General features: G+C 39.2%; 1 protein-coding gene across 1 annotated transcript; it reads left to right on the forward strand.

Annotated features, from left to right (window-relative positions):
* The first annotated feature begins 12,169 nt into the window (after positions 1 to 12,169).
* On the forward strand, positions 12,170 to 121,193 carry Maob (monoamine oxidase B). Its single transcript, XM_006976874.4, has 15 exons — positions 12,170 to 12,358; positions 52,879 to 52,973; positions 54,416 to 54,553; positions 93,406 to 93,510; positions 94,374 to 94,465; positions 97,597 to 97,738; positions 99,256 to 99,405; positions 100,243 to 100,402; positions 103,280 to 103,376; positions 104,756 to 104,809; positions 109,865 to 109,922; positions 111,799 to 111,896; positions 118,055 to 118,166; positions 119,139 to 119,201; positions 120,286 to 121,193. The coding sequence occupies exons 1-15, from the start codon at positions 12,313 to 12,315 to the stop codon at positions 120,436 to 120,438; spliced, it is 1,563 nt and encodes a 520-aa protein (XP_006976936.1). The 5' UTR covers positions 12,170 to 12,312; the 3' UTR covers positions 120,439 to 121,193.
* The last annotated feature ends 5,060 nt before the right edge of the window (positions 121,194 to 126,253 follow it).

A 126,253-nucleotide genomic window follows, 5' to 3' on the forward strand; every position in this document is an offset into this window, starting at 1 on the left:
TATTTTTATTATTTATATTGGCAGTCGGTTTTGGTAGCAAATAAATGCTCTACCACTGAATTTTGCACCCAGTCCTAGCAGACAGGTAATGCATAAAGGACAGAAGTCAATTTCTCACATTCTAGAGGTTGGAAAGTCAAGAAGGAAGCAAAGCACTGGCTGCTTCAATGTTTGGTAAGGACCTTTTTTTCTGCACTGGCATGTGGCAAGAGTGGTAAAAGCTATGCCCTCACTTGGTGGAAGGCAGCACAAAAAAGAACTAAGTCTGGGAAATTTCTTTGTACAAGGCCTTAACTTCATTCATATGCAGAAAGCTCTCATGACTCCAACTCTTAATACCATTGCACTGGAGATTACATTGCAATATGAATTTAAGGGATGTCACACCAAAGGGTAGTTGCATAGGATGCTGATAAATAGCCTATAATGCAGAGGGTAGACCCTCATAACAAAGAATTACCATGTTCAAATGTCAGTTGTGCCTAGGTTATGAAATTCTGACCCACCCTGTAGCAATTTCATAATTTAAGTCTCAGTCTTTCTTAATCCCAGATGGCACTGGATGACTTAAACATTCCTTTAAAGTTTTTTTCAAGTAAGAGTTATGCTCTTGATATTAATACTTTCATTTCAAAATGTCAAAGGCCTAACCTCTGAGCTGTTTTCTTTTTTCTACCTTATTTCAAAACGTCAAAGGCTTTGAATCGTTTTCTTATTTCTACCTCAGGAAATTTAACACTTGCATACTAGTTGAATATTTCTCATAACGCAATTCTGAGGCTCTCTGACTGAATTCTTTTCAGAGACCTCTTGTAGAAAAGAATTTCTGGATAAATTAGTATGAAGCAGCATTGATGTTTGTGAAGAAGAGATTCCGACATTGATTTCAGCACAGAGAGAAGTGCTCAGAGAAAGAATAGTAGACACCAAAGGGTGGACGTCCTAAGAGTTGAATTTAAGTGTCTTTACAATAATGATATATGTGATCTTGGCTTCTGAAGCTACATCTCAAATGATTTTTGAGGAAGTTAAGTAAATCATAGGGTCATTTCTAGGTGCACCGGGCAGGATTATGACTGATAAGGTTAAAACCTCTGTGTACACAGATTACACAAGGGAATTAAGGTTTGTTTTTGCTGTAGACAAAGTTTAGAGTCTTGCTTGTGAAAGTCCCGGAAAACTGCACATTCACACCTGGAAAAACTAAGGCCACTCTCAAAGGTCGTATACTTAGGATTTAAGTATGTGCTAATATTTTACTCTTCTTGTCTGAAATCCCTAGGAATGGAATCTTATCTCTGTCTCAGCAGTCTTCCCGGCAAATGGTGCTAATTGTGCTGACGTTTCTGACTCTCAGTTGGTGAAAGACTTCGACCCAATTCAGGAGTTAAAAGGCTATTTTTTTCTTCTGCACTTCTTTAGTCGCCCCTCCCCCTTAATATCCTACCTCGAAGCCACTGGTAGCTGCAAAGACTCCCCTGAAGAGATATAAATGGAACTAAAAATGTAAATCTTCACATCATTTTTTTAGGAGCATCACAATGACTTAATTATTTAATTTAATCCAATTTGATCCTTGAAAAACCTGCATCTGCATTGGCAAGTATGTAGACTGATTGATTGTTTAGAACTTCATGATTTGTGGAGACTTGCAATGTAGCACATCAAGAACCAAAATTATCTTGAACTATCTTCAGTCTCCTTAATAGTTATCACCCACCTTTGTATCTGACCTAACACCTTTTTGACAATCAAGTGTTATGTTAACTTAGCACACCACTCATTTCTACCAACTTAAAAGGTAAGAATGGCATCAGATAGCATCTCAAATATATAGTAGGGATTTCCCAGCTCTATTGTAATCTGCCTACCTGAAGTCTTTACCAATGAATTTAGTAAATGTATTAAATTGTGATTATCTTTTGTTCCATGACTATAGAATGCCATGTAACTACTTTCACAGCAAATCATTTCATTCAGGGCACCTGATTTTTTGTTACCAGGCCACAGTCACTCACATTTGGCTCAGAAGAAAGAATCTCTTATTCCCTTTGTAGTAAGGGATGTCCTTTGCATCAACACTTCTTTTTTCTGTTGAATTTACAAGACATAGAGTCAGCTGTTGCAGAATCTTTGCCTCTGCCCTGTCCTTGTCAGTCCAGTTATTTGCCCAAATAAGTATGCCTGTCCCTTCTTCTGTTCTCTTCCTGCAAAGCTTCATCTTCCTTCCACACTGTGAAGGTTCATGTTCATTGTCAACTTGGCAGGATCTGGAATCACCAGGACACAAGCATTCATCAGCATCTTGTGTGCGATTATTTAGCCCCTGAGCATGCCTGGGAGGGATTATGCTGATTAGATGACTTGAGGTAGAAAGACCCACACTAAAAGTAGGCAGCACCACTGCCTGAGTTTGAGTTCTAGAATGCCTCTGTCACTCTGTTCCATGTCTGTGGGTGCAATGTGACCCTGCTGCCAGGACTTCCCTTCCATAATGAACTGTCCATTGGACTAGGAGCCAAAATGTCCCTGATTCCTTTAAGTTGCTGTCATCAGGATATTCTGTCACAGCAATGGTAAAATAAAGTATGTCTAAGATATCTCAATTTCTACCACACTGATTGGTGTTATTCATTTACTTTCACATTTATTAGCACATTTGGAAATGATCAATCAAACAGTACTACCACCACAGTAAGGGCTGAGGACTTAGCGAGTCTCCACAAAGACAGAGCTCTTTGGGTAGCTCACTATCAGCATGGTGATTTCTTTTAATTTTTAAAGTATTTTACATTTATGTGCTTATGTATGGGAGGAGTGCATGTATGTAGAAGTCAGAGGACAGTTTGCAGGAATTGGTGTTCTCATTCCAACATGTGGGTTCTAGGTGACTGAATTCGGGTCATCAGGCTGGGTAGCAAAAACTTTTGTGTGCTGAAATAGTTCACCAACTATACTGAAGGAATTCTGACTTTAGCAAACACTTCTTTTTTTGTATGTCTTATGATATTGTACCTGACCATATTCTGTTACTTATTACTGTCAGTTTCACTTCTATGTGTTGATTTCCTCTATTAGACCATAACAAAATATTTTTTCAGGCTAGAGGGACCAGATCAAACACAGAACATGAGGTTAAATTTGCATTTCAGATCAGGGACAATGTATTTTAGCATGGCATGGGACACATTCGTACTGAGTTTGTCATTTTTCATTTGCAATTCAAATTTAACCGGACAGCTTATATTTTTATTTGATAAATTTCTTAACTATATCCAGGACAAACACTTTTAATATTTTCCCTATATCTGCAAGAACACGTGACAGAAGGTTGGCTGTGATGTGCAGCCATTATCTAAGCAGGTATCAGTTGTCTTATTCCTTTGAGGTAGTTTGAAAGTGAAAATATTCTCCCTCTGAAGATAGGGACAGTGAGTAATTGGTTCTAGTTCATGCTTATTATAGTTAAATCAACTCTAAGTTGAAGAAGGGAACAGGCTTTTTGGAAATAGCATTTCCAGCATGACTTACATAGTATCTCATTAGGAGAAAAGAGAATGCAGATGTTATGATTTTTTTAAAAATTGTTGTACCCAGAAGGACAGTGTGGATGAAAGTTTGTCTTTCAGTTTCTTGCATTCTAAACCTGAGTTTTACATGGGGCATTAGTATTGTATAGTGGAGATATAGGGCAACAACTTATTCTAGCCTCAGTAATTTGTACAAGTAATCATGAAAATTTAACTTCTTATCATCTAGCTCTGTGCTATACTGAAGATTATCCTATTTAAACAGTGAGCATGATGACCTGAAATTCTAGGAGCCTTTCCCTCTATCAACCATTATTGACATACACATCCACATGGGAAGATGTTGGGCCTGTGTGCAAATATTGTGGAGGTAATTACAACTATTGTGCATTCAGGCATATGATAACCATGCCATACCTGGAAGTCAGTATTCTCCACTTCTACTGTTTTCCTCTGGCTCCTTAGATTCTTTACATCACTTCTTCTGTGATATTCCCCAAGCCATTTGTGACTAGGTATTCAACAGTCATTTATTCTTTCATTTGTGCTGCTTGTCATGGCAGCGGCTGGCAGTGTCTCCCTCCACCTTCCTGTTCTCTCAACTCTTCTCTCTGTTAGTCCCGCCTATACTTCCTGCCTGGCTACTGGCCAATCAGTGTTTTATTTATTGACCAATCAGAGCAACACATTTGACATATAGACCATCCCACAACATATATCTATACATATATACACACACGTACACACACACATAACTTAAAGACAGACTTTCACCTGCCTCTATTTTTGCTCTACCTTTTTCAGAGTCTTTTTCAATATTTTAAGGTAAAGCTGTTCCTACTTTTCAGAACTTCTGTAGAAAACCCACACAAAAGAAAGTGGAAAATTGTTTCAAGTAAGAAGAGATTTTAATAAATACACTTTAATATAAAGAAATTAAAATGTCCCTTTCAGAGAGAGTTTAATACTCACAGAAAAAGTGAACTAAATGGCCTCCTTCACAGTTAAAACCAAGTTGTAGCCCAACATATCCATGAGGCTCATCCTCACAAGTTAACAACTGTCTCATAAGGCTGCCCTGACTTCAGATGCCAATTGCAAGCCCTGGGCCACAGGTACTTTAGGTAAAATGGTTATAAACTGGGAGTTCCTGTAACCCTCTGCTTAGGTTCATTAATTTGGGGAAAAGTTTTGTGGAACTCCAGAAGTCACTTTACATACATTTCTTGTTTATCCTAAAGGATAGGACTGAATACCTGAAGAGTTATGCAGTGCAAGGTCTAGGAAGGTCCTAAGGACAAAATTCCAGTATTCTACCCTCTTGATGAATGGATGTGATCACCAGCTTAAAAACTCTGAATCCTGCTACTTCTGGGCTTTTGTGGAGATTTCATTATGTGGGATAGATTGATTAAATCATTTACAAGCCAAGGTTAATTGAATCTTCAGTCCTCCCTTCCCTGGAGGTTTGAACATGGAGCTAGAGTTTCCAAGCTTCTATTCAAAGTTTCAAAGTCTTGCTGGTGACCAGCCCTCTCAGCCAGGAATACATCTAAGAGGAAAAGCCACTTTTATCATCTGATTACCACAGTCTCCAGGCTGGATTATAATCACCATCTGGTATATACATAATGAAAATATCTATTTGTAATGAAGCATGAAATATTATTTAACTAGTCTACATAAAACTAATCAAAACATTTATTATACATAAAAATTCATATTATGAAACTAAAATTTTATAAAGCATCAAAATTTCTGAAGGTAATGACTAAAAGTCAGTAATTAGTATATACTCTGAGTCTTTAATATTAATTTTAATGTTCATCCTTATGGAAAGAATTGGTGAAAACCTTCAACCTGATATTCTTTGAAAATATCTGTTCTGATTTTTCTGTTCCTCATGAGCTACTTTTTCTTTCCTTTCCCTTTTTCTTTTGGCAGTGCTGAAAATGAAATTCAGAGCCTCATGCATGTAAGAAAGTGGTATTAGTGGTGAAGGTCTGGGCAGGGTGTTTTGGTTCTTGGCATCCTATTCAAGAATAAAGACATGTACACATGTACAATGTGCAAAATAGCAAGAATAATTTATTCAAAGTGAAACAATATTACAAATTCCAAAAGAATATTCTATCAAGATTGACAGAAGGCCATATAAGATATTCAAGGGCTCTAGGTTACTGTTTACTGCTTTTAATAACATAATCCAAAGGAAGGAGAGGGGTGGTTACTAAGGGGCATAATTTGTGTGTTACTATATTTTGAACACTAGATTAGATAATGTCATCATTTCTCTAATGTGCATGTTCCTTCCATAATACATCTGATTTTAACCATATGTATGCCAAATTATTCATAGGCATAAGATGTCAAATAGGGTATTCTCCCCCAAAGTTCACTTTGAGTATACAGTTTGATTTATAACAAAGTCACCCAAAACTAGTTCAGGCCAAATTGACCTTTCTGGTGTCTTTCTTACTGAAGTCATAGGAGAATGTGATTGAATAGAATCTGTCTAAGTTTGATGTACATTAATAGGAGGAGAAAATTACTTCAGTGTTTCAGACAGGAGTGTGATACAGCATGATGCAGGTGTGTAAACTACAGGTTGCTAGGAACGTTGGCTGGAGAGAGGTATGTGTGCTGATGAGGGACCTAAGCTGCCAAGTGCATCATTAAAGGAAGGTGGTTTGCATTGAACAAGCCAAGTAGAGTTCTTGGTAGACAGACCATTGGTTGTGTGCTTCAATGCTCAGCCAATGCTGTCTCCTGAACATGATGTGGTTTGTGCATTTGTGAAGTCACAATAGCTGTAGTTACCCGCACAAGATCAAACCAGTCAATATTCCAGCACAGATGTGTGAGGATCTCAGGAGGCCCTACCCCTAGTTGAGGAGTTACTGAAGTTGATGGCTGCTGAGGGACAGAGCGTCTTTTTCATTAAGAGTGAGGCTACTGGCTGGTTGCATACATCCTAGTGAATCGCCCTACACTCATGCACAAAAGGTAGCATTATGCACCATTTGGACTCACAAGTTTATAAAAATAAAGAGGATGTGAAATTGGGAGAATAATATTTTGGGGTTGAAGGAGGGAGTGGGGGATGAATCTGATTAAAATGAATTGTGTACATCTATGAAATTCTCAAAAAATAAATAAATAAATAAATAAATAAATAAATAAATAACCATGCTCACTCACTGAGCTCCTCCTATGATTGTTTAATAACGTACTCTTCTCCTCTGTGCTCTATAGTTTTTGCCATGTCATCTGGTCTGATATCGCTCATTGTTTAGGACACTATTTCTGATCTATAGAAATGTTCTTATTCTCAATATTAGTCATTGGAAAAAAGTTAACACTCACTTTGGACAATGGTCAGCTGACACTCACAGTGTACATGAGGTCTTGGTTTTCTTTCTTACCTTCTGTGACATGTCAGGGGCTGCCTTCTGCTTTTTTTGTTGTTGTTTGTTTGTTTTTGGAAGACTTGCAGCTTGGTGTCTCTACCCAACTGCATATTGGCCTTTCTGTGAAGTGTCCCTGAGTTCACATAGCCTGGGCTATGACAAATAAAGTTGTAGGGGAAAGAGTTATAGTTGTGCTCTTCAGATAGAAAAAGTCATTTCCTATCCATTCTTTTTTTTTTTTTTTTTTTTTGGTTTTTTCGAGACAGGGTTTCTCTGTGTAGCTTTGCGCCTTTTCTGGAGCTCACTTGGTAGCCCAGGCTGGCCTCGAACTCACAAAGATCCGCCTGCCTCTGCCTCCCAAGTGCTGGGATTAAAGGCGTGCGCCACCACGCCCGGCTTCCTATCCATTCTTAACATGTCTCAGTAAGCCTGTTCGATGCATCCAAAAGCTTTGGGCAGTTAAATCATCTGGCTTGTTCCCTGTTGACACCACCTTCTCTCACTTCTTGGCAAGTCTTCTGGCCCTGGCAGTTTTCCCTTTCGAATTTTTTGTTTGTTTGTATTTTGAGACAAGGTCTCATGTGGCCCAGGTTAGCCTTGAACCCCTTTTCCCTTTGCCTCTACCTCCCAAATGCTAGGGTTACAGGCCTATGCTACCATGTCCAAACTCCTTTGTCATCTTGAACCAGCCTATGGACTTTTGAGTAAGGTCTAGATTCTTGAGCCTTTCCAATTTATGAGCTCCATGAATACATCATCCCATCTCATAAACAATCCTTGGGAGCCCAAACAACACTCAGATTAGCATCCAAGATGAAGAGAGATACTCTATTAAATGTACTGAAGGTCTCACTGCACTGTCAATTCAATATTATTCAAGAAAGAGCCGCCCTGGCTGCAAGGGCTGGCTCCTTTCATCATTTTACCTTTCAATACATGTTTGGGAAAAAAAAAAGATCACTGTAGTTGTTGAGGGAAAGAAACTGGTAAGCTCTAAAGAATCTAATTTTAAAATGAATTTTCTATCCCCTGTCAAGCTTCCAGCATTGGGTAAAAAAGGGCAAAATGTACTACTTAGATAGTATCTGGTGCACTGTGTTCTACAGCGTCTGCCTCTTTATTGAAACCTCCTGTGGCATAAGAGACTCACTGAAATATCCCTTAATGAAAAGCTAGCCGGCAAGAAAGAAGTAATAACGACATTTTATCTCTTTGGCAGTCTTCTAATGAAAAAGAAATGAAAGCAAAACGTGTTCATTTTAATTGATGAAAGAAACATGGATTTCATAAAGTTGAAAAGGCAAAGAATCCTGCTAGGAGCAAACAGCACCCCTCTGCATGTCTTTGTGAGAGGTGTCAAGCATTGCTCAGATAGAACATAAATTAGCTTTCTGGTAATTATCCAGTTTTATATTTAGTCTTCCTAGGATTAGCATCATTTTTAATTTATGATGCTATATTCCTAATGATGGACACAATGTCTGATATCAAGTTGGTGTTCAATAAATTATTCTTGAATGGATGAATAAAAGATAACACCTCCTCTTCTGCAGTGATTTATTATCTAGCTGGGGACAGAAGACAGGAATACACACAGAAACAAATGATGCTTCCTATCATTTATTCTCTGTTAAATTGCTCACTGCTATGTTATTAATTTCATGCTGTTTGTGGATAGTCTTAAAGGTGGTGAGGATGTCTTCTGCATCAGCCTGTGTCCATTTCTTCAAATGCTTCATCTTTAGGCTTGTCTTCAAATTTAGAATTATTGTCCACTCTGCTGGGCATGCTTGTTATCTTCACCAGTTGGAGAACTTTTATTCATACCAGTAGGGATGTAATTTCCTCCTGGAGGGCCTCCGTGATTGTATGGCTAGGTTTTCTTTCTATGATATGTGTCCTAGAGTGACATTAGGAATTGCTTTATGATGAGTACCCCTGACTGTCTTTCCTAATGAAGGCAAGAGAAAGTTTCTATCCTGTTTTCTTCACCGGGGCTCAGCAGATCAGGTATTCATTAAATGCTAACATAATAAATTGACACTATGTTAGTCTGACTTCTGTTGCTATAAAAAATAATTGAGGATGAGAAATTTGGAAAGGAAAAAAACATTGATCTTGGCTTATAATCTGGAAGGCCAAGAACATGGAATTAGTATATAGCTGGTTTCTGGTCAGGGCTCCATGCATAGCAGAAAAGCAGATGGAGGCACATGATAAACAGAGGCATGCAATAGACTGAGAGGAGGTGGCAGGCTCTCTTTATTTCTTTTTAACTTTCTTTTTATTTATCCTTTGTGTCTTTCACATCATGCACCTCCATTCCATTCATTTCCCTGTCCCTTTGTATATACTCTCTGCCCTTGCAACATCCCCACCCCCAAAATAAAATAAAATAAAATTTAAGAGAAAAAAGCCCAAAAAACAAAAAGGAAAAATCAGTCTCGTCATGGAAGCTGTAGTGTGACACAGTGAGTCACGCAGTAAACCTTTTGTCCATATATCTTTACTTGCAAGTGTTCATTGTAGTCACTGGACTGGTTCGGGGCCTCTGGTTTCTGCTACACTATCCATGATGGGACTGAGACTCACTGGGACTCCTCTTGGATATCTGTTGTTTCCCTGTGTCATGGAGATCCTGCAGCTTTGAGTCTGCAGGACCAAACCCTTCATTTGCTCTAACTGAACACAGATGGGGTGGATGTTGGGGTACATCAACTTATAACCCTGGTTCTGGGCCTGGGTAGTTGCAGGGTTGGTCAGTCTCCCCTGTCCTCACCACCAAGGTGAGCTCTCCAGCATTGCCCTGGCTAGTTCACCCCTTGCTTCGATGAGCAAGGGGTGGGACCAGCTCTCCTACTTTCAGATCCTCAGAGTCAGTTCTTCCACACCTACACCTTCAGGGCCAGCTCTACTGTGTTGCCCAGGTGTGGTGTAGGGGTGCTGCAGCTAATGAAGGGCAGGGACAGCTCTCCCGTTCTTATAACCTGAGGGCCAGCTCTACCACCTACTTCAGGTGTCGGTGGGAGGGGGGTAGTGGGGAGAGCATCTCTCCCCCACCCATGCTGCCACATGACAAATGAGTAGTGGGGACAGCTCTCCTAGGCTCACAACTCCAGGGGTGGCTCACTCACACCTCTGCCAATAGGAATGGCTCTATTGTGGTGGCCAAGCAGAGTGCAGGTGGGCAGGCTATCTTTCTACAACCTGTTTTCTAGAATAACTTACTCTTCAGAACTATATTAATTTATTGATAAGGAGGAGTACCCATAGTCAGAGGTTTAAATGTCAAACCATCTCTCAATACCATCACCTTGGAAAATTGAGCCTCAGTGTGTGGTCTAGTGGAAAGAAACCATGTTTAAACCATATCAGATACCTCCCATATGAATATTAAAGGTGCTCCTTGCTGTGATGAGGTACCTGATAAGAAGCAATACAGAGGAGCACGGGTTTACTTTGACTCACAGAGCAGATCCAGTCTATTATGGTGGAGAAGGCACGGTGGCAGGAGCTGGCCACCTTATGCATCTCATCTAGTCAGGAAGCAGAGAGAGATGAATGCTGGTTGCTGCTCATCTACTTTCTCTTTTTTCCCTTTTTATTCAGCTTGGGTACCCAGGCCATAGGACGGCGCCACCCATGTTAGGATTGGTCTTCCAATTAAACATCTTAGGAAACACTCTCACAGACACACCTGGAGATGTGTTTCCTGTATAATTCTAAAGCCTGTCAAGTTGACAATGAAAATGAACACACTAAGAACAAGACCTTTTCTGCCTTCAGTGAGTCTCAGCATCAGATGTGTTCAACTCTTTTCCTAGTCTGAGAGCAACTGGAGCACAAACCACCTTGTGACAAGTGAATTTGGGGAGTGAAGGAAGATGAAGTATAGGTTTGCCTTTGGTTCTTCTCAATGTGGCAGTTCATTAGAGCTAGCTCCTCTGAAGGTGGCAGTTCCACTACCTTGAACAGAAGCACATTACCCAAAAAGTTATCCATTTCTTCTTGCTTTTCGTTCTTAAAGGTGGCTTTTCTGCTGCTTAGGTGAAATATGTCCCTATTTTGCCTAGGTCACCTCAGCTTAAGAATTTACAACCCTGTTGAATGACTGCTGCCATTTGCAAAGGCCATAGTCCCCCGACACTCAACCTACGGTCTCATAAAAATAACTCAACGTCCTCTACTGGGGAACCCTGAATCCCTCTTGCCTATCCAAGGCCTCTCCCCTACCATAAACAACTTTCTGGGAGCCAGCCTCTATGGTTTACACCACAGATGCATTGGGTTGTTCAATAAGCAGTTGGTTGCATTATTTCCCTAATGTAACTAGGAATTTTAGGGCTTTTCTGATAGTAGGCAAGGGCTTTACCACTGACCTACGCTTCCCCTGACCTCCTGCAGATGACTTGTTCTATGCCTTGTAAAAGTAGGGAAAAAATTAGTGTCTTTAGGCTATGTGCCTCATCAAATGTTAGAGCAGCTTTCTGCAGTTAACTAAACAGTGGCACAGTGTGGGGGGCAGACAGAGCAGATGATTGAAATGGAGATGGCTAGGGCTGGTAATAATTCTATTTGGTCAGTAAGATGAGCCTTGGACTCTTCCTTTTATTGTTATTACTGGAATTGGGCATATATTAATCAAACATATCTATGGGGTATGATGTGATTTTAATTTTTGTACGTATATGGGTGTTTTGCTTGCATGTATGAATACATCATGCATGCCTGATGACCACTGGAAACCAGAAGAGGGTGCAGGATTCCCTGGGACCAGGATTACAGATGGCTGTGGGTGCTAGGTATTGAACACGGGTCCTTTGTTAGAGCCATCTCTTGAGTCCTCCGAGGTGATATTTTAATACATTATTTTTCTTTCTAGAATATTACTTAGTACTTTGTCTGCTTTCTTCTTGTGTGAAATGGGTCATTGTGAATTTGAACGGGAATCTTGCACAATGAATTTAACACAGTGCCTGGCACTTGAAAGGCTCTCAATCTTTGATTCTTCACTCTGATCAGAAGACATTCCAGCCCCTCAGTTGCATAGAGCAATCACGAGGCTGACTGGAAAACATTTGCAGAAGGCAACGGGGTGTTGACTCAGGGGAAGGACTTTAAGGCTCCAGGTCACCATCTCAGCAGAATTGTCGTCCCTCCTCAAGCCTGGGCTGTCTGGCAAGGGGCGGAGACTAGAGCTCCACCAGGCTTGCGCGTTCGCAGGCGGGCGGGGCTCAGAGTCCAGGCACCCAGCCAGCTTAAAGCCCTTCTGCCCTGGCGCTAGTGTGAGGGGACAGTGCGCAGCGCAGCCGCAGGCAGAGGTCCTGACACTCTAGCAGCCGACGTGGGCAGCCCGGAACCTGGCGAGCACCATGAGCAACAAATGCGATGTGATCGTGGTGGGGGGCGGCATCTCAGGTCAGTCGCCGCTGTGAACTCCTACTATGTTCTCAGACAAGTGGCTGGCTCAAGGGAGGCCAGCAAGGCAAAGGGGCGGGGGCTGACCCCAGAATCCCAACTGTTGGTGTACCTGAGTCTGGACCTATATGTGGAATTGAGCTACTGTCTGGCTGTGTTCTCCTTGGGGAATGGATTTAATGAGTCTCTAGCCACAAGTGGGAGACTGGAAGCATGCTGAGGGTTTGGTGTTAGACTTTGAACTTTTCCACCAAGAATGCTGCTAGGCTTGCTGGAATTTTCCAACTGAGGGGAAAGGGGACTAGAAAGCTGGAGACACTTGTGGGTGTTGTGATACCCTCAAAGGTCAGAAATTGGTTCCAGACCTAGTCATGTTACTTACTCAGAAAAGACAAGCAACATGTTATTATCTTGTCATTGAGCAAGTGGTCTTGAAAAAGAAAAGAGGTTAGATCCTGTTGCCAAGCATTTTTCAGACTTCCCTAAATCTCTGTGGTCCCCTGATTGCCATGAATCCAACAGAGCCAACAGTGTCTTCTTGGCAAATGCTTCTTTTAGCCCTACCGAACCTGGCATTCTCTCCTTGAGTAGGCTTACCAAGCTGCTACTAGGCTCAAGTCCAGCCCATATTTTGTAAGAATGGGGACAAAGACTGTCCATCCATAGGGAGACTGTGGACCCAGAAAGGACAAGAAGCACAGAAGTCAGAGATGGCAATGGGGGAGGCTATGCGGAATGGGGCCCTCTAAGAAAGGCCAGGAAGACTCCATGGTATAGGGCCAGTGAGAATAAGCAAGGTTCTCATCATGGGCAGTTTAACCCATACTTAGGTTCCCAGAGGATCCTGTTATTGGAACAGTAATGACTGCGCTATCAAAATCTGTAGACCAATTATTTGATCTTAAATGACCACACGGAGCAGGAGCTTTCTTCCTGTCATGAGCATTGGGCAGGGTGACCTGACTCTGGGAACCAGAGAGAGACCACAAGCATTAGATGTTGGGTGCTGATCTTGGCTGTGTTTTCATGGCAGCCCTCCTCACCGTTGCGTCAGAACAGAGTGGTCTATATAGCCAGCCATGTTGAACTTACCCATAGCAGGCAAGCAGCCTGGAACTGCAGATGCATTGGTGTGTGAGCACAATGTACTGACGTGGCAAGAGTGGGCACACATTCAGCTTTCACGGCAATGCTTTTAGTGTCTTCTCTCCAAGAGAAACTTGGACTTCAAAGCCTTTCCCACCTAGGTGCCATAGAAAATGTTACTGCTCCAGACAGTCTTGCTCAACACTCTAGCTTGTGGGAAACTGAACCTTCTCTTCCCAGGCCACTAACTACAATCCTTTACTTGAAAAAATGCCCTGGGAGGTTTTCTACTTCTTCCCCATTGCTTTGGCCTTCCTGATTGATGCTCCAAACCTTCAACAGTATGCTTGGGTGGTAGTGATGCATACCTTTAATCTCAGAACTAGAGAGGCAGAGGCAAGCAGATCTCTGAGTTCGAGGCCTGGTCTGCAGAGCAAGTTCCAGGACAGTCAGAGCTACATACACAGAGAATCCCTGTCTTGAAAACCTAAGCAAACAAAAAACCAAAAGAACAGTATGTTTACATTTTTAGTGCAGAGCAGAACCCACAGCTTTACCATACCATGCAAGGCCTCTTCTGTTGAGCTACATCCCCAGTCTCTATGCTGCAAACCTTCAGACTCCCTGAAATTATTCATGTTAGACTTACACAGTAGAGAGGGATAAAGGTTTAACTATTTTCACAAACCTTGATGAACCTCTGCATTAACTCTGATCGAAAACAAAGGGATGATGAAAAATTTTTCCTTAGTCTGGAATTTTGTGTGGAATGGAGATTGTTCTGATGAAAGCAAGGGATTCAAGGCCTAGACTTACCCAATTGCTAGATCTGCTATTTGCAGATAACAGCTGCCGATCATAGTCAGATTACAAGCCGATTGCGAAGGGCAAGGAAAAAAGGTGAGCTCTGGTCTTGAAACATCTAAAATATGGCAGCCAGGCCACTGAAGGGGTCAAAATGGAAGACAGCTGCACATGGTAGCACACATTCAGATTCTGTGTGATGGAAGGATGAAGCAGGAGGATAGGAGGACTGAAAGTTCAAGGCCAGCCTCCTGCAACATGACCCTTTCTTAAACAACAACAAATGATCTATCACTCTGAGAAGGGACTTGAGAGATCAAAAGAACAATCCAAGGAGACATGATTCCTTGTGGTCTGTGTTGCAGTAGGGTAACTGTAGAGACCCAAAAATGCACCATGAATTAAAACAAGAACTAGAAAGAATTATTAATATTTTCATCACAAAAATAATGAATGTTTGAGCAGATAGGAATGCTTATTCTCACTTGAGTGCAAAACTGTATCAAAACATCACCTAGTACTCCAGAAATATGTACCTTTGCTGCGCTGGGGATGGAACACAGACCTCAAACAGTTTAATTAAATGCTCTACCACTGAGTTACATCTCTAGTTCTGTATCATTTTTATTTATGAGTTACATAGTGGTTTTGAAAAGACAGAGACTGGGAAGCCAGCTCAGTCAGTGTAGTACTTGCTGCACAAGCGTGAGGACAGAGTTCCATCCCCTCCCCAGAACCCATGTAAACTACACCTGACCAGAAGGTGAGAGCTGGGGACAGGCATGAGGTCTGTGCAATGTTATCTACTGCAGAAGACACAGCAGCTGCAAGTTCATGCACTGAGTTTGCCGAGGAATGGGCCTGTCAACAGTCAGGTATGGATGGAGGAGAGGTTCATGGGGCTCACTGCTGTACTATTTGCTATTGATAGATTCAGGGAGAGGTAAAACCATTAACTTCAGGTAAGTGCTTGCTGATGACCCCACCAGGCTCCAGTAGGTAGTTCAAATCCACTGGTCACACATATAGCCCAGATATGCATCACAAAATAAAATCAAAGTCGTGAAAGGGACTGGTATCAATGAACCAATAAGGTGGTGATTGATAAGAATAAGAGGGAGATAAGAGAGGATGGTGGTGAGAGAATGGTCAGAAAATTGCACACACACACACACACACACACACACACACACACACACACACGGCAAAATTTAGCAATTAAAAAAAACAGTAGATGGAGCTGGAGAGATTGCCTTTGCAGAGAACACAGGTTCTAGTCCCAGTACCTATATATCCAATCACAACAGTCTATAAGTTCAGTTTTAGGGATCCAGAAACTTCTGGTCTGTGGGCTTCAGGTATGCACATGGTAGACATATATGCAGGCAAGCACTCACACACATAAAGTAAAAAAAAGTCTTTAAAATATTTATAAAATCTATACAGAACAGCTAGACATGAAGGTACATATTTGTAAGCCCAGGCCAGTGAGAAACCCTATCTTAAAAAAAAATCCACAGACAGCACCTAAATGTTGACCTCTGGCTTACACACACACACACACACACACACACACACACACACACACACAGGGGTGTGGGGGGGTACATGTATAATCACACATACATATACGTACACACACAACCACACACAGATACATGCATACCACACATACAGATGTTCACACACATACAAACACACACATGAGGGAGCTGATGTCTGTGAAAGCAGGAGTCTGTTCTTTCATTTAATAAACATTTACTCTCATCTCACACAAAGGGAGTTAATCTGAGTTTGTTGATCCCAGAGCCTCACAAGTAAATGTGAAAGACAGCCATGAACAATTAATAAAAATGACCTGTGGCAAGTGCTTTGGTAGACACACAAAATTCTAGAGAAAGTGATTGTAGAAAATATCAGAATCTGAGAGAATCTGTGAAAACTTCCCAAACAAGAGGAATGAACTGGGCTTTAAAGAATGAAAATAAATTCATCAGTAGACTAGATGATAACAGCATTTTAAAGTAAAGGATAACTTGCATATGATCCTACATGTGAAAGGACCTAGTAGCATGTTCAGAAAACAGAATTTCAGAGAAGGCAGGAAGATTATAAGAGCTGAAGAGCCTGGAAATCTGCTGTAAGGTTGTGTCTCCTGGGAAGCTTCAGCCATGATTCCTCAACAACAAAGCTGCCTAATCAAGACCTGAACAACTACAACACCAATGGACATGCTAACATGGAAGGGGAAAAAAAATCTCATGGGGTCCCACCCCTTGACAAAAAAAATATAAGCAACTAAGGAATGCTCATAGTGGGAGAAAATAGCCTTCCCCAGGGAAGAGCCCCCAAATGGGTTACCGACTACCAATTGGACAGGCCTGAACAAACAAACTGAGCAAGTTGTGTTTATATATTTATGCATTTGAATGTATATGTATATACATATATGTGTGTACATATTATATATATAGAGAGAGGGAGGCCATGGATTTGAAAAGGGATCAGGAAGGGATATGGGAGGATTCGAGGGAGAAAAGGGAAGGGGGAAATGATGTAATTATATTTTAATTTCAAAAATTAAAAATTAAAACCTCTTAAGGAAAGAATTTCAGTGTAAAGAATGGGGAGAGGTCTGACAGAAACAAAACTAAAAAGGTCAGTTGGGGTCTTGACCCGGTAGCGCAAGCCCATAATTCCAACGTTAAGTCTGGGTACAGCAAAATTGATTTTAAATAAAATTTCCAAGCGTTTTTTTTAAAGAGCATGAGATGAATTGTGGAGAGTCTTTTATGTTTTTATCTTCTTCTTTAGTGCACGAATGTGATCATTTTTAATTCCTAAAAGATCTGTGTGAGATGACTGGGAACGTGGAGAAAATGCTGGCATAAAAGGAACTGAAAGGGACAGAGAGGCCGGCTTTGGGAGGAAAGTCAGGACAGCTGAAGAGGGAGGTGATAGCAATACACTTAGAAACAGAAATCTAGTAGCTGGAATCTGGAGGAGGAAACTGGTGTCACAGATGTGCATGACAGAGAGTTAAAGTCACTGCCATGGAAAAAATGACCCAAGCCAAGTGGAGACTACACAATTTTAGACTCTGGAGGTGATTGACACAGTGGTTTATATTTTACAGTTTCCAAATTCCACTCTGTTTTTCACACTTTGCTAATGATTAAACTTGGGGCAATCTGATAATTCCCTGATAAGTTTTAAAGCTGTCAGCAAATTTTAATCACTTCCTTTAGGATAAACAGAGAGGCACATTGAGGGTATAGCTAGTTAATATGTAACTTTCTCTTTGATGCTTAAAATTTTTTAATATGCGATTGAGGAAACCTCTTTAGAAATGTCTGATTATAGGTGATTCCCTACCATGGATGGAGCAGCTCATCCATTTCCCTAAATTTGGCAGGGCAAACTGAATCTCCCACTTGGCTCTGGCAGGCAGCACAACAGTTTCAATTTTAATGTTTGGGTTGCTGCAGCCATGGGAAATATCTTGCAAGTCTGGAGTAGATCCTACTCAGTCATCAAATTAAAAGCTAAGAAAGAGCAACTCAAGACAGAAAAGAAAAAGATTTTGCTAGGCTTGGGAAAGGAGAAGCAGGAAGCACATGCTTGAGATCCTTGGAGGAGCATGAACCAGCCTTATAAATCCAACATATGGAGGGTGAGTGATCTACATGGTTAGGAGAGTGAGCTGGCTGCTTGCTGGTGGGACTAGCTTGGATAGGGAGTATCATTCATAGAGATCATGGGTTCAGGGACACTGTGGGTAGAGATGCCTTTGGAATTAACAGCCAAGCCACCTCTTCTTCTGTCGTGAAAAGAAAAAAAAAATGGCTAAATTCTCCTTAAGCCAAAATGTTCAAAAATATCTATAATTTCATAATGTGCTTGGAAATTTGTATATCCCAGCCAAGGAAAAACAAAAAGGCCATAGCAGTATTCAGTAAGCATAGATCGATGTTGTACAAGCCACATGTGAGCCCTATTTCCTGCACTCACCTAAGTGATTTTGCATGACCTTCTCATCACTTGCCTCCACATTTTTTCACTAGAACAGAAGGCTTATGAATTGATAAAAATGAACAAAAATTAAAAAATAAATTAGAAATTATTCAGAATGTGTACTAGGAAATTAATCGTCAGTAAGTGGGGAAGGAAAAGATTGCTTCCATGAACAACAAAGCAGGAGAAAGACTAGTTTTTTTTTTAATTAACAGAAATTCTTTTATTTGTTTTACATACCAAAGATCCCCCTCCTCCCTCCTCCCACCCCTCCAGCTTCCCCCTCCCAACCCACCTCCCGTTCCCTACTGCAAGAAAGTAAGGCCACCCATGGGGAGGTACATTTAGTAGAGGCAGGTACAAGCCCCTCCCCTGCCTCAAGGTTGTGCAAGGTGTCCCATCATAGAAGTGGGCTCCAAAAGCCTGTTCATGCACCAGGGATGGATTCTGATCCTACTGCCAGGGGGCCCCTTAAGCAGACCATGCTAAACAACTGTCTCACTATGCAGAGGACCTAGTCCAGTCTCATGCAGGCTCCACAGCTGTTTCATGAGTTCCCACTAGTTTGGTTTGGTCATCTCTGTAGGTTTCCCCATAATGACCTTGATGCCCTTGCTCATAGAATCCCTCTTCCCTCTCTTTGATTGGACTCCCAGAGCTTGGCCTGGTGTTTGGCTGTGGATCTCTGCGTCTGGAGAAAGGCTCTATGATGACAGGGTATTCACCAGTCAGATTACTGGGGTAAGCCAGCTCAGGAACCCTATCCACTCTCGCTAGGAGTCCAAGCTGGGGTCATCCTTGTGGATTCCTGGGAACTTCCTTAGCAACCGGTTTCTCTCTATCCCCATGATGTCTCCCTCTATAACAGTATCTCTTTCATTGCTCTCCCACTCCATCCCTGTTCCAGGTCTACCATCCCGTTCCCTTATGTTCTCATCCTCCATCCCCTACCCTCCATTGCCCTAGTTTTAAAAGCAACCAAGAGTCAAAAGGGTCCAATTAGGGGAAAGGAGGAAGGAAGGGGATGTGAGAGAAAGAATGGGATCAGGTATGCTTTATGCTGTATGCAGATGTCACAAGAACACACGTTGCCTTTCCAGTTACTATTGTGAGTCACAACACCTTTTTTCTTTCTTTACCAATTTTTCAGAGGTTTAGAAAGAAGGTTTTTGATTTGCTTTGCTTTAATTTTTGGGACAGAGAACCTTTTTCTTTTTTATTTTTCTAAAAACCACTGAATTCTATGTTATATACTCATCTGAGAGAAGGCAGCTAGAAGGAGCTGGAGGGAGGAAAGGAAGGGGGAAGTGATGTCATTCTATTTCAGTTAAAATGTATTTTTAAAAGCAGTTCAACATGTAATTATTACAAAATAGAGCCCTCGTCTTTGTTCTGTAAAAATCATTGCCACTATATGCAATGCAAATAGTGATGTTCAAAAACAAGTTCGTTCTTTTACATATGTATTTTTAATTTTGATTGCAATTTTAGTCTTACAAATATATGGTGTGCTACATGATAATCTTTTAAATTTATGCAGTCTGTAATGATCAAATCAGGGTACTTAATATTTTTATCACCTTATTCAAAAAATTTTCACTTATATGTGATAACTGAACATATTTATGGGGCACAGTGTGATATTTCAATAGATGTGGATAATATGTTATAATCAAATTGGGATAATTTTTGTCCCCACTTTCTGATCATTGCTTTTTGTTTGGAGACTTCTAGATGCTCTCTTCACAAGAAAGATAAATGGATTATAAAGTAGCTTCTGTTGGTGAGACCACTGTACCTAATGTATCTGATATAAACCAGAATTATCTTTTTTTAAAGTTAATTGACATGTAACACCTGTACATATTTAGGAAATATTACCTGATCTCACACACACACACACACACACACACACACACACACACACACACACACACGTAATCAAATCAGAGTAACTAGCATTTCATTTTTCTTTAAACTATGTATTGCTAGCCGGGCGGTGGTGGCGCACACTTTTAATCGCAGAACTCAGGAGGCAGAGCCAGGCGGATCTCTGTGAGTTTGAGGCCAGCCAGGTCTATAGAGCGAGTCCCAGGACAGGCTCCAAAGCTATACAGAGAAACCCTATCTCAAAAAATCAAAATAAATATGTATTGCTTTGCATTGGAGCCTTTGATTATCTCTTTTAGCACTTAGCAAAATATATAATAAATTGTGGCTGTGGGTTGTAGCTCAGTAGTTGAGTGATTTCCCAACATGCACAGGGCCTTGAATACAATCCTCGGAACTTCAAAATAAAACAGTTTTAAAAACTACTGTATTCTATAGCCCACTTATAATGCTATAGAACATTCTAACTCACCTTTTATATGACTGTGTTCTGCTACCTACTGTCTGACTGTATGACTTTACTCTGACCCTTCCCAGGCCCTAGTGATCACCATTTTACTCTCTTCTGTGAGATCAGCAGTTTGGCTTCCAAATATGAGTGAGGTCATGCATTGCTTATCTTTCTGTGCCTTGATTATTTCTCTTCATGTAATCACCAGCCCCTGAGAGCAGAAACAGGCACTTCTAAATGTAATAAGTACTTCCTTTTCAGGAGCCAGTCATTTTTCTGGAAGTGACACACTGGAGGTACCAACAGAATGTGTGCATAAATTCAAGCATTGGTAGAGACCTGCCCACTTCCAGCTTTATCCTGCCATAGCCCATCCTTCAACCTCCCCTCAAGGGGCTGGAGGAGCTCACTGGTTCCTCATCTGGAGAAAATTGAGAGACCCTAGAAGCCTTCGGCATTGCCCCAGCCAGGCTGATGTTCTAACTCTGATGTAGTTCTTATTGTGACCCCTTGGCCCCTGTCTTCATTATAATAAAAGGTAAATACATTAAGAACAAACAGTGTTATCCATTCAATACTCTTATTTAATAACAGCAAAAAGACGTGGTGTATTGAGCATTATCTAAATGCTTGGCTTTTCATGGCAGCTTCATTAGAACTCTAATGACAATACCTCCTTACACCTAGGGTGTATTGGTAGTAGGAGCCTGTTAGTGGGCTATGTAGGCAGAACCACATATCACTAGAGACATAGTTTCTGGTCTTTGTACATCTTCAGAAGTCACCAGGGTGGACTAAAGATATAACTGAGCCTTTGACAATGACTGAAACATTCTCCCCAACTAGCTGGGCAATGAAGTCTGGGCTCCCTGCCATACAGGGGCAGCAGCAGTGGCAGCAAGTTCAAGCATTGTATCTTGCCTGGTCCTATCTACCAAGCTTTGCTACCTTTGGTAAAATAGTTAATCTTCCACTGCCTTCATTTTCTCATCTGGAAGGTGGGGAGAATAATAATATCTATATTATCTATTACATAAAGTAGTTGAGAAGAATAAAGAGAAAATGTATGTTAGGTGCTTGGAAAGGGGCTTAGCATCTGCAAAGCATACAATAGATGTTGACTATTCTTGTTAATCAGGCTCACAAGGTGACCACTTACTCAGTAGTAGATCAAGAAATTGGCTTGCAGTATTAGCTTGTGTCTACACACACACACACACACACACACACACACACACAGAGAGAGAGAGAGAGCAAGGACTATTATAAAGAGGAATTCTGCTTGCAAGCTTGCAAGTGCTGCTTATTTTGCTCACATGTACAGATGGTATATGAAACTAGTGATTGAATTTAAAGAAAAAGCTTAAACTCACTTTGAAAGACATATCTAAAACATAAATATGTCCAATACTATAAACTCAAAACTTAGTGCTATATGAAGACTTATGCTTGATTTGATGCCTGCAGATATTGTTAGGATTGCCCCTGTCTTCTGTTGCAGTTCTACTCTCTGTGAACACATCATTACCAGAGAAACAAAGTTCAGTCCTTTAACCTTTGTCCAGTGCAGCCGTTTCTTTACAACAATAATTTTGTTGGACACATGGTCTCACTCTGATGCTCAGGCTGTTCTTAATCTTGAGATGCTCTGGTCTCACCTTCCTGGACACTGGGATTACAGGTGTGTGTCACTATGTCCAGCTGTGAAATGATAATAATTAACTCTACTCTGGTATCATTTATTCACTCACATGGTTGCAAGTACACAAATTCTCAGAAGATTTTAATAGGGTAATTACCCTAATTACTTAATTACTTTAATTGTGTGATCTGCACACAATTAATTTTTTAAAATACCACAGCATATAACTGAGGAACTCAGTTCTAACAATTTCCATATTTTTGACAAAATAAAACATGTAATTGGACTCTGACTCTGATTTATCTGGTGAACTTGAAGAGATACTTTAGTTTCTAGATTATTTCTCCAAGATGTTAGCCTCCAGTAGTGCTGACACAGTAAAGTCCATATAATGACATTCCATTGTTGATAGTATTGTCTCCAGATATCAATAGTGATAAATGATGTGTTACCACCCAAATTTAGTAAATTCATACATTCATTCCTATTAATATCCAAATTCACATATATAGTGATTGATATGCCTTAAATTAGAATGTCTCCAACTGAAAGAGTATGTAAAATTGGTGATATTAAATCATTATAGGTGACAAGATCAAAGTGAATGGTAGGTGCTAGCCAGGACCCAGGATGAATGAAATGTATACAGTTGCATATGACCCTACGCACGGACCATTCAGAACTTCACCTTCAGCTTTAGGTTTGATGGACATGATACTTATAATTTTGGCAGTGTCCCATGTCTGTCTTTATTAATGTATCTCTTCTACTATGCTTTATTTAGATTATCTGTTCAGGAATGGGGTTGAAGCTCAGTCAGTAGAGTGCTTAGCTATCCTGAACAATGCCCCCAGTTCCATCCACAGTACTACATTAACCAACCATGTTAATTAATGCCTTGTATTCTCAGTGCTCAGGACATGGAAACATAAGAATTAGAAGTTCAAAATCACTCTCAGTCACACAGTGAGTTTCAGGTCAGCCTGGGGTACATGAGACAATGTCTCAAAAGACAAAGATCTGATTAAGGAGTTATGAATCTTCACCTGATTATGAACTGGTCAAAAGCAGGGACATGCTATGATTTGTCTTACCATTTCTAATCTTCCATAGCCCCCAGAAGTTGAGTTAAACCAATAGAATTCCTTGGAGAGGATTATGGGTCCTCCCAGGCTCTGAACATAGAAAAGGTAATTTCTGTAGTTGAGAACCTGTGGAAGAATGGAGCTAACCATGTACCCCCCAAAAGATGAGGGCTAACCTAGATGTGAAGCCCAAGGGTTAGAATAGCTTGAGACTTGACTTCAGATCTCAACTGGTTTTCTAAATATGCAACTTGTAAAAGCCAGTACTTGCTCAGTTTAAGGATCTTTCTCTGTAAGTGGGAGCTGGTCCATCAGTAAATATTGACTTTTCTGTTTTTACAAGTCACTGGGTAATACTTCACTGAAGGAACTGTGAAAACTTGAATGATTAAATATCTTGCTAGGTCCAAAATGCATGTCAGAGTGAGAGTCTCTGTTTAGATGCACTGTGGACCTAAAGAACTAGTGGTATTGTCCCTCATCAGAATGCTTTGGAGATTTGTTCTGGTTATATGTGTGGCATCCCATTTTTCTTTTTTAAGGGTTTATTTACTTTTATTTTATGTGGATGAATGTTTACTTACATGTATACATGTGCATCGTGTATGTGCCTGATATCCACAGATCCCAGAAGAGGGTATTGGATTTCCTAGAACTGGAGTTACAGATTGTTGTGAGCTGCCATGTGGGTGCTGGGAATTGAACCTTGGACCTCTGCAAGAGCAGCAAATGTTCTTAACTGATGAGTTATCTCTCCAGCCCTGACTTTCCATTCTGTCAAGAGCTCACTAGGCTAACTAACTTATACTACAAGAGGAGTGTAAAGGGGTAAAATTCTTTCTTGATTTTGAGCACCCAAGTGATAAACTTCCTTTGAGATAATGTTTTTTAGTGATTTCTGAATATAAAAGCATATTGAGATTTTTCCCTATTAGGTAAAACCACCTCTCCCCTCCCACCCCGCCCTGACACACACTTGTTTCATTTTGTGTTGTGTTAGGGATGAAACCTAAGTTCTTAAACTTACTAAAAAAGTATTCTGCTGCAGAGCTACATCCCCAGCCTAAGAACACCAAATTTATCTATTTTTCTAAATGCTTTTTATTTTCATAAAATATTTTATTCATTTTAATAAATTTTTGTTTATTTTTTCACTTTTATTTATTTATTAGTAGCATGTGTGTGTGTGTGTGTGTGTGTGTGTGTGTGTGTGTGTGTGTGTGTGTGTAATGTATGGGTGGGTGGGTATTAGTGACATGGCATGTGTGTGTAGGTCACAGGACACTTTGTGGAGTGGTTCTTTCTTTCAACTGTTACATGAATGCAACTTACCAAATATTAGTCATCTTACCACACACAGTATAAATGGCATCTGCAGTGTTCAATGTTTAAGCCCTTGGTCTTGTGTCAATTTTTTCTCCCATCATTATTAAGTTCTGGCTTGCTCATCAGCAGCATTTCCCAGAATTGCACAAAGACAAAGGTGTGCTCACAGTTCTTAGTTTTCTTTGCTCCTAGTCATAACACCCTCACTCCTTTTCATTAATCTGTCCAACATTTCTAACAATTCTTTCATATTAAATGTTGAGTCATGGCTTCATCATTTGGAGGTGAGGCTGTTTTTTTTTTTCCTCCTAGGCTCTCAGTTGTGTTTCTATCTTAAATGGCATTTTGTTTTTAATTTTATCACACTTCTATCGGCTGTTCCCAGTTTTCTACATTACAGCAGCAAACCATTGAGAAGATTCTTAGTCATTTAACAAAAGGGTGGCCGGGCGGTGGTGGCGCACGCCTTTAATCCCAGCACTCGGGAGGCAGAGCCAGGCGGATCTCTGTGAGTTCGAGGCCAGCCTGGGCTACCAAGTGAGTTCCAGGACAGGCGCAAAGCTACACAGAGAAACCCTGTCTCGAAAAACCAAAAAAAAAAAAAAAAAAAAAAAAAAAAAAAAAAAAACAAAAGGGTGAAATGAAATATCAACAGCCAATTTAATGAATATCCAGAATACCCTCAGAAGTCTGAAGAAACAATGCCACTTAAATAAATGAAAGCTGTAGGCATCCCTTCATTGTGATTTATACCTTAACAAACATTTTTAGAGAGCTGGGAATATTTTTAATAATAGAAACTGTAGAAATAATACATTTTTATTGAAAAATCTGTAAATTTACAGAAAATGGCAAGAAGGAAATGAAAATCAGATGTAATTAAATCTCATAAAACTACCTACTCTTACTATTTCAATTATATATGTTCTTCATGGAAACTATTTATTATATACTCATTATTATCCATTTTAAAACTAATAACATGTTATGAATGCTTATATATCTTTTTATTATTTATTTATTCTTATTGAAAATTCATATAATAAAAAATATACTGATTATAATTTCCCCTCCCCCTTTTCTTCCCACATCTTCCCTACCTCCCCATGCATCAAATTCCATGCCTTCTTTCTCTCTCTTTAGAGGAAACAAACAGAAAATAAAAAATAAAATATAAAACAAACTACCATAACACAAACAAAACAAAACAAATCCAAAACAACACACACACACACACAGAGAGAGAGAGAGAGAGAGAGAGAGAGAGAGAGAGAGAGAGAGAGACGTACAAACAAAACTCATAAAGACACAAAACTGGGAACCATAATATACAAGCAAAAGACCAGTATGATGAAAAGAAATGCCCAAACAAAACAGTATGACCAAAACTGTTATCTCCAAAAATACCATTTATTTCATTTTCTGTTGGCTATCTACTGCTGGGCATGGGGTTAACATACCCAGTGAGAGTCTGTCGGAGAAAACTAATTTTTCCTTTGAAACATTTTTTCTAATTGAAGTTGTCAATGAGAGATAGCTTAGCTTCTATGTTAGGGATGGGAGCTCCTGTCCACTTCCACTCTCAGTGCTGGGACCCCATCTGGCTTGAATGCTTCTCCTACCCAGCCCCAATGCTCCAGCAGACTTGCTTTCTTCTCTTTTCTTAAATCTTTCACAAGGAGAGAACTCCATAGACATTTACATTGGCTTATCTACATCTTACATGTTCTTTCCTCAGATGCTATTTTGTTTTTATATTTGTTTGTTTTTGTTGATACTGGACCTTACTATACAGCCTAGGGTTACCTGGAACTCACTTAGCCTAGGCTGGACTTGAGCTCATTAGGTAGTCCAAGATGGCCTCAAATTTGAGGTTTTCCTACCCTCCCAACTCTGAATTCTGGGATTCCATATGATCTTGATAACTTTATAAGAATATTTCATATTATTGTATTATAACTTATTTAATGCACCATCTATTGAACACTAGTGGGTTTTTTTTCAATTTTCTTCTCATTTAGACAAAGCTATCATATATACAAATTGTTGTGCATAATTCTATTTCTTTAGGAAATTCGCAGAAATAAATTTTGGGAATCCTCTCAGTTCTTTTAGTATTTTTTAGTATTTCAAAATTCCCACTCCAGGCAAATTTCACCAATTTACTTTAGTCATAAGCTTCTCAGTCAATTAAAAAGGGAGCCAACATTCTCCCTATTTGTGGTGCAGCAACAAAGAAACACATGATTCTTCATCAGGTCAGAACTGTAATGCATTGAAATTGTTGATAGTGGAAGTCATAAACAGGTTGGTTTTTCTTTTCAAATTTTAGTGAATTTTTCTGTCTATAAATGTTCAGTTAATACCTTATGTCTACAATGTCTTACTATGAAAATATATTTTTACAATTTTTTAAAATATTGGATACAATTTATTCTGCTCTTCTAGAAGTCTGCCATCATTAATAAACTGATATGTTTTGTTATAGAAAAGAAAATAGCCTTATAAGCAATCATTTTCTGTGACTAATTATTTTTACACATCTAGATAAGATGGAAATACAGCTTTATCCACAGTCTATTGTAACAGCTGATCAAACAGCTGTTTCATGGTTACATTTTAATTTCTTCTCCAGCTTACATTTGTATCCTATGATAGATTTTAGTGTACTTAAGAGAGATGTGAGATACAGTGGACTGAGAAATGACCCTTTTATGCTGTGCTAGGCAGTAACAATCAAACGGCCCTTGTTAAGCACCAATGATAAGCTCACATAAAGGTGTGCATTAAAATGAGTTGTTCTCATTTCATCAAATGTGTTTTCCTATGGTGTTGTTTCTGTGGGGGACAAAACTAAGCTTGCTCATTTGTTCATTGTTTGGTTACTTTGTTTACTCAACAAACCTCTACTGAGTGCAGTATTTACCAAGCATTGAGCTAGTATAAGGAGATATGGATGGGCAATACCTTTGTGATGTACACTAAGCGGAGGGAGGCAAAGACACAGGGATGTCCATGAAGGATAGTGAGTTGAGAAAGACATGGTTATGTAGTTTAGAAGAGACATTGGCAGGGAAGAATGGCCTCTTACTTTAAGGCCTCAGAGACACTGGAGGAAAAATTGTCAATATTTATTGAAGAGCTCCTCAGCTTATTCAAATATTACTCTCGCATATATACCTTTAAGTAGCTAAAATGTAAATCTACAGTTAATATACTTAGAATATTGGAATTTTAGTTTATTCTTTGACTTTTAATATGACAGTGTAATGGATGCTATAGCGTGCTGTCAAAGATCCATACAGAACGGGCTGAGAATGTCAGCTGCTACTGGCCCACATTTGAAAATTTCTCTGGAAATTGCCCTTGGCTGGAGGAAATGGACTCTTGCATAAGTTAAGGCACCCTACAACCAGTGTGGTGGTATAAAGGACTAGACTCCTTGTCTCAATCGAGGGGACTCTGAAGGGTCATCTCAAGTACAGAGCTGTTCTCTGATTTCCCTGTTGTGATTATGTCTCAGTTGAATACTTCTCTCAGCAAAATGCCTCCCATCTTTGTACATGATGAGTCTTTGTAAGGCTTCTATGTACAAACCTCTCTCTGAAGCTGTTTGCCCAGGGCCCTAATCTAGGCAGATAATGATTGAGAAGCATTCTTGATCTATATGTCATGAGATAGTCTTATCGTGAAGCAGATTCAGCCAGTTTGAAGTTAGAGGCCATTAAATGATAAAGCCTTTTCTATCATGAGTGAAAGAAGATGATAGATCCCAGGGATAATACATAGCTTCTTTCTTTCCAGGTGACCTCTCTTTGACCCCTTAGAATTCCCAGAGTAAGATGAAATGTGGATGCTGGTCCCTATTCCAGCTCAAATGTGTTTCCAAGATTCTACTTCTCTCAGCATTTTGTGAGCTGTTTTAAAGTAGAGATTCAGGCCCTTTGACTTGGAAATGATACAAATATGGGTTTCTTCACTTATTAGAGAAATCTATGGTAAGTGAAGTTAAGGAACAAATAATGAATCATACAATCATCATTTGTGAAGACTGGATACATAAGATCAAGGTCTGTTCATGTATCATGGACCATGATATTGGGCCTAACTATGATCTTGGTTCCCGGGAAATAGTACTGTTGGTGCATATCTATTTCTTTCCCTTATACTACCACCATTTTTATGCAGCATCCTATCAGAATTCCCATGGGAACTGAAGGTACTGATTGTAAAATGGATAGTATAATGAGAAAGAAGAAAGTGAGGCTATTATAGAGGTAGCTGGTTCAAATGGCAAGACTAACAGATTGCAGGTTGAAGCATGTTTATCTTTGAGGGATTTGAGCAAGGAAACTAGAAGGATGGAAAATCATGACTGTGTTGTAGGGTTTCCACAGATAACTTTTTAAATTTAATTTTTGAAAATGATTGTAACATTGGCAGGCAGAGGGTGGGCTGGTGCTTGGGATTGAACCCAGGACCTCATATATTTTCTACCACTGAGCTACACCCTCAGCCCTGTGTTGTAACATTTTGAGACAGCATGCACTGAGACCAAGACACAGATCTCTGTTTGATTCAACAAATAATTTAAGAACCAGAAGAACAGTATCTTTAAAAAATAAATTAGCTATTGGTTTTACAGCTGAGCAGAGGAAAAGACTAACCAGTTATATGTTCACGGATGACTGCTGTTAGATTCAGAAATACAGCAATCATCTTCTTTTGTTTGGTAATTTTCTAAATAGTAGTGTGTATTTCAAGTGCCCATAGTCACTGGGAAGGATAACTCCTCCAATGGTGACACTGTGTAAATGATGAACAGTAAGATGGAGAAAGGACTCAAAGCAAAGTACTCAGAACTCTGAAGTATGGAACAGCTGAGAGACGAGGACTTTCAAGTTTGAAGATGATTAGAAAAAAAATCACCATTATTTAAAGTCCGTTAGAAAGAGCACTTGGTTCAACAAACTGTGTATGCATGCATGTGTACTTGAGAGAGAGAGAGAGAGAGAGAGAGAGAGAGAGAGAGAGAGAGAGAGAGAGAGAGAGAGAGAGAACCAATCTTTTTCATGCCCCACCAAATGCAACATCCTGGAACTAGACTATTAGCATTATACTGTCTAGCAATTCGAAGATTCTGATCTCAGATTGAAAACAAAAACTCAGACATTGCTTACATTGTTTATGGAGGTGTGAAAAAAAGGAAATTGCAGAGTACTTTTCAATCCTATGGTTCAGACTCTTCAATTTATTCTACACTCAACCCTTGGGTAGCAATATGCTGTTCTCTCTGTTTATCTGTCATTGTTCTTTAATTAGAAAACATTAACTGAATGTCATCTTCATGATAGGAATGAACAATCAGGAAACAGTTCCAGCATAACATACACACACATACACACACACACACACACACACACACACACACACAATCATGGGAAATTGTGTTTCTTGTGCCTGTTATCATTGGTGCATGCACCAAAATGTTCTTTTCAAATAGAAGACTCTTCTTGGTTTCATGAAGAATCGTACATCTGGACAAAGACAGAAGGCCGAAAATCACTTTGGTTTGGGAATCCAAGTTCTCTGTCCTCTGCTAGCTTTTAATTTTTTTTATTTACCATGGGGTGATATTTCCAGCCTCAGATGGAGATAGACAGATTATCACAGAAGTGGCCTTTGTGTTATGAGAAAGTGGCTGCACACAGGAGCAGTCAGCAGCTGGTGGAGATCATGTGGTCTTAATTGACGAACTGCCTGTTTTCCATTTTTCTCCCCTCATTCCCTTCTCTCTGATTTCATGGAAAATGTGTTCAAGGGGAAACTGAGCTGGGTGGAGATAAACCAGCTTGCTAACCCGCTATAGCTATATTGAACTTCTGTTGAACATGTCTGAGAAACAAAGGAAAGCACAAAACTATTGTGATGCCAGGTATGTAAGTCAGGCAAAAGCATTTTGTCTGCAGACAGAAAATTCCCTTGGACTCTGTGCTTTCTTTGTTCCTTTGTCTTAGTTTCTGAGGAGAAAATAATGAAAGGCTACTAAAACTGCCAAGCCCTCCGTTTTTTCTCCTATTGTGCTCTTTGGAGGATATATTTCAGCCACAGATATCTCTTAAATCTTGCTTCCTTCCCTAAACCTGAGTTCCTTTGAAATGGGCTTGTAGGCTTAAGATTATTTGAGAGGAAATTTAAAACTAGCCTATAAAATGAAAAGCACTTGTGATTTTTAAATTTCCAGTGAATAGATGTGTGCTTACAGATGCTTAAATACCTTTGCTTAGGATCTGAAAAAAGTAATGACTCAGACTTTAGACCAGTTTTCACATTAGTGTACTTTTACACAAAATAAGAGCACTTTTTTAAAACATTTTAAAAATAAAGTGGATGGCATTGAAATAAAGTGGATGGCATTGAAAAATGATATTTGCAGGTAATTTTTAAAGTGAGAGTTTACTTAAGCTAGCTTCTAAAAATAATCACAGCTTCATGTAAAGAATAAATAAGATACATGTGCAGGATGTAGTGACACTGATGTCTGCATGGTATTTCTAAAGGACCTTAATCGCATATAGTCTCTGTGTACATAAGAAAAGCAATATTAATTTCTCTCCCCTAACAAATACATTTTTGCTAGATGGTGGTATATGTTTTGTAAAAATAATTCATAAATGAATTGTGGAAAGTCAGAAAAACATACAGGGTGAAAACATAGATTGGGAACATCTATTTAGCTCACACAATTGTCGAGCTGAATATTGGTTTCTCTATCTTTGGTGTGTAAGGCCTGTGGCCCCCACAATATAGGACTGTGTGGACCATATAAACTATTGTTTAACTAATATTGTTTTCTAAACTGGTTCCCACAGTCTAAGAAAAAACTTCCAGCTTCTTATTCTCCATGTTCACTGCTCACTGGGAAAAGATCATAAAGATAATAGTTTCCTGCTTTCTTCTGTAATACCTAGATAGCCTTTCATCTGCTTTGCCAGCTAGCTTTCTTGGCTTGCTCATTTCTACTTGCTTTGCTGCTAGAATTTCCTGTTTAGGCATCAGGAATTACCTCCAGGCCAGTTTCCAAGGCAAGAACCTTGCTTTTTAGTTAATATCATAGCTGTCACAGCTCTGGGGAGAGCTGATCTCTCATTTGCATACACTGAAATACAGATTCTGGCTCTTTGGATCTGGTGTTTGTCTGTGCCTGCTGGAACCTCTCTTAACCATGCTCAAAGTAGGCCAGCAGATGGGCTTGATGCCCCCAGGGGCAGCTGTCAGCTTATGACTGACGTGATTGGATGTATAAGCAACACAGTGTGCCAGACTACAGATATAGCACAGTAATAGAATACTTGCCTAGCACACATGTGGCCCTAGGTGCCATCTAAAACATCTAAACCTAGTGTCCTCATCTCTTACACAGAATAACTTGTTTAACACTATCTTCGGGCTGCACACAGTAGCAACAAGCTCGATACTACCTCCTTTGTGGCTATTTTCCTTTGTTTCTCATCCGCAGGCCCTTATTAGAGCTTCTAGAGGCCACCTTTCAAATTCATCAGTTCTTCTTAATCCCTTGTTTCAAGGTCTGTTTTGGTACTAACTCAGACAATTATTCTAGCTATGTTCTTGTCTTCTTCTGTTAGCTTCTGTTAGCTCTAAAGAGCACTTCTAATTTCACAGTATACTTTAAATCCGTCAACTTCTCTCTCTCTCTCTCTCTCTCTCTCTCTCTCTCTCTCTCTCTCTCTCTCTCTCTCATGTCATTTTTGGATCTAGAGCTTCTGCTACATGTCGCTGTGCTCCCCCCAGAGTCTTCTCATTGATGGACCATCAAAGTATACAGTACAGTGGCCTCACATTTGTATAAACCACCACCATCCATCTCCAGAACTCTTTCATCTTCTCAAACAGAAAGTCGACCTATTAAACACAAACTTCTTATTACTTCCTCCAAACAGCCATTTAAACCATTTTTCTACATTTGATCTCTGAATTTGTCTATACTTGGTCCTCATTATGAGTAGAATTATACAGTATCTGTGTCTTTGTGTTCGGCTGTTTTCACTTAGCTCAGTGTCTTCAAGGTTCTTCCATCTAGTACATTATTACACTGAATAAGAACAATCTGTTTTTAATAGCAAAATGAGCAAACAAAAGAAATCCTGTTTAAGTTATGGAACCCTATTCTTTTCAGAAGAGAAGCAAACAAAATTATTCAGATATGAATCTAATTATTTCACCTGTTGGTCCTTACCTCTTCCCAACCCACCTCAGTAGCTCACATTAACAAGGTAGCATGTAACCATCTACACTTTTCTTATTCTTTGGCCCTGAAATTATTCCATTCACCTCAAGTCCTTGAATAATACAGCTGTTCTCCTACATAGAACTATTTTCTACCTTTATTCTCTCTCAAATCAAACCTTTTGATCATCCTTCTGAATTAAAGTCCACTTTGGGAGTTTCTTTATCTGACAGTCCTGTGCAAATTATATTGTGCCCCCAAAGTCCTGCTTTTCCATGATACCTTGTTCCATACATACTATTTTGTCTTCTCTATTACAATTTTCAGGGGCAAGGGCAGTGCAGTGCCTGGTGCATAGCAGGTTACAAGTATCAGTTGGTTCATTGAATCTTTTATTTCTTGCAGTGCTGGACATGTAACCCAGAGTCTATGCAGGTTAGACAAACACTCTGTCACTGAGATACATTGTGAGACTTTTTAAATTTGTTTTAGAGATAAAATTTAGCGCTTTGGTCTTTGAATTACATTTGAACATTTTTTGTGCTTTCTTTTCTGAGTTACTTTAATATAGTAGAGTTACTAAAGATTAAAGAATGTCTTCTAGTTTACAGTTGTTTTGCAACCACCAAGGGGGCTAAGAAGATTATATTTATAATCAAAGAAATATCCTCACTTTCCTCAGTCCTTTTGTCCCATTTTTAAAAACAATGACATCCTCAGCAGTTGATGACAGTTATGGCTCCAAGATACCATAATAGAAGACACACCTTATCTGTATTTCTCAAACCCACAGAGCTCTAAACATTTCAAGTGTTCAGCAAAACCTGACCAGAATTGATGTGTCTTGTTTATATAAGATTTAAGAGTGCAATAGCATAACAGCTGTCTCAGTTCTTGCTAAGACTATTTTATAGTAGGTATCTGTGTACTACATTGTCTCTTAAACCTGAAATTCAGTTGTGAAATGCATTTAGCCCAAAAAGTTGTAGATCAAGGAAGTAATTTATATTATGTACTAAGAAGATGATATACATTAGAAAATATGATACTAAACCCTAAAGGGTATAGAGGGTTCTATATGCCTTAACCCTTGGCTGCATCTGTCAGCTCCAGTCCCTACTCTGTTTCCTTGAAGCCATCCACGGTGTTGCGGTTGTGGTGTTGCAGTTGCTCACTCATAACACTATGCTGGGAACTGCTAGGGCTGAGATCCCAGAATTTTCTGGTAAGAACCCTCGAGGATAGACAGTGGCTCCAGAGGTCCTGGTACCAAGGCCACCACATTTCTCATGAAGGCTAGTTAGTAGACTCAGTCATCTAAGAAAGCTGTATTTGTATTTCAGTTCTTCTGATGATTTAGGGATGCTCAGTGTTGTTAACCCAAACCAGCAAAGTCTAACTTCAGTCTGTCTTTCTTTCTTTCTTTCTTTCTTTCTTTCTTTCTTTCTTTCTTTCTTTCTTTCTTTCTTTCTTTCTTTCTTTCTTTCTTTCTTTCTCTCTCTCTCTCTCTCTCTCTCTCTCTCTCTCTCTCTCTCTCTCTCTCTCTCTCTCTCTCTCTCTCTCTCTCTGATTTGGTTATACCCCAAACTACAGAACTATTCCTTTAGAGACTTGATGAACTATCATTTCATACTTCTTTGGTAAGGGAAGTTGCGAATATTATTTGAGAAGAGAAAAAAAGAGGAACACAAATCTTGGTTTGGTTTCTCCTAGAAGCACACCCTGAGAAGGATCTGAGAGCCTTATTGGTGAACTGAATCCAACTGTAATAATAAGAAATGAAGCATGGAATGACTGTACAACAGGTGTGATTTCAAGCCTGGAGCTCAATCCTGTTTGGGAGCTGGGGAGACTCTTTAGTTATCCCCACTGAGGTACTGAGGAGCTCCAGATTCAGTGGGTTCAGCAGTATGTATAGCCACCAAGAAAGCCCTCAAAGAGTAAGTTACAGTGACCCCAGGAAGTAAAGGTTGCCTATAAAAATGTATATTGAGGTAATTAAGAATGGGGCATCAAAACCTGCCATCACATCTTTTATTAAAATCTTCAAATGGTTGGATATTAGGGATGCTCTATAACCCCAGCACTCAGGGAGCTGAGCAAGGAGAGTTCAATACTACACAGTAAGCTCTGAGCCAGTCTGAAACCTGCAATCATTTAAACAAAATAATAACCAATGCCAAATCAAAAAATAAATCATTGGATAACCTGAAAAATCAATTATAACAATAATAATCAACTATATTAAGTTCCACAATTTTATCTTCCTATTTTTCAATAATAGTTTTGTTGAAGTTAGCCATACAATTTACTCATCTAAAACATGAAATTAATTGGTGTTTAAACATGTTTCATAGTACTGTGTGTTGATTGCAACCAATGTGAAATTTTTAAATATTTTTGTCTCTCAGAAGGTAACAAAAATATTAGAAGTCATTTCCTCAACCTCTTACTTCTTACCCATCACTTCTACCCCCATCTCTAATAGCTAACTTATTTTCTGTCTCAATAGATTTGCCTGTGCTGGGAATTTCATATGGATGGAAACATTCACTACATAGTCTTTCGTGCCTAGCTTCTTTCACTTTAGTGAAATGTTTTCAAAGTTAATCCATGTTTCAGTGTGTATCAATACTTTAGTCGACTTAAGGATGAATGATATTTTATAGTATGACTAACCCATAATTTCTTTATTCATTAGTCAATGCACACCCAAGATCTTTCTACTTTCTGGCTATTACAGTGTTGCCATGAACATTTGTACACATTGAATGGACATATTTTCATTTATATTGGATATGTGCCTAGGATGAATTTCAAGGTCATTTGAAAACTTTCTATTTAAACTTTTGAAGGTCATTGTCATAAGATTAAACTGTGATCTGCAATGGTTTACCAGATACCTTGCAGTTGCAGGTATATTTAGAAAGTAATTTGTATCAGCTGCCTTCCAAAAAGTGGGTAGAGGTGCCTGGATTACTGGATTGTCTGCTTCTCCTGTATGTTTTTCGTAGGTGGCTGGGGCTGAGGGACTCTCACTAGGCAAGACTCTTAGGCATCTTGGCTTCCTCAGGCAGGATATTGCCCTGTGGTTGACCCTTTTCTGACCTTACTTAGCTTTCTAAAAGCTAAGTAGAGACACAGTACCCATGAACCATGCCAAACCACACCTCTCCCATCCTTTTAAATCTGACTTTGGGACATCTTGAGTCTTGACCTAATAATCAAATTTAAACCTCCATTGTGTAGTTAAGCCCAAAATCCAAATAAGATCACACATTGGCAGAGGTAAACCCATTCATCAAAGCACTGTTTATCCACCTATTGTTTGAGGTGCTTATTTGCTGGATCATGCTCTGGGAAATAATGTGAAGCAAGGTAAATTTCCAGGAATGAAATACAAAGTAAATAGAAAATTGGACACACTTTAGTTTTCCATTCATAATTGACATCCATGACACCAACGAAGGTAAAACATAATCATTACTAAAAATTATTATTCCCAGCAACATATTTATGGTGAATAATATTTTATGTCTATTTGTGCAGATACCATATATATGTATTTGTATTTACAAAATAAATAGAATACCTCAACATTCACATGAAGACCAGGGTTAAAAATGTTCATAATTGCATGTATATTTAAGTGTATGCCTAGAAATGCACAGAATGCATATATTTACATGAATAAACATTTACATTTTGGTTTTTTAATTTTTAATTTTATACAATGTATGAGTATTTTATCTGCAAGTATATATGTACACCACAAATGATGACCCTGGTATCTTCTGAGACCAGAAGAGGACAACAGATCTCCCAGAACTGGAATTAGAGCCATGGTTGTGAGTTGTTATGTGGAAGATGGAAACCAAACCCAGGCTCTCTGCAAGCCAAGCCATGTCCCTAGCTCTCATATTACATGTTATATTTAACATACAGTAAATATTTTCCTAGTCACAGCTTTCATGTGAATATTGAGACAGTTCTGTCAGACGCTGAGCCCAGTGAACAATACATTATATTCATCAGTTTAGAAAGCACAATGTAGATAGTACTATTAGATTCCAAAGTTTACAGTGTAATCTAATAAAGACACATTGGTGGTTTTAAACAAAAAGCAATTAAGGGAAATGACTTCCTGGCCTTGAAAAAACAATATGCATCTCTTTCTCCATTCCTTCACTGAAGTAAATTTCATAAAATAGCAAGTAGTTGAATGTATTTTAATTTAAATTGATATTCAGTTGACCTTTGGGAAAAATTGCTTTCAGTGTACTTGCTTCCCTTTTCCTGAAAATATGGAAGGCTAATGTAAAGGAAGGTAGGCTCTGATTTATAGAGAAGTTTTATAATTATGTGATTCTCAATGATTGATTTAGATCTCTAAAATGTATACATTTATAAAAGTTTTATTTATGTAAAAACATCTTGCTAAAAGTATAGTAAATGAAATTGTTCACATGGTATCATAATTACTGAGAGATTGGGGGACTGATGTTGTGTGTGTGTCGTGCTTATAATGGAACCCAGGACCTTACTTATGCTATGTTGATGCTCTACTACTGAGCCCCAGATTTAGGGTGAATTTTATGTGTTCATGTTAAATTTCTACCATTCGAAAACAACTAAATATATACATTTGGGTATATTTTCTCCTAGTCTTCATACATCTGTTTGCTTTGGCTCTCTATGTGTGTGTCACATGTTTATATTTCTTTTAGACACAGTTTTCTGTATTTCCAGATACTACAAACTGAGCATAGTCTACATTTTGAGAACCATTACAAACATAATGTAAAACACATCAAATAAAGCTTACCATGGCTTAATTACCTAATACTAAGCTATATGCCATTATGCATTATTTGTGTATGTTTCTATTATAAATGACATTGTACTAAAGATACTCAGGAATAATTACTTTTTCTATAATTGGTAGTCTTTCCTTAAATATTGAATCATAAAGTAATTATGTCTGGTGTTAAAATATTAAAAGTTGAAGACTTTTGACACATCCTGCTCAATTGCTTTTCTATGAGCTTTCCCAATTACTCCTCTGGCTTGTTTGTTTCACTCTTGGGAGCTTTTAATATCATCTTTTTTATCTTTATCAAATTGAGAATGAAAGTGATATTCACAAATTGAGAGGTGAGAATGTTGTTTTTTCATTTTTAATTACTAGAAAACTCAAACATTTCATTTTTCTTGGCTCTATAAATAATTTAATTATATTTTCTGGGAGAATGACTTTTATTCATTCCTTTTCTTGACTTGTTTACAATTGGAGCATGGGATAGAATCCATCCTTCATTTTGAATAAACCAGCTCTTATTTATCTTTCTGTACTAACAGGTAGCTAACATTCAAATTGCCTTAGTCAAAACTTTGAGTTTCTTTTTCAACTTGCCAGAGCCTTAAATTTCATACACTTGCTTCTGTGAGGCTTCTGACTACAGCTAGTGTATTGCTTTCCTATCCAGGTGTATGGACAATAGCCACAGGGTGATGCCTGATACTGCAATTAAAATGCCCTAATCTGAGAAGTAGGATTCCTTGAATTTTTTTATAGTAGTACTATTATATGTATACTTTTATATAATTTTGAAGGAAACTCAGTCGTTTCAAAAGTCAGTAGTTGAGTTCTTGCCTAACATATATGAAGCCCTGAGTCCCATCCCCAATGCTGCAGAAAGAAAAAGAACAAAACCTGACCTCACTAAGCTGGTTTCCAAATCTCTGTATAGTTTTGCCAAGCCGACAAATGTGAAAATTGGTAAGTATTTATTGGTTTTGCAATTTTCGGTGGGAGTGGTGACAAATGACTTGTTTCTTCATCTAGGAAGGATTTGTCAAGAATTGTGAAGGCTCCTGAGATCTGGATTACATCTCCCTTCAACAAGGAATGGGGCTGCCTTCTCATTGTACATGCTTTCACATTTCAAGTTCCAATGCTAACTGATATGACAGTTTAGAACTGTGCCCAAAGCTTTAGAGTGCAAAGAGTTTGTTTAAGGTACTTAAAAATACAAGTATGTGCAGGCATTTGTTTGAACAAGCAAAGGCTCTTCTCCTCCTAAAACCTTTGCAGTAATTGTTCCAACCTGTTGTAACACACTTACCCTTGATATCATGTGTTGGGCATTAAAGACAAATCTTTCTTCTAAGGAAGAGTCATCCTTGACTCTGTACCAGTACCCCATCTTGTTTTATCCTTCACTAATTACTTATCTTTAGCAGTACTTCAAAGACAGGCATTCGTTTAGTTGGCTTATTGGTTATTAATTAAATAATTAGCTTATTAATTAGTCAACTTTTTATATATATGTGGTGTTTATGTATGTTCATGTGGGTTGTGCATGTGTGTGGTTGTGCACGCATGTATGTGTGCATGTCTTTGGAAGTCAGAGGTTGATACCCAGTATCTGCCTTAGTTACGCTCCACTTAATTGGTTTTCTTTTTGCCTGTTTACTTATTTTGGGTGCCATTTTTGTAAGTGTTCATGTATGTGTGCTTCTGTGGAGGCATCTGTGAATAGTGGGTACAAGTTACTTCAGTTTCAGGGACTTTGATACCTTTTCTGTGGGCATTGCACTCACATGGCATACACTCACAGGAACACATACATACACATAAATTTTAAAAATAATAAGTCGTTTAAAAACAATATTTTATTATTCTTTGAGAGTTTCATATAATGAATTTTGATCATATTCATTCTCACTTCTTCCTCTAACTCCTCTCAAAGCCAATCCCACCACCTCCCAACCACCAGCACCCCACCTAGAAAGTCAAGTCCTCTAATTTGTTTTTTGAGATGGGGTCTGTGTATAATAGCCCTGGCTCGTCTGGAACTCACTCTGTAGCCCAGGCTGTTCTCTAACTCACAGAGATCCACCTGCCTCTGCCTCCCAAGTGCTGGAATTAAAGATGTGTGTCATCATCACTTGTCCTCCTTTATTTAAAATTGAAAACAAATGTTAAAAAGACATTTTTATCTCAGGGAATGATTGAAGTACTTGCTGCACAAACTTGAGGACTTGAGTTTGAATGGCCTGAGATCATGCAAAGCAGAGCCTGATAGGGTGTGTCTGTAACCCCAGAGCTTTTTCTGCAACATGGGAGGAAGAGACAGGAGACATCCCAGAGTCTTGCAGGCCAGCTAGCCTGGATTATGTGCAGTAAACAACAAAGAGGTACTATCTCAAGCAAGATGTAAGGCAAAGACCAAGAGCCAATGTCATCTTCTGACCTCAAAACATATGCCTTGGCATAAGCACACCTGCATACACACACATACACCATACACATATGCATATCATATTCACACAAAAGATTTTAACAACATAGAAAGAAGACATTTGGAAAAGAAAATTGGGGACTGAATTTTTTTTCAAGACATCTGTGATGTTGCATTTAATGTCATACTAACATTAAAACAAGTTTTGTCATATGTAAGATATGGAATAGAAGTGTATTTTGATGGGTCTAATCAGAGTAAGTTCTTTGTAAAATGAACCACTCTGCATCTTTCTGGAAATATTGCAAGACATGCTATAAATCATCTACATTAAGCTAAAGCATGAGGATAGATGCTGTGTAATAATCTCTTATATTGTCAATAATCCTGTTAGGGAGAGGAAGTTTAAGAAGAAATAAAGGAACCATTAGTTTCCAAGCCCAGTCTGTTCATCACAATAGCAGGGCCCCATAGAAGCAAATAATTTTGTGCAAATAATCTGTGTATCAGCCTGGCCTGGGAGATAGAGTCATTTTTTTATGTTTTGCATTGTTGTATAGTATACCTAGTGTCTCACAGATTATATGCAAGCACTTTACCACCAAGTTACATCCTCAGCCCCTGGTTTTTTGAGACAGGGTTTTGCTAAGTAGGTCAGACTGGTCTTAAGTGTTTTATGCAGTTCATGTTGTCCTGGAATGCTTGATCTTACTGCTTCAGTCTCCTAACTATTGGCATTACAAATATATGCCACTATTCTGGTTAGTTTTTGTCAACTTAATATAAACTGGGACCATCTTGGAAGAGGGAACCTTAACTGAGAAAACGGCTCTATCACAATGGGCTGTGGGAGAATCTGTGTTGGAATTTTCTTGGTTAATTATTACTATGGAAGGGTCTACCCCATTGTGGGCACTGCCAAACATAGACAGGTGGCCCTGGGGTGTATAAGAAAGTGGGTAACCAAGCCAATAAGAAGTATTTCTCTGTAGCCTTGGCTTCTGTTCCTGTCTCCAGCTTCCTGCCTTGAATCCCTGCCATGGCTTCCCTTCATGATGGTGTATAAGCTGTAGGATAAAATCAACCCTTTCTTCCTCAAGTCAACGCTTATCAAAGCAACAGAAAACAAACTAGGACAGCCAAACTGCCTCTGTAGTCCTCATTTTATAAATTCAAAATGGGAGAAGTAAATAAATTATTCGTTCAAGATTTCATAGTATGTAAGAGACAGGATGAATTTGAAACCTAATTCTTCCTATTTCCAAGTCAAGTGTTTCCTAAGGTATTAGACTCCTTGTTCATTCATAGGTATTTCTTGGGCATTTGCCATGCAATGTTGATAGGCTGTATATTGTGTCCTTTTCCACAACTACTTGATGAGTTAGGGGCAAACATTTTCACTCTTTAAATTGATCTGCAAGTTGAGGTCTAAAAATAGGTATTGACCCAAGTGCTGCCATGGCCTCAAGGCCCCAGGTGGACAGACACCACTATAATGAACAAATATGTGGTGGAGAGTTAGGAAAGATAGAAAAATAGACCGATGAATGTGCTAGGGAGAGAGGGGGAACTGGAGATGGGATGGTGGTAATAAGTGTGAGAGAGGACTGAAGTCTACATGCTGTCATTGCTTAATAGGGTTGGCCGGATGGTGTACAATATCCTGGAGCTTAAGCAGGCACAAACTCAGTCCCTGAACCTGTCCCTGGCTGTAGGATCCCCCTGACTCTGGGTAACAACAGAGGATGTGGAAAGGTTCACTTTCTGGATTGGACCTCCTTGAAGGACCACTGTGGCCTGCCATGCTACAAGAGGCCATGTTGGTATTGGTGGTCAATGTTGCTGCCCCAGGTCTAGACAAAGTCTGAGAACCATGTGGACATATGCAGTCTGTGCCACTGCCTGATGCCTTGGTGATACCCTCTGGCTTAGCTGCCTCAGGGAGCCATGCTGATGTGAGTGGCTTGTGTAACCACAGGAGGCCATGTTGAGGCTAATGGTCCGGGCAGATATTGAGGGCCATGAGTGGGTCAGTGACCTGATCTGACCAAGGATCATGTTGATATCCGTGCCCCTGTTACCACCCAAGCCCACTCAGATGCTGGTGGTCAGGGCTGCCACCTGAAGGCCTGTTAATTGCGATCAGGGTGCATAATATGACAATCCCAAATAGTCAATAAAAATAATAGAAGAATAGATAATGACTTGATCACAAATCAGTAGAGGACACATAATGTGAGATCTGTCTAATTTTTAAAATTATGCTAAAGTTTTCTTTTGGAAACAATGCAAAGTCACCTTAACATAATTAAGACCATTGGACTGGCAGGGGTTTGGGACCACCACTCAGAATGACATCTAGATTTTCTGAGTGCATTTAGGGTTGTTTTGAATTTGAGCTAAACAGATGTTCTAACATGAATGGGAAATTGTATCTCAGCTCCAGACACCCCTGCAGTAATTTACCCAGATGGTCATGGATGTTTTCCCCTAGATCTTTGTGGAAGTGTTCATTTTTGTCCCTCCTCTGATGCTGGGCCTGACAACTGAGAGTGAGAATTACCTTTTTTATAAAGCATACTGGTCTCTAAAAAAAAGAGTCAAACTTAATAAAAGCCCAAGTAATCTCATCTGTGTTCCATTTGAGGCCTTGTCTTCCTAAACACTGCCAGCTTGTTTTGGCCTTTTTTCTGTTAAATCTTTTATCAAACCACCAGCTGGAAAGATTTCAACCTATCACCAGTCTGGTGGTATGAAGTAACAGGAAATGCCTCTTTCTAAAACTAATTTTAGTTAAAAGTGTAAAATTTTAGATCTCCCTAAGAGATCCCTGTGAATTTAGAACATATACCACTTCGGCATGCCTTCTTTGGGTCCTGGTCTTTCTTCTTGAGGGTGAAGTACTCACTACTGTAGAAACACAGGCATCCAGAGACACTGTGAGCTGCTGAGAGCAAACTTAGGGCTAGAGGAGGTGACAGGTGAGCTGTGTTTGGGAGGTGAGGTGGGAATTCTAAACAGTGTGTGGTATGGAAAGAAGCACATGTAGGTGGCTGCATGTCACAAGATCGTGGAGTAGGAAGTAGAAGAAAGGACAGAGAGCTCAAGCTTTCCAGAGTCCTGGATTCTCTGCTAACTGTGGCCAGCCTTTGTTGCATCACAAAGATATAAAAGAAGGAAAAGGAACTCTTGTTCCTTTCTTCATAGGACACACTATTTTTCATTCCCATGTTATCATTTCTCATTTTTCCTGTAACTCAAGGTGCTTCTGTTTCCAAATATAAACATGCGTTAGATAAAGATTGGAACAGACTCTAAAATGTGTCTGCTTGGGCAATTTCATCACTGTGTTCCGAAACTCTGGCTCAGAAGCCCTCTCTCTTCTCCAGTGCCCAAGAGATGAGTACTGGAGAGAAAAAAAAGTAGGTTTTATTCGGTCTGGAAAGAGAAAGATTAATGCCTTAATGACCATCTTCCATTTCTTTGAGGATGTGCTGAATATTTGTATGAGGATCAAGTTAAGGACTAGTAACATAGATCAGCATTTCCCCAGGATCCTGTGCTAGACTATTTGTCCTAGACATGAGATGGTAAACTCTTTACGACAGCATTATTTTATCTTGAGGTTGAAACATTCAGTTTTATTTTAGATCAGTTTTATGGTCTCAGAACCAGATCATAAAAATAAGCAAGATCACAAGAATATAATGTGAGCCAGGTGGTGGTGGTGCACGCATTTAATCCCAGCACTGGGGAGGCAGAGCCAGGCGGATCTTTGTGAGTTCGAGGCCAGCCTGGTCTACAGAGTGACATCCAGGAAAGGCACAAAGCTACACAGAGAAACCAAAAAAAAAAAAAAAAAAAAAAAACTACAATGTCAAGATCATTGTCTGAGAAGGGGGATAAGGAAAAGGAAGAGCAATAAAGATGGAGTCACTTATGGCAACTGTAAGAACATTATAAACTGGACTTGTGATGACTAATCTTCATTGTTAACTTGACTGCATTTAGAATTACCTAGGAGACTGGGTGTGTCTATGAAGCTATTTCCAGAGGAGAATGACTGAGAGGAGAACGACCCCCTCTGAGTGCACATAGCACCATCCCATGAGTACTAAAGACTAAATAAAGGGCAAAAACAATGAAAGTTAACAGAGCATGGCCAGTTTCCTTTCTGTACTCTAGTCAGCCATGAAGTGAGCATCTCCTCTCTGCCACAAACTTCTATGATGTTCTGCCCCAAAACATGGGACCCATTGATAGGTCCCTCTGAAACCATAAGCCAAAGCAAATATTTTTCTTGCCTAAGTTATTTCTGTTCAGTATTTTGGGCATTGTGACACAAAATTATCTTTAATGTGATCTCGGGTAGTAACAGAATTACTAGATAATCCAATCTCAGGGACCCACCATCATATTATGTGGTTTGTCGTTAACTGAAGGAGTATTATGTACCCTATAACCACACCTCATATTTACCCTTTGCCCTGCACTTGTGCTTTTCCTGTAGAGTTTTGTCATTTTCTAGAGGCAAAACATGATTTAGACATGAACTCCTCCTCAGCATATAGATGAAGGACAATGGTGTTAAGAGTGTTTAGATTGTTGGAAGAAAGGAAGGGCTATTTTGTTACTACAATGCTAGCGATGGACCCAGGATGTCCTAAGTTCTAGGCAAGTGCTGTCTCACTGAAATACACCACAAATCAAGGAAGAAGATACTTGTCTTGACAGGAAGTTTTTTGATAAACACATCACCAATTTTAGCCACATGATCCAAATGGACCAATTATTTTAGGTATATTTTCCAGAATATGTAATAAGAAATTTCTGCTCTTATAAAAATGGCGTATATCCTCTATTCCACCATATTATAAAGAAATGTTACATAAAAAGTACATAAATAGCAAATATGTATCTTAGTGGAGTTGCATGATACATTAATTTAAGTCTCTGACAAATGCAGCTGAATAAAAGCTAATTTAAATTTTCCCCAGAATTTCCTTACTATGAAAAATTTTAAAGAATTATATAGCAAATGCTCATATGCCTAATGAACTAGATTCTGCAATGAATGTTTTTGCTGCATTTACATTATTCATTGTATCTATTCTGTTTCTCCATTCCTTTGTCCATATCAACCCCTCTTGTCTGTAGATGCATTTCAAAATAAATCACAGGTATGATATTTCACCCTTATTTTCATACACTTTTCCCTAAACAAAATTGTTTAAATCATCCATTCTCATTCTCTAGGAGCACAAATATATGTTAGATTCACATCTGTGGATGTCACCCAAATTTTAAGTTTTACAGAGCACATGCTTTGGGGTCATGGAGATACACCTATATAATGAGATATCCTGTATGATTACCATGACTCCCCATTGAATTTAATCACAGACAAGAAGGAGCTCCATCTAATCACATTATCCTGTGAGAAATTGGAGAGATTCCAAGAAGTGAGCACTTGACCATGGTTATACAGTCAGAAAGTAGCCCATTGAGCCAAGAGCTTGTACTTCAGGAGAGTAGTAAGGTTTGCCTTCATTTCCAGTCAGTCCTCTTAAGCTTAATCCACAGGCAAAGGAACACAGTTATCCAGGCCCCTCAAAGTAGAGGGAGGGCCATGTGGCCCAAGAGTAACTTTGTTTCTTCCATTCACTCCTTACATCACACTCAGATTTCTTTCCTCTGGTCATTCTTTTGTTTAATTATTTTTTAGAATTCTTAATTCATCATCTCATGTCTGATGAAGGGTAGAAGCAGACTTCTGACCCTCTTCATACCATTTGTGGCAACCACTTATTTGAGAAATGATCTGAGTCTAAAAGTGTGAGTATCAAGGAGTGTGACAGCTCTCCAGTATTATATTCTGCCTTCTAGAAATTGTATTGGTAATCCATAGGAGGACCAGACTGTAGCCACAGAACTTTTGTTCTCAGGCCATCATCAAGGAAACTTCTTTTATGCTTAAAACTGTTTGAAGGCTAGGGATGCAGCCAGCATGCATGAGGCTTTGAGTCCCATCCTCAACACCACTACCCAGTCACCACAATAATAAGTAAAGCAAAAAAAGCCAAAAAGTGGTTCTTGCTTTTGTGTGTGTGTGTGATATTGGGTCTTGCAAGCCTCAAACTCAAGATCCTCCTGCCTCAGTATCTTGAGTGTTAGGATTGTGTGTGCTACCATACTCAGAGTAAAAACCAAACAAACAAACAAACAAACAAACAAAAAGCCACAACTGTTTCCCAGAAGGGTGTATTTATTCCTACACATTATAGTCTAGTTCTGCAGAAGATTTGAAGCAGGTTAATTAAAAGCTATTGACTGGTTTTAAAGATAAATAATTCACATATACTTGAGAAAGAGAATCTGTAATTTCTGGGCGTGCTTTCTTTATTCTTAGAAGAAAGTATGGAGGTAAAGCAGTAATACATTTTGTCTAGTGCAATTGTAAGGCACAAAAGATACTCAGCTGCTTTCAAACAACAAAGGGTAAAGACTAATGCTTCTTTATGAAACAGACTCATTATGATGGCTGACATTTCCTAAAAATGCCATCATTTGCATATAAAATGTGATGAAGAAATCATTTTTTATGGGTTTAGGTATATTCTGAAAGGTCTTTGCAGACAATCTCATTCTAGTATCTCGAAGCAGCTGCATCTGGAAAAAGGTTTCTATGGCAACTTGTGGGAGCTTGATGCTTTTTATCCCTTTCAAGGACATAAATCACTCCATGGCCTGAGGCTTCACTGAAGGTCTCCTGTATCATACCAGCCATTGCTCTTTGTTTTTGCGTTATGTATTTTGAATGTCTTGGAGAAAACAGGGCAAAGGTTGCTACCCTTCCAAGAAGATTTGGAATCTGTCTTTTTATCTGTGTGTGAGTGGGGGGTGGGTAGAGAAGATGTGAATAACATCATTCTAGACTTTGTTTCTCAATGGCAAACATATGTGTGTATGCGTGGTCGGTGTTGTTTCAATATTGTCCCAAATTGTAATGGGTATCTTGCCAGGGAAGAGTCATTCTAAATAAAATGCTAGGAACTGTTTGGTCTAAGCTCTTCTCAATGTGTACTTCTTGCTTCAAATATATTTGGATCCCTCCCCAAGGAGCATGTCCCAAAGCTTTGAATACTGGCAGACTCCAGATGATTTTTTATCAAGATATTCTTTCCAAGATAGTTAATAAAGGAAACATTCTGATTTTAATTAAAAGTCTGCCTGTTTCAAGAATTCCACAGCGAAAGCCTTTTGTTATGGGAAGGACTATGGCTAATGGTGAACACACAGGAACTAGAAACAGAGCAATATTTCAGACCCAGTTCTGCCTTCACTGGGTGTGTAACTCAGAGCAAGCCTCCATTTCCTAATGTAAGAAATGGACACAACCATCCTGACCTTCTCGAAGGTCGAATGTGTGGGAGTGTTGGAAACTGCAGTACTGTACAAATATGAGGTGCCTATTATTATGATTTGACTGTCTCGTGTTCTTTTGCAAAAGGCCAGGGGTGTCTTACCATACTTGGTTAACAAAAAGAAATGTTTTGGTATATCTAAATATTTTAGTTTATTAGACCATGTGAAAAAGCTTAGATACTACTATACCCATTTATTTCTGTATCAAAAAGTCATTTCTATTAAGAGTCATCTTTGTTTAAGGATATTAAATACAACCATTCAACAAACACATTTAAGCATCAACTGTGTCCTGGCACAGAGAGATAGCAACCATAGATAATCACCATCTTATCATCCCTCCCGGAAATGAGCTTTCTAAGCTCTGTGGTATCCTGGTGACACAGGGAAAGAGGAATGCCATCCAGCCCCCATTCTGTCAATCAAGCCATTTGCATCTTTGTGGATGTCATTCATTTCATGAAAGAAGACCTTTTAGAACTTCACCTGCCAGGAACATACACATTTTAGTAATTTATCCAAAGGCAAGGAATAAGCTGTGCTCTTGCTTAGATGATGGGTAATATCAAAGGGACGTTCACTGTGCTGCACCGTTAAACAACCCCTTCATGTTTCACTTTGTCATGTGAGATTGGGACTTAAGAGTCAGCAGCATGCTGAGATTGGAATGCCGGCTCTGCCACTTGCTAGCTGCATAAGCTCAGTGTGCTGCTCATCCTCTGTGTGCCTCACCTTCTACATTTGCCTACCTGTACTGGAGTAGAGAAGCTGGCTCTCAGTCACTGCTTCAAATCTTACTTGTTTCAGCCATGGTTTCACCTACATAGTGCCTTTATCATCTGACTTCTTCCTACACATGCCTCTTTCTCTTGAGGAATTTGACTTCTAATAGAGGATGTTTTTCTTCTTACTCCAGGCCTTCTTTGGGGTATATTTGTGTTAAATGACTAAAAAAACATTCTCTTTAGAGACATCAAAGAACTCCAGTTCTTTGATCAGGAGATTGTTTGGTTGTTTCTAGAATTTCCTCATAAAACTATTGCTTTGCCCAGGCAGTGGTTGCATATGCCTTTAATCCCAACTCTCGGGAGGCAGAGTTCAAGGCCAGCCTGGTCTACAGAGTGAGTTCCAGGACAGCCAAGGCTACACAGAGAAACCCTATCTCAAACCACCTCACCGCCCCCCCAGCCACAGCGCCCCCCAAAAAAAACCACACTGCTTTGTCAGAATGACTGAGGTGATGAGGGCTCTTTGACTATTATTGCTTTTATAAATCCTAAGGGAATGCCTATATCATGTGTCAGAGTTACAAGGTTAGAGGTACTTTGAGGCACTATGAATTTCCTTGTCAATTTTGGCTACCAGGATTGTTGCACTCTCTCTCTTTTGGTAACTTTAGACTGGAAAAAGTCTTTATGTAATAATAAAGTACAGATGTTTTATATTACTTCCAAGTCAATTAATTTCCTATTTGAAGTGTAAAAGTTTGTTAAATATCACAGATTAATCTGAAGGGCATGAAACACGTCGGCAAAACAAAGAACAAGGTAGATGGGGATTCTGATTTCACAATTCTTGCAGTTTCACAGTCTCCCTCAGAATCTAACTCAAGCCATTTTCTACAGCTTCAAACTGGAAACAGAAATGCTAATGATGTTGCATGCCACTGATTGGTAGGTCTTTAGAATAATTTCAGTATCTAATTATATCCATGATCATTGATATGCTGAAAACTTTTTATCATAAGCTACTTGACCAGAGAAATGCAGTATTTTTTATTTATTTGTTTTTAATTTTTTGAGACACGGTCTCACTGTGAGGTTGACCTTGAACTTGTGAACCTTCTGCCTCAGCCTTCAGATCACTGTGATTACAAACCTGCCACTAGGCCTGGCAGAATGCAATCTTTCTGTAATTTCATAGCATTAGAAGTATATTTCTATTATTTGTGTCTTAAGGGCCTGTGCAGACTATTTCTAAAAGAACCAAATATCTATTTTTGTGAAATATTAATTGACCCTGAATATTAAAGTCAAGTTTCATTAACTTTGTAAGAGTGCACAGTGATGATAAGCTTACTTTTGAATCCTTTTCAAAAGTCAAATATCTGTTTAAAAAAAAACTTTTTTTGGTGATTCTTAATATTTAGATAGAGAGCAGTCAAATAATTTGTGAGAATTCGTATATCAAGTTATTATATTTTTAATTTTCCTTTTTTGGACCAAGAATGGTGGCTAAGAGGTGAGGTTTTGGTTTCAACTCTGCTTCTACAATTTATTAATTATGTAACCTGTCTGGCTGTTGAAATTGAGGATAAAAATATTTCTCAGCCTTTGTGGAAGACATTGAACACAAAACTAAGTGCTCCATATCTTAGGTGGTAGCTGGTAATATGGATCCCTTAAAAATACTATTATATTATATTCAGAAGCTATTTCATGTCTAATCATGGCCAAGTATACTGTCTAGTGGTATCAGGACCAATATTGCTGCTAATTTATGAAAAGTTATCATACAATTTATTGAACATAAACATGTCCAGCCTTCTCAGAGAATGTACCATTTCTCATATTTTGTTTCAATGGCAAATGTTTTAAAGGTTCCAAACCCAACAAGAAAAGGAACACATGAGAAATAATACATTTTGAGCCAGGAAACTCTAGAGAGCTAGCATTTGCTTATTGTTTGAGTAGTCAATCTCCTGTCTCTATCTGTCATCATTGTGTTATCCCTTGACAGGTACCTCTTCTTAACCATCTTAATCACATCCTGACTGGACTCTGATTGCTAAGTTTCCTAAGTACCCCCAATTCTCTCCTTCAAAAATTCAATGATCCCTTAAGCCATCCACGTTTGTGCCAGTTAAATCAACTTTTGTATTTTTAATTTTCTTTTTTTTGTGTGTGTGTCAGTTGATGCTTAACAGACATTTTGAATGTTCCCCCAAGAACTCTTAACATAAGTAAAAATAAATGCAAGGGATTTCCAAAAACATACTTACATGTTGTTTAAGAATGTTTTTGTCATTTTCTATTTATAATTATAATGCAATACAGGTAGAGAGAACTCTATTTGGTGGTTTGCTTTAATTATTTTAAGCTTTTCATCAGATACTATTGAGTAACTGTATTCACTAAGACAGTACCCTTTGTGAAATCTCATATGTGAGTGTCTGTAAGTAATGCTATATATTTCCTTCTCAATTCTTGTGTTTAAGCCTCAGCATGCTGCAGAGGTTTATGTGAACTCACTGATAACAGCTGTTACTATGGCTGCATGTTGTCTGATGTCTTAGGCTATGCTTGATAAGAAAAAGGTCATCAAATTGTCTGCAATTCTGAATTTAAGTAGAAAATGCTTATTTTTTCCTGTTATGGGAGTAAAACTGGGAAACTGGAGTTAAAACTCCAAGCCCTGCATTCCTAAAACCGAGTCATGGGATGCTTCTGTGCTATGGGTTGGCTGCTTGTAGTATGGACTTTGGGACCTTACTCTGCCACGAACTGGAAGACTCGACCCTGCCTCTGGGGAAAGGGATGGAAAGATACATTAAGACAAACAATAAAATATTAATTCAGCACCTCTGGAGAATGGGTTTCTTCTGTCAAAATCACTGCCAGATGCGGGCTGAAGCTTTGGCTAATTGTGATTCTTCATTCAGATTCAGATTATGTTCAATGAATTCTTAGCAACCCACAACATTCAAGTGTGTCTTCAAAACATGTTGATCCTGATCAAGCAAAAACTATCCTTAAAAGTGGGGGATTCTCACTGTAGCACACATTGAGAGATGTCATCAGAGGTGAGACTGGCCATGAGTCAAACACAGATGCTAGAAAGGAACTGGCTTTTTCATTTACTCCCTATGTATCTCAGACATAAAATGATGCTATCAAAGAACGTTAGCTCACTAGTTTGTTGGAATGCGCTTATTAAACCAATGTACTGTAAGTTCTCCCTTTTATCTTTTTAATGCTGCTGGGGATAGAACCTAGGGTTTCAGGTGAGTCAGGAAAAGTACTCTACCCCTAAACTACACTCCAGCATGAATCAATACAAGGAAACACAACAGTAGTTAAATGTAGTGAGCATTAGGTGTGTTGCAGTAGTGGGGCTCAACATCTCATAGTCATTATTTTTGGAAGGCAGTAAAGGAGCTGTTTTATGTATCTGTATGGCACAGTAGCATTTTGGCATTTTTTAAATTTTGTTTGGTCCCATGAAGCAAGTAAGTAAATTCAATTTACTGTAAGAGCATCTGTTCTTGGAGGCAGCTCTTGCTAAATTCTGTGAATGCTTTTATTTTGTATTTTTATATTTGGCAATGCTATGGATAGAAACCTTGGATTTCCCACATGCTAAGCAAATGACCTACCTTTGAATCACAGTCATATCCCAAGAGTGATTTTAAAGATGCAGGGCCTTGTTTGTTTTCTACTGAGAGACAGAACAGGGGTGGATTCAGATGGGAAGGGAGGTGGGGAGGAACTGGGAGGAGTAGAGGAAGGGGAAACCATAATCAAAATATAGCATGTGAAGAAAATCTGTTTTCAATAAAAGAAAAAACTTCTCTCTCAAAAGTCACCTCACAAAAAAGAGTGCAAGGATTTAAGAGCTAAAACATTAGACCATGTGTTAGACAAAAGACTATCCACAGGTACTCAATAAATAATTCTGAGTAAATGAATAATTAAAGTACGTGGATGAGGTGATTTCATCAGGCATGATCAAGCATGTCCAATCAGATACATCTGATCAGTGATCAGGTATATATGAAATTAAGATGTATAAAGGGTCAGTTTTTATGACCTTAGCTTTAAAATTTTTGTCAACTTCCAAAAATCCATTTCCCAGTAAACCCAAGGCCCGCTTATAGGTGCTGAAGACCGGCTCTCTCCCACATTGCTGCTTCTTAGAGTTAAACTTCCAATGGAGTATGTGGCTGCCATTGGACCTTTTTGGCTCCGGTATACAAATGTTCTTGATTGTGATCCTGTATTTGCATTAGCTTGTCTGACCTATAATTTAGTTGTTAAAATATGCATATTATTGATACAGTGACATGGAATGTTTACTTAGGTGAGATAGTCACTGCTAATGAAATTGATTTTATTCATTCTAGAAGTATCACATGGTTTCCTAGATGGAGAATCTAAGCCACTATAGAAAATTCCTATCTATGCATTAGTTGTATTATAGTAAAGCTCATGTGAATGTGACTTTTCTTGTTGGTCAGTAGCATGAGAAGCGTGTCTGCAATCTTGTAGCAGATTTGACCATAATGCTTTCTTGTATATTTCTCCAGGTATGGCAGCAGCCAAATTTCTGCATGACTCTGGCCTCAGTGTGGTGGTTCTGGAGGCACGAGATCGTGTGGGAGGCAGGACTTACACAGTCAGGGTAAGACATTAACGATGGGGATGAGAAACATGGGTCTGAAGCTGGCTTGGGTGTTTAGACTTTTGTATTCCCTGAAAGTCTTCAATACTGACTTTCTAAGGGGGGAACACGACTCCAGAATTTTCCTTATAGCTCCTCTTTTACTTTATCATCATCATCATCATCATCATCATTTATGAGTGTTAAGGATGTTCCATCCAGGAACTTGCACATGCTAAGCACATGAGAAGCACTTCTAGCCCAAACTTCTTTTAATTTATCTCCCTTTCAAGTCTTTCTTTCTTCTCTCTGCTTTAGTCTTCTCACTTCATGTTTAACATCATAGAACTAGGAATGGGAAGGAGGAAAATGGAGAGGGAGATTGTTTTATAGTAGTAGCAAGAAAACTATCAGAAGTCTGGACTTCCCAACCCTAATTTGGAGGCTTCTCTAGAACTAACACAATCATTTCAACCATACAAACTAAATTTGGGGGTGCATAGGGAGTCTCATTTTTAGTTATTTATTTATCTATTTTAATGTATTTTGTTTTTAAACATCAAATCAAAATTGTATTACACTTATGAAGTACAGTATGATACATATACAGTGTGGGTGATTAAATCAAGTTAATTAAATTATCTCACTCCCTTGACATGTTTGTGGTGACATACTTAAAATCTACTTTTAGTTCTTTTGAAATATACAATGTATTATTAAGAACCAGTGTCATCCTACTATGCATTACAGCTCAAAACTTACTCATCCCATGCAACTGAAACTTGTATGCTTTGACCAGTAACTCTTCATTTCCTCTGTCCCTAACACCACACCCATGAAACCTCTAGTACCCACCATTGTATTCTTTACTTTTATGAGTTTAACTCATTTTAGATTCCACATATAAGTACGATTATATAAAACTTGCCTTTCTCTGATTTATTTCACTTAGCATAATGTTTTGCAGATGCATCTATGTTGTGCTAAATGACAAAATTTCTTTCTTTGTAAAATCTGAATAGTATTCCATTGTGTGTATCTATAGTATATTTTATTTGTCCACACAGAATAATATTCTTTTTAGGATGGCAAATGACTTCTTTGGGGGAAGGGAGCTAGACAGCAAATGATTAAATCAACACAGACAGTAATGCCATTTCTGGGGTCACTGACTTATAAGTTCCTAGTTTGGTTGAGGTGTAGTCAGAGATATTGGGCTCTGTTGTGAGTGATAGGTTCTGAAGTGTCTTGTCTTTTCAGTAGTCAATTTTCTTTTAAATTAAAGATTGATTTAATAATTAAGTCACATGAATAAAGAAGAGTTGAGGACAGATCTCAGTTTTCCACAATGCAACTCAAATGTATCTATAACCTGTTAAGTGTTAATTACTTGTTTCAGAAATTTTCATTTTATAAATGTTTTTACAAACAGTCATCTTTATTTTTTTCTCATGGAAAAACAGAATAAAAATGTTAAATATGTGGACCTTGGAGGATCTTATGTTGGGCCAACCCAGAATCGTATCTTACGGTTGGCCAAAGAGCTAGGATTGGAGACCTATAAAGTGAATGAAGTTCAGCGTCTGATCCACCATGTAAAGGTAAGCCTAAAACAGACATGGAAAGTTTTCAGTCACTCTGAGAATGAATTCATTATGATCAAAGATAAATTGGGTGGTAATTCTAAACTTATTTAGGAAAGCTGTTGACAAAGTCATACTTCCATTTGGTAAACTATTTTATGAATTCAGTAGTGAAAAAATATTTGTGATTAGCTTATTAAATATCTCTATTTAAATACTGGTGGCACTTGCATGTTGTGTAAAAATCTGTTTATAGTTTTTCAAATGCTTCCCTAGACTTTTTTTTACAAACACTATTTGTAATATGACTCATGGAATATTTTGATACTTTTACCTTTGCATCCTACATGTCAGTTAGCTATTCTCCTCTGGAAATTGATGTAAAAGTGGCTCAATAACCAAATCCCACCCATTTCATGGACTCTCCATTGATTCCCCCTCCCCAAGATTTACCTTACAACATTGCATTGCTCTTTCCTAGGGTCATTTGCAACTCATGGTTTCCTCCTCCACACCTATACTTATACACATCCCATGGCCTACAGGTCTTTTCTTCTTTTTCTCTGCGCTAACCAGGGTTAACACTTACCTTGTCATCTTAATTTCCTTCAGTCCATCTGAACATCTGTGTGTAGCACACATTGCTGAGGGTTTGAGGAATGGACCAATGACATCCTACCAATCCACAGACAAAAGAGCCCCTGAGGATTTCACACTGACCACACCTCTCTGTGGATTCCAGTTCTCCCATCATGACTCTTTCTGTTTCACATCTTCCTGTTCACCTGTTTTCCCAGAACCCTCACTTTATTCCCAAAGCCATTGATAATTTATACTAAGCAAAGAATCATCTCTTCTAGATGTCACTGTGGAGTCTCATAGAAGAACTAGTAGGTTTTATTTGTGGCCTTTTTTGTCATTTTGGTTTATTTGAGACAGGGTGTAATTATGTAGCCAAGCCTTGCCTTGGACTCAAGATCCTTCTGTTTCTACATCTAGAGTTCTGAGATTAAAATTGTGGGAGAGGTTTTGAATTTCTTCCATTTCTCTTTTCCTCAGTTGCTCTCACAGGTGGAAGGAAGCAATACAAACCTATTGTCACAGGGGGAAAACAGCCACTCCCTCAGAAAATGGAAGAAAGAGGAGCTGAGAGAGTAGCTTGGAAGTAGAGCACATGCTAAGCATGTATGAGAGTATAGGTGTGTAAGCACATGCTAAACATGTATGAGGGTCTAGGTTTGCAAGCACATGCTAAGCATTTATGAAGCCCTAGGTGCAAGAATACTAGCTAAGTGTGTATGAGGCCCTAGCTTTGGTCCCCAGGACCACCCAAAATTAAACCAAAACAAGAAGAAGAAGGAACTACTAACAGTTTTAATTTGTATAACAATGTAATGGCTTTATATTTGTGTGATATAATTAAAAAGCACAAACAACAGACTATACATTATGAATCATTCAGTAATATAGTAGTGAAGCAGCTACTTGATTTAGCATAATGCAATATGAAATAACTGACCTTCGAATTTTGTTTTATAAGCCTTTTCTTTTCTATATGAAAGTCACATGAATTGGAAATGAAAACACAACGTGGTGATAGTGTTCTTTGCTTTTTAAATGTGTTGTCAAATTGACCATTAAAAAAAAAAGTCTTCCTTATTTTGCCTGTGTGGCTTGCAGAAACTGACATATTGTGGCACCAAGATCTCTTAACTTTCTCTAGACAGAGGAGATGGTTAAAGCTTTGCTGTTCTCTTTGCATGTTGCAGGTGCTCATTGCTTTAGAGCTGTGTCTAGGAGGCTTTGTTTATTTCTGGCAATCTTACAGCTATATTAAGCCCCTAGGTTAAGTAAGAATGCTCTGATCTCTCAATTGTGGACATGATGTTGCCCTTAAATTGTGGGGTTTTGTTTGTTTGTTTGTTTTTACAGTGGATGCTGAATGTGCTTCTTTCTTAGACTATTCTATTAACCTGTGCTCAGCCAAGAAAATATAAATAATGAAACAGTGTCCTTGACTTAAAACAGGGAAACACATACGCCAATGTGCTCTTTATAAAACTTAAACCATGCCTGGTGTTAAAATATAATTAGAAAGTATGAGTAGAGAAAAACACTTTTAAAAAAGAAACCCTCCCTTATCTTTTCTTGAAAATAAAATCACTCTCAAATATTCTATTGCTTCCTAGATTTTCATAGTCCAGGATTGCTGTTGTCTGACCTCTGCTGGAGGAAATGGGAAATATCTGTGAATTTTATAAAGTCACATGCATATGCATGAATAGATGTTTGGTATACTAACTTAATTTCTAGTTAATTCTTACTAGTGCGAGAGCAACTGAACCATTAATGACGCTGAAGCTCTGCAATGTGGATAAGATGTCACATTGAACTCTCAGCGGTTATGTCTCATAAAGAGCTACATGATGATAAAGTAACTAAGTAATTGGCCCCAAACTAAAACTTGTTTCCTACATTGCACCTTTCCTGTCCTTGGCCACATGACACTTTCCATACTTTTAACCTGTAAAAAAAAGTCTCTGATTGGCACGTCTATTTCTGAGTTTCTTACCAGCACTCAATCTCCTCCTACATGCCAGCCAGTGGTTCAGAACCCTGTCTCTTCTATTAGGAAAGGCAGCGCTTTGGAGTTTGAACATTTGCCTCTCTTACCTACTTTAATAATTATTGCCTCCAAGTGCAAACTGCAGCTTATAGGAATATATAGTATTTTCCATTTTTTCCAGTGGATTTTCATGAGTTTCTTAGCTGGAACCCTAAGATTGTCAAATAGAATGCTGTTTGCTATGTTGTCAGACCCTCCGTTTGGGTTAGCTTGTCAGAGGGATGTTTTGTTTGTTTTTAATTTCTTGCGTGATTGTTAGTGGAAGATTGTTTTATGTACAACCTTAATAATATTAGGCTAAAGAACCTGAATATGCCAACTGATAAATCTTTGTACGTTTCTCATGTTTACATTGAATCCATGGCCTTATACATGTTAGATAAGTGTTGCAGTTTTGAGCTATAACCCAAGGTTTGCTGGCTGGCTGATATTGAAAATGATGAGATGAAACTACCTAGAAAAGGTTGAAGTAGCTCACGATGGGCTGGCTATCCACATGAAAATGTGTCTTTCCTCAAAAGAGGGTGACTCCTACAATCATGAATTCTCTGGTAGTTAGAGGAGAAATGATCAGCTGATAGATAGGTCTCGTCTTGCTGTCTCCAAAATAGGCACCCATAAACCCATGGAGTGATGAATAGGCCCATGTACCATCTAGATCCATTCTTTCTAAACTGTGTGTATCTATGGAGTGGCATTCTTTTATGAGATTTAATTATCAGTGAGAAAAGTGATTACTTCAAATCAAATATATAATTTATAATGTTTTACATATAGTATGTCATAATGAAACCCATTATTTGTACAATTAATATATGCTAACAAAAATTAATGAAGTTAGTGATACAGCCATTAGTTCTTAGCAATTATTGTTAAGAATCCACTGATATTATGATGCTAGTTTTTTTGGCACAATCACAGCATTTTAATCAAGACAGATCTCAATGTCGACAAACGACATGTTGACTTCTTGTTTTCTACTTAATGGAAATATTTTTTCTTTATTTTATTTTACAACCAATCACAGTTTCCCTTTCCTCCTCTCCTCCCATTCCCTCTCCCTACCTCCCTTCTACTGCCCCCCCAATCACTCCTCCTCCCTCTCCATCTTAATGGGGTAAGGTCTCCCTTGGGAATCCACAAAGCATGGCATATCAAGTTGCAACAGGACCAAACTATTCCCCCCTGCATCAAGGCTGAACAAGGCATCCCACCACCAGAGGGAACAGGTTCCAAAGAGCCAACTCATGCTGATGCTAATTTCTTATGGTATCGTTTAGAAGATAGCAGACTAGATGGCTTAGAAATGACCATTTCCCTTTAAAAACATGATTTAAAAGAAAAATATAATTGAACTCTTTTTAGGGACACTTGCTATATTCTGTGCTTCTGCCCCATCCTCTATCATTGTGTATATGTTTTCACATGCACAAGCATAGACAGGTGATTGTTCTGCTGTTTGGTTATTGCTCTTTTGAATTTCTACTTTGGAGACAATTCTGAGGCTATCAGTAAAGGAAATTTCTCTGCTTCAGAAGCTTCCACATGTATGAGAATTGAAACTAAGTTTAAGTACCCAGGGAAACACCTTAGGACTGAAGGCTCATCTAACAAGTGATTGGTTTATGCAACGGGGTAATGTGACTTAACACTAAAAGCAAAACTTCATAGTGATGCTCGTTTCTAGCCTTCCACTATAGAGAAAAACTGAGCAAAAGGGCACTTTGGTCTTGACCTGCTTGCCTGTGGACAGAAGCAAAGTACTTTTTGTGTTGTTCTGGTCAGCTTCAATTCTGCAGAATCATGCGACTGAGGAGACCTCTCAGTTTTGGATTATCTGTTTGTTACTGTTATAACTACTGTTGCCTAAACAATCTGGGAGGACAGAACACTTGGCACAGCTCCTCAGTCTTGTTGACAACTCTGAAATCCACTTGAAAACCTGGTGCATGAAAATCACATAAAGACAGAAAGAGCAAAGTGTAGGTCTTCCCTTGTAGTAATTCCATTTCAGTGAATTCCCTCAACTGTCTCTTGGTACTGGAGAATAGCAAGAGAACTAGAGTAGAAATATTGAGAAGTAAAGTATTCAAATGATAGTTGCGTTTAACGAATGAAAATTACCCTGTTGTGTAATAGGACCTCAGTGTCATGCAGGAGTCAGTAGAGCAGAAGGGTCCTGTTTTCTCCGGGCCCTTAATTTCCCCCTCTCCATGAACATGTACCCAGTAACATTAAGCCAAGTAAACCTGGATCAAATACTAAAGTGAACATGCTTTTCTTTTTAACATGCAAGTTAGATGTACCCTTTTATTTTCCCCAGGAACAGCTTACCTTTTTTGTGAATTTTAAACATGCCAAGTCAAGTCTATTGGCTCTAGTATTCTGTGTTATTTGAGGTGGGCTTAATGAACCTTCTCTTTCTAGTCCAACCTGACTCCATTTCATGGCTTGTTCATGGAAACAAGTATGGCTTATCATCATGGCATCTTGGGAGTTTTTTTTCCCTAAGGAGAAAATGTGGGGAATAGCAATTTCCTCTGTAGCAAGTGAAACCCATTTGTCTATTGATCATTCTGAAGCATCTGCTGTTATTAATGGAAACAAAAGGCTCATTTGTGTTTAGAAGAGAATACAGATCTTCAGCATGCACAAATTTGCTGATAATTATGCCTTTAGTGGTGGGAATTGGAGTAACACTGTGTTACATGAGATAAATTTCTTCTAGTCTCACAAGTTTCCCATTCGGAACTTAATCACAATTAGATCAGTAAATATATTCTTTATGGACACACACATGTGCATAAGCTTAACAGTGACTGTACTTGTGGAGAACACTGATTTACTTTTAAATTATGCTTGAGATGGGGTATAAATTATTGGAAGAAATTAGTGATGATAGTGCTGTTCCCTAAGGGAAGTAGAGGTGGAGCTTAAAGCCTGTGTAGAGGTTTACTCTATTTGTATCGGGTGATTGTGGAGTATGGACAAATGGTTCAGAGGAGTAGCACAGCTCTCTGAGAGACTGTGATTAATAAGGGCTTTGGCAGCCTGCAGTGCAAAGAAGTGACAGGAAGTACAAGATGGCCTCGAGTATGTTAACCTTTGCCAAGCACTTTGTACCAGCCGTCTATGGAAAGATTTAGAAATGGGTTCCCAGACCATCCACTATATGTATGACCTGTATTTTTCATTTAGCTTTTGATGAGGACCTAAAGGTTAAAGAGATTGGGTTCAACATACCAAAAAGTTAATTTTTTGAAGGATGGGAGAAAGGGCTTTCTGCTATTTCCTTCTGATCCCTGGCACCCACTTTCTTTCCTACCAAACTTTTCATCCCACATACTGGAAAAATCATGTTCAATATCCTCCTTTCCAGTTATGCAAGAAGCCAAAGGAGAAAAGCAATCAATAGTATTATCTAGCTGTAATGCCTATGAACTATAACAATGACCAGAATGGCAAGATATCCCAAAAGGTACAGTAGTGACACTTAACATTCTGAAGATAACTAACAGCTGTCTAATGGGACTTGAGGCCTGATCAATAAAGAATTAATGACTGATACTGTAAACTTAGCCCACTACTCATGGCTGCTGATGCCATGGACATTAGAGGAGAACCTACTGCTGCCACTTTCCTAAATCACTCTAATTTCTAAGTGTGTTTTAAATACTTATCCTTATACCCACAAATAAGTGCAGCTCTCACCCCTCACCAAAGAGGTGTCTTTTTGCAACAGGTGGAGATGATTACAGAAAACCATAGTTGGTCAAAATGCATAGTTCAACCAGCTGGAAGTGCCCAGTCCCAATTGATACATCTACAATGCAATTCTTCTCCTTACAGCTCAGGAAACATCATGGAAGAGGGGACCAGGATGTCTGCCTTTAGATAGAACCTTCTATATATGACAGAGAAGCTGCATCCATGAAATCTCAACAACATGATTGTATAAACGAGATCTGAAAAATGACAGTACCAATTGACATGCTAATGTGGTAGGGGGAAGTCTCGCAACTTGATGAAGAGCTACAGGCAGATAAAGCCTTCTGAGAAGGGGAGAAGCCGTTTTCTCTAGGGATAACCACTTGATAGGTTATCAAATCCCAACCAAGCCTTTCATTAAAACTTTCCACAAGAACATTAGCTCATAATCTTTGAAACTTGATGGTGAGGTAATTTAAGGTTCCTAAGCTTGGCTGTTTAGTCTCTAAAGTTATACCACTGCCAGGAGCAAATGTACTCACTACCATTTAAGCTGATAATCCCTAACCATCTTTTCAGCTGTTTCTGTGAGGACTTCAAACATCACAAGTACTTGATCTGTTTTCCAAATTAGCCTAGCAACAGTTTTCTTCTTTATCCTCTTTTTTGTTTTGAGAAAAGTTCTCATTATGCATCACAGACTGACCTTAAACTCACCACCTTCCTGCCTCAACTACCTGGGGTGCTGGGATTATAGGCATGGGCCACCATGTCCACCTTCCAGTCAACAGTTCTCCCAGTGACTTTCTCTATCTTTTAATCAACGGGCACCCGGTTTTCTTGCTGCTTGAAAGTTTTGTTCTAGTAGTGCTCCATTTCAAAACATTAGCAATTTATCGTTCAAAGTTTGCTCCAGGAACGGCTCAGCTGTGACGAGATTGGTCTTAAGTACCTTAAATTAACTTAAATATGAAGAAAGAGAAGAATTGACTATGGTAACCCAGAATATAACTGGCATAAAAAGCCTTTATATTGCTAAAAATTCTAACTGTGGTTAACAGTTAGAATGCAGAAGGGTGAGAAAGAAAGTGCCCTTAATCTTTCATAGGATGAAATCCATGGACACCAGCACTGAACTTATACTTCATGAAAACAAACACTGAAGTCTCTCAATGAATTTCATGATGTTTTAACTTAATGCTATAGACTCTCCCTGGCAATTACAAAATTCAAGTTCATCACTTCCTTTGTTCAGTTTTTGTCTCTTCCATTAAATTCAAAGGCATGTTTGTCATTTAAGATTACAAGCGGGGTTTAATTCTCAAGTTATTTCTCTGTCCTTTCCTGCCTTCTTCCTTTCTTCATTTTGTGTTTCATTTCTTTCCCTTAATCACCCATTTGTCTACCTATCTTGCTGTAGCAATCATCTACCCATTCCCCTACCCATCTTTCTGTCTTGTAGAGACTTGTTATAAAGAGGCCTGCAATGCCATACACTGAATTGCATGGTGTTTTGCAAACATAGATTTTGTTATACGAGGGGATATATATATATATATATATATATATATATATATATATATATATATCTTTATGTGTCACTTTTCTTTTTAAAAAGACATCCAATCATGTTCATTTTAAAAAATGTTTTAGACACAGGCTTCATTGAACTCATGATTTGTGAAAAGAGGTTGGATTGCTGTTTCCAGCAGAGCTTTGTGCCTCTCAACTATCTAGGCTGTAGCCTTCTGGGTTGCATATCCATTAACAATAACCAAGCTGCATCTAACCAGTTTTAGTGTTTACACAGTCTAGATCCCAAGGCTCTTATCTTGGTATTACTAGGCTGCCAAATTTCACAATCTCTCTCTCTCTCTCTCTCTCTCTCTCTCTCTCTCTCTCTCTCTCTCTCTCTCTCTCTCTCTTTCTCTCATTTATGTCTCCCCCCATTGATATCATCACCATAATAAATTACCACAAATAAACTTCTGGGTCACCTTGCCATGTCATTCATGCCTTTTTGCCTTATTTCTCCATGTGAAAAGATAACACTACTAGGTTCAAAAGAAAATGCATTTTGAGCGAAATCATTGAATAATACTGTCACAAGCAAAGCTACTGGGATACCCTGAAGATTTTATGAACATTTTAATAAGGAGGATAATTGGTTTTATTTTCTTTGGAGAATGCACTTTTCTTTTTTAAAATATTTATTCTCTAAATGTGTGGTGTGCACGTACCTGTGTGTGCATATGTGAGTGCAGATGCCCACAGAATCCAGAAGAGGGTATCAGATCCTCTGAAGTTACCAGTGGTTGTCAGCTGCTTACTTAAGATCTTGGGAGCTAAACTACTCTGCAAGAGCAATATGTGATCTTAACCTCTGAAACATTTATCCAGCCTGGAAAACACATTTTTCTAATTCCTACCATCAAGTATGAGACACCAGGTAGGATCAAGATTCCAAATTCCCTTTACCAGTAAATCAGGCCAGTAAATTCATCCTAAAAATATTTTCCTGAGCTCCTTGGACACTGAACTGGGGGCTGATGCTTTAAATCCAGTCTCCCTTCCTCTGTTTGTTTCTTGACTCGTGAGTAGTCTAGGAGATCAGGATTTGGCTGCAGCTAAACTCACGTGTCCAGGCTCAACTGATCATAGAAAAGAAACAAAATGCCCATTTCTGGTTGTGTTAACTTCTCAATTTCTTTCCACTTTGCTCTAATTTATTTAGACTAGAATAGAATACGATTATGACTAGTTAAGTTGAGAACATTTCCCTAGGTTGCCAGGGGCAGTCATTGCTGATATTCTTATGGAGCTAAGCTCAGAGTACTAAAATACATTCATTTTACTTTATTTTTGTCATATATAGAGAGATAGATATAAATATAGATAAATATTATATATAATGAGAAAACTCATAAAATAGTTCAATTCTGTCTTGTCCAGTCTAAATAAAATCTATTCATATAAATAATTTAGAGTTTCCTAGAAATCACAATAACAGGTGAAAAGAAAAGATCAAGTAGATTTTAATAATACATCTTAAATGATGCTGGAGAGATTGTTCCGTGATTAAGAACACTCACTGACTTCCAGAGGAACCAGGTTCGATTCTCATCACCACATGATGGCGCAAAACTATTTGTAACTCTCTTTCCACAAGATCTGAATTATTCTTCTGGCCTCTGTGGACACCAGGCAAGCATGTGGTACAAAGACATAAATGAAGGCAAAACACCAATACACATGCATTTTTTAATTTTTGAGATATAATTACAACATTTCTCCCTTCCCTTTCCTTCCTCAAACCCTCCCATAAATCCTCCCTACTCTTCTTCAAATTTATGCTCTCTTTTTTACTAATTGTTATTGTACTAAATATTAAAAAATAATAATACATCTTATTGCATCCAGTATATCTAAAATACATCAATTTATAATCTCAGCATTTTAATGTAATCAATATAAATCATCATTAATGCTATATTTTGCATTCTATTTTGTAACAACCTTTGTAAAAAACTGATGTATAGTCAGTTTATAATATATACTTCTTGAATTAATCACATTCACATGCTCATCATATGGCTAGTGGCTACCGAATTAGAAAGCTGATACCTTAAGGGTTTAGTGTAGTCCATGTGTTTTTTGAAAATATTCCTAATCCGTCTTTAAAAATTAAAGCATCACTGTAAATCCTAGTTCTCACAACATAGGCCTTGTATTACATCACAAATTTACTTATGCTGCAGCTGCAAACTTCTGGTATCCCAACGAACTTGGAAGTAAAACAAAATGAAATGTCTTGTATGCCTGTTGCTTCTTCCTAAGGGCAAATTAGCATTGAATCACTCTGTGAAAATGCTCCTGCATGGACAGGTGATGGTATGTCCCTATGGCTTTGATGCATGTAAGCAAGCTTGAACTTAATGAGGTTGAAGTAACCAGGAAGACAACTGTAAATTAAAGTTTTGAATGTTTCCCCAAACCTTGAAGGACTCAAGAAATTGAAGAGAAAAACTTTATGGTGAGCGTAAGTAGCTTTCACAAAGGGTCAATATCTTAATGGGTGTGAAAGTTTGTCCCCGACTATGATCAACTGAGGAGAAAAGAGAACAGGCCCAAAGTGCTATCCATGATGATTGTCTTAAATATGACCCTAGGAGAGGCCAATAAGTAAAGACTTTAGAGAAGGTGGGACTTTGTCACCCATTGTCTCCTTCAGCATGCATGCTGCTTGCAGAATCCTGAGTGAAAAGGCTTCAGTGACATAGATCTCTGTACTGCTTGTACCTTTACCGTTTCCTCCTTTTTTAAGTTGGCAAGTGTTAAGGGCAGATGTCCAAGACACCTTCTTACCATGTGCAAACTAGAAAAATAAAATCACAGTTACTAACTACCTACAATATAGGCTACTGGGTAAAAACAAATGTATACTTAACAGTTGTTAAAGATTCAGTTCAAAATTGAATTTAATCATGCAATAACTGATGTCTTTTGAGGTTTTACTATTTTCAATGCACCATCTAAGCATTGTATATGCCTTAAATCACTAATATTTGAAGGTCTGATGGTTAGTATCAACCATCCTTTCCAATAAGGGTGTTGAGGCACAAAGTATTTATGTGATCTAGTCCAGCTCTCCAAGCTTAGGTAAGTGCTAGAATGGGGATTCAACCAGGATATTACAGAGCTCAGGGCCTTTGTCCCCTAAGGCTTCATGTATTAGAGACTTAGTCCTCAGTGTTGCAGTGCCAAGAGATGGTGGGACCTTTAAGGGATTATGCCTGGTAGCAGATTTATCATTAAGTTATGTGAAAGCTGTTCTTTGAAGAGATTAAAGTAGTTCCCATGGGAATTTGATTAGTTCTCTTTGAGTACTGGTTGCTCTAATAGAGCAAGACGGGCACCCGAGAGTTTGCTCAGCAGGTAATGCCAAGCCTGACAATATGAGTTCCACCCCCAAGAAAACATGGTAGAAGGAAGGAAATCACTTCTGCAAATAGACCTCCACACACTTGCCATTACAGCACACACACACACACACACACACACACACACACACACACACATCACAAACACATACACACACACACACACACACACACACACACACACACACACCGTAACAATGGACCCAAACTGACTCCTCTCCTCCTCTCTTTGCCCTCCTTTATCTCCCTGTGATTTCTGCCTTCTCACAGGCACTCTTGTCCTGATGCCATCTGTCATATGACATGGTCATTTCAGGGGTCATGGCAGGTGCCTCTGTAGACCTGAGAAAATGTTCACACAATATTCCTGAATATTCAAAACTATAAGATAAATCAATCTTTTTTTCTTTGTAAAGTACCTTCAGGTGTTTCATTATAGCAACAGAAAACACACTAACATGATATTAAGCCATCACATTCCATATCAAATCCAGGAACTTAAAAACTATCAAAGCTGCTCATTCCAGTGAGACTGCTGGTACTGTGTGTCAAATGAGACAAACACAGGAGTAGATAGATATACATGTATCTTATGTTTGTATTGCTATTACATAGTATAAACATACTGTTGGAGGTTAGAGGAAGGATTATTTTACGTGTATTGTTCTTCAATAGAAGGGAATTGATAAAACCATATATTTAAGAGAGATCTATGTAGAGTAGGTGTTTTGGCTGTTGAAGAATGCCACTGCGATACTGAATAGCATTGATGTTTTGGATTAGGGAGCATGTAAGTCCGTCTAAAAACAACAGGTTGCTTTTAAGCTGCCTTTGCTCTTTTAAGGTCAGGATAGCTATGTTGCTTCTATTTTGAGGACCTCATATTTTTCCCTGCTTAGTTCCAGGCCTTTTTCCCAGAATCCTGTTGACATCTTGTCTATGTATCCAGGCTGGAGCTAAAGTTTTTTGACTATGGAACTCTGGGAGAAAAACTAGTTTAAAAAAAAAATGTTAGAAGTAGAATGATTAAATTCTATTTTTATCATAGCCTTAAAGAGCATAAATATTATGCCCCATCAACTCCCTGACTAGGCTCTATTGCAGCCACTCCTGCTATTATTTTTTAAACAGGCTTTTGCAGTGTAGTGAAGTCTGACCTCCAAATTTATAATCCTCTTGCTTCAATCTGGAGGCTGACATTGCAGGTGTGGATTACCACATCCAGCTTGTCATTGTATTTAAGTTGTGGCACTAATTATATTCTGTTACTCACTCATTTTTTTTTTTTTGAGACAGGGTTTCTCTGTGTAGCTTTGCGCCTTTCCTGGAGCTCACTTGGTAGCCCAGGCTGGCCTCGAACTCACAGAGATCCGCCTGGCTCTGCCTCCCGAGTGCTGGGATTAAAGGCGTGCGCCACCAACGCCCGGCTTACTCACTCATTTTTAAAGATTAATATTTATTTCTCTATTTCTTTTGGGTTTTTGTGATAGAGTTTCCTGGAATTCCCTATATAAACCAGGTTGGCCTCAAAATCATAGATATCTGCCTGTCAATGCTGGATTAAAGACATGTGTGCACCATCACACCCAGCACAAGATTAATATTTATTTTTAATTATGTGTGTGTGCCTGTACATGTGTATGTGTATATGCATGTGAGTACATGTGCTCATGAAAGCCAGAAACGAGTGTTGGATCCCCTAGAGCTGGAATTGTAGACAGTTGAGTCATCCAATGTTAGTGCTGAAAACCAAACTTTGGTCTTTTGCAAGATCAGTGCACGCTCTTGACTGCTGACCCAGATCTCTGGCCCCTATTTACTCCTTTTTAACACACAGTTTTACTAAATAGCCCAGGATGGCATTTAATCTGATATGCAGTCCGTATTGAGTGGTCTCATATTTTTAATCTCTTGCCTCATTCTACCAAGTGTTGAGATTAAAGGTGTGCACCACCATGCCCAGCTTCACTCTGCCTTCTTGTGTGCCAAGTTTATTCCATCTCCTGGATTTTGAACTCTGAAGCTGAGTTAAGGTGGCTGCCCAGTCTTGCTCCTATGGAGGAGATGACAGTCCCATGTCCCCTTCCCTTTGAATATGGGAGGACTCTGTTACTGTTTTGACCAGGAGGCCATGACAAAAGTCATACTGCTCCAATTTGGGCACAAGCCTTGGGAAACTGGCAGGTACACTTCTCTTGAGAGTACTTACTCTTAGAGCCTTGAGTTATAGAGATCATGAGAAGAGTGCAAATAGTCTGAAAGTGCCAAGCTAGGGAGGCTACATGTGGGCATCCTAAGTACCTATTCCAGTTGAATACAGCTTTTGAGCCTTTACTTTTATGGTACTAGAGTCAGGAATGAAGCTATCCTGTATGCCCAAGCTGAGCCAGCCTTCAAAAGACTCGAGCCACACCACTATCTGACACAGCTTCCTGAGCAACAATCAGACAGCTGTGCCTAGTCAACCCACATAGAAACTGTGAGAAATAATTAAATTGAGGTTGTAAAGCCAGTTAATTGTGGATCTATTTCTCTACGCAGAAATGAATTACCCAAGCACAGTTGTTACTTCTTCCACTTAGAAAGCCTTTCTCTGGTGATCCTAAGGAGGGCCCTTCTCTATCCTAACTGGTATTTTCTATCCTCAAGTTATCCCCTTTCTTTTTCGTTTTTTTTCTCTATGTAGTTTTGGTGCCTGTCCTAGATCTCGCTCTGTAGACCAGGCTGGTCTCGAACTCACAGAGATCCACCTGGCTCTGCCTCCCAAGTGCTGGGATTAAAGGTGTGCGCCACCACCACCCAGCTATCCTTTGTTTTTTGATATAAATTTCCCCCACAGGTTCAGGTGTTGAAAGTTTGCCCCCTAATTGATGATGCTATTTTGGCAAATAGTGAAAAAAACAGAAAAAGCTTAAAAAGTTATATTATATACCCGCTCTCTCCTGGCACAAGTTCCAGTATGCATGTAATGTGTGTGCATATGTATGTATCCATATATATGTTTTTCTTTTATCCTTTTAGAAAAATATTAATTTATGTTTGTGTAGAGGGGTATATATATGTATATACGGGTGCACAGTATGCAGGTGGAAATAAGAGGGAGTTGCTGAAGTCAGTTCTTTCCTTCCATCAGTAGCCAACATAAATCAATTTCAAATCATCAGGCCTAATAAGCAAGTGCATTTACCCACTGAGCCTAACCTCCCTTTACATTTTTAAACGTTTATTTCATTATTATTTTTGAGAATTTTATGCAAGAGTACTTTATTTACATAATTTCCAACACACTCTCCCTCTCCACCTCTTCCTCTGCTCCTCCCAACCCCTCTCAAATTCAGCATCTTTTCTTTAATTATTGGTGGTGGTGGTGGTAGTGGTGGGGTGTGTGTGTGTGTGTGTGTGTGTGTGTGTGTGTGTGTGTACATGTGTATCCATAAATAGAACCTGCTGATTCTGTTTAGCATTCCTCCTATGTACATATGTTTAGAGCTGACCACTTGGAATTGGATAAATTATCAGAGGTCTTGTCCCTGGAGAGAATGATTCTCCCTCTTTTAGCAGCCATTAATTGTCTATAGCTCTTCATCTAGGAATGGGGCATTCTGAGGTTTCTTCCATACATTTGGACATGTCAACTGACATTGTCACTATGCAGGTTGTATTTAGAAAACTATGTTGTTAAGATTTCTTTATATATTTATATATTTCTCCTTATATATGTTTTCATTATATATATATTTCCTTTTGTATTTTCATGTAAATATTATCATTATTATTTTACCCATTGTAATACCTCCAGAACTTGCACCAGAAAATAATGCTTAGTAGGTTTTAAGTAATTGCTTCTTGCACAAATAATAGAAAGAATGGGTTTCTGTCTTTCTGTGATCCTGTTCCTTTCAGAGCATGATTAGGCAGATCGTGATTTAGCATTGTTATTTGGGGACAACTACAGTATTCAAGTCACAAAAAATCTAGTCCTAGAAGATGTCAAGGAACAAGGAAGCTTATTCAGCTTGACATTTAGGCTAAAGTTCCCATACAAATCTCACAAGTGAATGCTATCTTCTTCCTGCACGTTTAAGTTACAAATAAATTGTCAATACACAGGTGAATAAAACATGCCAAACTGTCTCTCCGCATGGAGCTTTCATGTTAACCAGGAAAGGCATGCAATTAACCAATAAAATATATAACAATTATTAGAAGGCATTAAAAATATGGATGTAATGGTGATGGCCTAGCATGTTCAAGACTCTGAATTCTAATCCTAGTACTTTAGAAAGAAAAAGGTTAAGCATAGAATGAAAAAAATTGTTTAAAAAAATGAACATTATATATATATATTTATATATATATACATATATATAGTCCTTTTACATACCAACCCCTGTTCCCCCTCCCTCCTCTTCTCCCACTCCCCCCACCTACCCCCATCCCCTCCTCATAGAGAGTAAGGCCTCCCTTGGGTAGTCAACATATGAACATTCTTAACTTAATGTAGATGTACCAAAAACTCACATTTGTCTGAAGATTTTTTTTTAAAGTTGCCTCTTAATTTGATAACTCTTAACTCTAATGAGCCTTTGAGTTGATTTTTCAGGTGTATTTTGGCGCTAAAATTCAATTATGCATCAAGTTGCTAAATTATGAAAAGGACTTTGGCTTTTCTTTTTGTTATTTTCCCATGGAAACAATAATTTATAATAATGATTTGAATTTTTCAACCAGATCCTATAAATACCTATAAACATGTATAAGAGAGCAAAATATAGTGAAAATGTATGTGAAAGGGTTTGTGAATGTGTGCACACGCGCACACACGCACACAGAGGCATTCTATATGAGTTATAAGGCAATGGAGATTGAAGAATATGGGGAGGTGTGAGAGGAACGTGATGCTAAGTAGGGAAGTCAGGGAGAACTTCACCAAGTTGTTAACATTTCAAACAAACCTCAAAGAGGCAAAAGAACAAAACGTGGTTGTCAAGACTAAAATGTTTCAGCCAGAAGGATAAATAACAAATTGGAAGCCTGAAACATGGTGTGTAACAAATGTTTGTGAAGAGTAAGAAGCCTATGTACTCAGAGAAGTTAAGAAAGAGTTGAGAAAGAGAAACAATTGTTTGCTTTTAAACCACTCTGGAGCAAAACAAAACAAAGCCAAACAAAAACTCTAGCTGTCATCTGTAGAATTTGCATGGTATAAATATTTCCTTGCCAATATCAAGCTTCCAGTCTTTCACAGAGCAGAATTATTAGGCATAGTATGAACAAGTTCTAGCACTTGGATGTGAGGTCAGTCCTCAGAGCTGGATAATAGAGGACCCAGTCAGTAGGTAATTATATTTATCATTATTACCGGGCGCAAGGGGGGAATTGGTACTACAATCCCCTGTGGATGTTGACATCTTTAAATGTTCAAATCCCTTATATTAAATGATATTGTGTTTTTACAGAATCTGTGAACATCATCTCGTATGCTTTAAATCATTTCTAGATGACTTATAATACCCAATACAATTAAGAAACTATTTAGAGGACATTTACATTGCATTAACCACTAAAGTCTTATAAGGAAAGTATACTGTTGACCTTTGGCATCTGCAGGTAATCGATTGCAGAATGGTCTTCCCATGTGAATATCAAAATTCACTTATGCCCAAGTCCCTAAAATGAATTGTATATAACTTACCCACATCCTCTTATATGCTTTAAATCATCTCTAGATGATGTACAATACTTTATCAGTGTAAATATTACATAAATACTTATATTGAATTATGACAAGAAAGAAAATCTTATATATAATTCAATACAGATGTGATTTTAAAAAGCTTGCCTCTGTGATTGATTGTCACACACACACACACACACACACACACACACACACACAGATGTGGAATTTGCATATAGAGAAAGCTGACTACTTCAAAACACTGGCTTGTATGCTGGGTGAAGTGGGCAGACTCTAAAAGCTTTGAAGGATAGAAGTAATGAGATATGACTCTAATTTTCTTTTCTTTTCTTTCCTTTTCTTTTCTTTTCTGAGACAGGGTTTCTCTATGTAGCTCTGACTACCCTAAAACTCACTATGTAGACCAGAACTCACAGAGCTCTGCCAGCTTCTTCCTCACAAGTGCTGCGATTACAGTTGTGGGCCACTACACTCGACTGACTCTTCTTTCCAAAGCAAAATTTCACAGCAGTTCCTGCAGGTGCCAATAAATTCTCTATGCTTCTGTGTCTGTTGAGCACATATGCATGTTTCCATGTATGTCTTCTTCCTAGGTGAAGAGTCACACCAGCCACCATTGTTCCTTCCTTTGGACATGTATAGAAAAGGAATACACATTGTTTTCTGAAAAGAGCTTATCCTCTTTCTTCATGAAGGCATTTAATCAATAATCCACTGAAATATGAATGCCTTATATTTCCATGGATATTGAACCTTTGAGTTTCTCAAACATGAAATTCAGCATGTGTTAAAAAGCTTGCATCATCACAGTTGGTTCTCTTATTTCATCTCATTCACTGGTGATGAAAGTAGTCTGGGAATCCCACTCTGTTCTCCTCTGAAGCTGTAGAAACTGATGTCTGTACCTGTCTTAGTGGGGGTTGCTAATTTCTGCAATAAAACACCATGGCCATAGCAACTTTGGGAGGAAAGGGTTTATTTGGCTTACACTTTCATACCAGTGTTCATCACTGAAGGAAGTGAGGACAGGAACTCAAGCAGGGCAGGAACCTGGAGGCGGGAGCTGGTACAGAAGTCATGGAGGGGCGCTCTTTACTGACTTGTGCATGCATCGTGGCTTGCTCAGCATGCCTTCTTATAGAACCCAGGACCACCAGCTCATGAGTGATGCCACCCACAATGGGATGGGCCCTCCCCCATGAATCACTAATTAAGAAAATGCCCTACGGCCAGGTCTTATGGAGGCATTTTCTCAATTGAGGTTCCTTCCTTTCAGACGATTCTAGCTTGTGTCAAATTCACCTAAAACTAGCACAATGCCCGTGAAGAAAAGATGTGGTCAGAAGTCATTCAATAATTTTGAAGATGACCATTTTGAACCTATATTTAGGTCAGCCTGCATTTCTATATCATATGATGGCTATTGTTGAAGCATCCTGAAAGTCTGGAGAAGTTATTTACACCCTGTGACCTACCTTGGAATTTAAGGCAATCATATGAGGCAATATCACCAAAGAATTTCTAAGTTGGAACAGTATATAAGAATGGCATTGGGGATGTTTTATGAGCTTTCTAAATTTAAAATCAATTTTAGTGTTTCCAAAAGATACTGATCAAATAAAGAAATATTAGTGTAATGACAGACTTTCTGAACACAAATACATAGAGGCTTAAAGAGGAAAATTGTGAGATGTTGAAAATAATATTAAGAAGGAAAAAGAGGCACACAAATTTAATGGAAGCCATGAATTAACAGACATCTTGATGAATGTATTGTCTATCTGTGTACAAAATGACTTGGTCTTAGTAGTCTTTTGCTGTTTCAGTAGGTCCAAACTCTGTAGGCATTATTGTCCCAGAGCTCTTCAAGGCCTAGCAAAGTGTATCCTTTTCATGTGTTCCTAAACAAGTCAACAGCTACAACAATCAGTGCATATCTAACAATATAAAGATTGAAATAATATGCATAAAACACAGAAGGCCTACATTTAGATTTTGGACTCACTACTTATTGGTTGTGTCATTTGAGGCAAAATTCTTTAAAATGAAGATAATAATAACACATTTCTGATAGAGTTAAGAGAGAGACAGAGAGAGAGAGATGAATTAAATGCCACAAACATCTTTGAGAAGGTTTCAGTACACAACAAATGTTGAGCCAAGTATGATGATGTTGGTAATAACACAAATGGTGGGGATGATGATATTGATTGCAATGGTGATGATGATATTAAGATGTTTGCTGCTATAGTTTGAATTTGAAGTGTTTACCAAAGGCATATATGCTAAAAACTAAGTCCTCAGCTTGGTGCTATTGGGAAGCAGTTGGGCTTATCAATTTCTCCTGTGACCAAATATCTGGACTAAAGCATAAACATAGGAAATATTTGTCTTGGCTCATGGTTTCAGTCCATGGCTGGCTGGCTGCATTGTTCTTAAGTTTTGATAAGGTAGAGTAGCACTACAGAGAGCATGGGATACAGTAAAGTGTTTTAATTCATGGTAGCCGGGAAGCAGAGATAGTCAGAGAGGAAAAAGCTAGAGATAATATCTCCTCCTCTATTATATATCCCAGGGAACTACTTCCTCCAACCAGCCTCCCTCCCTAAGTTTCTGTACAACCCAAGCAAGGCCATCAAATAACAGTGAATTAATCCATTGGTGAAGTGAGAGCTTTCATGTTCCAATAGGTTTCCAAAGCCCCATCACTGAACATTGCTTCTTTGGAAACCACGCCTTCAATATATAATGTTGAGGGGTGGGCACTTCCTATCCAAACCATACGGTAGGAGAGGCCTTAAGAGATTGGCATGTAGGAAGAGGTCTTTCAGACATTTGAGTGGGGCTTTGAAGGCTATAGTTGGAGCCCAGCTTCTCCTTTTCCTTTCTTTTACTCCCCTATAGCCATCACGTGTTTGATTCTATTCCACCACACATTCCTGCCGTGGTTGCTGTCTCAACACAGGCTTTATTGATCCTGGACTGAAATTTCCCAAATTATGATAAAAAGATTTTTTTCTTTTCATAACTTGATTACCTCGGAGTTTTTTTGTTTGTTTGTTTGTTTGTTTTGTTTTGTTTTTTGTTTTTTGTTGTTTTTTTATAGTACGATAGCACATTTACCTATCACAATCTTTGCTTCTCATACCCACTTTTTTCTTGCTGTGACCACTCCTTTGAAAATGGTATTTTAAAAGCATGAACGTCAATGAAAAGTGCTCCTTTAGTGAGTTTTTTAAACATCTTCCTGAAAATGATTGTTTCATATAAGCAAATATCTCTGAGATATCCTTTACATCTCAGTCCAGAGTTTCCCTATAGGACACAGCATCATTTCTAGGCTTATCCAAGATAATTTCTCTGCAAATCTTCAGCATGATCTTTTAATCAGAACCTGTCCTGTGCTTTTCTTATTGTCTCAACAAGTGACTCTCTCTTAAATAAACAAAATTTCCATACTAACAATGTGCATAGTAGCAAAGCTCCTATGGGTGCCACACAGGCAGACATTTCTTTCTGTGACCAATGCATACTTTAAAATGTACATCTTATTTTCAGGCAGTAAGCTTCCTAGAGGGAATCCTATGACCCAGCAAAATGAATTATCATTTTGGTTTGTACCTCTGCAGAAAGTCCACACTTCTCCTAAACAACTAACTTATGGATTCAAAAGTTTTTACCAGTATGAACTTTAATTAAAGACAGAATTTGGAGCTTGTAGAGCAATTCAGTGGAGAAGAAAATATATGTGGTACTTAGATAAATCTAATGATATGGATTTCTATCTCATGGGGATCTTTCTAGAGAGAAAGATATGAATTGTGGAGTCATAGAACCAGGGTTTCAGTAGATTCATCATGGACCCTGAAAATGTAATTTAATACTTCTTACAAGCTTTAACTCCAAGTCTATAAAGGATGATTAGTTTATGTCATGAAATCAAATAGGACAACATATGAAATAACTAAAATATCAGGTATTTTCATATTTTTATCTTGTGTAGTAGACAAACTCATTAGGAAGTATTTCTGTTTGATAATGTACTCTTTAGATATACATTTTCTACTCTTAGAACATTACATATCCTCACACTTCAAAATGGTAGTCTGGTAACCCTAATGATTGACATCTGAAGAAAATCCTGTTTTAAGAAAACTAATTTTTCTGTCTCTCCCCGTTACTTCCTTTTTATTTTTATTGTACTAGGCTTTTTCCCAAGTTAAAGAAAGCATTTCCACAGCCAGGCGGTAGTGGCACACACGTTTAATCCCAGCACTTGGGAGGCAGAGGCAGGAGGATCTCTGTGAGTTCGAGGCCTGCCTGGGCTACAGACTGAGTTCCAGGAAAGTCATAAAGCTACACGAAGAAACCCTGTCTCAAAAAGAAAACAAAAAAGCATTTCCATTTTTTCATTGCTCTATATATTTCAGGGACATCAAAACCATTTGGACAATGTCTTTTAAAGACACCCATCACCCTGCACCTGCAAGCACAGTGAGGCTATAGTTAGACTAGGAACTGAAGCAGATTGTATGCTAAAGTTGAACTCTGCTGGTAGGCTGGAGTTGAGGGTTCAGGGCTGAAATTTCACAGAAAGCTTGCTAGTAATGCATCTGAGTGAGCACTTACTCTGATGAAGGGTATTTAGTGAGCATTTGGTGATAAAGGTAATTATCAGCATGCTTAGTGGTACTATAATGGTGGGAAGCTTTGAATTTTCTGCTACCAAATCATATTCATTTGATGAAATTGTTCTAGAGAGTCATGAAAGCTCAAGATGTGTATAGACAGGGATTTTGTGGTATTTGTTGAAGTCATAACTATAGTCTATATCTGTGGGAGCCCGTTTTCAGGTTCCTTGTGGCTTTACCCAGCAGGTCCGCATAGAGGATGATTAGGACCACAGGCCTGAGTGCAGGTGTCTGAGATGGTCTGCACTTGGCTGTGCTAGGGGGGAGGTCTTTTGCTCCACCCCTTGGCGTTTCTATAAATACCCTGGGGCAGAGACAGTTGGGGCTCATTGGAATAGGTTCCAGGCCTTCTCAAGGCTATCCTGTATTTTCTATCTGTTTATCTCCTCAATCTAAATCCTTCTATCTAATATTTCCTGCTGCTCCCACTCAAGAAAACTCTGGGGGAGCTGTGGGGTTGATGGGTAAATGCCCCACATATATCCCTCTAAATATTTTATGTATATTAACTCATTAATCCAACTCCAGCCCTGGAGGTAGTTGTAATTATTTACATGTTACAGAATCCTCTATAAAGTGGAAAATGAGCAACGTAGAAAGTGTCAGGTATTTAACTTACTTAAGTTTACAGAATTCGAGTTAATTGGTTTCTTGAACCAATATGCTCATACTCTAAATGGCAGTTTGAAAGAAAAGTGTAATTATAGTAATGTTGATATTGGTCAATATTTAAACGTTTGCTATATATACATCACTGTGCTAAAAGATGTGCTACTTCGTTTATTGTCCTCAGTAACATCATAATATAAATTCTATAGGCATCTACATTAGGCAGAGAACTAGTTGACTTGTTCCATGCCAGTTTCACAGTTACCTACTGGAATGTTGACTGTCACAAGCTGTGCTCTGACCGCTGACAAAATGTATTCATAAGCCAAAATAGGTTGTTTATTTTAATTTTCAAAAGTTGTGATGCTGGGGATGAAACAGAAGGCTTGACACCTGCAATTCGAGTGCTTTACCATGGACCTACACAGCCCAGTCCCCAAATTCATCTTTTTCAAGTGGCTTCTAGTGTTTGCTTTTATAAAAGAAAGATTTTTGGTGATTGTGGTGAAGTTAAATCTCCCTTTATATGATAATCTTTTTGTTTGATTTTTACTGCCCTACAATAATATAATTGCTAGAAAAATCATTTCACACCTTAGTGAAAATTTCCAAACCATAACATACACGTGTGAGCCTGAAAGTTTATGCATTTAACGATGGCTATCTGAGTAAGCATTTTATTGATATTTTTGTCTGTGGAAACCCATATTAGGTTTATTCATTAAATTATAATATGAGCTGGGAAAAGTACCTTCTATGTAAATTATTTATGGGAAAATTTTTAAGAAATTCTTTACTGATACTAAAAGTTACTTTTCTTTAAACATTGTGCTTAAGCAAATGTAGCTAGCAGGGTGTGCTTAAAAAATGCTTGAGGGCCAGCAAGGTGGCTTAGTGGGTAAAAGTACTTGCTGCCAAGACCAAGGACCTGAGTTCTATTCCTGCAACCCACAAGTGATAAAATTGACTTTCAAAAGTTGCCCTCTGTCCTCTACATGTGCACTGTGACAGACAGACAGACAGACAGACACACACACACACACACACACACACACACACACACACACACCACAATAAAAATACATGGAAGAAATTATTTCAGTATTTAAGCTTATTTATGCTTCATTGAAATTTGGAGATCATATGGATTTCAATTCTAAGGTCCTATCTCTAAACAACTAAAAATACTTATTAGTCATTATCACTTTTTAAATTTGTGTGTGTAGATGTGGGTATGTGCATGTGAGTACAGGTACCTTCAGAGGCCATAGGAATCTGATGCCTGGGAGCTGGAGTGACAAACTGTTGGGAGCAACCTGAGGTGGGTGCTGGGAACCAAACTCAGGCCCTTTTGAAGAGCAGTCAGTGCTCTTAACTCTGACCCATCACTCCAGACCCTGGAGACACATTTTAAAGATGATGAATTTACTCTTGCTTTTCCTGACCAAACCTTTATTATATGAACATTAACGGCACTTTAAAATTATGATCTGTGATATTCAAATAAACTTTGACTTATAGCCTTTAAATTTGATTATGGTCTGCAATCCCCCTTTTCAGTCTGTTCAGCTGTCTGAGGATGTTTGTCACAAATCTTGCCTTATCTCCCGATTTTTAGCAAGTCTGGTGAGGATAACAGAGAAGAAACTGACATCCTTGTTCTCAAATAAAGTCCCATCAGGCCTGGTTCCAAAAGTATCTACTATGGTCTGAGCCACTCCACATCCATGGGAGGAGTCTTGTTAGGAAGGATTCTGGGGGGCAGCAGCTGCAAAGAGGAGGGAAAGGAAGCAGAAGTGGGTGGAAGAAGACGTCAGACTTGTGATGTGGCTGCAATGCGCACCTCAGCTGACCATGCAAGGAAGTCTGAGGATGGGAGAGTCTTCAGAACTTTCCAGAGTGGTCCCAGAGGGAATGCCTTTGTACCTTCACATTCCCCAGTCATTGGAAGTGAGCTGCCCAAAGGATGCAACATTGCTTTGGGCAAAATGGATTTTCTGCAGCTGGGGAGAATCTCTGAAGGGAGATAAGGAGCAGGGTTGCCTACCAGATACACTCCTGGAAGCTTCAGGAATGAGGGACACCCTGGACTAGCTCATTAAAGTAGCCTTGACTGAGCATTTGCGAAGTAAACTCCAATAGTTCCAGGCCAGATTTCATTTAGAAAGGACTCTGTCTACTCTGTTATCTGGCTTTGGAGTTAGAAGTGAAGGCAAAGCCATGAAGCCTGATCAAGTACGGCATCATAATTCTCTTTCCATAAACCTGCCCTTCTGCCTAGACTTTGGAGCTCCTTGAGCTTGGTGCTATGTCCTACTTCATCTCCACATCTCCAGAATGCTGTGGTATGCTGACCTGAGTTGCCATTGATTGATTTTTGCCTCGTTCTTTGTTTTGTTTTGTTAGTTTTGATTCTATTTTAGAGACAGGGTTTCTCTGTGTAACAGCTCTGGCTGTCCTAGAACTCACTTGTAGACCAGGCTGGCCTCTAATTCACAGAGATCAGCCTGCCTCTGCCTCCCAAGTACTGAAATTAAAAGCATGAACCACCACCACTCAGCAATTTTGCCTGTTTTTGAGTGTTATAAAAATGGAACTATGTGTAATCTATATTTCTGGTTTCCTTGTGACTTTTCTTATTTGCAGAAGCTCTGAGGATAGAACCTGGGATTTCCTGTGTGGTCCACAAGCCACAAGCACTCTCTTACTATTATATATCTAGGCCATAGTAATGAATATGATCTGAACTCTAAGGGGTCAAAAGTGGGGCTTAGTGACCCACAGATGAGCTTCAGGTATTAGATACAGAATAATCTCTCTCTCTCTCTCTCTCTCTCTCTCTCTCTCTCTCTCTCTCTCTCTCTCTCTCTCTCTCTCTCGTGTGTGTGTGTGTGTGTGTGTGTGTGTGTGTGTGTGTGTGTGTGTGTGTGTGTGTGTGTGTGTGTTCAGTGTCCTAGAGAGATTCCATGGCCTTGAACAGACTTTCACTGGTACCCTTGTCGAAGAAAAGGCTAAGAGCCATTTCTGTAAGGTTTTATATTTCTTACTGTCTTTGATATTTTGATTGTTCAGCCTTTTATTCGAGCCAAGACAGTCTAACACTGTTAATTTTCTGTCTCTGTTTTTGAAAAGTACATTATCCAGGGCTAGATTACTCTGCAAGGTTGTTCGTAATGGTGCATGTTGTTTAATATATTGGGGATACTAAAAACTACATGGTCTAAACAAAGGGATGATATTTATTAAAATATGTTAGATGCCTATGCATTTGATCAAATAAACACTTAAGTCCCTACAAATAAAAAAGAGTGAAAACGGTGCCACAGAAAAGTGGTTTGTAGCTGTGAACATTATTTTGCTTTGAAGCAGTCTCTCGGCATTGGCAGTCTGTCCTGCTGGTTTGCTACGTGCTAGGATTGGAAGTGTCTGATTCAGGCATCAAAGGATGCAGAGTATCCTTGGGAACACAATCTTATTCTCTGAAGTCAACAATCTAATTTGAGACTCCTTCCTGTGGAGCTCAGACTTGCCTTCCTCAGCAGGTGTACTCAAAACAGACACTGAAGGCAAAGAAGACACTTGATAAGTTCTTTTGAGGGCTAGTTACAATTTGCAGCCTTCTGCTTTAAACATTGATTTTTTTCAGAAGAAATTAAATTTAGGGGATGATGGTGTACGTCATATCCAAGAACTCCCACAGGGCAAGCAAGCACTTTTTTCCATTGAGTCATACTCCCAGTCCTGATCAATTAATTGTGATTCTGTTTACAAAGCACTCATGCTGCTGCCTTAGATGCTGCAGGATTCATCACCTTCAGAATTACACTCAGCCAATCATTCATCTTCCACCCATCCATCCATTTCTTCAATCCTTACCAATCATCAGTTAAATCTATTATACTCTTGTGGGAGCATTATGGGAGGATACAGATTGTTAGTTCCTTTCCTTAAGTGACTGGAGACAGAAGAGAAACAACATCCAATAATATCAAAATACCATGAACAAGTATGGTAGGGACTCCAAATGAATATTCTGGACAAATACTAGTTGGGGCAAGATGAGTTTTGGAGACTTCTTCATGAAACTGAATCTTAAGATCTGGGCTGGCAAGTCTTTCGCACCTCCCACTGGATATTAGAACATACAGAATGTTAGCTGAAATGTGCCATGAAAGTGTCCCACTAAGATCAGAGCAAATGCCTGACCAAGCACAAAGGCAGCCACTTTTTCTGAGAACCACCTTCTTCTGGCCACCTTGAAAATCAGTTTCATGAGCCTGGCTTTGTTATGGAGAGCAAGGGGACATTTCTGTTGGAGAAACAAAAGGGGAGAGTGGGACCAGCTCCTTTCTGTGCCTTGAATCCTTTACTCCATCCATTCTTCCATCTCAGGATACATGCTAAGACTCTGTCTGATTGGAGCACACTTCCTCCGTGAAGTCACAGAATTCCCCCATCTCAACATTCAGTGTTAGCTCCCCTGAAAACACCTTCTCTGACCACCTCATTTAAAATTGCAACCAACCCCAAGCTGCCAGCACTTCCTGTTTGTCCTCTTTACTCTCTTTGTGTCTGTCGCATTTCCCCTTTCTAATCCACTACATGGATTTCTTATTGTCCTTTAGTTCATTTATTTCCTTTGGACCTACTAGAAAATAAACTTGTGAAAGAGAATAAATTTTTGTCTGCTGTATATCCAGTGCCTAGAACACTGCCAGGAACATGGGAAGTGTTTGTTGGATGAATAAAGAAGTTGGTGTGACAACCATTTGAGCATGAGCTGGACTAGACTTTTACTGGAACAGGAAAAACAGCCATGGAAATGATCTGGCCAGTCATTCAACTGATCATTAGCCCCTGCCTGGCTTGTAAGAATCTGAAGTGATTCCTGGATTAAATGCCTCCAGAGACCTTCTATAAATCACCTGAGATGTTGCTCATAGAGCAGACACCTGAACTCTATTACTCTTATGAGCAATTTATCATGTCAGTCATGCATCATGAAAACTTTTAAAATGAGTTTGAAGACTGGAGATGCAGCTCAATGGGAGAGGTTTACTTGGCATGCCCTGGGCTCTGTCCACAGCACTGACATAGAAAAAGAGCTCACAAATCATAGGTTAAATTCTGGTCCTACCACATGTAGACCATACACTCTTGGATGATTTACTAAGCCCATCCTTGGAATTGATCTCCAAAATGGAACATTCCATTTATATACTCTTATTCACTGAGTTGTTATAAAGATTAAACTAAATAATTTAGTCAAAACTATCAGCTCATACCTATCAAGTTGTACTAAATAAGAGATTGAGAAGTTCATGATCAATGGCATTGGCCTTTGAGTATGTAAATTAAAATCTTAGTTATGAGAACAAATAATTGTTTCATCTCTCTGTCTCTCTGGCTCAGTTTCCCTATCTCAAATGGGCAATATTTTGCCTGTCTCCTAAAGTCATTGTGAAGTATATAAAACTTGGGTAAAGTACAACTAAGAGGCCTGTGCAGAGGAAGCCCTGTGTTAGCTTTTGCCCTGGTTATTCCTATAGTGCCTGACCTGCTTTTTGCAACTCCATCTTTCCCATCTCTCCCACTTGAGCAATGTCAGGCTTTTCATATGGTTGGATGCTGTTGGCAGATTTCAAAACCACATCTACCCCATGTGTTGATGCTATCAAAAGAGAATCTCAATGTCAGGCTGGGTGTTTATAAATATGAATGAGGTCCACAAAGCCAGCATGTCGACAGAGGAAGAAAAATATTTGTCCAAGTACAGTTTTCAGGTCTTACCCCCGTGGGAAAGATTATATTTCTCTTCTCTCAACCTGAAACTATAGATCAAAAGGAAAGAAAGCTTAGTCCTGTAAATGAGTATGTCCTAAGTATAGCCTAGTTGATATGTATAAAAGTAGCCATACTATAGAAAGACAAATAACCAACCTAGGCTCCCATGGCCAGGAAGGCAAGGTTCCCATGAGCATTTGAGGTGACATACTAAGAGAAAAAGGTCATCCTCCGGGAGATTGATCTATCTTTTCCTGCTGGTAGTGACTGACATTAGAATCAAGAACACGAAGGCAGTGCAAAGTCAATAGAAATGGGAGGCCTTGGTCTCCAGAACAAAGATAAGGGGAAAAAAGGACTGGTAGGGCCTTGACACTGACACTACTGTCACCAAACAGCCTGCTTCTCTAAAGTAAAGGCTCCAGAAGGCAGAGTTCAGATGGTTTTCCAGAGCCTGGCAAATCTTTACAGGCTCCAAAATAAAGCTCATGAATATCAAATGGTTTTCTTGCTTTTATCAAGTTTGTCATAAAATTGGAACCTAAGGCTTCATGCCAGGAATTCAGACTCTCAGAATTAACACAAAGAAGATTACTTTTAAAACATGGACATGGCTTTATGAGTAAGAGAATGTTGCTTAAATGACAGTTTATCATGCTCACAGAACCCTTAGCCACAGCTGTTTAGTGTATACATAGCCTGTGTACTGTGTAGAACCTCCAGTGCTCCCTGCCACACACAAGGGAAAGATTGTGATTCTGATTCTAAAGTTAAGAGAACAAGAGTTTGGTATGTCTCCATGTACAACACTTGCCGAGTGTGACTGAGGCTGGCAATTCCAGCTCCAGCCCAACTACATACATATGTACATCCATCCATCCATCCATACATACATACATACAAATACACATCTATGCATACATACATACAATAAAATGAATGAACCTGGAGAGATACTTCAGCAGTTAAGAGCACTTGCTGTTCTTGCAGAGGACACCCACATGGTGTCTCACAACTCTAAATCCACTTTCATGGGATCTGATGTCTTGTTCTGGCCTTTGTAGCCTTTCAGGCATGCACCTTTCATACATACATACATATATACATACATACATACATAAAAAACACTCATACACATAAAATAAAAATAAGTAAGTCTTTACAAAAGAGAGAGAACTGAAGCTTGCAATTTTGACCCATTTGCCTTTAATCATAGAGCTATCACATTTCAGAGCTACTTTGAATCTGCTCTGATAACCTCTTAAAAGCCATCTTGTATTTCTTCTCATGAGATTCTATTCCACTTTCTCTCGCACTTTTATATTTTTTTTAAAACTACTGAGAATCTCAACTAGCTTTTGTTTTTGTGGCTCTATAATTGCTATGTTAGAAATCAAAACAGAATTATCAATTTACTTATTAATCCACTTAAAGTCACCACAATAATTCTATTACAAACTATCATAGTTTATATATGTATATATAGTTGTGTATACATACATATATGTATATATTTATGTATGTATACATATATACATATGGATTACATTGTGATAGGACTGGGTTACATCTTGATCAGTCATTGGCCAAAGGGGTGGCATGGACCCCCAAAACATCACAGGCTATTGACAAGGAAACTAGTTACTTTCCAAAACCTTATGCTGAAGACACCACTGATTTTTGTCATTCAACATGGAGATATTAAGCTGATACCCAACCAGAAGCTTCTTTACTACTGAATAGGGCCTATGGTGCTGTTATATCCTGTGCACACTACCAGAATACGAAAGTAATCATCAATATCACCCAGCTACAAACCCTGAGATCTCTAACAACGGTACAACGGCCTGCCTACAAGAAATACTGGTGTAAAAGTGACACAAATATGGGAGTAACAAGCTACTTTCTAAAATTATACTTTAGGAATACTCCATGAGATGTAGCCCATACATGACCTTCCTGAAGTGGCCAAGAACCTGAGACTAGATAGGTCATGGGCCTTAGAGGAAAGCCTACTACTATTATTCTGCTACGGGAAAATAACAATAGAATGACTCTTAATTACATATTGCTATCTACATATATCAATGCCTCACTCAACCTTCATGACAGAAGCTTCTTGCAGAGGACTGTAATTAGTACAGAGACCTAGAATTTGACAGTGTGCAGAGGGTGAGAGACTTTGTAGCACTCAGCCCTAAATGGGATGTTTTTAGTCAAAACCCTTCCCTCAAGGCTCAGGGATCTATGCAGAAGAGTATGAAGAATGAGTGTAAGACCTGGAGGTGATGGAGGACTCAGAGGAAACAGGGTCTTCCAGAAACAACAGGACTGATGCATTCAGCGAGACAGTGGCAACACACATAAGACCTGCACACATCTCAGTACTGACTGAGAGGGGAGAGTGGACACAGGTTCCCACCCCTAACCAAGAAACTATCTCCAATTAACATCTGCTTGCAAAGGAAAAAGTCTGTTTTCTACAGTAGAGTGTCACTGTGATATCAACCACACTCCAGGGTAGGCCCTCAAATCTGTGTGGTTTTGAGTGGGTTTGTTTAGGTATTTTTTTTCCTTTTCTGAGCTTTTTGTTTGCTTGTTTTTTGGTTTTGGTTTGGGAGATTTTATTGACAGAGAAAGAGATGGAGAGAGAAATAAAGTTGGGCAGTTAGGGGGGTTGGGAGGATCTAGGAGTTGGAGGAGGGGATATAATATACTCTATTGTATGAGAAAAAGTTAATAAGATTTTTTTTAAATGGAAAAATATAAGTGAATGGCATTTATTTACATTTTTACATAGCTTGTTTGCATCGAGCTCCAAGAAAAATAGCTGGATTCTTGTATCTTCATTAACATTTAATTCATTGAAACATGTTGTTTGGGAAGAAATATATGAAGAAAAATTTCCCTCATATGGATGTATGGTTGGAGAATTGAGACTCTCAATTCCATCCTGCCTGTTTCAGGAACCCCGTGTGATCCTTTAAGCCCACTTTGACAATGGTTAGTCTCCAAATATCATGAAATACCATCTAATTATCAAGGAAAGTATGATTGACAAGGTTTAATAAATGATATAAAACATGTTTAGAATATAAAATAGGATGAAAACCATGAAGAAAGTAATTACTTAGATGCTTATACTTCAACCATCAAGTGTATAAGTGAATAAATAGATGAAATAAACATGTTGAAGTATTGATAAGCATGATTGAATTTTGCTTGATGAAAATTATAAATGATTACTTTGTTTTAACTTTATGTCCTGTAATTCTAGGGATCAAACCCAGTATATGATAGGCAAATATTATACTACAGAGTTATAATGTGCACCATAAATATTTAATCTTCAAATTTTTCCTTGTCATCTAGAATGTGTGTGTGTGTTAACTGTGCATGACCCTTAAATCACATAGCTAATAATCTTTGCTATTCAGCTTTGCCTACTTCCTCACAATTTCCCACCTTCACTGAAGTATTTGAAAGAATGTGGGGCCATTTTTGAACTCCTGCCATCTATTTTCTCATAAGTCTACTTCACTGTTCTCCTTGGGGAGCCCAGAGCACAACGCACCTTTCTCTCAAATACCCTAATCCCTCAGGTGGCACTCTATGTCATAGTGTTTAATGTAGGACACTTATTTGACTTTAATCATAGTGATTTTGATATTAGTCAGCAGTCTATATATTGGCTCATGATTATTTCCTGACAATTGCCAGATAGTCCCCATTCTCTTTTCACATATACACATTTACATTGGTACACATGAGTACACACATGTACACACTTTTGACCTACACAACTACTATAAATTAAATTGAAAGTCCAGTAGCTTCCACATGTGACCTGTAATATTCCAAAGTAGCCATTTAAACTTACTTGTGCTTTATTTGCTTAACCTATGACAGTAAAAAAAAAAAAATGCTACATCACAGGGCTATTTTGAGGATAAAATAAAAATGCTCTATGGAATTAGACTTTGTAATGGGGCTTTGTGAGCTAGGACTTATTCTGATGTCTTTTCATGAATTCTTCAGAAGGACAGGCTGCCTTGGACAATGTTCAAAATAGTAACAATCGCAGGACTGTTTATACCATAGCCAAACCTGAGGTCCACACTTCTTGCAGTGCCTTTGGTTGAGTGATTTTTATAAACTTCCATTTCCTCCCTCTCTTTCTGATTCCTTGAAGCTTAAAGCCTTGAGATTGTTTAATGAGTCCAACAATAGCTCTTTCCTGTGTTTATAAGAAACTTTCCCTCATCTTATGAAAGCATACTTGCTTTTATGAATCCAGCTAAGCTAAATCATTATCTGCTTAGATGTAAGACACTGAGGACTAGGAGCAAATTCTTGCATAAGAAAAGCATCTGTATTCTTCAGGGTGGTGTTCTTGGTATGTTGTTTCTTTGACAGTTTGTTCACACAGTTGTTACTACTCTGGCCCTTTATAAGAATATCTTTGTACTGGGATCACTTTGGTGCTTGGCCTCTGCCGCCATTACTCACCCTTGTTGAAATCTTGTGGTCTGGGAAGCCCCATACCTTATCTTGGCTTATATTTCACCTGAACCTCTGAGCTACAGTATGTAAAACAGAATCTTGTAAGGGACCTACCAGTAAGTACCCTTATGTTTCACTTTCACCTAAAACATTCTATGAAAAAGGTATTGTCCTTGGACAAAGGAGGAAAGGGTTGCAGAAAAGTACCTATCTCACAAGGTGTCCTGGTTAGAAGATGAATATAGGAGGAGCAGGCTGCAGTCATTGTGTGAAGTCCTAACTGAAGGTCATAGTTTGTCAGATGACTCTGCCCTGGCATAAAATTTGTCCATCCCCTTTTTCCAGGTCAAGCTCAAGAGTCAGACTGGGGGTCTTCCTTTCTGAAATAATTATCTCGTGCTCCCTGGAACTTAAGAAAAAAGAATTTGCCTTTGGAAAAGAGGGAATTCTACTAATGTACTGCCTTTGAATTTGAATCCTGTCTCTTTGCCAAGTGGCTGGCCTACTGTAGGCTATGGTCGTGTCAGTGTCCTTCTCACATGAGCTATCCTCTCTTTCTCTATCTACCTGCTTCTCTTTCTAACTCTTATAGTCTATGGACTGATGGGTGATGACGTTCTATTGAAAGACCCCCGGCTGAGATCTTCCTCCGGGAGAGACCCCAAACCCAAGGAACACACCGAAACCACAGATCAGATGCAAAAGCAAGAGGGTTTATTTAGACCAGGTACCTGGGGCGAAGTCTCTTGGAGGACTTGCGCGCCTTCCTAGGGCAAGGGGGACTTTTTATGGGATCCCAGGGGCAGAGGCGCGGTTACAGAAGCGAGAAGCATAGTTACAGGGTCCCTAGTGGTTGTTTCAAAGAAGGGCAGGGTGAATTTGGGGTCGTATGTGTGTGGCTGATTTGGCCTTGTCCAGGCCAGCTGCTTATTTCTCAAGGCCAGAGGGCCAGCCATAAAATATCCTGATTTGACTTAACTGTCTTTCTCTCAAGACTGCCGACCACAGTTATCTCTCTCAAGGCTGGCCATAGCTATCTCTGTCAAGGCCGGGTGGCTGGCTATGGCTGTGAACTCCTGTTTTTCTGATTCCTTTAGAATGGCGTTTCTTAGGCTAAGTTATAGGGGGGGGCGCATTTTATTGGCCCAAAGCCCCATGTCCTCATAATGGAGCGGGGGTCTTTCATTCCCCCATTTTCTTTTGTACCAAATGAAATCTTTCATTTTAGGATGGAGAATAAGGGGTTAGCTCTATCTCTGACTGTCTGAGCCTCTGATATTGCTGGGTTAGGATCAAAGCCTGGGCAACAGAAACCTTATCCTTGATGAATTGCACCAATCTGTTGAGGATGTATGACCCAAACAATAAAATGAGCAGAAGGATGATTAGGGGGCCCATAATGGTGGAGACAAGGGTCGTAAACCATGGTGACCTTTGGAACTATTTTTTAAATCATTTCTGTTGAGCATGGCTACTTGGAGCTGTCTGAATTGGCCGGTCTCTATAAGGGCTGCAGTCTTGTATCTACCCCAGCAGCTATTCCGCCCATGGTAATTTTTCCCAATAACAGGGCCAGCGTCAGGGAAACAGGCTCTCTGGTGATGCCCCTCCCAATGTCAGGAGGACTATTAGGGGGATCAAGGGGACCCCCGGGTGAGTCTTATCTTTAGTGGGTTTGGAGAGCGTTGAACTAGATGTCTCGGTGCCCTCAGCTTCGTCGGGTTCCTTGGCAGCCTTTACATGCGACGTGTGGACCCAAGCCGCTGTCCCGTCAACCTCGGCTCTAGGTTCCTAGATTGATGGCGTCGGACCCAGACAGAGTCCCCAATCTTGAATGGGTGAGGCACCACCGGGCGGTTCAGTTGCTCCCGTCAGGCAGGGGTTTTTACACCGTCTTTTGCATCAATTGGAGGGCTTGGAGGTGTGCCTCTAGGGTAGGGCTAGTGGCAAAAGAGGAGATATCAGAGTGAAGGAAATTTACAATTGGTGGGGGAGCCCCATACATGGTCTCAAACGGGGTTAGGCCATGAGGCCTAGGAGTATTCTGGGCTCGGTAAAGGGCTAGGGGGAGTAGGAGCACCCAATCTCTAGTGCGAGTTGCAAGCGTTAATTTGGTTAAAGTCTCCTTAATGGTTTTATTTGCACGTTCTACCTGTCCTGAGCTCTGGGGGCTGTATGCACAATGAAGTTTCCAATCGATCCCCAGTAGCCTGGCCACCTCCTGACTTACCTGGGAGACGAAGGCGGGCCCATTGTCTGACCCCAATATCTGGGGTATTTCATACCTGGGAAAGATGTCATCTAGGAGTTTTTTTGGTTACCACGTTAGCGGTCTTTTTCTTGGTAGGCAAGACCTCTGTCCATCTATGATGTAAGCTTGTCGCTCGGGGCTCCATTTCGCCCCCATTTTCTTTGTTAGTTCCTGGTCCTCCGGGCTTTCATCATCCGGAGGGCCTGGGTCATCGCGATCAGCTCTGTCTTTTGGGCCGATGTTCCAGGTGGCAGTGGTGAGGTCCAAACTATCTCCGATTCGGTGGTGACGGCTGCTCTGGCCCTCCGTTCTCCTTCTTGGAGGAAGCTGCTCCCATCCGTGTACCAGGCAGCAGGGTTGCGGGGTTGAGGGAGACAACTGGTCTGCACACCACTCGATCTGGGGGCTGCTGGACCAGAGCTTTCACCGCATGGGAGGATAACACAGTTAATGGCTGTCCCAAAGTCAGTTTCCCTGCATCCTTGAGCAAAACAGCAATGGCGGCTACCACACGCAGACAGGGGGGCGGGCCATCCTGTAGCTACCGGGCTTCCATGGCCCCAGTCTCTGTACCAACATTTCTTTTGCAAAGCCTGAGTTCTCGTCCACGAACAGTTTAAAGGGCTAGGACTTGTGGGGGGGTCCCTTTGGGTCCTGTCCAGATGCCAGCTGAACCCTTTTTTTTTGGTGGTCCTTTGATACCTCCTGTTACCTGTGGCCCCCTGGACCAAAGCTGTGCGGTCACTGAGAGAGCCTCCGGTATGGGTCAGGACTGAATGTTGAGCCCCGGTGTCCACTAGGAAGGTCATTGGCTGCCCCCCCATCTTGAGAGTTAGCCTGGGCTGGGGGGGGCGCTCCTGGCCGTGACCTTCCCAATCTTCCAGATTGAGGACCCTTGACTTAGGTCTCCGAGACCCTTGAGGCTTTTTTTTTTTTGATCAGTCATGAGCCCAATGTCCTCTCTGTTTACAGTAAGCACTTTGTCTTTGTCAAGCAGTGTTTTTTTTTTTTTTGATCTCCCGTCCTAATTTCTTAACTCCCTCTCTGACCTGTCCCTGAGACATTACAGTGGCCAGGACTTTTTTTGTTTGTTTGTTTTTCCTCTCCCTCCGTGTCTCTCTAAGTCTTTTTTAAAAACGCGCTGCCGGCGTCTCTTTCTGGTAACCTGAGCCGAATCGGTAGGGGGTCTAGAGCCCCTTGGAGACCCGCTAAGAGCAACTGGCGATAGAGACGTAGGTGTTCCCTACCTTCGCTGGTTTGTCCCGCCTTCCTCGTAGGCGACCGGCAATAGGGGAGGAAGCAGGAACCTCATCCTCCGCTGTTTGGGGGCCGCTGCAGGAGCCGCCGGTCCCTCCGGCGCTGTCGGGGGGGGGGGCTGAGGGGAAGAGAAACGGCTTAACCCATGGGGGAGGTTCTGTTGTCAGGAGTCTCCACATGGCAATGTATGGGACCTGGTCCGGGTGGCCATGGGGACTGGAAGTAAAAACTTTTCCCTCCACCTGTGAAATAAGACTGAGGTTAAAGGTTCCCTGACGAGGCCATCTTACATCTATTTTAACCTAATCGGCCTCGCAAAGAGTGATCTATTTTTTTTTTTTTTTACGACTCCTTCGTTGTTGGCTCGTGTCTTTACGTCTGACCAGTGTTTAAGCATGAGGCTCAAGGGGGTGGTGACAATCTGTCCTATGGCTGTTTTTAGGAGGAGAACGGTTAAACAGAAAACAAAAAAACGACAGACCAATATAAATAAGACTAACACTCGCTGCGCGGCTTCGGTTCCAAACCGAAAGCAAAACCAGAAAAACCGTGCCCCCAGAGGGGTCTTTAAACCGTGCCCCCAGAGGGGTCTTCAGATCGTGCCTCAGAGGGCACTTCAGATGAACCGTGGAACGTCTTCCAGGTCCCCAGATTCCCCTGGAACGTCTTCCAGGGTTCCCAGTGGCGAAGTCCAGACCCGTCGGTCCCCTCTTTCAGATCCACTGACACAGACAGATTATCAGGCGCAGGCGCGGAGACAAACAAACAACATTTAACATTCAGACAAACAGACAACACTCAGACTGGACAGGGATGACATAAATCAAGGCCGGCCGGCTTACCTCCTGATGGTGGGTCGGTGGTCCCAGGGAGGGGTCTCAATCCCCGTACGGGCCACCAAATGAAAGACCCCCGGCTGAGATCTTCCTCCGGGAGAGACCCCAAACCCAAGGAACACACCGAAACCACAGATCAGATGCAAAAGCAAGAGGGTTTATTTAGACCAGGTACCTGGGGCGAAGTCTCTTGGAGGACTTGCGCGCCTTCCTAGGGCAAGGGGGACTTTTTATGGGATCCCAGGGGCAGAGGCGCGGTTACAGAAGCGAGAAGCATAGTTACAGGGTCCCTATTGGTTGTTTTAAAGAAGGCCAGGGTGAACTTGGGGTCATATGTGTGTGGCTGATTTGGCCTTGTCCAGGCCAGCTGCTTATTCCTCAAGGCCAGGGGGCCAGCCATAAAATATCCTGATTTGACTTAACTGTCTTTCTCTCAAGACTGCCGACCACAGTTATCTCTCTCAAGGCTGGCCATAGCTATCTCTGTCAAGGCCGGGTGGCTGGCTATGGCTGTGAACTCCTGTTTTTCTGATTCCTTTAGAATGGCGTTTCTTAGGCTAAGTTATAGGGGGGGGGGCGCATTTTATTAGCCCAAAGCCCCATGTCCTCATAATGGAGCGGGGGTCTTTCACTATATGCTGTGAATATGTATTGCTCTGATTGGTTGATAAATAAAGCTGTTTGGCCAATGGTAGGCAGAATAAGGTTAGGCGTGACATTCTAACTAGAGAGAGAAAGGAAGGAGAAAGACAGAGCAGAGGAGACACTGCTAGCCCCCACCAGGAGAAGCAAGATGTTAAGATACTAGTAAGCCACAAGCCATGTGGCAAAGTATACACTTATAGAAATGGGTTAATTTAAGATATAAGAGCCAGCTAGCAAGAAGCCTGCCATGGCCATAGTTTAAAAATAATATAAGCCTGTGTGTTTATTTGGATCTGAGCAGCTGCAGACCAGGTAGGACACAGGAAAACTTTCACTTACAATGGACAAAAAAAAAAAAAAAAAAAAAAAAAAAAAAAAAAACCCAAGATGGTCACAGAATTAATACAAGAATTAGCATGAAACCTCTTCCCATTTAGCTTCTCAGTTGCCCTGGCTACAAAATCAGTACAAGATGCATCATTGCTGAATAACTTAGAGTTACTGGAAAGCTTATCCTGATTCAGTTGAAAGATGCTGTCATATTGCACAGCCTGACTTCTGACCCAGCATTTTAAATAGACCCAAAGTGGGTTTGTATGTATCCTTTAACTGTCATCAGCAAGTTAAGCCTCCCAGGTGTGATTTGTATGTTGTCTTATTGCCAATACTTTATGGAGCTGTGTCCATATATCTCTATGTCAAAGTGTTGTCCTAGTTGGGAGAACTAGCTAGTGTCAAAATGCTTTCATGGGAGGCCTGAGGTTGTTTCATTTATCTGCTTTAATTTCCCTGACCTCTGAAAACTCCTGTGTATATCTAGACTTCTGACTCCCTAGAAGAGGAAGCTGGGTCCTGTTTTGTGGCGTTTCCTTCCCATAACTGTACACATGTGATTTCACACCCCTTCTGACGTGTATTGTGCTTATAAGTGTAATTCTCTGATTCTCTGTGTACACAATGGCTCCTTATTCTAAGTATTTAAAAATATTATTGACAACAGAGATACCTTTTGGGAGCTATTCTATACTAGCATTTAGATTTGATATGGTAAGGATCTCAGTTTCAGACACAATCCTATTTACCCTGCTTAACATGCCACCAAACTTATTTGTTTGAATGAAGACTTCACTGGAGATTTCTATGCCAAAAAGCTGAACAGGGTTCTGTGGATATAGGTGCCAAAAGACCCAAGTGTATATTACATATTGGTCAGTCACATATTAGTAGCTAACATGATTTGCTCTTAAAAATTGCTAACTTAGCATATTTAACAATATTTACACTGTTGTAAATGTTTCCTCCTAAATATATGTATCTCACAGGGAAAATCATACCCCTTCAGGGGCCCATTCCCACCAGCATGGAATCCAATCACCTACCTAGATAATAACAACCTCTGGAGGACAATGGATGAGATGGGTGAAGAGGTAACACTTCTTAAAGTTGTTTTGACTGCATATGTATTTTTCATTAGTCCTCAGAAGAAAGAAGGTACAAAGTATCAGTTATCCCAGATGCATAACATAGTACCCCGCACACACTAACAATCAGTGAAATGAATGAATGAATTTGTTTTTAACTTCTAAAAGAAAGAGCTATCAAAAAGATTGTTATTTGTATACACTTGATGAGCAAGTTGAAAAGTATGAATCCTGTAGCCTTTCTGGGGTGGTATTTCTAATTTACAAAACCCCCAGGACATAGATGTTCTTTGATTCTCCAGCACACCCAGACTTGCAGCTTATAAGTAAATACATGGAAGCTTTAACTGAAAACTGATTTTGAGATGATTAGCTGTAGTTATTTGATCCTAAAGAGTTGAGTTTGTGAGTGATCTCTGTAAGTTATTAATTTAATTCCCCTTACCTGTAGCTTCAGTTTCCATGATTATAATTATCTATGGCCAACTGCAGTTAGAAAATATTAAATGGAAAATTCCAGAGAGACAACATTCACATAATTTATTACAATACATTGTTATAAACATTCTGTTTTGTTATTGTCAATATATTTCTGTGCACAGTATAATAATTAAATTTTCTTGTAGATATATTTGTATAGGATAATATCTTTATTCTAAAAGAGAGTTATTATAAACTGAGTGCTATAGATCTGTAACAAAAGAGTTGCACAGACAGTGAGATTTATGCTATTTGAGAAACTATTAGGGTTACCTGGAAAAATGAAATTTTAAATTTTTTTCTTTGAGTTAGAGCTTTTAATATTGTTCAAATAGTTAGTTGAATGGGAAATTGTCTTTTTCATTCTTCTTTAATGCATCTCCATGTAGATTCCCAGTGATGCTCCATGGAAGGCACCCCTTGCAGAAGAGTGGGACTACATGACAATGAAAGAGTTGCTGGATAAGATCTGCTGGACCAAGTAAGAGCTTCCATTGGGCAAAAGCATTTATTGTGGCAATTCTTGGGGTTATTTGGGTTTGCCATTTAACAGGTATGAGGCAAACAAGTAGCCGCTTTATGTCTAAAACAATCCCACTGACTAAGATACTGAAACTAAATCTTCCCCTAAAGATAGGTATAGGTGTAGTGTTGTACCACCAAGGTGCTATTTCCCCCATAAAGTCCTCAGAACAAACTAGAATGAGCTGTATTTTTTTTCTTAGAACATTTTAAAGTCCAGTAGTTTAACAGTCTAACTTACCAGATTGTTGATGTAGGACTAATTTTGCATTCCTCACTGGTGGTCAAGTGTAGATAGCATAGGCATTTGAAACACCTTCTATGATACAGTGTAACTCTTCAATTTTTTAAAGGGCAACTTGTAGGTAATTCACACCTGTAGAGACACTTATGAGTGAACCTACTCGTCCCAATTAGTGAAAAGCCTGTAGTATCTAAAGAAAACACTTGAGTCAAGGCTGAAGTTCTTGTTGGTAGCACTGGGACGTGTATGCAGTTTTCATAGTCCTCACTTCTTCTGGGCAGCAGGGAAAGTGGAAAGGATTATAAGTTTTCAAGTTCAAGTCAATTTCAAGTTCATAAGTAATAGAACTGAGATCCAAGATCAAGAATGCTGTCCTGCCATGCTAAATAGAATTTCTTGAAAATCTATTTGGCTCAGAAGTTGATATTTTCATACTCTGGATGTTAAGGAAATGATGGCACTGACCACTCAAAGTAAAAACAGAGTTTTAGACATGTCTGAATCTAAGATGTGGAAATAATCAAGATCCGTGCAATGGACAGAATTCTTGTTATAGGAATTCAGCTTCTTAAAATTCATCTTAAAGAGAGCAGGAGAGAGAGAGAGAGAGAGAGAGAGAGAGAGAGAGAGAGAGAGAGAGAGAGAGATTATCTGATTATTTCCAGTATTATTTTTAAAGGGGAAAATCTGAAGCTCCAATAACAGAAGACTGGTTAGATTAATTAAAGATATCCAAAAGGTGGGATAGATTAGAAAGTTTTAAAATCATGTAGAAGAATACTTTAGTAGTTTGAAAAATAATATTAAACACATGGAAAAGTGGTTTTTCATAGAGTAGGAATGGTGGAATATACAATGCCAACTCTGAAAACCAAATTATTTATAATATGGATTGTAAAAAACAATGGACATTCACTGCCATATATTTCATGATAGTGAATGGCACAATGTATTTACCTATTACTGTTCTGTTGAACATGTTGACTACTTCAAACCTTTTATTATTATTATTACTATTATTATTATATATGATGTACATTATAAAGTATGCTTTTGAAAGCTATCCATTATGAGATGATCATTCAAGTCATAAAATTGATGCCTATTATGAATTATATCATTTAAGACCACTTTTCTATGTTTTTAAAGCTTCATATGAGAATGTGGTTTATAATAGAGCTTATTTTTGCTGTAATAGAATTATATTTATTTACAAATTTTATAGATTTCCAATAAGATAATCTATATCTATTCTAGAACTTCTGTTATAGAAAGCTTTTAATAAATTCAATTTGATCTTTTGTTCACAAAGAACTTTTAGGCACCTACAGAATGGAATCAGTTATGTTTCTTTGAGTCAGAGAGACCTGAGATTCTTACCACAGCCTTGACTTCAGTCTCCAGTTAGCAAATACCCTTGGTTGTCAACTCACAAAATGAATGTTGGGAATTTATGTAAACAAGAACCAGGGCATTTTCTAATTATTCCTATGCAAGATGCACATGAGATCATTTGCTGACTTTAAAGGAAACAACACCCAGATCAACTAATCTATTCTGATTCAAAGTAAATCACAAACATGCATTCAAAGACTACTGCTGGATCATTTCCTTAGTTGTAATTTATAAAATGTTGCTCAGAAGAACAAAGTGTATTTTCAATGTGATAGTAGACACACAATTGTGTTTTTAGGAAAAATTATATCTAGAAAACTCACACATCAAAATGAGACTTATAATTACCATTTGGGTGACAGAAATATGGAAAATACTTATTGCTTCATATTTTTATCTTATGAATTTCCAAAGCTCATCTAATGTGTATATTTTTATGAAAAAATTAGTATAACGTTTATCTTTTTAAAAGCCAACAGGGCAAAAATTACAAAATATTATTACTCTAGACTGCTTGACATTTCCTCCCTTAAATGCCGTAAAGCTCGTTTTTTTTTTTTATTGAAATCCCCAGAGTAAATCAAACAAAAGATTAAGAATGGATCTGCTCGACATAGAGAAATGCAGTTGTCCTCCTTTATAGCTATAATTAATCATCATTATTCTTTGTCCAGAAAGAATATTTTTCTTCATGAGATAGACTACATCACATAAATTTTATTATTTTATAATTTTATGATTATTCATTTTATTATTAGCTATTGCTGATTTCTTTAATTAGGAAATTAAAGGGTTCTGTAGTGCTCAGGACTGAACCCAAGTCTTCACACATAATGGGCAAGGGGTTTACCCTATATCTATAAATTAAAATTTATCATAGGTTTTTAAGTAAAAAAAGAATAGATATGTGGTTGGAGAGATGGCTCCGAAGTTAAGAGCAATTGCCTTTCTGGTAGATGACTTGGGTTCAGTTCCCAGCACCTACATCAAGTGGCCCACAACCACCTAAAACTCCACCTCTAAGAGATCCAACACCCTCTTCCGGCCTTTTTGGGCAACTGGACATATGTGTTGCACATAAATATACTCAGGACTTCTGGGAGGAAGAGAGACAGAGATTTGAGTTGATTTTGAGAATCTGATTTTAACCACTTAGTGAATGGGAATGCCTTTTACCAAAATTAGGATTTTGGGAAGACTAGAGGGTGTGTAGAAACAACTATAACACAGACTATGATACCAAAGTCAATTTTGAACAAGATCTTTTGTTTTAGGGGGCATAAATATCATATTTCCCAAATTCACGTTCTCATATTTTATGATACTGAATTCCAGAAGTTTGCTAAAGTGTGCTAAACATAGCCAAGGAAACAAGAAACTTGACTACTCTAGACTCTTAAGAAAACTCTGTCCTGCATTTGCAAATCGTACTCTTGTTTCTTTCTGAGCAGATCTGCAAAGCAGCTTGCTACTCTCTTTGTGAACCTATGTGTCACTGCAGAGACCCATGAGGTCTCTGCTTTGTGGTTCCTGTGGTATGTAAAGCAGTGTGGAGGCACAACCAGAATCATCTCAACCACCAACGGAGGGCAGGTATTGTACCAACACAAAACCACTACTACAGAAATGAGTGTCATTCTGCAATCATTAGATGCTGGTGCTTGAGACAGGCTTGTGGTTTGTCATGCTTTACTTTGGTGGCTTCCAGTAGCTTTCAGAAGGAGCCATGTGTTGTCAGGTATCCAAGTGGTCAGCATAGTTTTAAAACTAGGCTCCTCAGAAATTCCAAACAGTAAGACAGAAGTGCACTTAAATTTAAAGAATATACCGTGCTCTGGGCTGTAGTTCAATCATAGAGCACTTCCCTACCATGAACCAGGCTCTGGATCCTTCCTAAATACTAAGAAAGAAAAGGAAATAAAGAAAAATAGATAAATGAAAGAAGGAAGGGGCAAATAATGTTCTGAAAAGCAGCACCACATATGAGAATTCATTCTTGGTTTTATTTATTCAATGCCTGTTCTCTGAGCACTGTTTAAGGCCTCCTGTTTGGCAGAGTATAAAGTGGTTTAAGTTTTTAATCTGTTGGGTAATTATGTTCCTTTCCTTCCTGTCACCTCCCATCCTCTCTTCTTCCTCCTCCTCTTTTTCCTCCTTCTTTGTGAACCTATTTGAAATAGTCTTTAAAAAGTTAGTCGAGGAATAATGAGATATTCAGCAGGTAAAGGCACTTACTATAAAAGTTTAAAAGCTAAGTTCAATCTCAAGAACTTCAGCAAGGGTAGGCAGAAGGATAAAACTGGCTCCACAAAATGCTCTCTGACATTCACACTTGTACTCACATATACACATCATGCATACAGACAAACACACTTACTACTAATAATAACAGAATACTTTTTAAATTAACTGATCTGAAAATTGAGGATGAGAGACAGTCTAGTTAAACTGTATGCATAGCCAGGTAGAGCACCCAGAAACTCTGGAATGTTTGGAAGCAGGGCTGAAAGCAGGTAGATCCAGCAAGATGAAATGACCTTGGTGGCCATAGGAGCAGCAGGCATCTGACCCTAGATAAGATGGGCCTACCTACAATAGGAGGAAGCTGACTTAGGGGTGGAGGTGTAGTGTAGGGAAGGCAGAGATGGGATGAGTCTGAGCCTGAGTCACAGGACAAATGTTAGTAATACTCAGGAAAATGATGGCCAAGCTGTAGGTAGAGTTCCACTAGGCCCAATGAATCAGCCAAAGAATGTAGATGGGGCTCAGAGCAATGTTTTTCCCCAGGCAAAAGAGAAATCAAAATTATTCTGAGAACGTTCAGCTCAGTTTGGAGCCCTGGAATCCACAGTAATATAACTTTAAGGTGAGTTAGTAAATCAAGCCTATAATTTTGTCAAAAGACAATAACCTCTAATTGGAAAATATCCAAATAACAATAATAATGTAAGTAAAAATACCAACAACAAGGTATAGGAAAATACTCATAATAATAAAATGAAATTTTATACGCATTAGAGGAAGGATAACCAGGGGGAAATGGCCACTTAGCTGTTTATATCAGCTCCTATATTGACAATCCACCTTTAGTCCAGTTTTCTTCTTTCTAGGAGAGGAAATTTGTTGGTGGGTCTGGTCAAGTGACTGAGCGGATAATGGATCTCCTTGGGGACCGAGTGAAGCTTGAGAGACCCGTGACTCACATTGACCAGAATGGGGAAAATGTTGTTGTGGAAACCTTAAACCATGAAACCTATGAGGTAAGTAAGACTCTCAAAGTGAGGGAAAGAGATCAGAGTCCCAAGGGGAGCTGAAGCATATATAAGGTCAAAGATAGCTCAGACTTCATAAAGTCTATTGGCCAGGGCTACATCTACCTGAAAGAAAGCAAAAAGAGTGAAACTATTTGAGAGGAGAGAAGATTGAAAATGTACTCTTTGTAATCGGCCCTTGGGTAATTATAAAATCAAAGGAAATATTTGATAAGTATCAAGCATGGCTTATGGACCTGGCATTATTCTGAGAGTTGGGAATTTTCTGATTTCATGAGGTTTTACATTTTAGTAAAAGATTAAAGCTGTAGCCAAATATATAGTTGAAATCTAAAGTATGTCAAATAGTGATAAGTAGTGTGGAAGAAATCAAGCAGGGAGAGGAGAAGGCATCCCATAAGGCTGACTGGGCTTGCTGATCATGTCACTTTAAATAAGGTTGTTAGCAAAGGCCTCAGCAGGACAGGTGAACCCAGAGCTGAAGGAGATGGCTCTGTGGAAAGAGAATTACTGATACATGGAACAACAGCCAGGACCAGGGCCTAAATTGGAAGCATGACTGTACTGACCAAGGGATGTAAGGTGATCAAAATGGCAAACAAAGGAAGGCTGGACCAAAGCATGAGAAGTGGGATGGAGAGGCAATGGGGAAGGCATTGGAGTTTAGAACTAGGGAGTAGTAAAGGTTGCTTTAGTTTTTGACTGGGTCCTTCTGGCTTCACTGTTAAGGGATGGAAAGGGAACAAGGGTAGACAGAGAGAGAGGATTAAGAAAAACTTTTGCCACAGGCCAATGGTTATTTAACCATGTTAACTTTTCTTTCAGGCTAAATATGTGATTAGTGCCATTCCACCTGTTCTGAGCATGAAGATTCACTATAGTCCTCCCCTGCCGATGCTAAGAAACCAGCTGATCACTCGTGTGCCCATGGGTTCAGTCATTAAGTGCATAGTTTATTATAAAGAGCCCTTCTGGAGGAAGAAGGGTAAGTGCATATTTTATTTTTCCTTAGAATGTGACCAGTTCCTTGAATAATTTGATATAACATTTATTCAATCCTCTCCCAATCCCCATGAGAACATGTGATTTTATTTTCTTATATACCAAAAGCATGGATTTATAAAGACATGGATTCATGAATGGAGATGTAGCTCAATAGTTGAATGCTTGCACAGCACATGCAAGACTCAGTGTTTTATCCCCAACTCCACACACCCAAAAAGTGGCAGTTGTGAAATTTTTCAGGCCAGCTCTTACTATTGTCAAGATCCTGCTAAATTAAGTAAAATCAATTTCTTCATCCATGTACACTTATGTTACTACACTAGACAGTGCATGGGGATGCTCACAAAAGTGCTGCATCCTACATTGATTGAAATGCTCCTGAAGTGGTGTATCTAATACTCACTCCATATGTGGGTACCAAACACCTGGAATGTGGCTAATGACACTAAATCAACTATTTTGTTGCATTTTATTCCTTTAAATGAATCACCATATGCAGCTAGTATCTGCTGCCTTGGACAACATGTACAAGCATTACTTTTTTTCCCTCTGATCATGTCTACTTAACTACCAAAGGAAGAACAGGAAAGGATAGCAATGCCTGAGGCTGAGGATAAAGGGGAGGGTGGACTAGAAGGGGAGGAAGACTATAGAAATAAGACTATGCTGAAGACAATTGGGAATAGTGTCAGAGTTGGGTGTGAGGATAGCGTTTCCTGTACCCAGTCAGCTCTCTGTATTCATGGCTTCTGTTCCTGCACATCAAGTCAGCTACAGAAGAATATTCAGAAGAGAATTATACCTGTCCTGACAATGTGTAGGCTTTTTCCCTTGTTATTTTCTAAATCATTCAGTATAACAATTTATGTTTATATCCTGTTAGATATTTTTAGTAATCTCAAAATGATTTATACTGTATAAGAGAATGTGCTTAGGTTCCCATCTTATGTAAGGGTCTTGTACACCCAAGGATTTTGGTTCTCCTGGGGGTTCTTGGGGTGAATCTTCCCAGATATGGAGGGACAGACAATTGGTAACCTTACTCAGTCACACCTCAGTCTCTTAACTCCCCACCCTGCAGTAATCTTGGTTAGTGCTCTTATTGGATTGGAACATCCACTGAGCAAGTATTCTACCTTTTGTAAAGGACTCACCTCAAAGAGCTCTGTCCTTTTTCCCTTTGAATCCAATGCCAGCAGCATAATGGGGCTGAGTTTCTGCTCCCTGAGACTCAGGTCATGAATTTTAGGTAGCTGGCTAGGGGCAGGTAAATAACATTTAGGACAAGGAATATAGACTGGTTTAGGATTTTTGTTTGCTTCTTTGTTTGTTTGAGGTAATTAGTTAGCTTTTCATTATTTTTAATAAACTATATTTTGATCATATTATTTCACTCCTCCTTCCAGATCCTCCCCACCTCCCTACCACATGTTCTTCAATATACCCTAAATAATCTCTAATTAAAATACTTAATATAATGTGTTGCCATGTAATAGCAATTATACTACATATGTATGTATACTATATATATGTGTGTGTGTTTAATATATATGTGTGCATAAACTATATAAATACTGCAATATAAACACTATACATAAGGAATCATAACAAGAAAAAAATTGTATATATTCAGTTAGTACAGATGTACTAAAAAATGTTTTTGGTTCTTTGAGACAGGATCTCTTTATGTACCCCTGGCTGTCCTAGAACTTACTATGTAGACAAGCTAGCTAGTCTTGAACTCCCAGAGATTCTCCTGTCTCTGTCTAGAATATGCTTGGATTAAAGATGTGTGCCACTATGCCTGTCCTTTAAATGTTTTTGATAGTAAGTTTGAATTGACAGGTACAGAACCCATAGATAGAGAGGTCCAACTGTATTTTGTTCCAGATGGTGATGATGAGAGTACTTTTATTCAGAAGGGATTGAAATTCTTATCCAAGTTGCTATGCTTGAAAGGAAAGGGGTCTTCAGAGCTCAAGTTTGAAATGGGACTCTATGATTCATTTTAGCTTCCCATGTTCTCTCTGCCCTGTGTTCTAAAAGTCAAGGACTGCTTCAACTGGCATTAAGTGACCAGACACAACAGCACACATCTGTAGTCCCAGCTACTCAAGAGGCTGATATAGGAAGGCCACATGAGACCAGGAACCAGTTCATGGCTGGCTTGAACGATATAGTGAGACCTCAACTCTAAAAGAAAAGTTGGAAGAGGAGTGACTCCTCATGAAATAGGAGCATTCAGCCTCTTGTATTTCCCAGTTTCCATTGGCCACTTTTTTTGGTTTTTCAAGACAGGGTTTCTCTGTGTAGTTTTGCACCTTTCCTGGAACTCACTTGGTAGACCAGGCTGGCCTGGAACTCACAGAGATCTGCCTGTCTCTGTCTCCCTAGTGCTGGGATTAAAGGCGTGCGCCACCACCGCCAGCACCGCCCGGCATCCATTGGCCACTTTGATCTTGTTCTTTTTGTCCAAGACAGTGTCATACATAGTTTGTCTCAAAATCACTATGTAGCTAAGGTTCCTGCCTCTACCTCCCAGGTATGGGGATTATAGGTATGATCCACCACACCCAGTTTGTTCAATGCCTGGGAAAACCCCAAGGCTTTGTCCATGCTAGGCAGGCACTGTACCAACTGTGCTACAATGTCTGGACCTACTCTCATTTTTTTCACAGAACCTTGATTACCTAGCCCTCTCCTTGACATCAGTTTAATTTACTTTCATACACTTAGAGTATAATGTGTTATGTTTGACCTCTAAATTTCTCAAATTGAAAACTGTGTGTTTATTTGCATTTGCTGTGGTGAAATGATAGGATAATTGATATGTTTATCCACTTCACTATTTTCTAAGATTTCTGTGGATCCATGATTATTGAAGGAGAGGAAGCTCCAATCGCGTACACGTTGGATGATACCAAACCAGATGGCAGTTATGCTGCTATAATAGGGTAAGGTGCAATTATAGTATTGTAGTTGTATTTGCTATTGACAAGATAATAAAATACTATTGACTAAGGAATACAAAACTTCATTAAAACAATTTTTACTTGATAATACTACTCTCCAAATCCAGTGATAGAAGTATTATTCTTGCTTCTTTTTAATTAATAAATATCTAGATGCAAATACCAATAACATTTAAATTTTGTTATATCAATTTCTTCTTCATATTTAATGTGTTAAGAGGTATATTGGGGGTCATCTTTATGTGATAGATTGATGGTACTTCAATGTTTTACTAAGAGGGGTGTTTCACTAAATAGTTCTTACGGAGACCATGTGAGCACCCATGTGGTTTACTATGTTTTCTGTTGCTAGAGCAAAGTTCTTAAGACTAGGTAAATTATGAAGAAGAGAAGGTCATTGTAGCTCACAGTTTTGGAAGTCCAAGAGCATGGTATCAATATTTACTAGATTTATGAGGAGGAGGGCCTTGTGCTCCTCCATATATGGCAGAAAAGTAGAAGGGAGGAAACATTTGTCACAAAATCACATGGCAAGAGTGGAAGCAAGGAAGTAAGTAGAGAAGCCAAACTTGCTGTATAAAATAGCCCACTCTCCTAAGAAGCAGTCCACTGTCATGGAAACCATATTCATCTTTTGAATTCCTCACAATTCAAAATGTTGTGAAAGGCCCTACCACTTCTCAATGCCACTACATTGTAAATGGAATTTCATCGTGAGTTTGGGTGATGGCCACTCTATCTAAATCACAGTAAATGTTACTTATATGGGTTACTGAGATTTTTTCTGAGTCCCATGACAAAGAAAGGGAGGCCAGCCCTATCATCAACTTGCCAGCTGAAGAGTGTTTGGGGGCCAGTACTGGATACAAAGTTGTGTTTACCTGGAGTAAAAATTGAGATAGCCACCAGGAAGCCAAGGTGAGAACAAGGAGGGCAGAACAAGTTGTTAAGCAGAAAGCAGTTGTAGGGCTGGAAATGAGACAGGCTGCATGTCTCAGAGGCATGATGCTTGAGACAGAACCAAAGGGCAAGGGAGGACTGGACAGTTCAGAGACAGCCTTAAGTGAACATTTGAGGTCCAAGTCCTTTCCTCTTGGTCACCAGCATGCTGGAGGGCAGTGGATTAGTCATTATATTAACCTAGGCAGAAATCATGGCCAGTCATTTACTTTTGGTCCCCTGATCCCCCAAAGCCAGAACGTGTTCCTCAGTGTCAAGAATGCAATGTAGAAGCAGGGACACTATGAACATTGTTAACATATAGATGGCTTCTGCATAGTGCACAGGGCATGTGTAGCTATAGAAATGAAGTTAAGATTTAAAATATTAAATTGCTCACTTTTTGTTGTTTGTGTTTTCAGATTTATTCTTTCTCACAAAGCCAGGAAACTGGCACGCCTTACCAAAGAAGAAAGGTAACAAAATGTTCTTTCCTTCTTTCTCTTCCTTCTTTCCCTCCCCCTTCCTTCCTCCCCCTCCTTCACTTCCTCCCTTCTTCCTTCTTCTTTCTCCTTCCTTCCCCGATTCCCTGCCAACTTCCTTCTTTTCCTCCCTCCTTTTCCCCTCTCCATCCCTCCTATCTGCCTTCTTTTCTTTCATTCCTCCCTTCCACTCTTTCTTCCTTCTTTCCTTACTTCCTTCTATTCTTTTTTAAGTTGAGGAAAATAATTGTTTAGAGCAAGAGCACATACTCAATAGGGAGTGTGGGATTTTCAAGTAAGTTGCCTCTTTCTTTCCTCTGCCATCTTCTCTCCCTCCTTCTTTCTTTTTTGACTCTTTGCTTGCCTTTCAATGTTTATTAACTTTTTAACTTCTAGAATACCTCATGTGTATTGCTAATGTGACATGCCTGTTATGTTAATCATAAAGGTCTTATATGATACAATGCTTATTACATAAGAAACAAATATTCAGATTAATAATTAAGTTATTACATACAAGACATTATGCTAAGAACTAAGAAAAAGGACATAATGAAAGCATTGAACATGTACTTATGGAGAAGATAACTGAGTATACAAATTGCTAGGTTAGGCAGCACTACATAAGTGATGAATAGCAATTGCAGATTATAGGTACGGAGACTAATTTCTCTGGAGGCTATTTCTTCTGGCAATTTGTATTCACCACTAGCAAATATGTATATCTGCATCATAACTGATAACATATTTAATGACTCAAAGCCCAAATGACTTTACAGTGCATTCATTCTTCCAATCGGCATCAGCTTGTTCTTCTATAACCAGTGCCACCTTCGTTGGTCAGAGCTGTGGTAGTCTGACTGGGCCACAGATTTTAAAATGTCCACATTGGAGTATAAGATCCATGAAGGTTACCACCAAGTGTTATCTGATTGACTCACTGCTGAATCTTCAATGTCTTGAACGAATTTTTCCCAATTTGTCTTTTTTTTATCATGTTCATAAATTAGTCATCATATACTGTGACAACTATGTCTCTTATGTGGTCAAGATTATTCATTATTCATATTAACAGTTTAATAAATGATCTCTCATAGACAGAAATGATCCTATTCCAATATACTGTTTGGCTTTATCTTTTGTTTAGATTTTATTTTTTTTTAATTTAATTCTTTTTTCTCTTTTTTTCACTCTTTTTTTTTATTAAGAAAAATTTTTCATTAATTTTACACACCAATCAAAGACCCCCCTCTCCTTGCCTCCCGGCCCTACCAGCCTCACCCTCCCAACCCACCTCCCTTCCCCACCCATAAGAAGGAAAGGCCTCCCATGGGGAGGCATGTCCAGTAGAGGCAAGTCCAAGCCCTTCTCCTTGCCTCAAGACTGCATGAGGTGTCCCATCATAGGTAGTAGGCTCCAAAAAGCCTACTCATGCACTTTTAGATGGATTTTGATCCTACTAACCAGGGGCCCTCCCAAGCAGATCAAGCTACACAACTGTCTTGCCATGCAGAGGGCATTGTCCAGTCCCATGTAGGTTCCACAGCCATTGATCCAACTTTCATGAGTTTCCTCTAGTTTGTTTTGGTCATCCCTGCATGTTTCCCCATCATGATCTTGATGCACTTGCTCATAGAATCCCTCTTCTCTCTCTTCGACTGGACTCCTGGAGCTGTCTGGTGATTGCTTGTGGATCTCTGCATCTGCTTCCATCAGTCATTGGAGAAAAGTTCTGTGATGACAGTTAGGGTATTCACTGGTCTGATCTCTGGGGCAAGCCAGTTCAGTTCAGGTTCCCTCTCCACTATTGCTAGTAGTCCAGGCTGGGGTCATCCTTGGAGATTCCTGGCAACTTCCCTAGCACCGGGTTTCTCTCATCCTCATGTTATCTCTCTCTATCATGGTATCTCTTTCATTGCTTTCTCTCTCCCTCCCTGTTCGAGCTAAACCATCCCATTCCCCTATGTTCTCATCCCCTATCCCCTACCCTCCACTTCCCACCCCTCATCCCCTGTTTACTCATGGAGATCTCATCTATTTCCCCTTCCCAGGGAGATTGATGTGTCCCTTTTTGGGTCTTCCCTGTTAGTTAGTTTCCCTGGAGTTGTGGGTTGTTGCCTAATTACCTTTTGCTTTATATCTAGTATCCATTTATGAGTGAATACACAGCATGCTCGTCTTTCTGAGTCTTGGTTACCTCACTCAAGATGATATTTTCCATCCATTTGCCTGCAAATTTCATGATGTCATTGTTTTTCTCTGCTGAGTAGTACTCCATTGTGTATATGTACCACATTTTCTTAATCCATTCTTCAGTTGAAGGGCATCTAGGTTGTTTCCAGGTTCTGGCTATTATGAATAATATTGCTATGAACATAGTTGAATATGTGTCCTTGTGGTATGACTGAGCATTCCTTGGGTGTATGCCCAAGAGTGGTATAACTGGGTCTTGAGGTAGATTGAATCCCAATTTTCTGATAAAGCACCATACTGATTTCCAAAGTGGCTGTACCAGTTTGCACTCCCACCAACAGTGGAGGAGTGTTCCCCTTGCTCCACATCCTCTCCAACATAAGCTGTCTGCAGTGTTTTTGATCTTAGCCATTCTGACAGGTGTAAGATGGTATCTCAGAGTCATTTTGACTTGCATCTTCCTGGTAATTAAGGATGCTGAGCAATTCCTTAAATGTCTTTTGGCCATTTGAAATTCTTCCTTTGAGAATTCTCTGTTCAGCTCTATGGCCCATTTTTAAATTGGATTATTTGTTATTTTGATTTCTAGTTTCTTGAGTTCTTTATATAATCTGGAGATCATCCCTCTGTCAGATGCGGGGTTGGTGAAAATCTTTTTCCATCCTATAGGCTGTTGTTTTGTCTTATTTACTGTGTCCTTTGCCTTACAGAAGCTTCTCAGTTTCAGGAGGTCCCATTTATTAATTGTTGTTCTCAGTGTCTATGCTACTGGTGTTTAGATTTTATTTTTAAGTGTATGTGGCATTTGGATACATGTGTGTGATGTGTGTGTGCATATGTATGTGTGTGCATGTGAGTGCAGGTGTCATTGGAGGCCAGAGGTATTGGATACCCCTAGAGCTAAAGTTATAGGCAACTGTGAACTGTCCAGTGTGGATGCTGGGAACTGAACATGTGTCCTCCAATGAACAATACACACTCTTAACCACTGATCCATCTCTCTAGCTATCCAAGATATATATTTTTAATTATTGATTCTTCTTCTACTTTGGGGAGTTTATAATGAGAAAGGAGTGGGGAGATTTGCTGCCTAGTCAGGCTGCCCTCTGGCTCACTACATATCCCAGACTTGCCTTGAACTCACAATCTTCCTGTCTTCATCTCTAAAGTGCTGAAATTACAGGCATGTATCACCATGCCCATCTCTGGACTCATCTACTATCTGAAAATCTTTTATTTTTCTGAAGTATATTTTGATGTAAGAGTTAATGATGTGGAGAGTGGAGATACTCATGAGGACTTATTCATAGCCAAAGAGCTATTGATGCCTTCTAGGGGAGAGAAAGTCAGTTTTCTTTAAGGATGAAGACTCTGGTAAATAGATCATGGTCTGATGGCTGACCCCACACCCATGAATATAGATAGCACAAATTGGACTTGGTGAATTATTAGAAACAAAAAGAGGGGACAGGGAGTAGATATGGGAGAAGTTAAGGGGAAGATTGGGGGATGGACATGATCAAAATATATTGTATGTATGTACAAAATTCTCAAATAATAATTAATAAGAAATATATTTTTTTAAAGAAGTGAAGGTTCAACTTCATTTCTTTGCTGGACAGCCATATTTTTGGATTGTCAGTCTCTTCTGTGAGGGCTTAAAATGCCCACTTTTATGAATTCTAAACCTCCTCAGAGATTTCATTCTGTTTCTGAAGTGAACTACACATCCATCACCATTCCTCTGTTCATGCCAAGCTATTTCAGAGAAAGAGGGGCAGATGAAATTGAGAATTTTTATTTTTTTTTTGCTTATAGAAAGAGTTCCTAGATTGAAAACAAAATTACATTTTAGAAAGAGATTTAATTTTATTTGTATGGGTGTTTTGCCTGTGTGTATGTCTATGCACCATATGTGTGCCATGCTTGGTGCCCAATGATGATGCCAGAAGATTCTGTTGGATGCCTTGGGACAGGAGTTACATCCCACTTTGAGCTGCTACATGGATGCTGAGGATTGAACTCAGGTCCTCTGGAAGAGCAGCAGCTCTCTTAACTCCTGAATCAACTCTCCAGTCCACAATAATACTACTTTTAAAATTCATTGGCCAAGCTCTAAATCATGCTTAAGATCCCCTTGTACATTACTATTCTATAAAAACAAGTATTGAAACAGCTATGCTTATTTATAGAAATATAAATACATCATTGGCTAGATTTATGTTAATCAATTACTTGATTCATCTTAATTGACCAATTATAATCGTTGGCTTGCTTCCAATTCCCCCACTAGACTTAAAAGCTAGTATTTGCTGAGCATTTATTTATTAGAAACCATTATTGGGCTAGGAACCTTACATTGGTAGTTTTTAAATTTGAGAATCACTTGAAAGGCTTGTAAAATGCAAATCACTGTCCTTTACCTTTCTGAGTCAAGAAGTCAGGAATGGAACCTGAGACTTGTCCTTTCTAAGTTGATATACCCAGTGATTCACTTTACTTTCTTTCTTAAACATTTAGCACTAGTCTCACTATATTCCTATTTGTGAGCTCATGGTTTTAAGACATTAGAAATTGGACAAATTCCTTGTTTTTAAAAGTTAAACTGAAGCTGGATATGCTCACACTTGCCTGTAATCATGTCACATGAGAGCCAGGGCAGGAAGATTGAGAATGCCGAGCAAGCCTGGGTTACATAGCAAAAGAAAACAGCAATTAGTTAACATGAAATGGCGAAGTGGAAATAATGGCACCCAGAGACTTTGACATAAGGGAATAGGTGCCTCTCACTTGCCTTTGACTTAATTCCTTTAGCTTTTACTTTCATCATTAAAATGCATTTTTTCTGTTGTACAGGCTAAAGAAACTTTGTGACCTATATGCCAAAGTTCTGAACTCTCAAGAAGCTCTGGAGGTAAGGCTGTGTTCCTAGCCTGTTTCCAATGGGGAGAGGCCTGTTCTTTTCCTGAGAGCATTTTCAGGGACAGGTTTTTGTCAGTCGGACCCTCCAGCTTATCTTTCCCAGTAGACTCACAGAAGGGTCTGTACACGTAGAGCTGGTGCATAAATGGTTCCATAAAGTGTGAGGGAGCCCTGGCTGTGTGGGTAATGAGGCAAGGAACCTGTGATATCCTCTAGGTTTAGGTAGGGCTTCTTTTGTCCCTAAATTCAGAGCTGTTCCCAGAGCAGGCTTTTGGGTGACAGCAGTTTGTAACTAAAGTTCTCCAGCATTGTATGAAGTAGTTGAGTGGAGAACCTCACTTAATGAGAAAAGCAGTTGTTTTTGTATTTTCTAAAAGGTGATCAGTTTTCATTTAAAAAAGTCTCTTCTAAAAAGGACATTGATGATTAATTTCTGATGCTTCTGTCCTTGTGTGTTTTTATACAAAGAAAGTACTTGCTTCACTGGGGCTTTGATATTTGTTGTGTGGGAGGAAGAAATTCCTTGGAGGAAGGTGAAATAAAGGAGAAAGCCCAATCTTTCTCCTGATTGGCTGCAAAGAGCCAGAGAAGGATGGTTAGGAAGCAACAGCCACCCTCAGATGTCAGCATGATAGTGATAATACCAAAAGAGGCTTAGGACCATTCACTACTTAGGCAGGACCTCATGCTTTGTAAATAGGATGCCTTAAATGACTATGCAAAGTCAACTACATGATTGCATTTAAAAAACAAAAAACAGTTTTCAAAGTCTAGTTTTAAATATTTTGCTATATCAATTTTCTATTTTCAAAGTGATGCTTTATAATCAACTTTCTGTTTAGGTTATTCTTTGTTAGTTTCTCCCAACCCTGGGTAGAATTGAACTTAGGGTGTTGACATGCTAGGCATGGAATCTATCACTGAGCTCTATCTCTGGCCTCTATTTTTATAAGGAGTTCAAATTTTGCAAAACTCTCAACTAATATATAGCCTGTTAATGGCTAAAAGACATTTTGCAGACCAATGGTTGTTTTACAAGTTCCACCATCCCACCATAGTGAATACATACTATGAAAATTGTTTTGCCTTCAGCAAAGATCACTGCTACCAAAACATGAAACTCACTATTGTCTATTTTTCATAAATACACACTTCTGCTTTTTTTTCTTGGTCAACCATCCTTGTAAACTATATCATTTTAAAACTTTCTCAAAACCATTAAACACAAAAAGCTTTCTGATAGGTAAAAAGAAAGTGAAAATTGAAGTAGTTAATTATTGTTTATGAGCTGTGTATAGGAATAGTGGTGAATTTCCGTAATCCCAGTACTTGGAAGGTAGAGGCAGAAGAGGAGGATCAAGAATCTTAGGCCAGCTTATACCACATGACAAGACTTTATCTCAAAAAATAAAATAAAATTTAAGACATGCATGTGCCAAATGGGAACACTTTCTAAGGTCTGAAATTATCACAACTTTATTATTTGAAAACATTTACCTGCCCAAAGACCATTATTTCAAAACATCAGAATAATACGACCCTATTTCAGAAGTACAGTCAGCCCTCTATATGTATAGGTTCTGCAAAATATTTGAAAAAAAAAATTGCCCATGTGCTAAAAATTCAGTGTGATAAGTATTTGTATGGCAATTATATTGTGCACAGGTTACATGCAAACACTACAGCACTTTCTACAGAAGGCTTGAGTATATCTAGGAAGCAGGGAGGCTTGAAAGATCTGCCCTTCAGATTCTAAGAGACAGCTGCAATTTGTTCTGTACAATGAAGTCCACTAGCATGTGCTTGATAAACAATAGACAAGACCTGTTTTTACCTCTCTCTCAAGCTTTTGTCGCTCTTCCTTACAGCCAGTCCATTATGAAGAGAAGAACTGGTGTGAGGAGCAGTACTCTGGGGGCTGCTACACAACCTACTTCCCTCCTGGTATCATGACCCAGTATGGAAGGTACTGTCCAATCACTGCACCAACTCATACAGGCTGGCACACATTCAAACAAGCCAGGCTTAGTAAATAAAAGTGTACTGAGCTGTAAACTGAAAGCCCTGCAGTTGAAGCCAAGCTCCAACTAAATTACCATGTTTCTTCCTGGTTTTTGCTTTCTTGTCAATACCAGAAAGAATATCCCCAATTTCCTTTGAAGCTCACAAAGGAAGCCACTGTACTGCACCATTTTTGCTGTTTCCATTCCTCACTCTAGAAACACAAATTCAATCAATATAACCAGAGAAAGTTGACACATAAGGAGCACTTTAGATAGCCAGAGGGTTTGTTCAGACTGTCCTAATACTGAGTCTAGAACTCAATAAACTTCCCCAAGCACCCTTCTGTTGTTGGTTGTTTTACTCTTTACTCTTTTACTCTTTGCTCTTTTAAGGGGCCAACCACCCAGCTCCCAAACAAATCACACACAGAGTCTTATTATTACGTATAAATGCCCGGCCTTGGCTTGGCTTGTTTCTAAACAGCTTTTCTTAACTTAAATTATCCCATCTACCTTTTGCCTCTGGGGTTTTTCTTTGTCTTACTTCTATAAATCTTACTTTCACTCTTACTCCATGGCTGGCTCTGTGGCTTTGTGGCTGTGTGGCTGGCCTCTTCTTTTCTCACTCCTTCTCTCCCTGTTCTCTTGCTCCCCCTTGATCTCCTCCCAGATTTCTCTATTTATTCTCTCTGCCTGGCAACCCCACCTATCCTCTCTCCTGCCTCACTATTATTAGACCATCAGGTGTTTCAGAAAGGCAAAGTAACACAGCTTCACGGAGTTAAACAAATGCAACATAAAAGAATGCAACATATCTTTGCATCATTAAACAAATGTTTCACAGCTTAAACAAATGTAACACATCTTAAAATAATATTCTACAATACCCTTCTGTGTCAATGTGGGCATGGTTCTGTAAACTCAGAATCAATTCTAGACCAGGCAGGAAAGGGCTTGGGTTCCTACTCTCTTCCTACCAATCACCTATTTAGTCATTTATTGTTGTTGGAGTTTACTTTTCTTAGCACATGGATGAAAAACATAAGATAATGTGATCATTACCTGAGTTATTCTTTTTTTATAGATTTATTTATTTATTTATTTATTTATTTTGTATACAGTGTTCTGCCTACATGTATACCTGCAGGCCAGAAGAGGGAACTAGATCTCATTGCAGATGGTTGTGAGCCACCATGTGGTTGCTGGGAATTGAACTCAGGACCTCTGGAAGAACAGCCAGTGCTCTTAACCTCTGAGCCATCTCTGAGTTATTGTTTAGCAACTTTATTCTGTTTATAACATATGATATAACTCACCCACTCAGAGTTCACAGGCTTTTAGCAGTCACAGCATTGTGCATCTGAGTATGAGTCACTGGTGCTGAGTTCAACACATTTGATGACAACAACAAGGTGTGAATTAATGACCATTACTCTGACTATCCTAGTAACTCTAAACTAAATCAGGAAAGAGAATGAAAGGGTGTTGAGAGTACAGCACAGAGTGTTAGTGAAAGAAAGCAACCAATCAAATTCTCCATGAGAACCAGTAGAAGAAGTGTTAAAACTGGCTTAGCAGAAGATGATTAATGACTTTGGAGATCATGTTCCTTATCTGCCTGTAGACGCCAAAATAGAATCCAGAGAAAATTTCCAGGGAAAATGGTACTGTCAATAAACTTCTGAGTTATTAGGTTACTTTTCAGATATGCTGAGTGTAGACTAAGTCACAAGTAATTGTTTCATTCAGTGTATACTGGATAAGTGCTAACCATTTGCTGACCACTTCTAAAAGTGTCAGTATCACTACTTCCTTGCTAAGGAGTTGACAGTGTTGGAGGCAGTGGAGGGGGAGCAGAGGAAGGATAGAACATAAGAAATTAAAGTACTAAAGCACTCGTGCCAGTGATTTAAGATATTCTAGAGACTCAGGGAATTGCAATTTTACCTTACCTGGTGAAATGTGCAGTGGCTTCATGTCAGGCTATCGGGGGCAGAAGAAGCCTCCTGGGGAATGCAAGTCTAGGTAGAATGTTATGGAAATAGCAATTGCTTAGAATCCTGCTAGTTCTTACGAAGTCTTGGACAAAGCTAGGTGTGACAGGGCTGTAGGTGATAGTGATGACAGAATGATAAGAATCAGGGATGGGGAAGTGGCTCAACAGTTAAGAGCACTTACTGCTTTTGCAGAGGTCTTAAGTTCTGTTGCCAGCACCTACATCAGGTGTCTCACAACACCCTGTAACTCTAGCTCCAGGGATCTTCGGACCTCTGTGTGCACCTCTATTCACATACACATAATTAAAATGTTTTTAAATCAAATAAAATGTCAAGGATCAAACTAGAAAGACTTGTAGGATCCTTTGTGTCCTGTGACATTTTAGAGGTTATAAAACTTTATCTTTTAACCACTACATTTATTTGGGTTTGAGGTTTGTTTTAAATCCAAAGTGTAGTGTAATTTGATATCTGACCACTGAATGCTGAAGCTGTATGCTCAGTTCCATAGAATATCAGGAAAATGCCTGTGGGAGTGAGGAGAGTGAAGAATGCTTAATTTATCAGGACTTGTACTGAATGTGAGAAGCAAGATAAATCCCACCACATTAGACACTAGTGATAACATGGTAAGGCCTTTCATCTTTGTCCTTTCTCATGGATGTGTATCAGGTTTCATATCATAATACAGAAACTAAGGCACAGCACAACTTAAGAACATAACGCCCAGCTCAAGAAGAGACTGTATCACAGGATATCCCTGACCCTGCAGGGCCATGACACCTGGAACAGTGCAATGAGTATTGTTGTTAGGGCCCTAGATGCATTCAACAAAAGTGTTCTGCTTCCAGCTAGAAGAGAGAGGACAAAATTGGCAGATCAACTTTAGTAAAGAACTGAAGACATGTTTCTTAAGAAACTTCTGTTGTAGATATTATACATGAAAAGTGGATTGGAGCAAATATTCAGTAAGACACATAATTCATGAAGAATATATGTGGAGGTCTCCTTTATAATACTCTCTCCTGTTGTTGGTTGTTTTTATTTTCACTCTTTGACTCTTTTGGGGGCCTGCTACACAGCTCCCAAATAAAACACACAGAGACTTATTCTTTCTTATGAATGCCTGGCCTTAGCTTGGCTTGTTTCTAGCCAGATTATCTTACCTTATCCCATCTACCTTTTTCCTCTGGGCTTTTACCTTTCTCTTACTTCTGTATATCTTACTTTCACTCTTATCCCATGGCTGGCTGGCTGGGTGGGTGGCTGGCCCCTAGCATCCTCCTTTCCTTGTTCTTGCTCCCTCTTTTCTCCCTCCTCCCTTCTCTCAGATTTCTCCTGCCATTTATTCTCACTGCCTGCCAGCTCTGCCTACCCTTTCTCCTGCCTTGCTATTGGCCATTCAGCTCTTTATTAGACAATCTGGTGTTTTAGGCAGACAAAGTAGCACAGCTTCACAGACTTAAACAAATGCAACATAAAAGAATGCAACACATCTTTGCATCATTAAACAAATGTTCCACATCATAAAAAATTTAACCCATCTTAAAACAATATTCCACAGCATCTCTCCTCCATCCTTATTGAATACACTATCTGCTCACTTACCTTCTCATCTAGAGGAAGGATGACACCCCATTCCCCCGCAAAGGAAGACAATTTCAACACAGCCATTGAGCAGAAACTGTCTCTCTGTTTAATCCTTGCTTTTTGCATTTTCACATGCAGTTGTTAGATTGACTAGTTCTCTACATTTTAGTCTTCCAATCTTTAACTAAAGCTTGGCCATAGCACTCTCTACCAGTTCTCCAACTGGCAGTTCCTTCTGTTATAAAAGATGAGCATCTGCTGAAATGCCTCATAGCTTAAACAACATGGAGAGGGTAAATTTATCTTCTGTCCCTGGAAACCCTAACTGAATGCCCTTAGGCTCTCAATAATTACAGTTGACTCCACGTGTTTTAATAATTTTATAGTATCTTTCCTTAGATTCCCCTGCCTTTTGCACGGCTATGATAAATGCTGGTAAAGGAAAACATAACAGTTCAAGTAAAACTATTAAATTTTCCGATAGGAGGCCCAGCAGCATACTATTATATGGGTTAGCTTTTTTCAGGGGGACCAAATACTTGACAAAATAACTTGTTTTTTCTCATGATTTAGAGGTATCAATCTATCATGGTATGGACAGTATGTTAGAACAGCTCACATTGTAACAGGAAGGATACAGAACAGAACGGTAACAAGAAGGGAACAGAGTGATATATATCACCCAATGACACACTCTCAGTGATGTATTTTCTCTAATAAGCCCCATCTTCCAAAGTCCTACCACCTTGCAATAGTCTGTTCTCTTTGTTAATCCATCAATGGAGATCAAATCTTCCCTGGAAACTCTTGTAGACATGCCAAAAAGGGACAAGTGTTAATGAACATAATAAGCATTGTTCTGAACTTTGGATATCCCTTTTCTGATCATGGCAGCCTGAGATAGGATGAAAATGGCTCTGGATGGTACTTCGTTTATGGTGTCTTTGTAAGCATGATAATGGACTTTCCTTCTTATAGCCTCAGTGTTTGTGATCTTTCCATATCTTTGCTTAGGATGTGAGCACGCTGGAAGCTGTGATAGTAATATATTAGGTAACACAGAGATGATATAAATAGAGAAGTTGACATCTGCTAGATATATTTCAAATGCTGGTTCTGCTGTTTTCTAGCACTGTATCTCTTGCTGAGTCACTGCACATTTCTCTGAGCCTGTTTATTTATGTGTAATGTGAGATGTTAACTAATAGTCTGTCATGGAGTTCTTGAAAAGATTAGAAAGAAAATAGAATATAGTACAGAGATGACGTGTAGCAAAGTAACCAAGACTGTTAGAGTTGTTTGATCACTTGGCTTCAAGTACTATGCTCCTTTTTGTCTGTAGTCTAGAGAAAAGCACTTCATCATTGTTGTTGGTTAGGGTCTAGGAAGCAGACACTGCAGCAAGCAGTAGACAGGCTAGATATCAGACTGTATCCTTAGGATTGACACCTATGGAAGGTAGAGGAAGGAAGCAAGAGTGGGTGGAAGAACAAGCCAGTTGATGATGCAGTTTCAACAAAGGTGCCATCAGACCCCATGAAGCATTCTGGAAGTAGAATGGTCCTTCCAAGTGGTCTCAGGTTAGAGTTTGGGGCTTGCATCTTTAAAGGCTTATTTATATGTCAGTCACTGAAGGTAGTTGGTATTGGAAGGAGTCATGAGGTAGTTTTCTCAGTGGAAATAGTCACCTCCAATGCCAATATCAGAATACCACCTTCTGGAAGAACTTCCACCAACCAATAAGTCCTTCATTCTTGGTGGTGCAGCACAGTGTCTACCACAGTCTACCTCTGCATCCTCCTATGGGAAATGTGGATAATAATAGTATTGGGGTTGTGGTAAGGAGTAATGAACTTTGAAGAGCCAGTGTCCAACAAATTTTAATTTGAAGTTTGATGCACTAGTTCCGAAACCTAGTAAATAGTAGTTAATGAATCCATAAGGCTCATTTATTTCTTCAGTTTCATTATTGGAAGTCATCTTAAAAATCACTAGACTATCCCTTTAAGAGATTGATACCAGCTGGGGATGTGGTCCAGTAGTGGAGCACATGCAGAGCATACATAAGGCCTTGGGCTCCATCCTGTATCGTACAAAAACAAAACTAGTTACTATGAAAACGGATGAGGAGGGCAAAGCTTGGTAAGAAGAAACTGTCAAGTTTAATGGTAGAATAACTAGGTAAGAAATTAGAAACATGTGTTACCTTCCTCATGTAAAGGGAACCATATGTGACTGGACTTATTCGGTCCCTCACTTTATAAAGATAATCAAATACATACTTAGTCCCCATTGATGTCAGATCCTTTCCCTGTTATCTCTTGGTACAGGAGTGTGTGAACTTCAGCTTTTGTTCCACTTTGCCCATGACAGAGATAATACAATAGCCAGAGGCATCCGAGGAACCTTATTCCACTTTGCCAGTGTCCTCCTAGAAGTTTCTAACCTGAAGAAGCCAACTGGCCTTGGTCCTCAGGAGAGAACTCATTTCTGGCTGTATGCAATGACATTTACTGCTTTGCTCTTGTTCCCAGGGTTCTACGTCAGCCAGTGGGCAGGATTTTCTTCGCAGGCACTGAGACTGCCACACACTGGAGCGGCTACATGGAAGGGGCTGTGGAGGCTGGGGAGAGAGCTGCCAGAGAGGTAGGGCCCAGGGTCATTGGCAATGGGGGAGGGACACAAAAGCTTGATAAAATGTTCAAAGATGCCTGAGATCTTGGCAGTATCCCCACACACACCATATTCCCCATCTAAAGACCCGGGAAACCATTATAAACATTATCAATCAGTTTTAGGGAAAAGAAACACCTTAACCAAACAAAATGATGAGAGCACCTAATATTTTACTTGAAGTAGGAGTCAGAACTCAGCTGAACTTAAGAGATATGGGGAGGAGAGATGGTTCAGCAGTTAAGAGTGCTTCCTAGTCTTCAAGAGGACCTGAGTTTGATTCCCAACATGCATGTCAGGAGGCTCACAACCACCTTTGACTTCATTTTCAATGGATACAATACCATCTTCAGAACTCAGAGGACATCTGCACATCAGAACCACACGTGCACACAATTACAAGTACAAAGGATCTTTCAAACTAGAAGGTATGGAAAGGTGGCTCCACAGTTAAGAGCGCTCACTGCTCTGGCAGAGGCTTTTCCCGGCACTCACATTAGTTCTAGGGGATCTGATGCCCTCTTTTGAACTTCAAAGCTTCCTCAAGCACCTGACACACTTACATACACTCAGCAAACACACGTGCAGATACGTTTTTTAAAATGTTAAATAAAAACTGTCACCTAAGTCTGATGTTATAGAATCCAAAATATTTCTATTAGGATTCAAAATTCATGTTTATTCCTTTTTGGCAAGTCTTCTAGTCTCATTCCCATTAATACATGTTCATAAGTACTAAAAGTTATGGTGAAACTAATGGTTGAGTCCTTTTATACTGTAAATAAAAGATCTTCGGGAGCCTTTCTAAAGGTCAAGTGGATTGCTCTGCCCTTTGCCTTGATGTTGTTGATGGATATCCCAAGAGGCATCCACTTGGTTCTTTTTAAAGAATAAAAGAAAGATACTATCTGCTTTGCTATTTGCCAAGGTAATCTTTCATTTCAGATTCTGCATGCCATTGGGAAGATTCCAGAAGATGAAATTTGGCAGCCAGAACCAGAGTCTGTGGTAAGCTATATTTCACAAATTTATATGTCTTTACCCTAAGAATGATTGTTCCCATGAACACACTTGCATATATGCACATCCCTTTTCCTAATGATTCAATGTATGGATATCTAAGTAAATCACATGACTTAGGAGGTCACAGATTTAGATTAACTTTGACAAATTTTTAGTGCTACATCTCTTGCTGATTAATTGGAAAAACATGTTTTTTATGGTAAGGATGTATTTCCCAGAAAGCTCTAGACACATTAAGAAGTAAATGGGGGCTGGGGCATCACACAGAGGCAGAATGTTTGCTTAGCAGGTGTAAGATCCTGGGTTTGATCTCTAGCGAGACAAGAAACAAAGAAAAGAAATAGAAGGGAAGAAAAGACAAAAAATAACCCCTCAAAATAAGAACTCAATCATAAGAACTTCAATGTCTATTGAATGATCTGACTTAATGAGTCTCAGCAAGAGGTAGGAAAAGAACGTAAAAAAAAAAGAGGTAGGAAAAAAGTTTATTATCCTCTCCAGAGGTAAAGAGGTAGAACAAAATGGAGCACATTTGAACTCATTTCAATTACAATTCCTTTCATAATAAAACCATAGAAAATTTTTCTGACTCACAGGAAGGATACATAGAGTTGTAGAGAATGGGAATCCATAAGGTCAGTTATTCCTCTATCCTTTTAAGCCTGACGCCATAAAGCATAGCCCCGACATTCAAAAATTATGTCCTAGTGCTTCTGCTAGAAGGGGAAAAATCGTTCATCCTCCTCCACAAATATTTACGATGTACATGGGCTATTGTGATCTGAGAATGACAGTGCTTTCAGATGGGAAGACAGGAAATAACCCCAAAGTACAACTCTGACACAGGATATACTGAGAGAAAATATGAAAAGTAGATCCATCTCAGCCTGGGGGTTGCAGAAAGACTAGCAAAGTAGCATAAAGGGCCAGATGAAGAAGAGGGGGCGAGCCACAAGGGATTGCCATGGTTTATACTTCATAAGTTGGAATAAGTGTGTTACTCTGAAAGAAACAGTTTCTGGAATGACATGCATAACCCTGTACTGACACAAATGTTCTCTGAATCCAGGATGTCCCTGCACGACCCATTACCAGCACCTTCCTGGAGAGACACTTGCCTTCTGTGCCAGGCCTGCTAAAGCTGCTTGGATTTACCACCATCTTTTCCACAACAGCTCTTGGTTTCCTGGCTTACAAAAGGGGCCTGCTTGTGCGTTTCTAAAGATGGCCCTTACACATCCACAGCCTTCTCATTCTGTATGGCATGATGGCTTTGGGAAAGGGTTATTATAAAATCTCACAAAGACACAGAGAATATGGAGTGAGAAAGCACAGTAACTTGTTTTCCATTTTGTCTGCTTGTTAGCACCCCATTTCCAACTTTTCTGCCCTCTGAATTTTTAGAGCAGACAGGCTTGCTCAAGCTCCTTGCTTACAGTTTAACAGGCCATGCACACAGTTTTTTCAAAACCCTGTGGCTTTGTGCTTTTCTTTCTTTCTGTGTCTTATGTCCTCACCTGTTCAAGTTCTTTGCAGTTGTACTTACAATCCTGTCTTGTTATAATTGGAAGATATTAAATACCATCTGGAGCTCATTTTCTCCTTTAGAGTTGAAGAAACCAAATGCACCAGAGGTGAAACTTAATCACACAAGGCCTACGGTAAACCCCTGGTATTTGGGTGACTGGAATGCAAGTTGATGCTTTTCCCACCTCCAAAGATGTATTCCCTAATCATCCTCCACCTTATGCCATAGTCACTGGTGGTTGTTCCTATGTGAACTTACTCTGTATTAATTGGTATTGTGCTACTCGTAGATATCCTGTATTCTTGCTGTTTTGTGAAGTATTGCCAACTGATTTTTATTTTTCTTGAGAGTGGAAGTCTTATCTTGGTTGTTCTTTTGTATCTTCCATTACTCTCCATTCACAGATTAAGACACACTTAGGTAATAAAAAATAAAGCTGCTTGACCATATGTTTGCTGTTTCTTCTTTAGGGGCAATGACTTTCAAGGTTTTGATAAGGCAAATCAAGGGTCAGTATTATACATATAATTGTGGCATGAAAGCAATTAGTGAGAACTTTCTGAGAGCCTAGATGTTACATTCATTTTGATGGTGAGATCCATCATGGACTCACATGCATGGTAAATGATTTAAAATTGTTCAGTAAGGATTCTGTAAGACACATCTTCTTGCTCTTATCTCCAGCCAAAGTCTCTCAAAATAATAGACACTAACATAAAATTCACAACCTATTAAAATAATTATAATACTTCAGTTGACCTGTCATATTTCATGTCAGTGTGGTGCTCTTTAATAGGTAAAGCCATTAATTGCAAACTATAATGTCACAGACCATTAAGTCCTATATAAACTACTTTTTAAATGAGATCATTTTGAAGAGCTCATCCTTCTTGACTCCCAAGATTAATAAATAATACTAGAGTTTCTGAACCTACAGTGACATTCATGTGCATGGATTTATGGGAACTTTAGAAATTAAATGAGGAAAATAAAGAACCTATTAAGAATTTATATCTCTTTTGGGTTTTCTAAATCTGTGTCAAGTGTACTGCTAGGGTTAGAGTAGTTGCTCGGTGGTGGGACACTCAAGCAGCATCCCACAGCCCTGGGTTTCATCCTAGGCACAAACAAAACAAACTACTAGAGGGAGGACAGAAATCGGAGGCTTAGTGAAAATCAGAGATTTTATTAGTCCTCAGTACTCATTAGTCATTTCACTTACTGCAGTTGCACTATGCTTTGTGACTTAAACTGTAGGATTATTTTCTTATTTAAGAAAAATGGATAGCTGGCCTTGGTGGCTTACACCTAAGATCCCAGCACATGGAAAGATTTAAGATTCAAGGCCTAGGTGTAGAGAAAACCTATCTTAAAATAAATAATAGAGGACTGGGGGTGTATCCTAGTTGGTAGAGTGCTTGATTAGCATATGTAAAGCTCTGGGTAGGATCTCTAATATTTTATAAAACTAGGCATTATAGTGCATATCTATAAACCCAGCACTTAAGAAATGGAGGCAGGATCATTGGGAGTTGAGGGTCATTATCAGATGTATAGCAAGCCTGGGATGCATAAGACACAACTGAAGCAGCCATAATGTAAACCAGTATGGAGAACTCTCAGAAATCTAAATGTAGACCTATCACATGACCCAATTATACCACTCCTTACCATATGTGCAAAGGACTCAGCATCATATTCCACAGATACTTGCTCAGCCTTGTGCATTGCTGCTTTATTTCACAATGGCTAATAATAGAAACAACCTAAAAGTCCTTCAACTAATGAAAGATAGATTCTGTTGTATACTACTCAGCTATAAAAATATGAATGAGATAACCCAGATGCAGATGATTAGCACATGTTCTATATTATTTGTGGATCCTATCTCTTAATCTTTAGATTGATAATCTATAACTTGAAGTAACTACAGGAAAGTAAAGGGGGATCACGTGGTAATAAAGGGCTTTAGAGAGGAATAGCAGGACACAGAGGGAAATAGGAAAAATGAGGGGGTATAACTAAGAATGGTGAATGGAGGGTACCATAGAGGGAGAGGAAGAGGTGAGGGATTAATAACACTAAGGATGTTTGAAAAAGCCATAAGGAAACATTTTATATTTATCTAAAATTATATTGAACATCTATATAAATGTATGTGTCTATATATGTAAATAATTTATAATTTATACCACACAGGGTGGTGGTGCTCTCCCCAAGAACCATAGTATCTAACAAAACCTCAATGCCAGACATGAGGAACCTCCTTTTGAATTTTTGGTTATGGGAATACAAGAGACTTCCCCCAAAATATAGGGTATTGCTGTTGTCCTTTGTTGTCTTAACAGAACTTGAAGGCAAAATCCTATTGCCAAAGAAACCACACACTTTGGACACAAGACTTGAAGGAATTAAGCTGGAAATGTAGCATAAGTGAAAATATAGTACACAAGAAGTTTATGCCTAGAAGAGATTGTAGGAAACAGGGAGGTCAGAAACATCACAAGAAAACCGCAGGAAACCACTAGCCTGCCTCATGGGAACTCAGAGTCTGAACCAACAAGCAGGGAGCCTACATGGGATTGACCTAGGCCCTCTGCAGATATGTGATAATTGTGCAGCTTGGTCTATATGTGGGACTCCTGGCAATAGAAGCAGGGGCTGTCCCTGGTGCTTTGGCTGGCTCCTGGGAACCGATTCCTCCTGCTGGATTGCCTTGCCCAGCCTAAAAGGGAGAGGTGCTTGGTCTTAGGGCAGCTTGATATGCCATGCTCTGCTGAAGTCCATGGGAGGCCTGCTCCTTTCTGAGTGATTACAGAGGGAAGGTAGATTGAGGGGTGATGGAGGGAGGAGGAGGGAGAGAGGGCAAGGAGAGGAGGGAGGGGAGACTTCGGTTGGGGTGTAAAAATAACTAAATTAACTAATAATAAAAAAGAATAAATAAATGTTTTTTGTAAACATATATTCACAAAAAATACAAGGGAAAGAAGTCACTCAAATGTAAAATAATTCTGAGAGTAATTTTTGCTTTCTTTTTGGAATTTTCTAAAATGTCTGCCTTGACTATTTTAAGTAAATAAAAGACACCAAATAAAATAAATAAATGTAATTTATCGAGTTCCAGATTTGCCAGTATTTCCAAACAGGAGATAAAGGAGAAAATTTCCTCAACAGGTGGAAGTGAACAGTAGAAAATAAAAAAGAGTCCCTATTGCTTTATTTCTCATTCAAAGCACTAGCGTTATTACAGTTTGTTATTGAGAGCAGAACCTCTTTTCTAGTCACCTTTTCATCCTCTGTACCCCCTATAATGCTTAAGCCATTAAAGGTCTCAAATCAATAGAGGAATCGATTGCCATCGTTTTCACTTTGATTCTGCATTAGCAGGCCTGCTGTACTCACTGAGTCTCTAAAATGTCTCTGCACCAAATGAGCCAAATATCATTTTCCTCCAACCTCATTGTGAGATTATCGGTTGTCTTTTTAACTATTTTAGTTGAGGTAGCACTAATAGCTGCTTAAATAGTTTCCATGCTGGATATATTGGTTGGTCTATGCTCTCAGTTGGGAGTGTATATTAGAGTGATTTGGGGGATTTAGATAGGCCAGCTACCTAAGCACATGGAGAATTTAGCACAGAAGGCTGGTAGGGATTGGACGTTTCCCCAGCCCTTCTCTGTGAAGTTCTAGCCAAAAGCTGAGCATATTGGTTTGAATATACACAAAGGCTTAGAAATATGGCACCAAACCTCTGCCTCCATCCTCTTTCAGCTGCCCAGGTATATTGAGATAAAAAGAAGATGCAGAAAATGATCTGGAATAGAAAAACAGTTTGCTATGCTAAGCATTGATTAAACAACATAAAGATGAGAGGAGGGAGGGGAAACTGTGGTCAGGACATAAGATAAATAAATGAATGAATAAACAAACAAACATAAAGAAGGAGACATGTTTTCTTGATTACAGAGTCTCCATGACTGAAGAAAAGTATTATGAGAGAATGGTTGTGGTGTTATTTCATTTGTGCTGAAATATGGTGATATTTCATTCGTATGTTAATAAATAAAGTTTGCCTGGAGACCAGAGGAAATAGCAAGCCATTTCAAGTAAACACAAAAGTCAGGCAGTGGTAGCACACACCCTTAATCCTGTCACTTAGCAGGCAGGGTCTCTGTGTGTTCAAGGCCACAGGGAACAGAGCCAAGTGTGCTGACACATGCCTCTAATCCCAGTACTAACCATAGAGACCTGGAGATCTGTATAGACAGACAGAAAGTGACAGAGCTGTGTAGGAAGAGGAAGTGAGGTAGCTGGGCTACCATAGCCAATGAGAGGGCAGAAGAGCAAGGCAATAAAAGCCTGGGTAGACAGGAAGTCATGGCATTTGGAAGCTGCAGAGTTGGTGAGGTAGGTTGGCTGGTGGTTCTCACTATTTCCCCAATCTAAGGTTTTCACTCCTATATTTGGCTCAGTGGTTTTATTTAATAAGACCATTTAGAAACTTCTCTACAAATGGTTGCCTCCCCTGGCCCCACCAACCGTCTAACAAGAACTTTTATGCAGATAATTCACACTGGGAGTGGTGCAGGGAGCAAGAGTGGTACACCAAAGACAAAGAGAGAACTATTCCAAGGCTATGATGTTCAACTAGTTGCTGCTGTGAGTTGCTGGGGACCCTTTGAAGAGCTGTGCAGAAAGTACTTCTGAAAAAAAATCAACTGGTGGATGAAAGAAGGTAGTATTGATTGTCCACTTATCAAACTCTTCCCAGTAATATTAATTTCTTTGAATTCCAGGTTTGGGGTTGGGGATTTAGCTCAGTGGTAGAGCGCTTGCCTAGCAAGCGCAAGGCCCTGGGTTCGGTCCTCAGCTCTGGAAAAAAAAAATCAAAAAAAAAAAATACACAAGTAAAAAAAAATGGGCGGTGGTGGCTCATGCCTTTAATCTCAGCACTTGGGAGGCAGAGGCAGGCAGATCTCTGTGAGTTCGAGGCCAGCCTGGTCTACAAAGTGAGTTCCAGGAAAGGCGCAAAGCTACACAGAGAAACCCTGTCTCGAACCCCCCCCCCCGCCAAATAATAATAATAATAATAATAATTTTTAAAAAATTTAAAACAACAAAAAAAGAAATTCCAGGTTTGCCGATAGACTAAAATGGTCACTAAAGCTGCTGATGACAGCTTGTTCATTTGGTTGTCATAGCAAAAGCTGGAATGAAAACATGGATTGACACAGTGCTCAAGAGTTGTCACATTGGGAGAAGCACATTTTTATTTTCTTTCTTTGCTCAAGGAAGAAAGATATTGAACTTTAGAACAACAATCTGTTTATGTAATAGTACCATGGATATTTTAGATAGACACCATCCCAATTTGGTATTGTCAAGACTGTGCAACTGTGGTAGATTCTAAATATGATCTGTTAGCAAAGTCTCACACTAACAAAGTGTCTTGAGCAGATGTTTCAGGAATGTGACTGACTTGGTCTTTTCATTTTGTTAGCATGGCCAC

The sequence above is a fragment of the Peromyscus maniculatus genome, chromosome X (assembly GCF_049852395.1).
Source record: "Peromyscus maniculatus bairdii isolate BWxNUB_F1_BW_parent chromosome X, HU_Pman_BW_mat_3.1, whole genome shotgun sequence".
Lineage (NCBI taxonomy): Eukaryota > Metazoa > Chordata > Mammalia > Rodentia > Cricetidae > Peromyscus > Peromyscus maniculatus.

What these genes read in the sequence shown, in the direction of transcription:
- Maob (XM_006976874.4), top strand. Translation starts at nt 12,313, where the DNA reads ATGAGCAACAAATGCGATGTGATCGTGGTGGGGGGCGGCATCTCAG. An exon ending in GCAGGACTTACACAGTCAGG is followed by an intron (nt 52,974 to 54,415) that starts GTAAGACATTAA and finishes ATGGAAAAACAG; the next exon opens with AATAAAAATGTTAAATATGT. An exon ending in CAACCACCAACGGAGGGCAG is followed by an intron (nt 97,739 to 99,255) that starts GTATTGTACCAA and finishes TCTTCTTTCTAG; the next exon opens with GAGAGGAAATTTGTTGGTGG.